The sequence below is a fragment of the Moschus berezovskii genome, chromosome 11, assembly GCF_049115385.1.
Source record: "Moschus berezovskii isolate FMDL1 chromosome 11, NW_MosBer_1.0, whole genome shotgun sequence".
NCBI lineage: Eukaryota > Metazoa > Chordata > Mammalia > Artiodactyla > Moschidae > Moschus > Moschus berezovskii.
The window spans coordinates 64,943,440-65,087,618 of record NC_142470.1 but is presented as its reverse complement, the minus strand read 5'-3'; the positions used below and the strand labels follow the sequence as shown (position 1 = coordinate 65,087,618).

At 41.8% G+C, this 144,179-nt stretch overlaps 1 long non-coding RNA gene across 1 annotated transcript; it reads right to left on the bottom strand.

Annotated features, from left to right (window-relative positions):
• Positions 1 to 87,481: 87,481 nt before the first annotated feature.
• Positions 87,482 to 90,895, bottom strand: LOC148776180 (uncharacterized). The gene is made up of 3 exons (XR_016038693.1): positions 90,747 to 90,895; positions 89,423 to 89,508; positions 87,482 to 87,651 (listed from the first exon to the last, which is right to left on the bottom strand). It is a non-coding gene; the product is annotated as an uncharacterized LOC148776180 (long non-coding RNA).
• Positions 90,896 to 144,179: the final 53,284 nt, after the last annotated feature.

The following is a 144,179-nucleotide window of genomic DNA, read 5'->3' as shown; positions in this document are numbered from 1 at the left end:
AGGTGGCCAAAGTATTGGAGTTTCAGCTTTAGCATCAGTCCTTCCAATGAACACCCAGGACTGATCTCCTTTAGAACGGACTGGTTGGATCTCCTTGCAGTCCAAGGGACTCTCAAGTTACCACATTTGCAATAATTTGCTACTATAGGCCTAGGTAACTGAGGTAGCCCCTGGTTATGATGGTTCAAAATATTCCAGTTCTCTTCCCAAATCCATGATAAGATTGTATTTCTCTGTTTCACACAGAAGCTAGGAGTGACCATGAGACTTGCTCTGATCCATAAAATGTGAGCAGGAAAGATATATTAATTCTGAGTGGTCAATGCACAATTCATTACACTCTCTGTGGTCAAGACAGTGTTTCCTTCAGCCTCAGAGACTATGATGAGCAGACTCTCCTGGCAACCTATATTAAATACACAGGAGAAAGAAATCAACCTTGGTTGTATCAAGCCTCTGAGAGTGGGAATTGTTTTCCAGTGAAGCTTATCTTAAGCCTATCCTGATAATCGGAGATTATAAACTCTGTATTTGTTTCACAGAACCAAGACGCCACCTCCATGTGCATATATTTCCCCCGAACTCCCATCATATTCCTAATATGTTAAGGTAGTTTTTACCTGAATCTCCCACAATTCTGAGCAGACCATGGTGTGCCCTATGGAATTGTCAACTAAATGGTTAAGCAAAGTGAGAGTGTTAGTCACTCAGTTGTGTTCAACTCTTTGTGACCCTGTGGACTGTAGTTGGCTAGTCTCCTCTGTCTATGGAATTCTCCAGGCAAAAATACTAGAGTGGGTAGCCATCCCTTCTCCAGGGGATTTTCTCAACCCAAGTCTCCTACATTGTAGGCAGATTTAGGCATCCTAAAAACAAAACAAAACAAAACAAAAAAAAACTGAAAGGGAACTCCAACTTCCTCCTTATACCCCCACTTCCCACCATTCTCTTTTCACTAGAGGATGCTCTTGGTTTGCTTCCATCATAAAAATCCCTCTCTTTCTTCATACAATGGACTTTAGTTGAGACCAGTGTCTCCATGCTGACACAGAGGAAAGGGAGGCCCAAAGCAACCAGACCTCAGTATTAGAGTCACACTAACTATCCAGTTATAGATGGCGACACATGGGCTACTCCTTGGCCTTCACCCAAGGGATGAAGGTGGTTAACTGCTTGCTTCCCTTACTCAGAGTGGATCTGCTTTTCTCTTGGAGCATCCCTAAGAGGCTATCCTGGCACCCCCATCTCCTCCCTAACCCTCACCTCTTCCTCTGAGCATGGTAGTTTAAGATTTACAGTGATGGTTTTCTTCAGATAGATTAAAAAGATAATGTTCTGAAACTGAGAATTCTCAGCTAACCTGTATGGATAGTGCAACCCATATCTATAGTGATAGGTACCATATCCAAATTCACATCTCCAAAATGGACACAGGGATATTTTACACTTATATGGGGGCATCACCGACTCTGTAGACATGAGTTTGAGTGAACTCCGGGAGTTGGTGATGGACAGGGAGGCCTGGCATGCTGTGATTCATGGGGTCGCGGAGAGTCGGACACGACTGAGCGACTGAACTGAACTGAACTGTACTAGGCATGTGATGTGAAGACCTGTTCTCCAAAAGGAATATGAGACGGACTTAGGAAGGCATGTTTGTGTGTGTGTTAGTCACTCAGTCACGTCCAACCCTTTGCAACCCCATTAACTATAGCCCACCAGGTTCCTCTCTCCATGGAATTCTCCAGGAAAGAATACTGGAGTGGGTAGCCATTCTCTTTCCAAGGCTCTTCCTGACTCAGGGATCAAACCTGTGTCTTGTGCAATGCAGGCAGATTCTTAACCAACTGAGCCACCAGGGAAGCCCTTAGGAAGGTATGGATGTTGTCAAAAATAAGAAGCAATGTTTAGCAAATCCCTGCCTCAAAACCCTGCCTTTATTGGTGCAGAGATCTGCTAAAAGCTGTTATTTAAAATATCTGCAGATAGTTTGGATCTGTGAATAATTGCTATCTGCACATCTCAAATTCTTTACAGTTTTCTGTTAGACATATCTGCACAAGGCTATAAATAGTGAAGCAGTGTCGCTCACTGTATAATACAGTCTCTCTTGCTTTTACAACTCATCATGAACTTCTATGTAATTTATTTTTTATTGAAGAATTCCAATTAATGGCTTCCTGGTGATTTTAAAGCCTCAAATTATCAGTCTCTGAAAACAAAGCAGAGAACATAATTATCATAAACTGAGAATTTTTCATTTTGAAGCTTATCTGTTTGTGCTAAGTATCTTGTCTGTAAGTAATTAGTGCCTTTATTTTTTTTCAGTAAAAATAATGACCATTCTATGCTACACATCCAAATTTTGTTAACTGCTAGATGTACTGTATGTATTATATTTGAAAATGGACCACCTTGGACTAGTTTTAAAGTATTTCATCAAATGATAATAGCAACAACAAAATACATCTGTTTGTCAGAATAAATTATGTGCCATGTATTTAAAAAACCTATTATATCCTTTTGCTTTCTTTCTAAGAATAAAAGCCTCAGAAAAATATGTACTTGCCATTTATTACCAGGGCTGTATAACAAGAAAAGGCTCATTTTATCTTCCATTTATAATTCCTAACTGCTAATCAAATTGATCAGCCAATAGCTTGGTTGTAGAGGGTCTTTCATAGGACCATTTCAAAATGTTTTACTAGAGATAAAACAAAATTCAATGAAATTAAACCAATTTGAATGACAATGTGAGCCAAACATTCCTTTAAGTATTCTGAGAACTCAAGTTTCCCCTGGTTGTTGTGGTGGTTTTTTTTTTTTAAAGGAAGTTTCTATTGATGAAATAGGAATTGCCACACTTAAGAGAGACTTATCTGCTCAGGGAAAATACTGTCCAAGCATAGTTTTTCCTTTAGGCTAGGAAACTGACTTGATCTAATAATGTTCCTCTTAAAAAAAATATTTTCCCAAGTTAAAAAACCTGAAAAATATAGATATATTGTATTGCAGAGTGTCCATTATCCACCTTATACACAAAAATTATTCATTTTCCTGATTTTAATATTTTAGCAAGCCTATTCACTGAAAAAGAAACAAAATTTTTTTAAGGATTGAAATATATATACTTGTGTCTTATCTTTTGTATTCTGAATATTTCCTTATACCAAAAATAGTTTTTAACATATGACTTTAAATAACTATGTATTTTACAATCTTGCTGTATGTAAAACAATTTAACTGTTTCCTTGTGTTAGATATTTATGTCATTTCTAAACTCTTTTCTCTGATAAACAATAGTGCTATGAGTATGTCTGCATGTGATTTTTTGAATATGACTCTTATTATGATAAAATCTTGAAAGACTATTATCAAGTCATAGGTTTGAAAATTTTAAAGCTCTTTGCTCATATTAAAAATCTGCTGTGTGGAAAGGCTATGGTCTTTCCAGTGGTCATGTATGGATGTGAGAGTTGGACTGTGAAGAAAGCTCCTCACCAAAGAATTGATGCTTTTGAACTGTGGTGCTGGAGAAGACTCTTGAGAGTCCCTTGGACTGCAGGGAGATCCAACCAGTCCATTCTAAAGGTGATCAGTCCTGGGTGTTCATTGGAAGGACTGATGCTAAAGTTGAAACTCCAATACTTTGGCCACCTCATGCGATGAGTTGATTCACTGGAAAAGACTCTGATGCTGGGAAGGATTGGGGGCGGGAGGAGAAGGGGACGACAGAGAATGAGATGGCTGGATGGCATCACCGACTCGATGGACATGAGTTTGAGTGAACTCCAGGAGTTGGTGATGGACAGGGATGCCTGGCGTGCTGTGATCCATGGGGTCGCAGAGTCGGACATGACTGAGCGACTGAACTGACTGAACTGTGTGGAAAGACTGACAATTTATATCCCCACATCACTCAGTGAGCAAAGCCTTTGTGCCCACATTCATGACCATGATGAGCAATATAAGCCATCAAGATAAGGCTGACTTAACAAAAATGTGGCATCCTATTTTTTTATTAGCACATTTTTGATGGGTTGTAAGGTTCAATAAATTTAATGTAATTATATATACACACAGACATCTATATACATACACGCATATATATGCTGACTTATATTTACATTTACCATGTTATAAAGACTTTTTCTTATCCACTTACAGGAACTTTTTATACAGTAAGTATGCCTTTTGTCTTGCATAATTATTGAAAAGTTTTACCTCAGTATGTCATAGGTCTTCCAAATTTATTTATATTTGTTATTTTTGACATATATATTTTTAATCCTGTGATTGCTTTTATATTAACAAAATCTTTTCCCATTTAAAATATGCTAAATATCTACCTACATATTCTTTAATGACTTAATATTTCTAAGTTAATCTCTTTAAACTATTAATAATTTATTTTAGCATAAGGTCAGGGGTAATATTCTAATTTTATATTTCCCAATTGTAAAGTGATTTCCCTAACATCATTTATTAATCGACTATTTCCTTCTCTGGAGGTTTGTGATATTCTATGTATCACATCTACATTCTCATAGATTTGACTCTGGTTCATGGCTATCTATCTTCATGTTTCTATCAGCTATACTATTTTGATTATATTTAGTAGTTAGGTTTCACTATCAAACAGAATTCTTTACCCTTTATAAAATAATTGTGTATTTTTTACTATTTTAAATGAATTTTACAACTATGTTGTTAATTAAAATAATCTCCTTCTTGACACTGCGCTAATAAAAATAATTTGGGAAGACAGACATCTTTACAGTAATCAACTTTGCCATCCATGAATAAGTCAAATCTTTACATTAAGAGCTTAATGCCCCTCAGTAAAGTTTTATGCTTTAATTCATATAGTTTCCCCTTTGTACTGCCTTCTACAGAACTCCCAGTGTCTAGCAAATCCCTAGCCCAAAGAAATCACACAATAATTATTTTTCTCCTAAAGTAACTAATTTGCAAGTTCAAGCTTGTACTCTACCCTTTAAGAGCTCTGCAACCTGAAATGAGTGCCTGAACATCTCAAATTCTGTTTCCTCCACTGAAAATGGTGAAATAACTGTATCAACCTAACAAAATTATCATGAGAATTAATGGGATTAACTCATCAACTTAAAACAGCAACTTACATATCTTAAGCCCCAATAAATATTCATGAATACTATGGTTATCTGGGAAGTGTGTTAAGGGACGAATCAATAAATTGCAGCCAGAGATGGAAGCATAGGGAAAATGAGGAACTGATCATGAGTCTGAAGTTTTAAGGTTGGCTAAAATAGAAAATTTTAAAATAACAACTATTGATTGTGACAGAGAAGTATTTGCTTTTGGATCCTATAAGAACCGATGCAAGCCCCATACACCTAGGGGAGGGTTGCAATGTTGGGAAAGAGCTTGACGTGACCACACCCCAGGATGATCCCCAGGCCACAGAAAGCTTTTCCTATAACCATTAGCAGTAACAACCCCAAATCAAATGGAAGACACACTATAGAGAAGTATTTCTGGAAGAGGAGAATACATTAAACTCATCCTCAGCTCAAATATAGACCATATTTACTCTATAAATAAAGTGGAGAATTAAAGAAGTAATCCAAATAACTTATATTTTCTTCCAAAAACAGCACACCACTTGGCCTGCAATGATTTGAAGATATGTATTTAGATATTTGAGCTCAAGTGCTCTAGTTGGATAATAGTTTCCATTCTCCACTTCAGTGTTCACGTAGACCCAGCCATAGTGCCTTTAAAAAGCCAAGGACTAACTTTAGCCACTGGTCCTGCTTTCAATAAAGTCTTATTTTAATAGAAACACTGTGTCTGTCTTCCAAGTCCCCACCTTTTTTAGGCTGTCTGCCAGCTGAAGGCAAGAAGAGAATTCTAGCACATTGTCCCCAAATTCCAGGGAGATCACAAAAATAAACTGTCCCAGAATGTATTCCTTTTAAGAAAAATTGCTTATTCAAGGCTTGCTTTTCTTGTTTGCCTTCCTTCTTCCCTTTCCAAACACTTTTTCTTCTAACATCATGCTGTAAAGTTGCCATCTGTCTCAAACACACACATACACAAAAGGGAAATCCACTTACAATGAAAACTGGAAAGAAGAAAAATAAGTTGGTTATAAGTGGGTGTTCAGCAGCATATGACTTTTCCAACCCAGTGGCCAAATTCTGATTTATCTCCTAGTCAACTGTCTCCCAGCCTAGCTATCAAGACAAAAAGCAAATGAAAACCTATTTTTTAAAAATTTTTGCACAATGTCACCAAGGGAACACTTAATTTTTATGATCCTGTGACACAGGGATGGTCAGAAATTAAATTTTATAAACAAGAAAACTGGAAACCCAGAAAGGTAGAGCACTACTAAAGATCACAGGTGAGTTGAGAATTTCCAAGTGTGTTTGAGGATCCCCTGAATTAGAACCACCTGGGACGCTTATTCAAGTGCATCTTTTTACAGCATACATTAGACTGTATCATCCCACCGCTAACAGCCACTCAATAATTGCCCATTCAGTTAGAATGGAATCCGTATTCAGATTCCACACTCCATACCACAGACCCCAGGACATGTCCCCGTCCTCCCTCAGACCCCATGTCTACTCCTTGTCCACGCTCTTTTCTTGGCCATCATTCACCTGCATGGTGTCCCTGTGTCAGGTCTTTGTATAACTGTTCTCTCTACATGGAAGTTTCTTCCCTCACCTCTCCAAATGGCAGATTCTTCCTCCCTGTTGGAGCCCCTGAAAAGCCATCTCTTTCCATACTAGCAAATGTAGCCCCACATCACCGTGTATCTGTTATCTTCTTTTTATCTTGTTTAGAAATCTCTGAATTTAACATTCATTTGTGATGTGTTCAGTTACTTCTCCTCTTCCTCACACACATACTTACGTTTGACTCAAAGCTTCATGAAGGCAATAATCTATCTTATTCAGATAACAGAAAACAGTAAAAAGCAATTATTCAATAAAATGCAGCTCACTTGGCACCATGTCAGACCTACAGAGTCCCTATCTAGGAGCAGCAGCCTAGAAATCTGCATTTTAAATAGTTTTCTGCTGCTGCTGCTAAGTCACTTCAGTCGTGACCGACTCTGTGTTACCCCTTAGACAGAAGCCCACCAGGCTCCCCCGTCCCTGGGATTCTCCAGGCAAGAACACTGGAGTGGGTTGCCATTTCCTTCTCCAATGTGTGAAAGTGAAAAGTGAAAGTGAAGTCGCTCAGTCGTGTCCGACCCTTAGCGACCCCACGGACTGCAGCCTACCAGGCTCCTCCATCCATGGGATTTTCTAGTTAAGAGTACTGGAGTGGCGTGCCATTGCCTTCTCTGGCAAATAGTTTTCTAGATGATCCCGAAGCATGGTAATGTTTCACAGCCCAGAAAATTAATCCTTTAGCTAGAGCTTGGCAGATACCCTTGGACTGCAAGGAGACCCAACCAGTCCATTCTAAAGGAGATCAATCCTGAGTGTTCATTGGAAGGACTGATGCTAAAGCTGAAACTCCAATACTTTGGCCACCTCATGCGACGAGTTGACTCACTGGAAAAGAGTCTGATGCTGGGAGGGATTGGGGGCAGGAGAAGAAGGGGATGACAGAGAATGAGATGGCTGGATGGCATCACCGACTCGAAGGACATGAGTCTGAGTGAACTCCGGGAGTTGGTGATGGACAGGGAGGCCTGGAGTGCTGTGATTCATGGGTTTGCGGAGAGTCGGACATGACTGAGCGCCTGAACTGAACTGGCAGATACCCTTGACTCCTGGCAGTGTGCCCTCCTCTACATCAAGCTGCGTTTTTCAATGGTTAGTCCATTTCAAACAGCGACTTCAGCAGAATATTCAGAAAGTCATCGTGGTCTTTCACTTAGCTGAAAATATAGTGATACTCCTTATGGCAGAAAGTGAAGAGGAATTCAAAAGCCTCTTGATGAAAGTGAAAGAGGAGAGTGAAAAGGTTGGCTTGAAGCTCAACATTCAGAAAACAAAGATCATGGCATCTGGTCCCATCACTTCATGGCAAATAGATGGAAAAACAGTGGAAACAGTGTCAGACTTTATTTTTTTGGGCTCCAAAATCACTGCAGATGCTGATTGCAGCCATGAAATTAAAAGACGCTTACTCCTTGGAAGGAAAGTTATGACCAACTTGATAGTATATTGAAAAGCAGAGACATTACTTTGCCAACCAAGGTCAGTCTAGTCAAGGCTATGGTTTTTCCCGTGGTCATGTATGGATGTGAGAGTTGGACTGTGAAGAAAGCTGATCGCCGAAGAATTGATGCTTTTGAACTGTGGTGTTGGAGAAGACTCTTGAGAGTCCCTGGTACCGCCAGGAGATCCAACCAGTCCATTCTAAGGGAGATCAATCCTGGATGTTCATTGGAAGGATTGATGCTGAGGCTGAAGCTGCAATACTTTGGCCACCTCATGCGATGAGTTGACTCACTGGAAAAGACTCTGATGCTGGGAAGGGTTGGGGGCGGGAGGAGAAGGGGACGACCGAGAGTGAGATGGCTGGATGGCATCACCAACTCTGTGGACATGAGTTTGAGTGAACTCCGGGATTGGTGATGGACAGGGAGGCCTGGCGTGCTGTGATTCATGGGGTCACGGAGAGTCGGACACGACTGAGCGACTGAACTGAACTGAAACTGCTTTTCTAAAATTCAGTATTTCTGTCTCCGGTTTAGGCTTAGGCTTTGAAGGGAAGCCTCAGAACTACTTGTGCAGATTGAGGGAGAGAATATTCTACAAGAATCTACGTTCTATAAAAATCTATGACTCAGTGATGTTTGTGGCAATTTTGACAATTTTATTAATTTCTAAGGGTCTCATTTTCCCTATCTGTAAAGTGAGCACGTTGCATTAAGTTTACTTCTATAGTCCCTTTGTGCTCAGATTTTTTGTGATGCCAGGTCATTCCAATTAACATGAAAGAGCCCTTGCAGTTGTACTTAGAATTATTAAAGGACTCTGAACAGCCCAGCATTCACGTCATGTGGCCCAGGCCAACTACAGTCACAAACAAACTCCTGCCTAATGCTTAGCATCTTCTCTTGTGTCAGAAAGACAAGAAAATGCCCCATTCACATTTAAACATGCATCTGTGCTCAGTTCATCTGATTCTACTTAGAAGGGATATTTTGGTTGGGCACCTGGTAGGATGCACAATTGTTCTGTTTGTTAGACAGTCTTAGACTGTTTGTTAGACATCTGCCAATGATTCAAAGAAAAAGTCCCTCCATCACGCATCTTACACACACACACACATTTTGGGAAAACCTACTAAAAGGAATTACCAATTATTCTTTTAAGAGGCTCTAAAACCAGAGAGACACAGTACCTGTTTTAACATAAAAGTAGAGTAGAACAATAAAATCATCCTGATGTTTGTTAAGGAAAGAGGAAGAGGGCTGTCTCTCTTTGCCAGAATGGGCACTAGGCAGTCTCTGATACTCACTGCCAGGCAATTCTTTAAAACTGGAGCCAGTTGGTATGCAGTAGATGGAGGGGTCTTTGGGCCAAAGTGAGAAGGTGGCAGGGTGCTAATGGCAGCAGGCAGGAGAGGAAACTGCTGAGTGAGTAAATGTATGCCTGGGCTATCACAGCCAGAAAGCAGGTAGGAGATATCATTTTGATCATGTATGCCAAGGGGAAGACTTTGGGGAAAACAGAGGAGCAAAATTCACAATGAGATAGAATTTTTCTTAACCAAACTTTTAGAACTTTTGTTCTCCATCTTGGTTGAGATTCCGTTTTAGGGTTCAAAACCAACAACACATTCTACCCTACCTAAGATCCATCCACTTTAGAAGGAAAACATATCACCTGATGCATTACAAATCTACTCACCTCTCAGTGTGACTTTGTATTTAAATTAGTTTAGATGATTTATAGGTATGAACACAAACATAAGATGCATGAGGTATGAAAACAGACACACCACCTGACTTCTTAAGCCTCACATGCAAATCAGTCTCTTTAAGTCTCACTTCTTATGTAAATGATGACCAATGGAACTATCAAGTGCCTCATATAGGCGCTTCTGCTGTCTTTTGATGCCTGAGGATCTGGGCGGGGGAAAAAGAGAGGAGGACTTGCCTTAAATTTGATGAGGCCACACCAACTAATGAGGACCAGCAGGCCTTATTTGTTCAATAAACAAGCAATGGAGCGGAAGCCAACCTGGACCTCACCTTCCCCAACCTGCAAATGTGTTCTCCTTCATAAAACATTACCCAGTTGTTGACAGTTAACCACAGCCTAGATAGAGGTTTTCATTAAGTCTTTGTGTACTTTTCAATTTCAACTCACATTGTAGATAGATGTGATCAAGAGCCCGTAAATGCTACTTAAAAGGCTGACAGCATCCTCCAACAGTGCAAACTGTTATCCAAGGAAAAATGACTACTAAAGATTTGAAAGAGAATTATTGTGCCAGTCGGCTAGCAGAATTTTTGTAACTTGCATCAGCTAAGACAAGGAAACCCACTTCTCATTACCAGAAAGTAGGTCTCCCCTATCAGTCCCACAGGGTAAACTACTGATGCTTATAATGTGAAAGTTAAAGACTACACAAAAATCTCGTAATTTCTTTTCAGGCTATTTTTAGACAAAGCCTTTAAAGGAATTGCCCCACAAACTTGCCCTCACTAACCCACAGGTCCTCTTAAAAACATCTTCAGGTTGAGAGAGGAACATCCAAAGAGCCAGACGGCTCTAATTTTGACAGTTGCTCTCCATGATGCAGCAATGCCAAGGGTTGGGGGTGGGTGGCGGTGAGAAAAGATGGGTAGTAAATAGATCCAGAATTTTCTAGGAAGACAGTCTAAACAAGGCTCTAGGAAAAGTCACTGAAAATGTCAGCCCAGCCAACAGAGGAAAGGTTCAGAGGGCAGCAAAGGCATGGCATATACTTTTTCATCTATTCAATCTGACCCTGGGCCCAGTGCCATAATCTTTTTTAAGGTTAGTGGTGGGAAGGCTGCCACCTGAATGTTTGCAGAGGTCTCCTAACATCCTCTGCCGAGGAACTTTAAACCTCAGGTACTATTTCAGAGGAAATGGACAAGCACAAAACACAGACAGAAAATTAGCCGTAGCAGACCCTGGATCTAAATAAGTTCCACTAGCCTTTCTGAAACCATTTAAAGGCTGAGGGAGGGTGTGTGTGGGGGTGTGTGTTGGGGGGATGTGGGTGGGTGGGTGTTTTCCCAAACTGGACCATTGTGTGTACGTGTGGACCATTGCCCAAATATTTTAATAGGTATACTACAGAGAGGAGGAAAAAATTTTTTAACTATTTAGCTGAGCAATTTAAAAATTCTTTGCAAAATAATAATAAAAAGAAAGACTTTACCAAAATTGCAGCTATAGCAGGTCTGTGAGGGTAACTTAGTAAAATACTCAGCGGATGGCTGCAAACCTCTAATGGAAAGTTGTGTAAGTAGCTGAGGCCAAAGTAGGCATTAATTACAATGAAAAATCAGTTTAGAGTAGGCCACAACTAAATTGGAAGCTGGTCCTCTAGGTAAAACAAAGAAAGTGAACAGCAGCCTCAGATTTGATTACATGGCAATACAAGAAAAATGTGCTGTATGTTGTCTATTATTAAAGCTGCTTTGGGGCCCTGTGTTGGGTGCCTCAGGGACTTTAATAAAAAATTAGTAATAGGTCTGCTGCCCCAGCTCACTGTGGCTTTTTGGAGTATTTGCGGATTCAGCCCTGGTCCTGCAGTGCAAATTAAGTCATTTCAGACAAGCAGCCTCAGAAAGTGTTATGTGATAGCAAAGTTCAAATACCGCACTTTGGCTCTAAAAGGACACAGCCCCCTGCCAGAGGCTGATTCAGAGTTTCAAAGAAATAATCAAATTCCATCATAAGGAGAAGGTGGGAAAATGAAAAGCTAAAAAAGAAAAAAGAAGCAACTGGTTGTTTGTGTGTGTCTTTGATTACCCTCACCAAATACTAGTCCTGATATGTAAACTATGTGAGTGTATAAAATACTGCCAGTGAGTGAGTTAATGGCAAGGAAGACAACTATTAACCTGGGATTTTCCTTTTTTGTCATCTCACAAATGTTAACTCTATAACTCTTCTTATATTGATGTAGTGATATTAATAATATTGTCTTTATTACTAATATCACCACTGGGTCCATGGCACGACCATATATATGCTAGCCATGAAACATTAACAAAAGTTCACCCTGATTAAGAAACCAAGCCTATAAATCTACATTCTTTCAAAGATGAAAACGTCTGGGCAAATTATTTTCTACAAGACAGTTACATGAGGAGTATATTTCCCAGCTTTTTCTAGGTACACCATGGTCCTGATAACTGTCATTTGCTATCAGAGACAAACAGCCCCTGGTCTGAGAATCCTGACTCAATAAATTGTGGGTGCTTGAGTAAAGAGTGAGTTTCCAACCTGGACCATTGCCCAAATATATGAATAGGCTTAATAGGGAGCCAGAATATAGAGTTGCTATAAGATATATTTAAGAAGTACATGCCTGTGTGAGCTTAAGTGTGGGTGTGGTAGTAGAGTCTGGGCCTTTGAATCAGAAAGAAAATGAACTTTTGTCCAAGTAATTTAAAAATTCTTTGCCATAGTCATTTTTTTTATTTTAATAAATAATGAAAATCTTAATCCATGTCCCTGTGGAATTTCCCTGATCCAGCATCAAAACAGTATCTCCTTTTAGGACTTGAGTAACCTGTTGGTAGAAAGTGCACTGGCATAATTTGATTGATTTCAAGAGGTTCCAGGAAACCCCAGCTGGCCTCAATCATCTTCTTCCCCATCTGATGACCAATACCTGAAATTACCCGAGTTAGATAGCTCCTCCTTTAGTTCAGTTCAAAATTTCCTGCAAAATCATCTTAAGAAGTAAAAGAAATAAATGAACAGAAAACACGGGGAAAGAAGGAGAGCCTAGCTGGACAGGGAATGGGTCTAAGAAGACTGAAAATACACTTTATCAAAGCCATGACTTTAAGGATCATCTCTCAGAGCCTTGGACAGTCTCTATGGAATCATGGGATGGCCATTCTTCTTTCAAGAACAGAAGGAGGAGAATGGAGAAGGTAAACTTCAAATGGGAATGCACCATGAATTCAGTCCACAGGAATTATGCAGATAAAAAGCAATCATGCCCCTCCAATCACTCTTACAACAAGTATCTGTTGAGCATCTATAAGGCTGACTTTGTTCAAGCTGTTGTGAAAATCAGAAGTGAAAAATACAATCACCCCCAGATCTCAATGGCCAAATCTCATAAAACTTTGCTCTTCCCGAGCTGTTGAAAAAGTAGAACCAAAAAGCAAAGAGGGGAAAAAGACAATAAAAGTATGGGCAACACAGAAAAAATGATAAAAGGGCCACAGCTTAAAGTGTACCAAGACCTGATAATATTGACACTCATTCAAACTTATCAACTGGAAGATAACAGGTGGCTTCATTCTTCCAACACTCTGGCTGGGAGTGATCCTATCATATTTCTTTTCTGATTATATATATTTTTTTAAAAATCTAGGGGCAGTGATAAATGTTTTGTATTCCAGCAACAACACCTGTTTCAAAACAAACTGCAGTACCATCTTGCACTGATAATGCATTACATCGTCTTAAACATTTTCAAAGTAGGGTACTCAGTTTTTCACAAGTTACATAACAATCTTGATAAGGATATTTCAAATGTATCTCTTGTTCAATAAATAGCAGGCTACTGCATTATAAAAAATATATACATACACATATATATACACTCATACATATATACAGGAATCTCAGAATAAAAACCTCAGAATGGAAAATCATATATTGAGGTTTGAGGCAATGATAGACTCCTTCTGTTTATACATATATATTTTAAAGACTACTTTTAAAGCTCATCATTTCAGAGTGGAGATTTTTTTTCCCATAATTTGTTATAAACAGAAGACCTTAAAAAAGTAAAACTTTTCAATCTGGATATGTTTTCCCAGTGCTTATGACTTTGTTTTAGACCTATGCCATCTGCACAAAACCTTAATGGAGGGGCTTGACTAAGTTTACAGGTATCCAGTATTTAAATAATAAGAACACATCTTCCCATATTATGCTGTCATTTTTATGTGAAAGGCAAAAATACTTCTTGAAATTTAAATCGAATTCACTAAATCAATCCCTGGCTCTAGATGAATTTGCAAAGAAATATATTATCTATCCAAGTGAAAAATTATAAAAATTTCTAGTGTAATTCTCTTCTCCAAAGAGTTCTAATTGTGAAGCTGTAAAATTCAATTGTTTAATATGTCATATGAAGAGGGATACATGTACAGAATTCAAATCCTTGAATCTTCAACCAATCCCAAAAGGCAGGGGCTATTTATATCTTAGGTCTTATTCAGAACCAAATTCCCATTACTCTTGACAGTACCTAGCAATGTCAATAAATAAATATTTGCTGACTAACTGGCTTATAGCAATTTCAGAAATGTTTTGGTAACACTCACTAAACATGACAAGATGCCCATTCTCAGCATTTAGGAACTTCAGGGTGTACATAAGGGCAATCTTTTTCTGTCAAGATTCTCTTCAAGATGATATTCTTTGGAGTCAACAAGGGTGTGTGTGTTGTGTATCCCTCAATTTGCATTTAGGAATAAAACCAAAGTCCAGTTCTTCTTTTCAATATATGCATTATCCATCAAGTAAGACAGAACCCTATAACAATAGAATGTGATAATGCTGTAGTACGAGTTGAAATAAAGTCTAATGGAAGCACAGTAATGGTGATCTGCCCCCCTCTACCATGCTTCTTGTGAATGCTGTCTTGGAGCTGGGCTGAAAACTGAGGCCCAGCCCCAATTGGAACTGCCAATCAGGAGACACTGGGAACTTTTGCAAGCAGTTTCAGTAAAGAATTAAGGAGATGCCACGGAACAGGGGACTGAGAATAAGAGTACATTTGTGAGCTATGAATAAACTCATTTTCAGAAAGTATGGTTGTTTTCACCAAAAAGTGTCATTGAATAGGAAAATATGAGAGAGACTGGAAGTTTACAGGAGGAAGACATGTGGCCACCCAAACTGAAGATGCAAGAAAAATTGAGAATAGTTGGAGAAATGGTCCAGGATGTAGGCTGCTGTCCCCAGGGCTTCACCTTCTAAGGAGCTGCTATATCTTCTTCCAGACAAATAGGGAAGGAGGAAGAAAGGACAAAGATATAAATAAACTTTAAATGGAGAAGAATATTGGAAGTCCTGCTACCTAATAAAAATTGTAATAGCTACAATAGAGGATCTATTGTTTTCTGAGTTCTTTAAACATAGACTGTCATTGAATTTTCTTGACAAGTCCTATGACGTAAGTAAGGTTTTCAAAATAAGGAAATTAAAATTTAGGACTAAAGTCAACTTGGCCAAGTTCACACAGATGGTAAATGGTGAAACCAGAATTCTAACTTAGTAAAGTCCAGAGTTCATCATTTTTTCCACCATACCAGACTGTTACCCATGACCTTGCAGGATCCCCACTAAAAGAAAGGAGGCTAAGGACAGAATTTGTTGCTTAATGAAATGATAAAATAGTCCAGGGGTTGCTTCCAGGACACCCTGAGGACACCAAAATCCTTCAATAATCAAGTCCCTTATATGAAATGGTATAAGCTTATAATCTATGCACATCCTTCCACTGACTTTAAATCATCTCCTGATCACTTACAATACCTAATACAATGTAAATATTATGCAAACAGTTACAGCATGCAGCAGACTCAAGTTTTGCTCTATGAAACTTTCTGGAATATTTTCCCAAATATTTTCCATCCATGGTCAGTTGTATCCTCAGATGCAATACTCCCAGACACAGAGGAGCAACAGTATCAGAAAGGAATGGAAATAAATTAACTTGCCATTAAAAAAGTTATTTTCAGCAGCTTTAAAAGTTCAGCTGAGGTTGGAATCATAAATTTTTATCAACCAATGAAATCACAAGATTTCCCTCACCATTGGCAAGAAAAGAGAAAAGGGTGTTTGGGTTGATCTGGACTTGAAGGGGGACAAAGTCAATAATAAACTGAAGTTGTGAGATAGAATCATTTAGTTGAAATGTAGTTTCAACTACATTTGAAATGATTGTTGTGCCCAGGTCAGATGGGGGGAAGTGATTATAAAAGGGAGGTTAAGGATGGGTGTTAAGATGAAAAGATCTTAATAGAAGTGAACTAACATGAAGGCATGGGAGGCGTGGACTATAGGAAACACTCAGAGTAACAGATTAAAAAGGTTTAATAGTAACATTAAAATGCAAGCCATTCAGATGAGTCACTAAGGACTGAAGGTGAGAAGATAGTGGGATAAAGGAACACCGAGGAAAAATATATCAGCAGCATTTTAGTATATTATCAAGTGGAGTTTAAGAAGACCCAGGAGACTGGTTAGACAATAAAGTTTATTGGGCCAAAATTTTAAAGAAAACTGAAGAAAATCCTTGAATATCTGTAAGGATCAATGGGAAAGATAGATGGGTGGTTGGTGGATGACTGTTAGAGAAAGGGCATGTGCTTCAGAGATGGAAATTTGCTGAACAACCGAATATTATGCTTTATCTTAGAATATCGAAATAAGGAAACAAATTTTACAACAATTGTTTCACATAGAGATATATCATTTTCATCTTAGGGAATAATAGGTTGAGGACAATCAAAATTAAAAAGTAGCATGCTTAGAAAGAAAAAGTAATAGTGATTTTCTTTCAATAGTGGTATTACATGGTTTTTGTGTGATTTTTATTTCCTTCTTTCTACTTTCCTATACCTCCCAAATGTTCTAGAGTAAACATATATCACTTGCATATGAAAAGCTAATGTTTTAAAAAAAAGTTCTCTATCACACTATAGGCATAAAAAACAATACAAATTATAAACATTCTGCAGGCTTTGTTGAAAGTCCTGGGAATTGTCATGTTTTAAATATGCAGATTGTTATAGCATTGTAAATCAACTGCATTTCTAGTTTTAAAATAATTTTTAAAAATTTAAAATTTAAAAAGTGGAACATATAAATGCATATATGTATATATCACATAACATGTATACATATACTGTTCTGTATAAACACATATATGCACTAACATACATATATCTTTCTGTGTATCCGCATTTGTGTTTCTGTATATATGGCATCTGTGTATATTTAGGTTCAATTATGGGCAAAGAGGACACAAATATACATATCACCCTCTAAGAAAAGAGTAAATATTAATTTTATCCACTACTGTAACAAAAACAAAAAGCTTTACCCTAAAATATTGAGCTAAATAATAGTCTTTCTCAAATTCTGTGGGGGTCAGCTTTCATTAAAGAATAAATACAGCCATATTGCTTGATGATATTAATGAGAAGCTCAATCTATGTATCTAAATGTAACTATTCTATGTGACTCATTTTTGATCCACACACTACATGCTGGAACTCTATTTTCTTCTGTCTTTTGTGGGAGGTTTTGGGCTGTGTCACTGACTTTCTGGACATTGCTTTCTAGAAAAGCAAGCTCAGGGACTTATGGGCATAAAGGATTCAGACACAGAATGAGGCCTCTCCTTATGGAAACAATTATGTGACACATTGCACTTGGCTATAGGAAAGCTATAGAAGGGGAAAAGAAACCCCCCTTTGTTTGTGGGAGGGTCTCTGAAAACACAGCCTAGGAAGATTGTTTAGCCCAGCTGAAGACGCTCAGGCCCACACTGGGGGCCCTGATTAGGCCCTTCAAACCTTCAAAGAAGAGCTCTAATTGTTTCTTCAACAAAGATTCTTCTGCACCTGCTAGTATCAATAAACACTTTAATCAAAGCATGTTCCCCAAGTTAATAACTGACATCATGATTTTAAACCAAATAAATGACCTTGGACAGTAACATTTCCAGGAGTTGAAAACATGAACAGAGAACCAAACACAAACTCAAACTTTAGGAAAAACAGGGTCAGTATTAAGCCCATGTCAGGACATGCCACCAATCCCCATTCCGTAATATGTTAACCCACAGAAAGTACAGATTTTTAGATTTTCCCTCAAAATGTTCTTATAATGTTTTCTAGGATTGCTTCTTTTGAAGTCATACAAAAGAGGGAAAAATGAAAGAACAGCTTCACAGGAGAGTCACACTTCGCTGCATTTTCTAGACTTGCTTGTCCATCTAACCACACACCCCATTTGTTCAGAGATAACTCAGAGGAAAGTCCAAAATTTACAAAAGCATTCATTTGAAACCTTAATTATTTTTTCCTATATCATCATTCAGTTAAACCAAAGCATCTGCTTTTATTACTACAACTAGTACTGATGAACAAAAAGGGGTCTTGAATTTCATGAGTCTTTGAGATTTTCACCTTTGACAAATGTATACTAAAGGCCCCCTTAGTCAATATTTTCACAAACAGTTGTAATTAATTCAGGTTTTACTTAAGCTAACAAAAGTTTCTCCCTTGCAATAGCAGAGTAAACTGATTCATGAAGTTGCTACTACTCTCCAGGTTGCTGACAGAGGCTGCAGTACACAGGAACTGGGGTACAGTAAGAAAAATACTTGGTCTTTGTCCCCCCATTTCTGGCACAAAACTCCTAAACTCCTTTCCTGAGTGACAGTGTCACTGGCAAAGCCCATTGACAATTCCCAGGAGATAAAAATGGAATCCGGATAATAAAATAAAATCTAACATTTTTTTCCTTTGTGTTCCATCTAGTTTCATTCGCTCACAGGGTGTTGCGTGCAGAGGCCTTGTACCGGGCACTTGACTCCCGAGCTCCTGGTTCAAAAATGACTGTGCTGACTTTGCAGTTCCACTGGTCTTATGAAGAAACTCTGTGCTTAATTCCTTGATTCAAGATGGCAGCAACGGGTCGGGTGCAGAGATGCTGTGCCCAGCACTGTGAGAGTGAGCACAGCTGTGCCAGCCCTGAAGGAACTCCCCTCCTTCCCCACTCCTCTTGCTGTTCTTCAGTCACTAAGTCATGTCAGGCTCTTTGCGACCCCATGGACTGTAGCACACCAAGCTTCCCTGTCCTTCATCATCTCCCATAAGGAGTTTGCTCAGTCATGTCCATTGACTTGGTGATGCCATCCAACCATCTCATCCTCTGTTGTCCCCTTCTCCTGCCTTCAGTCTTTCCCAGCATCAGGGTCTTTTCCAATGAGTCAGCTCTTCACATCAGCTGGCCAAAGGATTGGAATTTCAGCTTCAGCATCAGTGCTTCCAGTGAACATTCAGGGTTGACTTTCTTTACGATAGACTGGTTTGATCTCCTTGCAGTTCAAGGGACTCTCAGGAGTCTTCTCCAGCACCACAGTTTGAAAGCATCAATTCTTTGGTGCTCATCCTTCTTTATGGTCCAGCTCTCACATCCATACATGACTACTGGAAAAACCATAGCATTGATTATATGGGCCTTTGTTGGCAAAGTGATGTCTTTCCTTTATAATGCACTGTCTAGGTTTGTCATAGCTTTCCTTCCAAGAAGCAAGTGCCTTTTAATTGCAAGGCTGCAGTCACCATCTGCAGTGATTTTCCAGCCCAATAAACTAAAGTCTAACCTTTTTTCCCTTTGTGCTCTGTCTAGATTCACTTGCTCACAGGAGGCTGCCTGCAGAGGCCTTGTACCCAGCACTCGAGTCCAGAGCTCCTGGTGCAAAATGACTTGGCTGACATCTCAGCTCCACCAGTCTTGCGAACAAGTTCTGTGCTGAATACCTCATTTCAAGATGGCAGCAGCGGGCCACGTGCAGAGACGCTACACACAGCGCCATAAGAGTGAGCACACCTGTGCCAGCCCTGACAGAGTTCCCCTCCTCCCCAGGTCCCGAGATGCCTGTAAAGCAGTCCTACCTGCCTACAGCTTTCGGGAGGAAGATCCTGTTCTACCACCTCTCCACTCATTCTCTAATAAAAGAATAAACCTATCCTTTCCTTCTGTGCTGAACTAGGTCTCATTCAATCAGCTTCAATGACAGAGTAGAAGTAGCCTTGGGAAAGACTGAGGACAGGAGGAGAAGGGAACAACAGAGAATGAGATGGTTGGATGGCATCACCGACTCAATGCACGTGAGTTTGAGCAGGCTCTGGGAGATGGTGAAGGACAGGCAAGTCTGGAGTGCTGCAGAAACGGGGTCACAAAATGTTGGACACAACTTAGCAGTTGAACAATAGCCCTTGTTGGGGATGACTTGGGAGGGTGGGGAACAATGTTACACATAAAGTGCTCCTTGTGAATACATCTGAGTTTATGCTAATGAGGTGATTTAGGGTGAGGCCCCTGGGAGGCCTCAGGTGGGGCTGATCAGCAGAGACCCAGTGATTGGAGGGTTGGAACTTGCAGCTCCCCCTCAACCCCAGATAAGGAACTGAAGATGAAAGCTCTATAAAAACTATATATTAAAAGTAATCTAGTGCCCTGTGTTCTCATTCTAGATCCGTTTTATTATAGCAAGATCTGTTCTTCCTTCTGAAAATTTCTGAGTTTTTCTTTATTTTCCTTTAAATCTTTAAATCATTACCCTAGGTCTCTATTCAGAGAAGGCAATGGCAACGCACTCCAGTACTCTTGCCTGGAAAATCCCATGGGTGGAGGAGCCTGGTGGGCTGTAGTCCATGGGGTCGATAAGAGTTGGACACGACTGAATGACTTCACTTTCACTTTTCACTTTCACGCATTGGAGAAGGAAATGACAACCCACTCCAGTGTTCTTGCCTGTAGAATCCCAGGGATGGGGGAGCCTGGTAGACTGCCGTCTATGGGGTCACACAGAGTCGGACACGACTCAAGTGACTTAGCAGCAGCAGCAGCAGCAGGTCTCCATTTTCTTAAATTTTACAATTCATTTATTAAATATTCATGACACAAATATTTATTGAGCATTTACTATTTTAGACACTATTCTAGGTACTTAGTGATACATAAGTAAAAAAAAAAAAAACAGGTCTTTACCAACTTAAAGCTCATGAGACAAAAATGAACTACAAAAGGAACAACTAAATAAAAATTACATAGTATGTTCAAATTTGACTGAAAAAATGCATCCAGGGCAGAAGGGATCCAGGGAGGTAGTGGGCAGATGCAGGCTTAAACAGGGTACTTGCTGCTGCTGCTGCTGCTAAGTCGGTTCAGTCGTGTCTGACTCTCTGCAACCCCATAGACGGCAGCCAACCAGGCTCCCCCGTCCCTGGGATCTTCCAGGCAAGAGTACTGGAGTGGGGTACCATTGCCTTCTCCGAAACAGGGTACTTAGGGTAGACTTTACTGAGCAAGTAAGTTCTGACAGCTGACTTGGAAGTCAGTGAGTTGAGTGAGCTAAAAGGGGTGTTCCATGTGTTCATGGAAAAATTAGAGGCTACTGCGATTGGAACAGAATGATCAAGGGAAGGAAAAGTAGGAGATAAAGTCAGAACCTCATGGACGTTTTTCACAAACTTGTGACATATTTAGAAGAACCAGGAAAGTTTAGAAGAACCACTCTGGTTGGGAAGTTAGGAGGGGAGGAAAGGGTGCAAGAGACCTGTTAAGATGCTACTGAAATAGTGGAGGTAAGAGGTGATGGTGGCTCAGACTGGATGTAGTAAGAGAAAGAAAGGAGACATGAATGATTACCAGGTTTTTGACAGAAGCCTCAGAAGGTTGTAGTAGCCATCGGCTGATATTAGGAAAACTGTGAATAGAGCAATTTTGGGAAGAGGGGGAGCATTGTCAGATCAAGAGTTCCATTCTGATATGTTGAGTAAGAGATGTCTGCTAGGTATGAAAGAGGTCTTGTCTCTTGACAGCAGTTGGATATAGGAGTTTGAGGTTCCAGAGAAAGAGTCAAGGTTAGAAAGAAAAAGAACGGTGTGGTGTCAACTTTTTTTGCTTTACCACTCTTAATAGTTTGAAATTTTTAAGTCTGTAATTAGTATATCACTACCCCAATCCCTTTATGTGAAGATTATCTGGAGAGAAAGAGAGAGGGGGGAGCAAGGGGAAAGAGGCAGAAGGATGGAAAGGAGGATAGAAGGGAAAGAGGGAGAGGAGGGGAGAAGTAAGAAGCGAGAGAAATTGACTGATTGATTAACTATTGGGAGATTTACAATCTAAGAACGTCACTCTCTAAACTCAATCTGCTTCAGACAGAGGACACACTTTTGAGCAGTTAAATCAAATCCTAAAAGCCCTTAATCCTTTTTTTCACAGATACACATCTTTCATTGTTTCTCATTCCTAGCAGAGCCTTCATTAGAAATGGCTCATAACATTTTTAACTTGAAGTTCATCAACCTCCAACCTTTCAAATAATTAAATATTTAAATACTCAGGAAAGCCCACATTTGCGAAGCGAGAATCGTTTTGCAATGCAAATTGTCACCCTTAATTTCTCTGCTGGTAAAATAAGATTTAATGGGGATCCGGTTTGCTTCTAGTGCATGTAAAATAGAATACTTTCCCCAACAGGCCGGGTTCTGGATGGCCCCTCCATTTCAGAACAGCCTTCTCTCACAGAAAAGCGGCAAGAGGGAAAGGGAAGAGGAAGGAAAGGGAATCCTGATGGTCTCAGGTACATTTTCTAAGCTAATTACTGGCTCTTTTCCTTATTATCAACGGCTCTGTGTGAAACCAGAGCAAGCCAGGAGCCTTCAGAAATGACTTGCAGCTCCAGTGGCTGCCAGAATCGGGCAGACCAGGCTCACAGGTGACTTTCTATTGCTGATGAACCTCTCACCACCTGCCTAGCAAGAAGCAAGGAAGGCAGCACCCTGCTCCCCCCAGTGACCCCTACCTGTGGGAAATCAGTGTGTTTACATTTGCCAGAAGAAGTAGGTTAATCCAGGGGGCTGAATTTGCATTCACCTTTCCTAACCCCCACCCCCCGCCCCACGACTAAGACTCTTTTTGCTCACTAACAGAAAAAGAGAACTTTTTTCCCCTGAATTTAGTTTTAAGGACTTAAATACATGAGCAAGTATGGACAAAGAAGAAAAGAACGAGGGGGAAACTTCCGCTTCAGGATTCGACAGAGCCTCATGTCTGCTGTCTTCATCTGCATTAAATTGGTCATGACCTTCCAGGTGTCTTTAAGGTTGAAGTGTTTGCTGGACCATTTCGAGCTGAGCCGGCTGGTCCACGTGACCCTCCTGACATCAAGAGGCAGGCTTTTAAAAGAACAGAGGCACCTTGTCAGAGCTCAGGGGTCACTAATAGCCTGCCTTGGGCCCTCCAATAGGTCGTGTTCTGCTTCCTCATCCAACACAAAGGGAAAGGCGAGGGAGGCTGGGGAGGGGATGGGCATAATTATCGTTCTGGTGTTTTGTTCCTCAGGCCCCGAGTTATGCTCCATGTCACTGTGTTAATGTGCCTGCAACCAGGGAGACACATAATGCTCCTCTCAGCCCTGTTTATTAGCAAGATCCATTTGCAAAAGGCCCTTCTTTTGTGCCACAATATGAATGTGCTTTGATGGCAAATAATTACGGCAGTCCTTTTGACATGAAGATCCACAGGCTGCCCTAGTTAAGCCAGTAATTAGCCTGTCCTCTTTTTTTTTTTAATATTATTATTGAGAAACTACAAATTATCCTCATATGTGCACCGGCCATTGCTTTTTCTCCTTTCTATTCTCCTGCTCTCTCCTACTTACTCTCTCTGCTTGCTCGCTCTTTTTTCTCTCCTTCTCCCTGTCTCCCTCAGCACTTTGGATAAGCGGAATGCAGCTGCACAAAAGCAAGATAAAGCTCAACCATCAAGATGATGAACAATCTGGATGAAGAGCCTTCGAGATGAACACAAAAGCTGGAGATGTGCAGTTGATGGAGGCCTGGACAGCTGAAGAATGCTGTGGTCTAAGGATGAATAGCCCTCATTTGTGAATATACAGATTCTCCACAATGAATAAAAACTGAGTGGAGGTCACAATAAATAAACTTTTTCCCCCCTTCTCCTTCAATAATAATTCAGGTTCCCGGCACCAAACAGCTGTAAATTGAAGGTTGTGCTTAGTTTTCTCAACTCTCAAAGGGGATAATTAAGCTAAGATCACATTGTTTGATATATTAGTGTAATGATGAGCTACTATATTCTGCTTGTTTCGAGTTATTTTAGTTTTTCTTTCCCATTATCTTTTTTTAAATTACATTTCAAATACATTTTAAATGTAGGAACGGCAGTTCTGAAACAGAGTTTGCCCTGTGTTTGGATCTGTTTGAAATGTATTCATATAACATTTAATTAAAGCGGCTACATCCCCCTTTAGAAAATGCGTGGAGGTAGAAATATCTATATTATCTGACTAGTTCTGACACAATCTTGCCAAAAGGCTGACTCTTTTTCCTTATTGGTGCAAGATAATTAGACCATCATTAACCTCCTGAAGCATCACTGTCAGTATTTCTTGTGTTATAAAATCAGGATTTGGGAAGATTTTCATAATTTTGTTTAAGATCACTGAGGAGGCAAAGATCAGTTCTGAAACATGCTCAGCTTAAAAGATTTCTGAAAACCAGAATCTGCAAGGCCTTTATAAAGGAACTCAACCCAAGGGAGATGCTACAGACGGCGTCTCTATGCTCTTTAATACACCCTTTCCTATTTGTGAAGTCTTGACAATAAAAAGGCCCAAATACTGTTTTGTGTTTCACTAATGGAGGTTAGATTGTTTGAGCTGAAAATGTATTGGAAAATCTGAATATCTATATCAAGTAAAAAAGAGAAACATTACATTTCTAGAAACCATTTTTTTTCTTTTTTGATAATTATAAAATATTCTTCATTTAAAAGCAGATTTGTGGCTTTTTGGTGTTGTTGTTCATTTGATCTGTTGGTTATAGTTGATTATTTTTCCTAAGAATTTTTCTGTTTTCCCCAATTAGTCCCAACCAGAGTAGGTTCTACCATATTCACACTCAGGAAGGTCTCAGGAAGGTCTCTAGATATGAACCAGGTATGGAAAACACTTTATGAGCAGAAGCAAAGGGAAGAATGGAGAAGCCACCCTGACTCCACTATGATCTAAGTCTCCCAAAAGAAGAAGGGCACTTCTTAAAGGTTCTCACCTTGGAGAGCTATCGATTAAGGACAGCCCACGCAATGGCATGATGGAAAACCACCATTCCTCAAGGCTCCTCCAGTCTACTCAGAAAAGCCCTAGGGAAAAGCAAGCAGTTAAATGTCCTGTCTGTGTGCAACAGGAGAAAGCAAGGGCAAGTAAAAATAAGCCTGGAGTGGCCCCAGAAAGAGGAGTCTGAACTCAGTGTACCTGAGCCAGAATCCTCAGATTCAAGGAGCCTTTTACTTCTTGGTATCAGTAAACCAGTCAGAAGCAAAGGAAACCAGGCAGTGAGCCTGAAACAAAGGCAGCCATTGCCACCTCTGTTTGCTGCCATCTTGGGGCTGCTTTGAAAAGGATCATTGCCTCTATTTGGAAATGCTACACAGCTTTAGGCTAAGGATGCTCAGTTTAGGAGCTCACCTGGCCCAAGAAAGAAAAGCTTAATAAACTTGTAAGTACTGGGAGCAGACCAGATCCGGAAAGATACACAGGCCTGTCTGAAAACTCAATCTAAATAGCATTTTTCTTACCTTTCTCCTTAAGATTTATTCATTTTACCCACAATTTATTGAATATCTGCTATATCCTTGGTATTTTTCCCGATTATTGTATTGAGCAGAGAAACAAAACAGGTCACTTTTCTATATGTTTCTACTTTCACAGATCTTACATTTCAGCGGGAGGAGAAAGGCAATAAATAAAATAAGTGTATAAAATTTAGCATATGAGGTAGTGATAAATGTTGCAAAGTAATATAAGGCAGAGGACGTAGAGGAACTAGATGTATTTTACCAAGGCTGGTCAGTGAAGGCCTACTCAATAAGGTGACATTGGTTTAGAAACTGGGCTTCTTCGATGACTCAAGCAGTGAAGAATCTGCCTGCAATGCAGGAGACACAGAACATGCAGATTCAACCCCTGGGTGGGGAAGATTCCCTGGAGAAGGAAATGGCAACCCACTCCAGTATTCTTGCCTGGGAAATACCCCAGACAGAGGAGTCTGGCAAGCTAGAGTCCATAGGGTTGCAAAGAGTTGGACACGACTGAGCACACATGTAAGAACTTAAGAAACCCGAAGGAAGTGAAGGAGAGAGCCATGCAGTTCCATAAGGAGTCCACCAGGTAAAACGAGCCCTATGTCAAAAGGCCTGAGGCAAGAGTCTGTTTGGCACGTGTGCTCATCTCCAAGAAGGAGACAAGGATGAGGAAGAGTAAGCGTGGAGCTGAAGGAGGAGACGGTATTTGAGACAATAGATGAAGGGCCAGATCATGTAGGGCGTTTTATCAGGAAGCCGAACGTCTTAGTGGTAACTGACCCTAGACGTTTAGGTAATTTGCTTCTAATAAAGTTTACATATATGGAGTACTGAAAGGAAGATTCCAAAGGGATGCAGGGTGGGTTAGGGGGAGTTGACTGATTCACTGTGATTTCTTATTATGAAATTATATGTTTTGACTGCAAAAATATGGTACAATTAAACATGCCTATTATAAACACAAATGACACTCTCCTTCTTCCCCCCAAAATAAAACAAAAAAGGAAAAAGATAAGAAAAATACTTGAATAGACACTTCATCAAAGAAGACATATGAAATGAAACACATGAAAAGTTGCTCAACATAATAGCCATCAGGGAAATGAAAATTAAATCTATGATATACTGAGACACTTATTATAACTGCTTTTTTTTAACTGAAAATTCAGAATGCTAAGAAAGATGTGGAGCCACTGGAATGTTCATATATTTCTGAAAGAAATGGGAAATGTAAAAACCAGTCTGGAGTATGATTTGATAGTTTTTTATAAATTAAACATACACTTACATTATGACCCAGCATACTGGGTCATATACCCAGACTCATATAGCCAGATTCAAGTGAATTCCATACCCATGTCTTCATATAGGAACATATACAAACCTATGCACACATATTTAAGTCACTTTCATTTATAATTATTAAAAGCTGGAAACTACCCAAATGTCTAAGTGGTGAATGGATAAATAAATCAAATTCAAAACCGTTTCTGATATACTTCAGTCAGATTCAAAAAGACACATGTGTAATTCATTCTCAAAAGGGTAAATTACAGGGCCAATAATAGGATCAGAGACTTATAGAGACATGGAAGGAAAGAGAGAAACAGACCACAAAGAGGAATGAGAAAATTTAGGGAATTATGGAAATACTCTATCTTAATTGTAGTAAAGGTTATGCATTGCATAAATTTGTCAAAATTCTTAGAACTATATACCTAAAAAAGTGAATTTTATTATATGTAAGCTATATTTCAAAAGATGTTTACTGAAATATTGATATATTCATAGATAAGAATGGGAATCTAAAGATAATAGATTTTAAAAATTAAGTTTAGTACTATCTTCCCTACTGAAGGAATAATTAATTTGTTAAGTAATCTATCTTCACTGATAGTCTAATCTCAGGGTTGTATGGGAAAGCAGTATTTTCACCAGGCTGTGGATAGAGAAAAGACCAGAGATTCAGGCCCTCATTACTAGGACCATACATTTCAAAATGAACTTCATTTTATACATCTCTCCCATTTTGCAAATGTAGACACCTATTTCATCACACCTCGACAAGGCAGGGCTCTCTATGCCCTGACCATCACCAGGGCAGTCTCAATATAGAGAGCTTGCAAAATACACATAGTCTCTGCTAGGTTTCCTGCCACATTCACCCAACACATCAAAGAGCCAGAATCAACCCAAATATATATTAAGTACAACACTTGAACAGACCCACAAATGGGATGCTTATTCTTAAAAGCTCAGAATTCAATTCAGTTCGGTTCAGTTCAGTTCAGTCGCTCAGTCGTGTCCGACTCTCCGCGACCCCATGAATCACAGCACGCCAGGCCTCCCTGTCCATCACCAACTCCCGGAGTATTCTCAAACTCATGTCCACAGAGTCGGTGATGCCATCCAGCCATCTCATTCTCCGTCATCCCCTTCTCCTCCCGCCCCCAACCTTTCCCAGCATCAGAGTCTTTTCCAGTGAGTCAACTCGTCGCATGAAGTGGCCAAAGTATTGCAGTTTCAGCTTTAGCATCAGTCTCTCCAATGAACATCCAGGATTGATCTCCTTTAGAATGGACTGGTTGGATCTCCTTGCAGTATAAGGGACTCTCAAGAGTCTTCTCCAACACCACAGTTCAAAAGCATCGATTCTTTGGCGATCAGCTTTCTTCACAGTCCAACTCTCACATCCATACATGACCACAGGAAAAACCATTGCCTTGACTAGACGGACCTTGGTTGGCAAAGTAATGTCTCTGCTTTTTAATATACTATCAAGGTTGGTCATAACTTTCCTTCCAAGGAGCAAGCGTCTTTTAATTTAGAAAAAATAGGTAAATGAAAAGAGAAACTAAAAACATAGTACAGTATACAGAAAGTGTCACTTAATTGGTATAGGCAATTGTTGTCATTTAAAACGGAAGCTCTGAACCTAAAAAAATGAATACTTATACTCATCATTCATTATAAACCACCAAGCCTGGACTTCTCTGGCAGTCTAATGATTAAGAATCCACTTGTCAATGCAGGGGATGCAGGTTCAACCCCTGGTCTGGGAAGATTCCACATGCCATGGGGCAACTGAGCCCATGCACCATAACTACTGAAACCCAGGTGCCCTAGAACCCAGGCTCCACAACAAACCTCTGCAATGAGAAGCCAGCACAATGCAACCAAGGGCAGGCTCGCTCACTGCAACTAGAGAAAATCCTTCAGGCAACAAGGAAGATTCAGTGCAGCCAATACATAAATTAAGCAATTTAATAGGAAAAAAAAAAAAAAGCACACAACACCAAACCCTTTTCTGGCACCACCGCATTTAATCTTCAAAACAACTCTGATACTTGAACTTGTTATTAATTTACAAAGGAGGAACTGAAAACTTAGATGAGATCAGTCAATTGTTCACTGTCTACCCCATGGATAAACCAGGATGTGAATTTTGGAGTATCTAGAGGACTGCAACCCACTCCAGTGTTCTTGCCTGGAGAATCCCAGGGACGGGGGAGCCTGGTGGGCTTCCGTCTATGGGGTCACACAGAGTCGGAAACGACTGAAGTGACTTAGCAGCAGCAGCAGCAGAGGACTGCAAAGCCTTAAAGTTCTCCACTATCCTCAGCTGAGTTGGTTGAGGACTAGTCATGAAAGCGGTAAAACTTCAACTAGACTTTACAGAGTACAGAATTCTACAGGGGCAACCGTGAGATCAGGTGTGATGCAAAACTCAACAACTGTTAAGAGGAAAATGAAAGGAACAGAAGTACAATGTCTACTTTGCAAATATTATTAGATTGCATCCAGTATGTGTAAGCTCTCCAATGTTTTATCATAAGTTTAGTGACTACACAGCTCCCTCCTTTTTATTTTTATCTAGCCTCTAAATCAGGTCAAAACATTTCAAAAATAGAGACCTCTCCTGCTGAAATGAATTTCCATGTTAGGAATTTTCTTTGGGGAGGTGGTGGTGGAGAATTCATTCAAATTGGCTTAGGTGAGTTATTCTTTACTATGAACCTCTTGGCTAGCTCTAAGAAGATAGAGAAATGCAATAAGACCCTCCACAAACCACAAATAAAATTACTCACACTCTTTTATCCCTGAGTTATAGCTTTAAGATTAGACATTTAAAATCAGAATTATCTAATGCAACCTAAGGCCCTTCCTTGAAGGAGCACACTTCTTGTTTTGCACAAACAGAAGGGGCTTCTTTTTCATACCACCCCCCACCCAACTCCATCTTAGTCTTCTGATGCTCAGATAGCCCTAGGATAGGCAAGGAAAATTTTTGAAACAGGCACATCTATTGAATTCCAGTGAAAAATAATTTAAAAAATGGACACTTTAGAGCAATCTTTTCATTTTTTTAAAAAATAAATAGTAAATATTTTCAGCTTTGTGGGCCATAAGGCCTCTTTTGCAACTACCCATCTCCATATGGTAACACAAAAGCAGCCATAGATAATACTTCAATGGGTGTGGCTACCTTCCAGTAACTTTACAAAAGCAGGCAGCCCCTGTTGTAGGCTGAGGCACTATGGGAGCTGAACTGCTATGTAAATCAACAGACAGGACCTCAGGAATTCTAAAAGTTGCAACGCATCAAAGGTTGTTGCCCACTGTTTCAGCTCACAGATCAGACAGGCTGCCTACCCAACCTTATCCAAAGGCCCTCCGTTCCCAGTTTGGTCTTTTTATTTGTCCAGAACTTAAACTGCTCATGGATTTCCACCAGCAACTGTGGCAGAGGCAGTGGATTTAATTCCTTTTCTTTACTCGATATCCTCATTTACAAGAGAGAACACAGGGAGAACACAGGGCAAGATCAATACCAGAATGGGGAGATGCATGATGTTAGCTATACTGTTCTCTTTAATCCCCCACACCATGTGTGATCATCTCTGTCTGTCTGTCCCTCACTCTTTCTCCTTCTCCATACTTGGATTTTCATTTTGCTCTGATCCAAAACAAAATTTATTTCGCTGACCCCACCTTAAACACATGATTCAGTTGATTACAATCAGGTTAAGGCAGAATTAATTTCTGGTCATTATGAACAGGCAGGAAAGCAAGACTTAAAACTCCAAAGAAGGCTCTCTTCTCCGTTTAAGCCTCAAGGCTCACCAAAGAAGTCATCAATCAGCAGCCGATTTTAAAATTCTCTTAAAAATGTTTTACTAGTTCACTTTGCTTGGCATTTTTATCGCTATTTATATCTATAAAGTAGTGATATAATTAGTAAAGCTATTAATGTTTCTTATGCTTAGTATTATAAATGCTATAAATCTACCTTATAGCAAAATAAATATTGATGATAACAGTGTCAAGCATCAATATAATTGCTGGACGGCTTTGTGTAAACCAAACCAGTATTAGCCCTGTTAAACAGCTTAATGTAGATCACTTAGTCACCCTCCTTTTGAACTATTCGTGGAGCCCAGAAGGAACCATTGAGTAAAATCCCTGTAACTGTCCCATGTTTCACAGCACAGGACAGCACAGGAGGCCCAAGCCCTCTGACTGGTCCTCGATACATTGCTTCAACAGAAAAAAAGAGGATCCTTTTAAGAAGACAGAATAAACATGATACAATCCTACATCTGCTCCATTGTAAACCTAAAGTGATCAAAGTCCCTAAATTCTGCATATATATATATATGTGTGTGTGTGTGTGTGTGAACCCTTATTGGGCTGTTAAAATTTTCCACTCTGCAAAAGCAAGGATTCCTTCTGACCAACATAGAACCCCATTTTTAGCAGGGTCCCCCTAAACAAAAAGCCCACAAATCTGAGGTCAAAACCCTTTTCTCAGGGTGATGAAAACCCTTTGTTTCGCTCTCTAGTTCATACCCCACTACCTACCTACGTACAAAAGAAGAGGATGAAATCTTATCTATAAGCTCTTCCTAGCATCCCTGCTTTCACTAACCAGAAAGGATTAAAATGAACAGCCCTGCGCACTGGTCCTGAATAATGGGCCTTCAAAAACCAAAGTATTAGACAAATATATCAGCTATGAGATATAATACCAAGGGCTAGTTCCACAGTATCAGCATTTTTAACTTTCATTCTAAAGTGACTGGATGATAAGAGGGTACAATTCGTATTTGGAATTCAGGGCTAGAGGATCTTTTTAATAAAACTGTTTTTACCATGTAGCTATATATCATTTCTTACCAAAATGCAAAACAAAGCCCAGGTCTTTTTTTTTTCCCCCTTTCTCTCTCCCAAACATCCATAATGATAGATTTCCATTTCATTTTTTCATTCTGTGAATATATTTTTCAAGCCAAACTTTCATCGCTGCTGCTGTTGTTGATGGCACCAAAAGGTCTCAGGGAATCTTTCTTTGCTCAGAATGCAGCTTACAGACCCAGCCAGAGAAGGAAAGGAAGTTGTTGGGTGAATAATGAGGGCTGAGCAGGAGCCGCCCATGGTGGCAGGCATGAGGCCAGATGAATAGGACTGAATTTGTGTGTTCAAAAGGAGTCTCTCTTTATTGTTATCTTTGGCCTGTTGCGCCAGCCGCTAACGAGTGGACAGGCATTACCATTCATTAGCATTTTTATGGTACTTCATATTTGCAGTGCACATTACAAATTGTATTTGTTAACCTCACAACATTCCTTGTGAGATCATCACCGCTGACTCACACTTACAGGGCAGTCCATGTTCAATGGACATGAGCAAAATTAAGAATCAGAAAATTGCAGCATTTTGGATGCGACTCTTAACAAGCACATTAAAGATGCCTAGGGAATGGCCAGGCTCCTTGCTGGTAACTCCACTCTTCATAGTTTCACTTGTCTTTTATGTCTGCCACCTGTGAGTTAATTTCTAGCCCCACCTATGTTACTGAAAATGGTATTATTTCATTCTTTTTATGGCTGAGTAGTATTTCATTGTGCATATGTAGTACATTATATATATCACATCTTCTTTATCCATTCCTTGTCGAAGGACAACTAGGTTGCTTCCATGTACTGGCTATTGCAAATAGTGCTGCAATTGCTGCAATGAACATTGGGGTGTGTGAATATTTTCAAATTATGGTTTTCTCCAGATACATGCCCAGGAGTGGGATTGCTGGATCATATGGTAGTTCTATTTTTAATTGTTATAAGTCCATAATTATTTCTCATTTCCAGTGATTGAGAGGCAAGGTCAAACAATTGAAAGAATGACTGTAGATTCCAAAACAAAATTAGTAGCTGAGTTACAGAGAGAGCTCTGGGTGAGTCTTTGTCAACTGGACAATCTCACTGACTTAAAAGGAGGATCCCATTTCTAAAAACTGTCAGAGAGTAACTTCTTCCTCAAAGAAGCTATAGAGATGAAGGACATACTTTAGGGAGAGAACCAGACAGAGATCCACCCAGGAACATCCTTGCAAATTCACGTTAACCTCACAGAGCTACCAGACCTTTCAGCAGAGGATCTCACAAACCCAGCATTCAATTGTGGCCGTAGGGACTGTAGGCTGCCAAGTTCCTCTGTCCATGGGATTCTCCAGGGAAGAATATTTGAGTGGGTTGCTATGCTCTCCTCCAGGGGATATTTCTGACCCAGGGATTGGACCCAAGTCTCCTGCACTGCAGCAGATTCTTAACCTTCTGAGCCACCAGGGAAGCCCTCCTTATCTAAATTGCTGGCCCAGATTCAGGATGAATCACAGTCACACCATGGCTTATTGAATGCCTACTACCTGCATCATTTTAAAATAATTTCAGGCTTCAAAATGGTATAAAATCAGCACAAAGAGTTCATACACCCTTCATCCAGATTCCTCAGCTATTAACATCTTACATAACCATTATACAATTACATAAGACATGAAATTAACATTGAAACAATGTTACAATTATATTTGAAGACTATATTCAAATTTTACCTATAATCATATTTAGATCTTTTTATCTGGTCCAGTATCTAATCCTGGATTTGATATTGCATTTAGACAGTTCTTCAATTTGTCTTTTATCATTTATGACCTTGATACTTTTGGAGTACAGGGCAGTTATTTTCTAAAGTGTCCCACAATTCGGGTTTGCCCCCAAATCTTGCTTCCTCAAGATAAAACTCAAGCAAGAGTATCACAAATGCTGCTTTGTCCTTCTCAGTGAATCCTATCAGGAGGCACATGATTTAGATTTGACCCACTCATATATAACAAACATCATTATTTATTATGTTAATAACTTTGATCACATGATAAAGGTGATATTTATCAGGATTTTCTCATGTAAAATTTCTACTTTTCCCTTTTTAACTTACATGTATCTTGGGGAATTACTTCAGTTCAGTCTCTCGGTCATGTCTGACTCTTTGCAACCCCATGGACTGCAGCACGCTAGGCTTCCCTGTCCTTCACCAACTCCCAAAGCTTGCTCAAACTCATGTCTATTGAGTCGGTGATGCCATCCAACCACCTCATTCTCTGTTGTCCCCTTCTTCTCCTGCCTTCAATCAATCCCAGCATTGGGTCTTTTCCAATGAGTCAGTTCTTCACATCAGGTGGCCAAAGTATTGGAGCTTCAGCTTCAGCATCAGTCCTTCCAAAGAATATTCAGGACTGATTTCCTTTAGGATTGACTGCTTTCATTTCCTTGAGGTCCAAAGGGCTCTCATGAATCTTCTCCAACACCACAATTCAAAAGCATCAATTCTTTGGCGTTCAACTTTCTTTATAGTCCAACTCTCACATCCATACATGACTACTAGAAAAACCATAGTTTTGATTAGATGGACCTTTGTCCACCAAGTAATGTCTCTGCTTTTTAATATGCTGTCTAGTTTGGTCATAGATTTTCTTCCAAGGAACAAGCGTCTTTTAATTTCATGGCTGCAGTCACCATCTGCAGTGATTTTGGAGCCCAAGAAAATAAAGCCTGTCACTGTTTCCATTGTTTCGCCATCTATTTGCCATGAAGTGATGGGACTAGATGCCATGATCTTAGTTTTTCGAATGTACTTAGAGACGGTAAATATTCTGTTTTACATCATACATCCACATACTAATTTTAGCATCCTTTATAGATTTTTTTTATATGCCAGGATTTTGATGCACATTTTTCATGCATTATTTCATTTAATTCTTACTGAGGAATCTGAAGTTCAGAGTGATTAAGCAACTCAGCCTAGGACCACTAAGTGATAGAGCTCTATTAGAATATAGCTACTAACTGATAAAGCCAGAGTTTGGATCATAGTCTGACCCTACAACTCTTACAAATGAGAGGAGAGGCAGACCAGCATGGACTATGGACCCTGGCCTAGCCTATTCAGCATTACTTAAAAGTATAAAAGTACATACACCAATGGTACAATTTTGACTTTCTAGGTCAAAACAGAACATGGGGAGAATATTGTAAGGGGAACACAGGACATTATATCTAATTCAGCTGGAATTGGCACAGTATTTCTTTATTTTTCTTCCTTTCTTTTTAATCATTTTTTTCTTTTAATTGGGGCATAACCTTCCAGTCAGCATTGTGGAAAGCCAGGTAAAAGAAATGGTCCGAACTTTAGGACCATTAAATTAATTAATTAGGCCTTAAATTAATCAAGGCCAATGGCTTATGACACCATGCACAGCTACCCTAGCAGACAAACCCTAAGAAGAAATAAGGGATTACTGATATTTAAGACAGGTCTGTCCTGAGGCCCAATGGATAAAAAAAGTCTTGAGAGAGATCTTGAATACTGAGTGCTTAACAAATGTTAATCCACAGAAAAAATTCTCTCATTAAATAATACCAGTGGTTTATAATATAAATGGCATTATTTTGAGAGAGGGATAACTTAGGTAAGGCATTGGGTTTTTTTTTCTTTTTGCAGCTTGAGGCAGTTGTAAAATAACTTAATGTAGCTTTTTGCAACTGTGTATTCTATAGTATTTTTTTCATTTGTTTATATTTTAACTGTTAATGTTTATGGCATTGTGCTTTGTACCATTTATTAAATTTTATAAAAAATAAATAATACCAGCTTATGCTATTTTACTGAGTTCATATGTTCTGTGAGGGCAGAGACCATGTCTGTCTTGTCTATCAATATATCCCCCAGACCTTGCACAGTGCCTGACTCACAGAGTTCATATTTATTGAACTGAATGTTCTGGTCCAAGTATCATATTTCAAAGTGTGTTCTAGGCAGAATATATGGGGGAAGTAGGGGAAGGTCTGAGGAGGGAGTCAACATGATAAATACATTTCTAAAAATGGAAGCACAGGGTCCAATACTAATGAACATTTCATCCTGCTTTGATTCTATACATTCTCATGTAGCTGGTCTTCAAGAGAGAAGAGCTGGCCAGAGTGACAGAGCTCTGTTGATACTGTTTTGTTTTGGGTAAAGTTATCCTGTTTATGAGCCATCAGTACTAACATAGAAACCAATAGTCTGCTTCCTTGAAACATTTCTATCATCAAATCCCAGCCATCCCAGTAATAAGCTAAAGAAGCCTACTCAAGTTAGCAGGGATATAAGAAATGATCATCCCATGTAATTAACTTCAGACATAGCTAGATATGAAAGCCCAAATGATGTTACCAAAGGGTGTCTGTATATCTTTCCATCTCTCGGCTGCTTATCTCTGTTCAGCTTAACCTGACTCTTCACACCATGTCAGAACTGCTAACAACACGTCACTCACATATTTCCAGCCTAGCAAATCCAGAGGAAAGAGCAAGCCTTCTCCACAGCTCTGTAAAGAAAGTCTCAAGATTATGATTGGTCAGATTGAGTCAGGTGTCCATCCTTGAACCAATCAATACAGACTCCAGGATGAAATGGACAAGGCCTCAGTCACATGCCCAGTCCTGTGGTGGGTGGGGCAGCCAAGTTGAACCAATTGTGTGGAATTTATTTTCCCCACAGTAAAAAGAATGTGGTTGCCAGAAGTGAATAGAGAGAAGTAATCCTTAAAGTCAAAAGTACCAGATGCTCATTGCAGTCTACACTTAACAGTAGCTGAGAACTGAGGTGTGCCTGTTTTCATCAGTCTTTCTTGACCTATCTTGGTTCCACAAATATTTTCTTCTCTGATCTCCACAGAAGTTAACTGTCTGGCACACGGTCCCACACAGCTCCATAAGTGAATGTGACATCACTAATAAGAGGATAAGCTACCAGAGGACAGAAGTCTTGTGTTATTGGTCCTCTGCAATGTTCCTTCCATTCTGGCAGTGCACGGGACAGACACTCTGCAATGACTATTAAGGTTCCAAGCCAAAAACTTCTGCTATCATGTCAGCTCATCTCAGGCCCCCTTGCTGACGATCTGAAACTTAGTCCAATTTGGGCTTCTTCATCTAGTGAGTACCTAAACCCAAAGCATTATGGCAGGCAAGAATCTCTTTGTTTTGAATTGTGATGAAAGAGAGACCCATGCAGGTACTTCAGACCAAAATTTTGCCAAGCCCCCAAAACTCCTTTCAAAAGTTTGCAAAGACTTTGCAAACTAGAAAGCTTAAAAGAAATTCTAAATGAGATTTTTAGGGCTTGCCACTGATAGAAAAGGAGCTGCCATGTGAGAAGTGTGGGGGTGTGGGGGGGAAAGACACAGAAATCCCTCAGTCATATAGCGCCAGGCTGGCTTCTGCCTCCCTCTCCCGCAGTTGACTTCCCCGGGTCTGCTGACCTTGTGCTGGAAAACTGGTCACGTGGGGCTCAAGTTATCAAACCTCACCTGCCTGGGTGTACACTTCTGACTTTGGTCTGTGTTTCTATTACACAAATGCCACAAATTCTGTCTCTGCAAGATTGAATTGAAGATTGAGCTGCCTGAAACTCCGAGGAGGGGAGCATCTCTGTCCCCTCTGCTCCAGCTGAAGACCCAGGGACCGTCTCCAGCACGTCCCTAACAGTGTCTGGATTCCTGGAGGAGATCTGGAGGAGATTTATGTTTATCCAAGTTCTCATGCCCGCTGGCCTTCTGAATCAAAGGTGGAGTTATAAAGCAAAGAAATTTACTGCAAGACTCTAGCATGCGCTCGTGAGGCTGAAGCAGTTCTCTCCTTTTTAATAAGGTTAAAAATAGTTACAAGTGGAGCATTGGAATAAGGGCCTAAAACAGCTCTGTGGTGCATCTGGGACTTGGGCCTGGCCGACATTTTACAGCCCAGCCTATTAAAAATCGCAGGCCGGAGCTTCCCCGGCCCCTTGTCCTCACCAGGCACACTAACAACACAGCCTGTGCGCTGCTGGACGTGTTCAGCCCTGGCATCTGGATCCCAGAACAGTCGACCGGGGCCAGTCAGCCTCTGCTGACAATTACGAGAGGTCACCTTAACTACCTGTTGACTTGTTTCACGTTAAGTCCAGCCAGCTGGGCAGAAAAAGTTTTGGCAAGAGAGAAGAGCAAAACCTGACCTACAGTTCAATGTTGAGATGGCCGAAAATAAACCCCCTGGAAGAAGGGCAAGTGCATTTGGGGCAGAATGGAGGGAGGAAAGCAAATTAAGCTCCTAATACCTAAGATCAAGGAGGAGAAACTGAGTTCCAGAGAAGACACCACTCCTCAAACCCTGCCCAGGTCGGAGCCACACTCCACCTGCCTACAGAGCAAACCTGTGCCCTTGTAAGCAGAAAGCAGCAGCAAAGCTGCAGTGCCTCCTGCCTCAGTCTAAACGGTAATGTGATTATAAAACCTCAGATCAAAGGATCGAAAGGATCCTGGCCAAATGCCAGGGAGAGTCATGGCTCCTGATAGAACTAAATCAGGTCCAATCTGGATCTGAGAATAATAAAGCAATTAGCTATGAAGTGACAGAAGCTGAATTTCACAGTAAAAGCAGTGCTAACCAGCCATTTAGCATCATGAGAACAAGACCCTCTTTCTTTAGCCACCTGCGGTCACCACCCCACCCCCCTATGCTATAACTCCCACCACCTCCCCCCTTTGCAACTCGCTGAATGCGAAAGATTAAGCCCAGGCCTGCACTAACAGGCAGACAGGGGTGGGGCAGTGGACAGACCCTTCATTCAGAGGCCTCCAGAGGACACGTTGACTTGGCTCAGAAGAAAAAGAGCTTACTAACTACTCAGAACTTTTCACAACAAGACTCTGGCTACTAAGTTAATTGGCAGAGATGAAAGGCAAGGATATGATGAGAAATGGTGGTTTATCACAAATGAAGGAGGAAAAATCAGAACACCAATCTTGGTCTCTGTCACTAAAGAATCTCAGAAGACATAAAACTGCTGGGAGTTTTGAAAATCATACTTAAGCAAACAAGTCTATGTTGATATAACCTTGAAAGTCTGACCATTCTTGCTTATTTCACCCCAAATATATGCACATGTGCATGCACACATACATACACACACACAGATTATTGCTAAAATTCCTATTTTTACAAGTGGACTCTGTCTTTCCTACCTGTTATGGCCAGGTAGTCAATCATATGGCCTGTCAGGCTAGCCAGTGATGCTCCTGCTGCTGCTAAGTTGCTTCAGTTGTGTCCGACCCTGTGCGATCCCAGAGACGGCAGCCCACTAGGCTCCCTGTCCCTGTGATTCTCCAGGCAGGAACACTGGAGTGGGTTGCTATTTCCTCCTCCGATGCGTGAAAGTGAAGTCGTTCAGTCATGTCCGACTCTTCCCCACCCCATGGACTGCAGCCTACCAGGCTCCTCCATCCCTGGGCTTTTCCAGGCAAGAGTACTGGAGTGGGTTGCCATTGCCTTCTCCTATCCAGTGATAAGAGCCACCTTTACCACCAGTCACAAGCAAATGGGTTTTCAGAATTACATAACTTGCCCTGTAGTCCTTTGGTCGATTAGTTTACACACAGAGCTTTGTTTTTATCTTTTCTTTTCCAGGAGACTCCTAGAAAAGGAGACAAGAAAATATATAAGGAAGAAGAAAAGAAAGAGAACAAACAGAAGGAAGGAGCAAGGGAAAAACAAGAAGTTTCTTAGAGTTCTAGAGAGATACCTATCACACTTGCAATATATACACGTATGAAAATTAGATTACTTAGCTCTGGCTAGCTGAAGTGACTTAGCAGCAGCAGCAGCTGCTTTAATATTATCAATACTTATGAACATTAAACATGTTCCTATCACCCTGACAAGTTCCTGTGAATTCACTAGTATCTTGAAAAAAAGAAAAAGGAAATCATTTCCACTCTCCTCCTCAGAGAGAACTACTTACACAAATCCTTTCGAAAATGTCAGAGAAACAAAATAAATTGGGTAACCCATCTGATAACTTTTGAGAAGACAAGAGAAGCATGCAGAAAGGGAAGTAAGTGAGCTTCGACTCAGTAGTTTCCCTCAATGGGGAGCATTCCCAACACTGTAATCCCATTTTTGGTCAATCCGCATGTAATCCAATTCCCTCAACAGCATGGAATAGCCAAATTTCTGTCAAATTGGGATAATGGTTATGCTTTGGGAAGATGTTTAATTTATTATAGGGAGTGCAGGCAGACTATAATCTCTAAAATAGACCCACTGGTCAGGTTATGAAAAAAAAGATCCCAAATGAAGAAATGACCTTTCTTTTCTAATGAATATCTTTAAACACGGATAAATTCAAGATGGTACACCTCGCTTTCTCCTCTCTGTGCAGAGAAAAAGAACATGTACATATGTGTGCACATGGATGCATACGCAATCAACCTGTTATTCTTGTGGCTGTATTTTAAATCACCAAGAGCACGGGTTTATAATGAAAACACGGACAGGCCCGTAACTAGAGCAGCATTAGCAGGCCCCACCACAATAACCATTTAAACTCCCTTTTTCTTAGAAATGGCTGGCCCAACCAATGAGAACAGAGTAAATACGGCTGGCATCTTAATGACCTTTGAGCATTAGCAGATGGCCTTTTTATGATCACAGATTAGCAGTACATGGTCGTTTGTTAATGACCGATAACAGGTGCCAGTGGCCCCTTACACTCCTTTCTGTGTCCTTTCTTTACCTTCCCCAAGGAAGCAAGTGTTCGTCTCTGAGTGAACCTGCTTGTTCTGGGCCATTTGTTTCCCTTTTGGCTGCAACACAGTCCATTCCGTTCAACCCAAAGAGCCTGCAAGGATGCAACCACTTCAATGTCTCAATCTCCCTCTCCCCTTTTGTCTCTCTCTGAAAACATCCTCCTCTGCAAATGAGTCCCTAAGCCTTGCAGCTTCTGAACCACATGAGCCCACCCAGCAGCAAAGGGAAGACCACTGTAATCCAAATTTATTGACAGGAGGATGCCTGGTACAAAAAACCACAGTCAAGTCTCTGTCCAAACAAAAGATTCAGCCAGAGTGGGTGTAGCCATCTGAAGCCTCAGTTTCTGCCAGTTACAGTATCCAATTAATTTCACCTGGAAGAACACAGCAGTCTCCTGCCCTGCACTCCACCCACTCCCCTCACATACAGGACCACTTCCTTTCTCTGCCTGTCCTCTCACTTCCCAGATCTTGCATCCTCAAGAAGAGAATCAGTTGCGAGAAGCCAGTACCCAGTTGTGTAAATGATTCTTCCACCCAGATTTTGGTAAGTATACCCTTGTCTTAGCAAACACCCTCTTCCAACAACTCAAAAGACAACTTGACACATAGACATCACCAGATGGTCAATATCGAAATCAGATTGATTATATTCTTTGCAGCTGAATATGGAAAAGCTCTACAGAGTCAGCAAAAACAAAACCAGGAGCTGACTGTGGTTCAAATCATGAACTACTTACTACAAAATTCAGGCGCAGACGCGAGAGACGCCCGGCTCCCGGCGGCGCAGACGCGAGAGACGCCCGGCTCCCGGCGGCGCAGACGCGAGAGACGCCCGGCTCCCGGCGGCGCAGACGCGAGAGACGCCCGGCTCCCGGCGGCGCAGACGCGAGAGACGCCCGGCTCCCGGCGGCGCAGACGCGAGAGACGCCCGGCTCCCGGCGGCGCAGACGCGAGAGACGCCCGGCTCCCGGCGGCGCAGACGCGAGAGACGCCCGGCTCCCGGCGGCGCAGACGCGAGAGACGCCCGGCTCCCGGCGGCGCAGACGCGAGAGACGCCCGGCTCCCGGCGGCGCAGACGCGAGAGACGCCCGGCTCCCGGCGGCGCAGACGCGAGAGACGCCCGGCTCCCGGCGGCGCAGACGCGAGAGACGCCCGGCTCCCGGCGCAACCGACCACGTGCAGAATCGTGGCTGAGAGGAGCTGCCCCGCACCCAGGGTTAGGGCGGTGGCCGAGAGGAGCTGTACCACATCCAGGAGGCGGTGGCTGCTTGGGCACCGGAGGGCCGAGAGGAGCTGATCCACATTCAAAGCAGGAGGGGCGGCCTTGAGGAGATACCCCACGTCCAAGGTAAGGTACAGCGGCTGCGCCTTGCTGGAGCAGCTGGGAAGAGATACTCCACGACCAAGTGGAATATAAGAATCCAGTGTTCTGGGGAGGAAGGAACAAGACGGCGAGACCACTTTCTTCCCCACAAATTCATCAAAAGAACATTTGAACGTGGAGTAAAGTCCACAAAACAACTTCTGAATACTGGCAGAGGACATCAGGCTCCCAGAAAAGCAGCCCATTGTCTTCTAAAGGAAAGAGAAGAAATCCAGCTCCACCCACCAGAACACTGACACATGCTTCCCTAACCAGGGAACCGGGACAAGTCACCTGTCCAACCCCACACACAGCGAAGAAACTACATAATAAAAAGAACTCCACAAACTGCAAGAAGAGGGAAAGGACACCCCAAGCAAAGCAATATAAGCAAGTTGAAGAGGCAGAGAAATACCCAGCAAGTAAAGGAACAAGATAATTGCCCACCAACACAAACAAAAGAAGAAGATATAGGGAATCTACCTGATAAAGAATTTCGAATTTTGATGGTGAAAATGATTCAAAATCTTGAAAGTAAAATGGAGTTACAGATAAATAACCTGGAGAAAAGGATTGAGAAGATGGAAGAAAGATTTAATAAGGACTTAGAAGAAATAAAAAAGAGTAAATATACAATGAATAATGCAATAGATGAGATCAGAAACACTCTGGAGGGAACAAACAGTAGAATAACAGAGGCAGAAGACAGGATAAGCGAACTAGAAGATAGAATTGTAGAAATAAATGAAACAGAGAGGAAAAAAGAAAAACGAATTAAAAGAAATGAGGACAATATTAGAGACCTCTGGGACAATGTTAAATGCTCCAACATTCGAATCATAGGAGTCCCAGAAGAAGAAGACAAAAAGAAAGACCATGAGAGAATACTTGAGGAGATAATAGTTGAAAACTTCCCTAAAATAGGGAAAGAAATAATCACCCAAGTCCAAGAAATCCAGAGAGTCCCCAACAGGATAAACCCAAGGCGAAATACTCCAAGACACATATTAATCAAATTAACAAAGATCAAACACAAAGAACAAATATTAAAAGCAGCAAGGGAAAAGCAGCAAATAACACTCAAGGGGATTCCCATAAGGATAACAGCTGATCTTTCAACAGAAACTCTTCAGGCCAGAAGGGAGTGGCAAGATATATTTAAAGTGATGAAAGAAAATAACCTACAGCCCAGATTACTATACCCAACAAGGATCTCATTCAAATATGAAGGAGAAATCAAAAGCTTTACAGACAAGCAAAAGCTGAGGGAATTCAGCATCACCAAACCAGCTCTCCAACAAATGCTAAAGGATCTTCTATAGACAGGAATCACAGAAAGAGTGTATAAACTTGAACCCAAAGCAATAAAGAAAATGGCTACGGGATCGTACTTTTCAATAATTACCTTAAACGTAAATGGGTTGAATGCCCCAACCAAAAGACAAAGGCTGGCTGAATGGATACAAAAACAAAACCCCCATATATGTTGTCTACAAGAGACCCACCTCAAAACGAGGGACGCATACAGACTGAAAGTGAAGGGCTGGAAAAAGATAGTCCATGCAAATAGAGACCAAAAGAAAGCAGGAGTAGCAATACTCATATCAGATAAAATAGACTTTAAAACAAAGGCTGTGAAACGAGACAAAGAAGGAAACTACATAATGATCAAAGGATCAATCCAAGAAGAAGATATAACAATTATAAATATTTATGCACCTAACATAGGAGCACCGCAATATGTAAGACAATTACTAACAAGTATGAAAGACTTGTTAACACAATAACACAATAATAGTGGGAGATTTTAACACCCCACTTACATCTATGGATAGATCAACTAAACAGAAAATTAACAAGGAAACACAATCTTTAAATGATATAATAGAACAGTTAGACCTAATAGATATCTATAGGACATTTCACCCCAAAACAATGAATTTCACCTTTTTCTCAAGCGCACACGGAACCTTTTCCAGGATAGATCACATCCTGGGACATAAATCTAGCCTAGGTAAATTCAAAAAATTGAAATCACTCCAAGCATCTTTTCTGACCACAATGCAGTAAGATTAGATCTCAATTACAGGAGAATAACTATTAAAAGTGCCAACATATGGAGACTGAACAACACGCTGCAGAATAATGAACAAATCATAGAAGAAATCAAAAGAGACATCAAAATATGCATAGAAATGAATGAAAATGAAAACACAACAACCCAAAACCTCTGGGACACTGTAAAAGCAGTGCTAAGGGGAAAGTTCATAGCAATACAGGCACACCTCAAGAAACAAGAAAAAAGTCAACTAAATAACCTAACCCTACATCTAAAGCAACTAGAAAAGGAAGAAATGAAGAACCCCAGGGTCAGTAGAAGGAAAGAAATCATAAAAATTAGGGCAGAGATAAATGCAAAAGAAACAAAAGAGACCATAGCAAAAATGAACAAAGCCAAAAGCTGGTTCTTTGAGAAGGTGAATAAAATTGACAAACCACTAGCCAGACTCATCAAGAAACAAAGGGAGAAGAACCAAATCAATAAAATTAGAAATGAAAATGGAGAGATCACAACTGACAACACAGAAATACAAAGGATCATTAGAGAATACTATCAGCAATTATATGGCAATAAAATGAATAACCTGGAAGAAATGGACAAATTCCTAGAAAAGTACAACTTTCCAAAACTGAACCAGGAAGAAATAGAAAATCTGAACAAACCCATCACAAGCACGGAAATTGAAACTGTAATCAAAAATCTCCCAGCAAACAAAAGCCCAGGTCCAGACGGCTTCACAGCTGAATTCTACCAAAAATTTAGAGAAGAGCTAACACCTATTCTACTCAAACTCTTCCAGAAAATTGATGAGGAAGGGAAACTTCCAAACTCATTCTATGAGGCCACCATCACCCTAATCCCAAAACCTGGTAAAGACCCCACAAAAAAAGAAAACTATAGGCCAATATCACTGATGAACATAGATGCAAAAATCCTTAACAAAATTCTAGCAATCAGAATCCAACAACACATTAAGAAGATCATACATCATGACCAAGTGGGCTTTATCCCAGGAATGCAAGGATTCTTCAATATCTGCAAATCAATCAACGTAATACACCACATTAACAAACTGAAAAATAAAAATCATATGATTATCTCAATAGATGCAGAGAAAGCCTTCGACAAAATTCAACATCCATTTTTGATAAAAACCCTCCAGAAAGTGGGAATTGAAGGGACATACCTCAACATAATAAGAGCTATATATGACAAACCCACAGCAAACATTATCCTCAATGGTGAAAAACTGAAAGCATTTCCCCTAAAGTCAGGAACAAGACAAGGGTGCCCACTCTCACCACTACTATTCAACATAGTTCTGGAAGTTTTGGCCACAGCAATCAGAGCAGAAAAAGACATAAAAGGAATACAAATTGGAAAAGAAGAAGTAAAGCTTTCACTGTTCGCTGATGACATGATCCTCTACACAGAAAACCCTAAAGACTCTACCAGAAAACTACTAGAGCTAATCAATGATTACAGTAAAGTTGCAGGATATAAAATCAACACACAGAAATCCCTTGCATTCCTATACACTAATAATGAGAAAATAGAAAGAGAAATTAAGGAAACTATTCCATTCACTGTTGCAACGAAAACAATTAAATACTTAGGAATATATCTACCTAAGGAAACAAAAGACTTGTACATAGAAAACTATAAAACACTAGTGAAAGTAATCAAAGAGGACACGAATAGATGGAGAAATATACCGTGTTCGTGGATTGGAAGAATAAATATTGTAAAAATGAGTATACTACCCAAAGTAATTTATACATTCAGTGCAATCCCTATCAAGCTACCAACAATATTTTTCACGGAACTAGAACAAATAATCTCACAATTTGTATGGAAATACAAAAAACCTCGAATAGCCAAAGCAATTTTGAGGAAGAAGAATGGAACTGGGGGAATTAACCTGCCGGACTTCAGGCTCTATTACAAAGCCACAGTCATCAAGACAGGATGGTACTGGCATAAAGACAGAAATATAGATCAATGGAACAAAATAGAAAGCCCAGAGATAAACCCACGCTCCTATGGACACCTTATCTTCGACAAAGGAGGCAAGAATATAAAATGGAGAAAAGACAGTCTCTTTAACAAGTGGTGCTGGGAAAACTGGTCAGCCACTTGTAAAAGAATGAAACTAGAACACTTCCTAACACCATACACCAAAATAAACTCAAAATGGATTAAAGATCTAAATGTAAGACCAGAAACTATAAAACTCCTAGAGGAGAACGTAGGCAAAACACTCTCCGACATAAATCACAGCAGGATCCTCCAAGACCCACCTCCCAGAATATTGGAAATAAAAGCAAAAATAAACAAATGGGACCTAATTAAAATCAAAAGCTTCTGCACAGCAAAGGAAACTCTAAGCAAGGTGAAAAGACAGCCTTCAGAATGGGAGAAAATAATAGCAAATGAAGCAACTGATAAAGGATTAATCTCCAAATTATACAAGCAGCTCCTGCAGCTTAATTCCAGAAAACTAAGTGACCCAATCAAAAAATGGGCCAAAGAACTAAACAGACATTTCTCCAAAGAAGACATAAAGATGGCTAACAAACACATGAAAAAATGCTCAACATCCCTCATCATCAGAGAAATGCAAATCAAAACCACAATGAGATACCATTTCACACCAGTCAGAATGGCTGCTATCCAAAAGTCTACATGCAATAAATGCTGGAGAGGGTGTGGAGAGAAGGGAACCCTCTTACACTGTTGGTGGGAATGCAAACTAGTACAGCCACTATGGAGAACAGTGTGGAGATTCCTCAGAAAACTGGAAATAGAACTGCCATATGATCCAGCGATCGCACTCCTGGGCATACACACCAAGGAAACCAGAATTGAAAGAGACACATGTACTCCAATGTTCATTGCAGCACTGTTTATAATAGCCAGGACATGGAAGCAACCTAGATGTCCATCTGCAGATGAATGGATAAGAAAGCTTTGGTACATATACACAATGGAGTATTTCTCAGCCATCAAAAAGAATGCATTTGAATCAGTTTTAATGAGGTGGATGAAATTGGAGCCAATTATACAGAGTGAAGTAAGCCAGAAAGAAGAACATCAATACTGTATATTAACGCATATATATGGAATTTAGAAAAATGGTAACCTGAACCCTGTATAAGAGACTGCAAAAGAGACATAGGCATTTAGAACAGTCTTTGGGACTCTGTGGGAGAGGGTGAAGGTGGAATGATTGGGGAGAATGCAATTGTAGCATGTATATTATCATAAGTGACCAGTCCAGGTTCGACGCATAAATTTTCCTCTGTTCATTTCAAAAAAATAAAATAAAATAAAAAAGCAGGGAAAACCACTAGGCCTTTCAGATATGACCTAAATCAAATCCCTTACCATTATACAGCGGAAGTGGCAAATAAATTCAAGGGATTAGATCTGATAGAGTGCCTGAAGAACTATGGACAGAAGTTCATAACATTGTACAAGAGGCAGTGATCAAAACCATATCCAAGAAAAAGAAATGCAAAAAAGACAAAATGGTTGTCTGAGGGGGCCTTACAAATAGCTGAGAAAAGAAGAGAGGTGAAAGGCAAGTAGAAAAGGAAAGATATACCTATCTGAATGCAGAGTTCCAGAGAAAAAGGAGAGGTAATAAAAAAGCCTTCCCAAATGAACAATGCAAGAAATAGAGGAAAACAATAGAACAGGAAAGACTAGAGATCTCTCCAAGAAAATCAGAGATACCAAGGGAACATTTCATGCAAAGATGGGCACTTTAATAAAGGACAGAAATGGTATGGACCTAATAGAAGCAGAAGATATTAAGAAGAAGTGGCAAGAATACACAGAAGAACTATACAAAAAAAGATCTTCATGACCCAGATAACCACGGTGGTGTGATCACTCACCTAGAGCCAGACATCCTGGAGTATAAAGTCAAGTGGGCCTTAGGAAGCATCACATCACTAGGAACAAAGCTAATGGAGGTGATGGAATTCCAGTTGAGCTATTTTAAATCCTGAAAGATGATGCTGTGAAAGTGCTGCACTCAGTATGCCAGGAAATCTGGAAAACTCATCTGTGGCCATAGACCTGGAAAAGGTCAGTTTTCATTCCAGTCCAAAAGAAAGGCAATGCCAAAGAATGCTCAAACTACCGCACAATTGCACTCATCTCACACGCTAGCAAAATAATGCTCAAAATTCTCCAAGCTAGGCTTCAATAGTACATGAACCATGAAATTCCAGATGTTCAAGCTGGATTTAGAAAAGACAGAGGAACTAGAGATCAAATTGCCAACATCTGTTGGATCATAGGGGACAAAAAGAGAGAGGGAATTTAAAAAAAAATCTACTTCTGCTTTATTGACTAGCCAAAGCCTTTGACTGTTTGGATCATAGCAAACTGTGGAAAATTCTTCAAGAGATGGGAATACCATACTATCTTTCCCGCCTCCTGAGAAACCTGTATGCAGGTCAAGAAGCAACAGAGCTGGACATGAAACAATGGACTCTTTCCAAATAGGGAAAGGAGGACATCAAGGCTGTATATTGTCATTTTGCTTATTTAACTTATATGCAGAGTACATCATGCGAAGTGCTGGTCTGGATGAAGCACAAGCTGGAGTCAAGATTGCCAGGAGAAATATCAATAACCTCAGATATGCAGATGACACCACCCTTATGGAAAAAGCAAAGAGGAACTAAAGAACTTTTGATGAAAGTGAAAGAGGAGAGTGAAAAAGCTGGCTTAAAATTTAACAATCAAAAAATGAAAATCATGGCATCTGGTCCCATCACTTCATGGCAAATAGATGGGAAACAATGGAAATAGTGACATACTTTATTTTATTGGGCTCAATAATCACTGCAAATGGTTACTGCAGCCATGAAATTAAAAGACACTTGCTCCTTGGAAGAAAAGCTATGACCAACCTAGACAGCATATTAAAAAGCAGAGACATTACTTTGTCGACAAAGGTCCATATAGTTAAAGCTATGGTTTTTCCAGTCATTATGTATGGATGTGAGAGCTGGACCATAAAGAAGTCTGAGTGCCGAAGAATTGATGCTTTTGAACTGTGATGTTAGAGAAGACCCTTGAGAGTCCCTTGGACTGCAAGGAGATCAAACCAGTCGATTCTAAAGGAAATCGATCCTGTATACTCATTGGAAGGACTGATGCTGAAGTTCCAATATTTTGGCCGCCTGATGTGAAGAGCTAACATTAGAAAAGACCCTGATGCTGGGAAAGACTGAAGGCAGGAGGAGGGACAGAGGACAAGGTAGTTGGATGGCATCACCGATTCAATGGACATGAGTTTGAGCAAGCTCTGGGAGTTGGTGAAGGACAGGGAAGCCTGGTGTGCTGCAGTCCATGGGGTCGCAAAGAGTCGGACACGACTGAGTGATGGAAAAACAGCAACAACCCCTAGTCTTAGCTGACTCTTGGAGCAGCTCTGCAGGGCACCAGGAGGCGGAGTAACTACCAAACTGACTTCTCTGTGTTCCTCTCTGTGAGTGGGGAAAGACAACTCCTGCAATAGCCTGAGATGCTGACTGGCTCAAGGACCTTAGCGATGCAATCCCCAGTGAGCTGAAGAAGAAGCCCACCTTCAGGCTGGAGCAGAAGCAGAACTCAGTCTGTCACAGAACCTTTAAACCGAACACCCCTGCACTGGAAGTGGAAGCCTTCTTCTTCAAAACATGGAAGGAGGGCCAGTGGAGACTGAGCTCTGCACACACTCTGCTGTATGGAGCGGTCTGCATTTTAGAATTAGAAGTACTATTTTTCAAAACATAAGTGAACGTACATCATTGGAAAACAACTTGTTTTCCAAAGGAGACATATTTTTTTTTGTCTTTACTAAAATGCTAAAAAATATATTTGTCTGTTACTGCTACCTTATGAAATAGAGCTTAGGAAATTGTTGGCACCTTGTTTTTTAAGTAAATTAGAGATCCTCCCAAACGGGCAGATTTGTTCCAGCATGAATGGAAACATGGACTTTCTAAGGATTTTTTTTTTTTTTTTGATGAGTTAAGGGAGTTACTATGTGTTTTGACAGGATTGCCCATAAAAAAAAAAAAAATCTTATTTTCAGCTTGAAAAGCTAATATTATGCTGATAACTATTACGTCTATGAGGATATTCTTTGCTGTTTGGGGGCTGATCACTTGGAGTTGGGGAAGAGGATTAAATGATTCTAGAGGGATTAAATCACAAAGTCAGATTTAAAAGTAGTCACTTCTCTGGTTTGTACAGGAAAAGTAAGAATTGACCATAGTCCTTTAGCCTGTCTCCCACCCTTCCAGTTCTAAAATGAGGGTGCCTGTATAGTATCACTGAGCTCCCTAGGGTGATGGCTTTCTCAATTTTTGGTCAAGTTTCAAGATCAAGTCTTTACTCCAGGCTTCATCTTTGCCCCAGCCCCTGATGCTGTAGCTCAGAGGTGTAAAACCAATTAAGAAAATGAATCCCAAGGTGTTGGATTTCTAGATCTGTTGGGCAAGCTCCCCCCTGCCCCATTTCCAATGTAAAAGAGTAGAAAAAAGAAAAGGAACTCATACTTAGCCCACAGGGAACACTGTTACAAAGAACAAATGTTAGTGGAGACACATAAACTCAGTATCTCCACACCTGGATACAACCTAAACAACTATGATTTTACCCTGTCTGTTGACCAGGTATGAAATCATGATGGAAATGCATGATGTTGAAGTGAGATTCAACAGAACAGGCACCCCAATTCCAGGACCTCTTCTTTAGAGAAGATATACAGGTCTATCTCCTCCCACCCACCAACTCTCTAGCAACCAAACAGATCCCTTTCCATCTAGATGCCGCTATCAGAAAGCCCTCATTTAAACTACTAATATATATACATATCCTTTCCCAGCCACAGTCAAATCCAGGTCTCAACTTTGTGTCACGTAGACAAAAAGATAAAATGAAAAATCCATTACTAATTAGACCGTTAAATTAAACTGCTTTAACTTTATTTTATGAGAGGCATAAAGTACATAAAGAGAAGACACAAAGTGCTATCCATGACCTTTAGCGCTACTCGTAGCCCACCTCGATGCTTTCTGAACTGCTTGCCTGAAAAATCCCTGCATCTGCTAACACCTTCTATTCCCTCTCTACCACTTCTAAACCTGAAGGATTTATTTTTAACAGTCCCTCACCCACATAATGACTTTAAAATTCCTTAGGTTCATACCTTAAAATATAGCTGGGAATTAAGAAATAATGTCAATTAATAGCTGAAGCTCAGAGGCACTAATGGAGTTAGCTAACCACTTCGGTCTGGAAAGCTGTCCTAAGTACAGAGAAGAGTCTGAGCACCCCAAGATTCCTGAGCTGTAGTGCAGGGGTCAGCAAGACCCTGGCCAAATCCAGCCCACAGCTCGTTCAAAGCTAAGAAAAGTTTTTTCATCTTTGCTGCTACTGCTAAGTCACTTCAGTCGTGTCCGACTCTGTGTGACCCCATAGACGGCAGCCCACCAGGCTCCCCCGTCCCTGGGATTCTCCAGGCAAGAACACTGGAGTGGGTTGCCATTTCCCTCTCCAATGTGTGAAAGTGAAAAGTGAAAGTGAAGTTGCTCAGTCATGTCTGACTCGTAGCGACCCCGTGGACTACAGCCTACCAGGCTCCTCCGTCCATGGGATTTTCCAGGCAAGAGTATTGGAGTGGCTTGGGTTCAAAAAATCAAAAGAATTCTATTTTTTTGACACATGAAAATGTTATTAAATTCAAATTTCTGTGCCTGTAAATAAAGTTTATGGAACACAGACACACTTATTCTTTATTTTTATTTGTAGCTGCTTTCACACTATAAACAGCAGAATTGAATAGTTGCATCAGAGACTAAATAGCCCCCAAAGCCTAAAATATTTACTATCTGGACATTTAGAGACAAAAATTTGCTAAGCGTGGCTTCACATGTGGCTTTGCTGTACACAGAGATGAGAGGAAATTGGGTGCCACTTTTTTCACTGAGATATTGAATGTCAGGGAAAGAAAGCACTGAGCATTTAGTTCTGTTAAGTGAACAACCATGTTAATAGAACAAGGTAGCAAAGATCTTAGTGCCCCGCAAAGTAGGACATGGGAGTAAATCAGCTCCCACATCTGGCATTATCTTATTCTGTATTATTATATAAGTTGTTAACTTTGATACCTTTATATATTTGTACAGTAGAGCCAAGTGACTGTGAGGTTTCACAGCTCATCTGCTATTATCAGCTGTTTTGCTCTGTGTGCCGTATCAATGAAGCCTCAATTGTAGCACCTCTGAGAAAGGTTGGCTAACCATTGGTTACACAGATTTTATCTTCCAGGATATTTCTCTTACTGAGATTTTTTTAAAGGTCTGTGATGTGCTCCAGAACAAGACACATTTGTAAGAAGCTTTCCCTCTCTTTAGGCAATGAAAGAAAATGTGAGTTTCTGTGATCACATTTAGTTTGTGTTTGCCTGACACCCTTCTCAACATCCATGCAAGTCCAAATGTCTGTTTCTTAAATTGATTACCTGTATTATATGTATTTTTTAATTTTAAAATGTATATGCCTTTTTTCTCATTTCCTTCTTTCCTTCCCTCTCTCCTTCCTTCATTTCTCAGTCCCAGACTTGGGGACCTGACAGACCACAGTTCCAATCCCAATGTTGTCACCAGAAGCTGTACTTCCATGGGCAAGACACAGGATTTCCATGAGTCTATTTCCTCACCTATGAATTAGAGATAAAAGAGTAGCCATTTTAGATATATTTGAGCTTTTGGGTGGTGTGTTAGGCAGGCAGAATGTTCTCAGTAAATGATAGCCAAATGAGTGGATGGATATAGATTTAATTATAGGTGAAGAGATCAATGTTTTTTTAATTTTCTTGGGCTCCAAAATCACTGTGGACTGTGTCATCTGGGAGAAACTGTCCCTCACATCCTTCCACTTTCCACATCAAGCTGGAAATCCCAACCAGGAACACCCATCCACTTTAGATAAATTGTACTTAATTACATGTTTGTGTGTCTATCTTCTACCTCATCTCCACTAGTCAGTTTATATCCTGAGGACAGAAGTCATGTCTTCATCTTGGTATATCTTGGAAAAGTGCATAAATGGGGTACATTGTGGGACCCCATAATTGACGGGTGGATAGATGGATGGATGGATGGTAGTCCGGATGGCTGAATGAGATTTCAGGGACAGGTACCTATTAATATTTGAGAGCCCTCAGTGGAGTTGCTTTTGAGGCCTCTAGAGTCCATTTGGAAGAGAATCACAGTTAAAAAGAAATAAGGTGGAGGTTCAGATTTTGAGGGATGACATAGAAGAGTGGGAGCAAGAAGCACTGACAAATGACATAAATGAAGTTAGGGAGGTGATGGAACAGTTCTTACATGTGACTAGCCATAAGGGATACAGGTTTCAGACCCCTACACTGCACAAAACATTGCTTATTCTCTGACCTGTTCACCTATTGAAGGAATGAAAACAGAATCAACCTAAATACCTATCCACAAGAATGGTTATGTAAACACAATGTATCCACATCACAGAACATCATTCACCCATTTACATATTACAGTTACAAAGAATATGTGTCCACAGTTTTAAAAAACTACTTATAGTACCGAGCTTGAAAGTGAGAGCTAGGAAAATCAAGACGTTGTCATGATATGGAAATCAAGAGGAGAGAGATTGCCAGGGAGAGGGGGCCTCAGTGCAATAACAAGACAGAGAGGTTGAGGAGGATGGAGATAGGTGATGAATTCATGTCACAGAGGACTTCCGGTAGCCCCTACTCAAGACTGACTCCCGTCTTGCCTCACAGTAGTAACCTGTGTATCCACGTCTGCCCTTCTCCAAAATCACCCATCATGTTCAGAAGCAACACAGTACCTGTCACAAGTGCTCAGTACTCTTCTCCCAGAGCCAAGATGTCTTTCATATCATCAGTACTTCGTGGCCACCTGTCCTGGTGTGCCCTCACTCTTTATCTTTGAGCTCTTAGATGGGGTTATCATTGCCCTCATTTCACAAAATCACAGAAGGACTAAGTGATTTATTCCTTTTAGTTACAGAGCACCCCCTGATCAAGAGTCCTGGCCTGTGTTTTGGCAACTGTTCTTTTTACCTGTTTAGTAAGTGTGGTTAATTATGTGACGCTTATACAAGTACTGTTGACTGTGTATGTATGTTCCCTATCTGTTACTTGTGCTATTACCTGTTGTCTGTGCCCCCAGAGGGAAGAAGCAAAGGCTTTGGAGAAACTTTTTCAGTAGTGCCAGACTGAGGGTCACACCCTTCTCAATTGTTTGAGGCTGATGATGCCTCTGGTAATGACAGAAGAGAAGACTTCCCTCCATTCATTGCTCTCTTTCCTGTCTCCTGCTGTGATGCACTAGCCCTGTGAAAGCCAGTGTGGGAGACTTAGGGAAGACTGGACTGTGAGTCATGGCATGGAGTCACTGTCCTTCTGCCCAGAGACAAAGGGTACAGGAAGAATGCTGTGCTGAGTTAGGACACTCAAAGAGGACCCAGAAGTGTAGCTGAATTCAAGGATGTTCTAACAACGCAGGGCATGGAATAGAAGGTGAAAAAGGTAGTCATGTGGGAGGAGTTTCTTCAATGGGTAGTATGGTAGAACAAGTAAGTATTTGGGTTTTGTCTTTGGCAGCTCCTTACAAACAGCTCTTCAGTTCAGTTCAGTCGCTCAGTCGTGTCCAACTCTCCGCGACCCCATGAATCACAGCACACCAGGCCTCGCTGTCCATCACTAACTCCCAGAGTTCACCCAAACTCATGTCCATCGAGTCGGTGATGCCATCCAGCCATCTCATTCTCTGTCGTCCCCTTCTCCTCCTGCTCCCAATCCCTCCCAGCATCAGAGTCTTTTCCAGTGAGTCAACTCTTCGCATGAGGTGGCCAAAGTATTGGAGTTTCAGCTTTAGCATCAGTTCTTCCAATGAACACCCAGGACTGATCTCCTTTAGAATGCACTGGTTGGATCTCCTTACAGTCCAAGGGACTCTCAAGAGTCTTCTCCAACACCACAATTCAAAAGCATCAATTCTTTGGCGGGCAGCTTTCTTCACAGTCCAACTCTCATATCCATACATGACCACTGGAAAAACCATAGCCTTGACTAGATGGACCTTTGTTGGCAAAGTAATGTCTCTGCTTTTAGCAGACACACAGCTCTTAAAACCCTTGAAATCTCATGAGTGATAGTGTCATTGATATGCTAATGAGATGACTCTGGATGCTTCTAGATGGCTTCAGATGGGGGCTGTCATGAGAAAGGCCAATCCTTTCTGCCTCACCTCAGGACCTCAGCGGAAGGGAGAGAAGCTGGAGATTGAGTTCATCCCAAAAGGCCAGTGAATTAATCAATCATGTCCACAGAAGAGAACCTATATAAAACCCCTAAATGACAGAATTTAGAGAGTTTCTGGGTTGGTGAACACAGTGAGGTGCTTGGAGAGTTGCACACCAATGAGAAGGGAAGCTCCATGCACTGTTCCCACCCCCACCTCCATCTCCCAGCCACTGGCAGTTCCTGTATCCTTGATACTAAAGCAAGAAGAGCAAGTAAAGCACTTCTTTGAGGTGTTTGGGGCTTCCCAGGTGGTGCTAGTGGTAAAGAACCCGCCTGCCAATGCCGGAGAAGTAAGAGATGTGAGTTAAATCCCTGGTTGGGAAAATCCCCTGGAGGAGGGTGTGGCAACCCTCTCCAGTATTCTAGCCTGGAGAATCCCATGGACAGAGAAGCCTGATGAACTACAATTCATAGGGTCACAGAGAGTCAGACAAGACAAGCAACTTAGTAGGCACACATGAAGTCTATGAATAATTCTAAGGAATTTTCAAACCTTAAGTGGGGGTCACAGGACCCCCTAACTGTATAGTCAGTTGGTCAGAAGTACTGGGATTGATATTGGAAGGCCAGAAGCGAGGATAGTCTATGGGACTGAGCCCTGAACCTGTGGGCATGTACTAACCACAGTGTCAGAACTAAATGGAACTGAATTGTTGGGCGCGCAGTTGACGCAGGAGAATTGGAGGACTGGTTGTTGGTACGGAAAGGTCCACGCATTTGGTATCAGAAATGTTTTAAATAAAACTGGCTCAGATAGCATAGGAGTCAGAACAGGAGAACACCAGGAGCTTAGAAAACTACAGTTCCTATCTTCCCATTTTCTGCCAGAGAAGCCCAGGCATAGACGGTGTGAGTGAGTGCCTCACAGTGTCAGGCCGGCAGAGCCCAGCTAGCATCTCATGAACAACTTGTGCCCCCACCCCTGCTATAGAGAAGGACCGATGAAAACAGAGAGTAAAGAGGCATGTGCCCTGAGGCCCAGGGAGTAGCCTGCCCTTTCCCAGGGATTGAGGAAGAAGACTCAGTATCCTCACTGAGGCCACTCAGGGATGTTTTTATGGTTCTTATGAAGTCAATTTGATCCTAGGCACTCTTCTCAGCTAAACATAATCATCTAACATCATAATAAAGGTCTCAGTAAACACCTAATAATCAACAAATTAAATAATAAAAACCTACCAAGAATGAAAAAGATGGGAATGCAGAAGTTCCCAAGTGAAGGGAGGTTTGTGTTTCCAAAGCATTAGAAGGGTGAAACGCAGGTCTTTCATGGAATTTCCACTATATACAGCCACACATATGCTACTCTTCAAATCTGGTTCTCCAGGACTTCACCTGGACTTAACTTTTCTCTATGGAGCTGGGTCACTGGTGCCTCCCTTGTGTGGTTTCTCAGCCTGCATCTCTCATAAACAACTTGCTGTCATATGATGAACTTGCTTCTATTAAAAGACTCCTGGAACCCAACATGCAGACATGGCTTGTCATCTTAAGCAGTGCCACTTCTCAACCAGGTAATGGGCTTCCCTGATAGCTCAGTTGGTAAAGAATCCACCTGCAATGTTGGAGACCCCGGTTCGATTCCTGGGTTGAGAAGATCCACTAGAGAAGGAATAGGCTATCCACTCCAGTGTTCTTGGGCTTCCCTTGCAGCTCAACTGGTAAAGAATCCACCTGCAATGCAGGAGACCTCAGTTCAATCCCTGCGTTGGGAAGATCCCCTGGAGAAGGGAAACACTGCCCACTCCAGCATTCTGGCCTGGAGAATTCTATGGACTGTATAGTCCATTGGGTCACAAAGAGTTGGACACAACTGAGCGACTTTCACTTTCACTAATTTACTACATCAAGGGCTTTCCAAATTCCCCTTCTGGACAAAATTTAAATTTCTCAGGATCACCAAGGTAAAGTGTTGCCAAGGGACCAATTGGCACGCATCTCTGCATGTGGACAGCATAATGTCCACGTACAGGACCAAGTCTTCAAATAAATTAAAGGGCCACTTTGGGTATGACTTTTGTGGGTTGTGATGCTCCCCATTAGTAGTACATGACTGTTTGAAAATCCAATGAGAACTGCTCTAGTTTTTCCCAAACATAGGACATGAAATCCAAAAGCAGTTAACCACATAGTTGCTTGGCACTGGACAGGTGCAACTTGTTTTTATGTCTTGTATGCTTTTCTGTTCATACATACTTGAGTACACAGAAATTTATATAAGCCAGGTATACATGCACCTGAGAGGGGGGATAGAAAGTGAGGGAAAGAGAGCTACAGAGAGAGAGAGGCTATTGAGATACTATGAGCCTTCTAATTCTTTTTCTCTCCTGGAATCCAAGATTCTTCCCCTGACTTTTTTGGCATACCACTCTGTTGCTACTGTGTTCTGGGGTCTCCAAATGATCTCTGGTCTAGGTCAGTTCAGTTCAGTTCAGTTCAGTCGCTCAGTCTAGGTGGCAGATGTCAACTGTGAACAGCAACAGCATCCCCGTGGGCAGCCTATACTATATTGTTAGGCCACCCTTGGGAATCTCTTGTTCATGGTGTTACTTCCCTTTGATGGTTTGCAGTCATATGGTTTTGTGTTGTCTCTCTCACACCTTGTGGTTTTGCTTACTGCACTTTGGGGGCTGACATGGCTGAAACTCATCCCAGAGAGAATGTCCACTGAACAGTCAGAGGCTGAACAGTTGATAGCGGGCACAAGGACTTTTGTTTAAGGGCTTTGACAGGTTATTACTGGATCATTTTCCAATAAATGCCATCCAAATATACCCAGTACAGTGCTGAGCAGTATGCCAACCTGCCCTGCAGCCCCAGTAGATGCCCAGTGCTTCTCCTTGGTAGCTGCTGGCTTGTCAGCCATTCTTTTGTGAGATTCTGACTCAAGCAGCATTGACTAAAAACAGTGGTTTTAGTACCTGTCATAATTAGAAGAACATGGCATTTTTTCCATACAAAAAGAGCTCACATTAGGTTGTCTGTTCTTCAGTCATCTCAAATATTGGTATGAATTCCATTCACACAAGCTGTGTCCTTTTAAAACCAGGAAGTCACCCCAGCAAGCATCAAATAACCCCCTAAAGTATTTTTAATGGATATGATGTGTTAAGGCACACATATGAAATTAAAACATCATAAGGCAGGCCTGCAGCTCTTTATAGAATAACTCAATAGTGGTTTCAACTGTGTGATGTGATCTGAGATACATTTAAATGACAGCACTGAAAGGAATGCTCTTTCCATTTGGTTTTAAGACTGAGTGGCTGAGCCTGTGTACTCACCAGTTGACCTCAGTTAAGTTGCTGGGCTTCTGTGAACCTCTGTTTCCTTTTTGATATTCTGATTGCTCCAGTGCCTTCATGGCATAGGATTCCCATGGGAATCAAATGAAGTAAATTTGGAGAATGCATTTAATAAAACACTATAAAAATTACTGTATGTTGATCATCATCACTGTCTACCATCTTATTCCCAAGCAGATATTTCTAATTCAAATATTAAAAACATTTTTTTAAATATCACTGTCATAAACTGATACCCCTTTTGCAATGATGGCTTAAGAATCAAAGTTGACAGGTGATCCTCAAGTTTTAAAATTAGAATCTATTCATCTGATGGGCATTTTGAGCCTAGGGTTATTTTGGATAGAAAAAAAGAATGTCCATTGAGTCAGTGATGCCATCCAACTATCTCATTCTCTGTCATCCCCTTCTCCTCCTGCCTTCCATCTTTCCCAGCACCACGGTTTTTTCCAGTGAGTCCGTTCTTTGCATCAGGTGGCCAAAGTATTGGAGCTTCAGCATCAGTCCATCTAATGAATATCCAGGACTGATCTCCTTTAGGACTGACTGGTTAGATCTCCTTGCAGTCCAAGGGACTCTCAAGAGTCTTCTCCAACACCACAGTTCAAAATAATTAATTCTTTGGCACTCAGCTTTCTTTATGGTCCAACTCTCACAGCTATACATGACTACTGGAAAAACCATAGTTTTGACTAGACAGACCTTTGTTGGCAAAGTAATGTCTCTGCTTTTCAATATGCTGTCTAGGTTGGTCATAGCTTTTCTTCCAAGGAGCAAGTGTCTTTTAATTTCATGGCTTCATTCACCATCTGCAATGATTTTGGAGCCCAAGTAAAGAAAGCTTCTCACTGTTTCCATTGTCATCTATTCTCCATGAAGTGATGGGACCAGATGCCATGATCTTAGTTTTTTGAATATGAAATGATAGTACAATCTAATTTAAACATGACGACGATAGAGTATAAAGAAAGCCAGTTATGGGGTTATGTGATTTTTTTTTTAAAGCATCTGAAATAAAATGGAGAACATTAGGAGAATGAAGGTAGCGTTATCTTTCCAATTATTCAGAGCTGACTTTTTGAGGGTGGCTGTATTTGCTGCTGCTCCTTGGTGCTAGCACCCTAGAGTCACACAGAGTAAATATAAAGGAGACATGGGTGGTAACTCTCAAATCAGTCCTCACCACACCTGCAGAGGCCTGCTGCCCAGTCATTACTACTGATTTCCAATTCCCTCATCATATTATGATGCATCTTTCAACAAAGGTAAACAGCCACTCAGTGGTATCTCCCATTCTTCTATGTCCCGGAAGTGTATCCCCCAGTTCTGAATACTGTCTGTCTGAATTTTATAATGAGAAAGTAGGAATATAAAAGAACAATGTTAGATTTTCTTTATTAAAAATATGAGAGAGGAAAAAGGAACATCGTCTTTATTGTTGTGAATATTTCCAAAGAGGTAACTAAAATGTTATGGCTGCCTTGTTAGTAAACTCTATAAATCAGTTAACAGCATCTCTGTTTTAAAATCTTTTCTGCATGTAAGCAATAAAATGAAGCACACATTGGAAATTCTGATGATTTCAAACTTCAGACTTTCTTTGAAAGTAATAACTTTAATTCAGTTCTTTCTGGCATAAACTTTTTCATCCCATTATGTCAAAAATTGTATTATCCATCCATTTGTCTGTCAGAACGTCTCCCAGTGGGGCAATCGGCTCCTGGCTTCTCTACTCTAAACTTCCCCATTACATCCTGCTATCAAGAGTCACAATTTTCCACGAAAGTCTCTGGTGACTTTTGACAATGTTTTACAGAGAACTAGACCAGGAAGCTCAGAGTTAAAGGAAATCTTCCATTCTAGCAATGAATATGTAATAGGCATTACACTGTGCAGTATTCCAAAAAATGTAAGGTTCATTAAGTCTTTCTAAAGCAGGGACTTCCATGTAGCTTTGAAGGAACCTGTCTTCACAATGGCATTAGCAAATGGCACTTTGGGGCAGAGAATATTAATACTGCAGATTAAGAAACAAATTTGTTTAAATGCTGTATAGCTATATGTAGATGCTGATGATCCAGAAATAAATAAAAAGTGAATAGTTGTCCAACTTTGTATGTAAATTGCCTTTTGCTTATATACATAAGAATGCTTTTTGCTCCTAAATTCCTTCATATTAACAAGCAGGAGTGTAACTAATATATAAACTAAAGTCATTCTCTTTAATGAGAATGCTAAATATTTTAAAGAAATGCACGGCTGTGAAATATTGTCAAGGGCATTTTTATACTTAAGTTTAAGAACGCTTATGACTTAACTGTTGAATTATTTAACATATTCAGCCTGGAAGCACTATTTATGTATGTTTTTTAATGTTCTTACTTATATTGGCTTTTCTTTGCTAAGGATTTAGGACCTTTGATTTCTGTTTATAAAATTTACATTTTTAATCTCCTATTTCTATGTATTTCCCATTTGACAGTGGCAACAATATCCAGAAGGAAAGGAAAAAAAGGAAAAACTTCATGGAGCCTCTAACAGGGCTATACATGAAAGAAACTCAAGACACACTGCTCAGGGAATGAAGTCAACTTTGGAAGCCAAAAATAAAAGTCCTGTTCAACAAACTACCTGTATAACTAAAATAATAGATACAGAAGTATGCACCTGGTTTCCAAGTATTTCCCAAGGAAGCATGTGATAGATAGGGGGCTGAGTTATCCAGTGCAATAATGTAATTCCATACAATCAGCATTCACTACTTTGAGTTGTCAGCTCCTATTTCTCACCTGTGTATTGTTTTGCAATTACTGCCTGGCCACAGATTTATCAGAGCAACATAAAAACACATTTTCTCTCATTTTTCTTCAATTAACCTTGATTCATACGTCTTAAACACAGAAGGAATCCTCAAAGACTTCGGAAGGATTTCAAATAGAGCCCCTATCAATGCCATTCAGGAAATGGAAACTGACAATCAAAGGTAGTGTGAGGGCAAGTTTCATTTGAGTTATTCCCATTAAATTCTACTCATGTGGTTAATAATATAAAAATTGTAGAGGTGACTTGGGATAGAAATATATCTAGAATTTGCTTGAAGTGTGATTCCATAAGAACTACAGTGGGGGTGGTTTTTAAGACTGGTGTGTTTTTGTCTAGTGATTTTTTGCTTTATAAACTATATATATGTATATGAATATGTATGTGCATATATGTGTGTTATATACATACATGTGTATATACACGTTTTATATGTGTGTGTACATGTGTGTGTGTGTGTATTCCAATATTACTATTAATACTGAGTCAACATTTCTCTTCTGCACTAAGTCAAGAAGACAATAATGAGGCCCCTGAGGGATGGGGCCTCAGTCATGTAGTCAGGGGAGGAACTGAAGGTTTCCATGGCTTGTTTAAACTATTAGAGGTCTTTTTAACATTGATTTTCACTTTCATTTAGCCTGGTATTCCCTAACATGTGTTCCTTGGGGGTTATTAAGTTTACTTTAAAAAAGGTATCCCAATTAAATGAGTTTTAGAAATGCTGGATTAAATAAAATTCTCAGAGCCTTAAATATAGAACTGTGCTTTCTGAATCCACAAGAGATAAAAATAATAGCTACTATTTTCCAAACATTTTGACCAGGAATCTCTTCCTTGTTATTTTTCACCAGAGCACTTCCAGGCTGGTGTTCCACAAAGAACACTTTGGGAAACAATGACTTTTCTCAGTTAACACTTAACTGAACGGAGCCTATGAGACAGGTTTTATGCTGGGAGAATCATTTCATTGTTTCAGAAAATAAGGTTCACCATCAAATCAACCACAGTGTGAACAGAGACTGCCAAGTTCACATTAATGTCCCAAACAGTCATAGTGTTTGCCCGATAGTGCCCAGTGCTCAATAAGCAGGTTGAATGAATGAATGAAACAAGCTAATGATTCATAATTAAGTGTACTTGTGCAGATTATTATATCATTTTTATTCTTATTTCATCATTCAAGGAAATATTAATGTAATGTTCCCCTAACTTTCACTATTACCCAATTTCCCTAAAATTCTGGTCAAGGGAAAAACCTGAAGGAAGAGAACTAATTGAATTTCCTGAAAGAGTAAAGAGATCAAAATTCATTTACTTGTATACAATGCATGCTACTGATTTACCATTATCAGCTGTGAGGAGGATTTGTACTATTAATAACTTTTCATTTTCATGTCTATTCTCCACTCACCTCCTCAAAACACAAGCTTATAAAACACACAAACACACACACACACATATAATCAACTCCATCACAGAAAGGAATAAAAGGCTAAACTAAGGCTAGAAATTTTATAATTTACTAGATTATAGAGATTTACTCTGTGCAAAGCTAACTGGCATATTTTTTTATTAAAGAGGTACAACTTGCAAATAACATTATATTAGTTTTAGTTGTACAACATAATGATTCGATATTTGTATATATTGCAAAACTATAACCACACTAAATCTAGTTAGCGTCTGTCACCACAAATAGTTACATTTTTTTTCTTGTAATGACAGCTTTTAAATTAGCAACTCCCAAATATGCAATACAGCATTATTAACAATAGTTGCCAAGCTGTACATAAGTACCAGAATATATTTATTTTAAGCTGACTGGTCTTATAACAACTTTGTATATTGGAAGCCTTATTGAGATACATGTCAGCTATTGTCACTATATTTAAAATTGGCATTCTCAATCATTTTTGAAGTTTTGGGCAATACTCTTATCTTAGTTATATGGCATGAGCTTATGAGATACATCAAGTTAAATTAATTGTGTTTGGGGGCACATTAGGGACTCTGAGACAGCTCAAGGTATTCAGATGTAGCATAGGTAGGACTAATAAATGAGGGTTCAGTTCAGTTCAGTTCAGTCGCTCAGTCATGTCCGACTCTCCGCGACCCCACGAATCACAGCACGCCAGGCCTCCCTGTCCATCACCAACTCCCAGAGTTCACTCAAACTCATGTCCACAGAGTCGGTGATGCCATCCAGCCATCTCATTCTCTGTCGTCCCCTTTTCCTCCCGCCCCCAACATTTCCCAGCATCAGTCTTTTCCAGTGAGTCAACTCGTCGCATGAGGTGGCCAAAGTATTGCAGTTTCAGCTTTAGCATCAGTCCTTCCAATGAACACCCAGGATTGATCTCCTTTAGAATGGACTGGTTAGATCTTCTTGCAGTACAAGGGACACTCAAGAGTCTTCTCCAACACCACAGTTCAAAAACATCAATCCTTCGGTGATCAGCTTTCTTCACAGTCCAACTCTCACATCCATACATGACCACGGGAAAAACCATAGCCTTGACTAGACGGACCTTGGTTGGCAAAGTAATGTCTCTACTTTTTAATATACTATCAAGGTTGGTCATAACTTTCCTTCCAAGGAGTAAGTGTCTTTTAATTTCATGGCTGCAATCAGCATCTGCAGTGATTTTGGAGCCAAAAAAAATAAAATCTGATACTGTTTCCATTGTTTACCCATCTATTTCCCATGAAGTGATAGGACCAGATGCCATGATCTTTGTTTTCTGAATGTTGAGCTTCAAGCCAACCTTTTCACTCTCCTCTTTCACTTTCATCAAGAGGCTTTTTAGTTCCTCTTCACTTTCTGCCATAAGGGTGGTGTCATCTGCATATCTGAGGTTATTGATATTTCTCCCAGCAATCTTGATTCCAGCTTGTGCTTCTTCCAGCCCAGCATTCCTCATGATGTACTCTGCATATAAGTTAAATAAGCAAGGTGACTTATCCATAGTTAATTAAGGTCTGGTCTGAATTTCTGACACCATTTGGAGGCTGATTTGTCAGCACCAAGAGCAATCCATCTCTTACTAGTTGACTCAGGCAAGACAAGCTCAAGAGAATTATAAAACCTAAAAGCAAGAGAGTTCCAGAAAAAACATCTATTTCTGCTTCATTGACTATGCCAAAGCCTTTGACTGTGTCGATCACAATAAACTGTGGAAAATTCTGAAAGAGATGGGAATACCAGACCACCTGACCTGCCTCTTGAGAAACCTGTATGCAGGTCAGGAAGCAACAGTTAGAACTGGACATGGAACAACAGACTGGTTCCAAATAGGAAAAGAAGTACGTCAAGGTTGTATATTGTCACCCTGCTTATTTAACTTATATGCAGAGTACATCATGAGGAACGCTGGGCTGGAAGAAGCACAGGCTGGAATCAAGATTGCTGGGAGAAATATCAATAACCTCAGATATGCAGATGACACCACCCTTATGGCAGAAAGTGAAGAGGAACTCAAAGGCCTCTTGATTAAAGTGAAAGAGGAGAGTGAAAAGTTTGGTTTAAAGCTCAACATTCAGAAAACGAAGATCATGGCATCTGGTCCCATCACTTCATGGGAAATAGATGGGGAAACAGTGGAAACAGTGTCAGACTTTATTTTTTGGGGCTCCAAAAATGACTGCAGATGCTGATTGCAGCCATGAAATTAAAAGACGCTTACTCCCTGGAAGGAAAGTTATGACCAACCTAGATAGCATATTAAAAAGCAGAAACATTGCATGCCATCCAAGGTCCATCTAGTCAAGGGTATGGTTTTTCCCGTGGTCATGTATGGATGTGAGAGTTGGACTGTGAAGAAAGCTGATTGCCGAAGAATTGATGCTTTTGACCTGTGGTGCTGGAGAAGACTCTTGAGAGTCCCTTGGACTGCAAGGAGACCCAACCAGTCCATTCTAAAGGAGATCAGGTCCTGGGTGTTCATTGGAAGGACTGATGCTAAAGCTGAAACGTCAATACTTTGGCCACCTCATGCGAAGAGTTAACTCACTGGAAAAGACTCTGATGCTGGGAGGGATTGGGGGCAGGAGGAGACGGGGATGACAGAGAATGAGATGGCTGGATGGCATCACCGACTTGATGGACATGAGTTTGTGTGAACTCCGGGAGTTGGTGATGGACAGGGAGGCCTGGTGTGCTGTGATTCATGGGGTGGCAAAGAGTTGGACACGACTGAGCAACTGAACTGAACTGAAGTGTTCATTTATTCACTTATAATGAGAAATATTACTCTCACTTAGACCAAAATTCTCGAGTGTGACTGTCCAGGTAGTATTCTTCCCAAGGCTAGAGCCTCATGGTTAGGTGAACTCTCATCAGAAGTTTGCATAAGTCAGAAAAAGAAGAATCAGTTATGTGGGTGGCATGCAGATGGCATCACCTAACATATCTATTTTGCCCACAGCATGACATTAACAAACTCAGACTCATTCTACCCTGAATGGCAATTTGATGAGCCATAGTTTACAGCTCGGAGAAGGCAATGGCAAGCCACTCTAGTACTCTTGCCTAGAAAATCCCAGGGATGGAGGAGCCTGGTAGGCTGCAGTCCATGGGGTCGCTACAAGTCAGACATGACTTAGCAACTTCACTTTCACACATTGGAGAAGGAAATGGCAACCCACTCCAGTGTTCTTGCCTGGAGAATCCCAGGGACGGGGGAGCCTGGTGGGCTGGCGTCTATGGGGTCGCACAGAGTCGGACACGACTGAAGTGACTCAGCAGCAGCAGCAGCAGTTTACAGCTGGGATCCTCCTCTTTTTCTACCTTTATATTTGATTAGTCCCTTCTCTGGTAAACATTTATTTTTGTAGTTCTGCCACTTTAGTGACTTGATTTGAAGCCAGGTATTTTTGAAGAGGAAATTCATTCCATCATTTGTATAAGGAGGAGGTTTTACTTGTCTATGTTCTGACCCAGTGGATGTTGCCTTTAGAGGTAACTCTCAGGAGAAATTATTTTTGTTCTTATTTATATGTTCCTAGATAGGGACTCTTAAGAGTCACTTGGACAGCAAGGATATCAAACCAGTCAATTAAGGAAAATCAACCCTAAATACTCATTGGAAGGACTGATGCTGAACCTGAAACTCTAGTATTTTGTTCATCAGATGCTAAGAACTGCCTCATTGGAAAAGTCTCTGATGCTGGGAAGGATTGAAGGCAGAAGAAGAAGAAGGCATCAGAGGATGAGAAGTCTGGATAACATCACCATTGCAATGGACATGAACTTGAGCAAACTTCAGGAGATGGTGAGGGACAGAGAGGCCTGGTGTGCTGCAGTCCATTGGGTCACAAAGAGTAGGACACAAATGGGCGGCTGAACAACAACAAAAGATAGACATCTGTAACTCCTAAGTACTGGCAATGGTATGTATCTCATACAATTATGTTCCATAAATTAATTATTCTAAAAATTAAGTAGTGAATTCTAAAGCATTGAAAATAATAACCATGTACATGGTACCTGTCATAACCATCCAACAACCAAAATATTGTTTACCTCCCTCATTCAGGTATCTGATTCAAATTTCTGGCAAAAATCTGTACCCTACTGTAGGAAAAATGAGACCTCTCTACTGGCCAGCAACAGAGCAAAACTTCCTTTTTCCCTACAAATGCAAATCAGAATGAGGAGTCTCCTATATCCTTGGTGAACACTCACAGAACACAATTGGGAACCATGAGCCTGTTGGTATCAGCACTCAATAGCTAGTGGGAAGCTACTATATAGCATAGGGAGTTCAGATCAGTGCTCAGTGATGACTTAGAGGGTGGGATGGTGGAGAGGGGAGGGAGGCTCAAAAAAGAGGGGTTATTTGTATATATATGGCTGATTCACATTGTTGTACAGCAGAAACCAACACCACTTTGTAAAAAATTATATTCCAATAAAAATGTTGCTTCAGAAACCTATGAAAATTAGGGATGCTTCGCATCTCTGGCCTCAGTAAGTTCTCAGTAAGATTCTTTTGATCACAATGAGCTGGATATTATGGGACTCAAGAAAAGGAGTCCAGTAAAGGAGTTTCAGTATCCCCTAATTCCCCACACCAACTAATCAAATTGTGACCCACTCTAGGTGAGGGAGTCTTCAATGGACATAGAAATTTTGTTCTCAAAGTCACAAGGGGCTCATCAGGAAGTGGGGGTTGCAACAGAAGGGCCTTGATCACAGCGTATAGTGAACGCTTTGGAAGAACAATCTCAGAACCTTCCAGCAAAGGGTTGGAAAGAGAGAAATAACCTGATTCCTTTTAATACCTTTTCTGGGGCAAGTCTAGATCTTATGATAACATTCAATCAGAACTTCTCTGTTCCTCAGCAATTTCTCCCCCAATTGATTTATCAAGATATATACAGCTAAAGAACGATCAATCAGGATTTTATACGAAGAGACTTAAATAAGGGATTCATAGCAGTCACTCATTCTTTTCTTTTAATGCCTATATTGGGGGAGGGGCCTACAGACCTTCACCTTAGTTAAAAATGATAGACAATCATCAATCTGCCAATCCTCTTGACTTTTCTTGAGAAGTGTGAGGGATCTCAAGTCCCATTTAAAGGACAGACCTGAGGTCTGGCATAGAAAATATTGTCATATGTACTTTGAGCCTGCCATTGTCCACAAAGGAAGGGCCAGACCACATGCTGAAAGCTGGCACTTACACATATGCAAAATACTTAATTGCTTAGACAATTTGTTCTTGTTGGCTCTGGTGATCGAGTTGGAAATTAAGTAACCACAGCATCTGAGAATCAGGGTATGGGGATCATAGTTATTAACAGAATGACCAATGGAAAAGTTTTGTAGCTTAAAGAGACATTAGGGAAACTCTAACCCAGTGGACCAAATGCCATGATCTTCATGGGAAATAGATGGAAAAACGGTGGAAACAGTGTCAGACTTAATTTTTGTGGTCTCCAAAATCACTGCAGATGCTGATTGCAGCCATGAAATTAAAAAACGCTTACTCCTTGGAAGGAAAGTTATGACCAACTTGATAGTATATTAAAAAGCAGAGACATTACTTTGCCAACAAAGGTCCGTCTAGTCAAGGCTATGGTTTTTCCAGTGGTCATGTATAGATGTGAGAGTTGGACTGTGAAGAAAGCTGATCGCCGAAAAATTGATGCTTTTGAACTGTGGTGCTGGAGAAGACTCTTGAGAGTCCCTTGGACTGCAAGGAGACCCAACCAGTCCATTCTAAGGGAGATCAATCCGGGGTGTTCATTGGAAGGACTGATGCTAAAGCTGAAACTGCAATACTTTGGGCACCTCATGCGACGAGTTGACTCACTGGAAAAGACTCTGATGCAAGGAAAGGTTGGGGGCGGGAGGAGAAGGGGACGACAGAGAATGAGATGGCTGGATGGCATCACCAACTCTGTGGACATGAGTTTGAGTGAACTCCGGGAGTTGGTGATGGACAGGGTGGCCTGGCGTGCTGTGATTCATGGGGTCGCGGAGAGTCAGACACGACTGAGCGACTGAACTGAACTGAACTGAACCCAGTGGATTTGTAAGTCCCTTTTAATAGTAACTTATTTTCATCTTGAAACAAAATTTTACATAGAAATATTACATAAAATCATATAATAATGAAATAATGATGGGATGGAAGCAGATGCCTAGGTCCTGAAGAAAAACTGCTTGAAAACTGCTAGTTAGTAGCATCCCCCTCATTTCACACAAGTAAGAGCTGAGGTGCTTTCCCCAGAGTCTCATGTGGGATGAGTGGCAAGGAGGAAACTAGAAAATGGTCTTCCAAACCATAATCAAACACTCCCCCTTCTCTTCAGCAAAGTTGTTCTTGCAGAAAAGATCTGGTGGAATTGAGGAGAGCCAGGACCCACTCTCCCTAGTTGCCTCAGCCCCTGGTAGTAATAACTGGGTGCCGGACAGTAGTTGCAGCAGTCGTAATGGCAGTGGTAAGAGTGGCATTAGTAGCAGCTGCAGGGGTAACTCATATTCACAGATGATGTTAAAAAGGTTTCACATTATATCTTTCACTAGCCAGAGCAATGATGCAAGGTAGATAGGGAAGAAAATTATGATCTTGATTTTATAGATGAGGAAATAGGTCCAGAAAGGTTAAGTGACGTACCTCCTCAAGGTTATTTGTACTAAGTAACAGAGCTGGGTCATCAAGTTTCAAATCTTATGCTCTTGCTCCTACTCTGTAACACTGTCCTTCCATTTCTCATACCAAACTTTTTCCAGTTTCCTTTATTTACCAAAAGACAGGAGTAAAAATTCACCTCATTGAAGAAGGTAATCATTATGCTTGGCATTTCATCAACAGTTTGAACTCAAACAGATCAGGGTCTCTACAATGAGGACCTAAAAAGTGGGGTGATGAACGGAAAGTCTGTTAAAGTATGAACAGCAAAAATCATCTTTATAGGATTAAAATATATATTTTAGCTTAAAACATAAAAGTAGATAATTTTCTGATCTAGACCAAAGCTTTGTGTTTGAATCAGCTGTTTGGAGTTCAAGTCATCTTTCTTGCATAAACCATACCCATGGCACCCATCAGCTACAATTTCAAATTTCAGTTTCTTTAGAGTGAACTCCGGGAGTTGGTGATGGACAGGGAGGCCTGGAGTGCTGTGATTCATGGGGTCGCAAAGTGTCGGACACGACTGAGCAACTGAACTGAACTGAACTGAACTGACAGTGGGGTAAGAACTAAAACTGCGGTGTTGGAGAAGACTCTTGAGAGTCCCTTGGACTGCAAGGAGATCCAACCAGTCCATTCTAAAGGAGATCAGTCCTGGGTGTTCACTGGAAGGACTGATGCTAAAGCTGAAACTCCAATACTTTGGCCACCTCATGCGATGAATTGACTCACTGGAAGAGACTCTGATGCTGGGAGGGATTAGGGGCAGGAGGAGAAGGGGACGACAGAGTCTGAGATGGCTGGATGGCATCATTGACTTGATGGACATGAGTTTGAGTGAACTCTGGGAGTTGGTGATGGACAGGGAGGCCTGGCGTGCTGTGACTCATGGGGTCGCAAAGAGTCGGACACAACTGAGCGACTGAACTGAACTGAACTGAAGAACTAAAACACTTGCAAAGCAATATGAATGTAAAGTGCTCTTAATTGTTATGATCTTCCCCCAATCCTTTGCAGATGTCTTTCACATGCCTAATTCAACAGCACACTTTTTTTTCAGTGTCTTGCTTTCATCAAGTGATCCCAAAGCATACATTTCAATAACAGAGGAACAACTCCCTTCTTTTTGCAGTCGTATTTCATTAATTACTAAATATTCAACTATATCACACAATAACAGAAAATATATACATAAACCAATTGGAAAACAAACCCATCAGCCTATGTGTTAGCATAAGCTCACGGTGTCACTGATGGTGGCAGAAAGGGAATTGCATCTGAAAGAGTAGTCTTCCCAGCCACACACATACAGCAGGCTGTGGGCATCATCCAGACCATTTACAGTTGACAGTGGATACTGCTAAATCTCACAGACTGTGAGCCAGAGATCTGTCCAAAGAACTAGTCCTGAATTCTGAAGTAATTCAGAATTGGTTATGTTGCATTGGTTAGCACAACCTTGGTTATGTTACTTTGCAGATGTGCAGGGAAGTTGTTTCATTGATCCAGTTTCTATTTCTCCAAGTTCTCAAAAAAATGAAAGCATTCCTTTATTAAAAAAAAAAATTAGGGAATTCCCTGGCAGCCAGTGGTTGAGACTCCAAGCTATCACTGCAGAGAGTGTGGGTTCAAGCCCTGGTAGGAGGAAGTAACATCTGACAAGCCCTGCCACCAAAAAAAAAAAAAAAGGAAAGAAAAGAAAATTTAAAACTTTACTTCTTTTCATCATTAATTAATAATGAATATGAGACCCCTCCTCTAACAGATCCTTCAACAAATGGCACTTCCCAGAACATCCGGCGGGGAAGGAAATGGCACCCCACTCCAGTACTCTTGCCTGGAAAATCACATGGACAGAGGAGCCTGGTAGGCCACAATCCATAGGGTCGTGAAGACCCAGACATAACTGAGTGACTTCAATTTCACTTTTCACTTTCATGCATTGGAGAAAGAAATGGCAACCCACTCCGGTGTTCTTGCCTGGAGAATCCCAGGGACAGGGAGCCTGGTGGGCTGCCGTCTATGGGGTTGCACAGAGTCAGACACGACTGAAGCCATTTAGCAGCAGCAGCAGCAGAACATCAGGATGAGGGGAACAGACACTGCTTCAGAAATATAGCATGTGGTGGTTTTCTTAAGTGTCCTGAGGCTGGTCAATTACGTGGTTCTTAAGGTGGCATTAGTTGTAAAGAACCTGCCTGCCAATGCAGGTTCAATTCTTGGGTTGAGAAGGTCCCCTGGAGGAGGAAATGGCAACCCACTCCAGTATTCTTGCCCAGAGAATCCCACAGAGAGAGGGGCCTGGCGGGCTATGGTCCATAGCGTTGCAAAGAGTCAAGACACAACTGAAGTGACTTAGTACTTAGCACAACTTCTGGAATGCCTTATGAGGTATGTGAGTTGTAACTGTGAATGCAGATAGAAAACAAATGTAGAGTATGCTGCGTTTTAAGTTTGCTACCCTTATCACTTCATGATCTTCAACAATGACCTTCCTCTCTCTGCACCACACACCACGGTCCTAAGAATCACTCCCAGCCCTGGGCCATCGCTGTTCATAAGTTTAAATTTTTTAGGAGTTCAAGGGCAGCAGCAAGATCCACATGGATGCTGTGGTTAAGATTTGCAAGCCTGGTCAACCTTGGAATGGCCTGAAAGGGACCCCAAAATCAGCAGGTTTGGTGGGTCCCCAGCATCAGAAGCTGATGCCTAGAGGAAGGAGGAAATGAGTCTGGGCAGCTGCAGTGCGCACTAATCTTCTATTACCCTTGAAATGGTCCACTTGAAAAATGGCAATATTTTTGTATGCTGGCCTCAAAGTCCCTGCTCAAAGAATGCTTGTAGCAAAGCTGTATTTCCTCCTTGAGGGCTTTCTGAAGCATGCATTTAGGTAGGAGCTACCAACCTTTTCTTCCAGAAGCATCAAGGGCTATCTGTCAGTCTACCAGCAAGCTGCTCCTCAGGTTCACTCAATGAAGGGTTAGGGCAGCAAGCCCCCACAATAATGTGGAAACAGAAATATTACAAAGTAAAGGCTTATAAAATAATAAAAATTCTACTTACTCCAGATACCTCCCTGTGCCTTTGGCAAAATACCTTAAGCATTCCACATACGGCGGGCATTGTCTTTATAAGATGGCACCTCATAAAATGGTATTAAATATCACCAACGGGGCTTCATATTTCATCCAGCAGGGTTTAGGCCAGGCATGTTCTATATCACACATTATTAGAATGACATCTGCTTTGCAAGTTGTGTACCCAGGAGCCTACCCGGATCACTCATTTCAGCATTCATTCTCGAGGCTTCCAAGCCTTCATAATGCCTAATATGTTTAACTCATTTTGAACAGAAGTCTAAAGCCTGCCACGGCCCTCTGGCCAAAACTGTAGCTGTCAGACAACGGAGCCAGCTATCAAACATTCATCATTTATCATTAGTGGTGATGCAGTTGTACAGAAAAATGTGCCCACTGTACTGAGAGGCTGTCAATTGTTCCCCCCTATAAAACTCCTCTTCTCAAATAGGGACATTTCTCTGTGGAGGCCTTGCCATTACATTTCGCTCCTTTTCCCACAACACTGAATTTATAATGCAAAGAAAATGGGGAACATATATTCATCCAAATGGCCTCTCTGCTACAAGATGAATAAGAAGATCATCAATGGCAGCGTCAGTGCAGGGCTGCACGTGCCATTGGGGGAAATTAATAGAATCAGTCCAGAAAGAGTAAAAAGAAAAAGAGAGAGAGAGAGAAAGAGGGAAATATCACCCACAGGTTTTGCACTGAGGTTGAATCTTGAATAATAAAACCTTGCAAGCTGAAAGTTGGAACTCGCTTTGGAATTACCATTTTGTCACTAAAGTAGGATGTGTGGGCTACAAACCTGCCCGAGGAGGCAAATTTCTCCAACTTTTCACTCCTCATTTGACTTCTGATTGTGGCTCCTTTTCCCACCTGTAAACTCTGCCTCTGAATTCAGCTTCCAGCCCCAAAGGCAACTCGCATTTTTCATTGATGTTTACAACACCCTCCGGAGGGTCTTTATATTAAAAAAAAAAAAAAAAACAGGGGGTGCTCCTGATTAACATCATTATTACTGGGCTTCTGACTATTTTTAGGATTGTAAAGATCTTCCCTTACCATTCCACGCTTCTTCCACCCACATGGTCACCTCTTCCCACTCAAATGTCTTTGTCCTTCTTCTTATAATTCTGCTGGGTGAAAAATGGACTCAATTAAATGTATTTGAGATGGCTCCAGGTTTATGCCTGTGTCTTCAAAGGGAGAGGGTTAGGGTGGTTATAGCAATGATAACACATCCTTGTAAACTTCAAAGGGAGAGGCCTGGCAAATAGATTCCCATGATATCTCTGTTAAAGCAGTTATTATCCCATTTTAGAGATGGGAAAGCAGAGTGTCTTGCCCAAGGACATGGATAGGAATCAGCCCCAGAGAGAGAATGAAAGCATTACCATGGGCTCCTGTACCTTTCCCAAGTTCAGACCACTTTCTCTCCAGCAGGAACAACAAATCTCATCCTTAGAAACGAGCAAACTTCAGGACAGGTTCCGTTCCATTCCGTCGCTCAGTCGTGTCCCGACTCTATGCGACCCTGTGGACTGTAGCCTACCAGGCTTCTCCGTCCATGGGATTCTCCAGGCAAGAATACTGGAGTGGGTTACTGTTTCCTTCTCCAGGGGATCTTCCCGACCCAGGGATCGAACCCGGGTCTCCCGCATTGGAGGCAGACGCTTTAACCTCTGAGCCACCAGGGAAGCCTTTAAATACAGCCAAAAAGAAGTAATCCATTTGACACACCCTGTAGGGACACCGAACTCTTGAATGCTTATGGGATGACTTGGGGAGGGGAGGGGCAAAGATTTGTTCTTCACTTGCCCTTTCTTTGCCAAAGTCCAATCTTGTCTTTAGCCAAGGGATAACCTGCCCCACTGGGATTGACGAACTAGAGCCTTAACATGGGTCATGGAAGCTGATAATCAACCCTTGACTGAAATAAACTCTCCAACATTCTCATTTCCCTCACATGCTGAACAAGAAACGGAGTCAAGACCTCCAGTGGCCCATGCATACTGTGGGTAACTGCACAACTCTCTGGGATAGTCTTTAAGATACACCCTGGCTGGCTCTGTACAAGTTTCCATCCAAAGTGTGCCCTAAATTTTCCAGTCTCTAGAACAGGGGCCTCCAATCCATTTTTCTCATTTCTACAACTGTGTTTATCCAGTTCTAGAGCTGTTCTTCTGTCTCAGTTATTTCCAGGAGCTCATTTATCATCAACTCAACAACCTCTTTTCTGCCTCAGTGTTTTTCCTCTAAAAGCACCGTTTACTACAAAACACTTGCCTTGGAAAGACACGATGATTAACTGTTCCTTGGTTATGGTCTCAAAATATAGTTTCCAGATTCCCTAATCTTTTTAATTTTTTCTTTCTTTCCTCTAAATCACACTCATCTTTCTTCACTTGGTGTCTCACACTGATCAGGGCTATGTACTCAAAGCACATTCTCCATCTGATTTTTAGAGGGAATTTATGGTTTCTAGTGGAGCTGTTCTACTGAAGACTTGATCAACATTTATATTTTTCTTTTGACACTGTTCATCCCAACCCAAGGCTGGCAACTTAACATCACAGCTGAATTTTGGATAAATGGGTTGATTCAATTAAATTCAAAAAGTGCTATGCGTGCGTGCATGCTCAGTCACTTCAGCTGTGTTCAACTCTTTGCGACCCTGTGAACTGTAGTCCACCAGGTTCCCCTGCCCATGGAATTCTCCAGGCAAGAATACTGGAGTGGGTTGCCATGCCCTCCTCCGGGGCAAAACGTTCTATAGTGCCATGTAATTCATTAAGCACAGGAAATCTACAAGATGCCATCACTCTCCTTAAGGGGCTTATAGTTGGTTAGAGAGATACAATGAATGCTTGTGAACTTGATACACAATACTGCAAAATAATAAAATGGTAACAGTCTAAGGAGATGATAAGAGCAATAAGAGGTCAGCAGTATGGACTATGTAGACAAGAATGGGAAGGGAGTGCTTTACAGAGAATATGAATCTTGTTCTACACATGGAAAGCATCGGGGGATTTAAATGATTAGAAAATATGATGGAGGACATTTCAACTAGGAATGTATCAGGATGAGAACCCATAAATTAGGTCATTGCCTTTAAGACACTTGAAGAAATAGAAGCAAACAATCCTGATATCAGGCAGGCTTTGTTGTTCATACTTTAGTCATGGCTTGGTAGAAATTTTTATCTCTTTTTTTCTGTTATCTTCATCTTCCTCACTGGCCCAACAATAGAAAACTGAAGACCTAAGCAGCAAATGGATTTCCACTAGACAAGTGGCTCTGGAGAAACAAGAACATACTTTTAGCAGGGTAATTACTTAGTTGGTCACAGCAGTTGTGACTATAGTTAATTCTACAGATTTTCAGGGAGCAATGGAGAATGAAAGGCAGTGATCTTGGACCCTCCTGATTGCAGAAACAAACTCACATCTTCTTCATATAGATTAGTAACTCTCTGGCCCATAAGGTTTTCTGCATGAAGCTGTGCCTCTACAACATGGCTTAGAAGCTAAAGAACATGCTCCCTATCAATCCTGCGTGAAGGTCCAACCTCAACAAAACTGTGAACCATTTCATTTTTACTATCATTACCTCCCTAAAGTGTCTTTCCAATTGCATCATCCCTGCTACCTAGAAGAAGTCTGTACTGGGAAGAAAAACAAAGAAATACATGTTTAAGAATGTGTGCATTTTAGTAAAGGATTATTTTTAAATTCAAAATTCCGAACAGCAATGATTTTCTAATGATGAAATTTCATGCACTATAGCAAGCTGACAGAATAGTTATTTGGAGGGGGACAGACTTTGTAAATTATCCTACGTGAATAACATTTTGTCTTCCTATTTATAAATCTAACCTTTATCTCAGAATCCATCTTGACATAAATAGGTAAAGAGATGGAAAAGTGTAAGTTTCATGAGGACAAGGATTTCATCTGATCATTACGTCCTAAAGCTGTCAGACTACATTTAGCAACTCACTGACTGACCTCCCAAAGCGTTTCAGTCTAGCTATTTGGAGAATGCTTCAAACTAGCCCTAAGAAATATAAAGTACAGACTTCCCTGGCCTCAGAAATCCCTCCATCTGTCACAGAAGCTTTCTCCATGTCTTCCTGGCAGTCATTTCAATTTCCATGACAGAGGGAAAAAAAAAAGAAGTTGTGGTCTGTGCCACAGCTTGAAGTTTCATTTAATGTAGATTTTGATGGGTGAACTGTACAATAACCCCAGGTTGGAGGCACATTTTTTATATTGAAGGTGAGAGACCAATTAGTAGCTCTAACTCCTTAAGCAGATGGTTATCAGATGATAACAGAGGTGCCTGTCCTGTCCTTTGCCATTAGAGAGTCATCTTTTTCCTAATATCTTTCTCTACAAAGGAAAAGATACGCAGACAGATTGCATGGCCTAGACACCTCTATGAAGTTGAGTTTTTAGCAGGACATGTGGAGCCTGGGAATCTTGTTCTTGAATTAAGGGTGATATTCAAATCCTAAAAACTGTCTCTAAGATAAAACACAAGGGAAGAATGTGAGGGTAGGTGGAGAAATAAAGCTGGTAAGATTCTTAGGTTCTGGGCTCCAACTCAAGCTGGAAATGGGAGACATGCTAGAGTTGCCCTCAGATACCTGCAAGGACTTCTCTTCCATGGCATGGAAATTCCTGCTGTAAAGGAGACAGCTCAGACTTGGAGTTAAAGATCTGGTTTGCATATCGGCTCTGTCCTTGACAAGCTGGATGACTTAACCTACTTGCTTGACCTCCCCAGTTTCCTGTTCCGCAAAAACAGGACTTATAATAAAAACCTTAGAGAGAGATGAAGATTAAGTGAAGTTTCCAGTGAGAAATTGTGACACCTGGCACTTTCCCCTTCCTTCAGAATAGTTAGCAGGAAGGACAGCACCACATGGGCCAAAGTACAATGTTATCTGGGCATTCTCCTCTTGCAATCAATGCAGTTGTTGTTGCTGTTATTTAGCCATATCTGGCCCTTTGCCACCCAATGGACTGCAGCCCACCAGGCTCCTCTGTCCATGGAATTTTCCAGGCAAGAGTACTGGAATGGGTTGCCATTTCCTCCTCTAGGGGATATTCCCTACAGAGGGATTGAACCAGTGTCTCCTGCATTGGGAGGCAGATTCTTCACTGAGCCACCAGGCAAGCCCTATTAGAGCACAAACTCAGGAGTCTGATACATGTGAGGTTGGTTCTAGGTCTCGCCACTGGTTGGGTGAGCCTGAGAAAGATAAAGAACTCTCCTGATCCCCAGTGCTTTCATGTGCAAAGGCAGGGGGGCAACATCCACCTTGCACACAGGACTGATATGATGGTTAAAGGACACAATTCACTTTCTGAGCTTAGCAGAGTGTCTGGTCCGTGAGACACATATAGCTTCCCCCTTTCCTTTTTCTTTCCCTTCCTTCTCTTCCCTCTTCTTTTCCTTCTTCATCTTCACCTACTCTTTGATATATACCAAGCTGCTATCATTTTAAGGTTGCTGTCCCTGGAAGCCCCCAGTTTTCCTCTGTGCTCAGAGAGTGCAGTGATACATTCTAAAGGCAGAAGGAATCTTTAGGACCTGGAAAGGGGTTGCTGTTTTCCAGGCTGCCAGTCCTGAATTCAAGTTCTTTCCCTCTAGCTGGCCCCAGTTTCTTCATCTATAAAGGAGAAGGATAAGCAGGAATCTTCTGGAATGCCTAGTTGATATCTCATCTGTCTATTCATGTAGCTCCTCTTCTAAAGTTTCCCTTCCTGTCTGGCCATTGAACTCTTATCCAGGGGGTCAAATTCAAGCTGAAACACCTGTACTACTTTCCAAAAATTTACCAGAAGAATGCACACACACACATCGAGATTGGGACACTCAAAGGGGATTTATTAGGAGTTTGCTCTGGTTTCCACGACTTTGTAAAATCTATCCTGATCCTTCAGTCTTCTTAATTTTGATGGTCTCACAGTGCATGCAGCACAATTTAATATTTACTCTCTCCACCAGCTTCTTCAAGGGAAAAGAGTTTTATTTATTATTAAGCCTTACTGTCTAGCCCAGTACCTGGCAATTTCTGTGTTTCACAAATGGCTCCCCAAAACATATATGCTTAAATGACTGAAGAATTTATCTTATAGGAAAATCTTGGCTAATGACTAGGTAGTGAATCAGTTGAGGCCAAGGATTCTGAACTATTTTCATATTCTGGACAGCATCTGGATACAAAAATACAATAGGTGCTCAAAAACACATGGTGATCCTTACAAACTATCTTTGTATTTGTGAGGAAATTCTTCTGCACAACTCAAGGACCAAGAAATGGTCTTCAGCACATGCCCAGAGCTAAAATTGTTCCTAAGGCTGAAGCAATGAGGATCATCCGTTTGAATGGCTTCCAGAGGGATTGTGGAAAGAAAATCGCTCTCCATAGGTTTCAAAAATGACCTAAGACCTGTATGCATATAAACAAGCAATTAAAAAACTCTTTCCTCGCCACCACCAAGAAAGTCTCTTCCAGCCTTCAGTTCAGTTCAGTTCAGTAGCTCAGTCGTGTCCGACTCTCCGCGACCCCATGAATCACAGCACGCCAGGCCTCCCTGTCCATCACCAACTCCCGGAGTTCACTCAAACTCATGTCCACAGAGTCGGTGATGCCATCCAGCCATCTCATTCTCGGTCGTCCCCTTCTCCTCCCGCCCCCAACCTTTCCCAGCATCAGAGTCTTTTCCAGTGAGTCAGCTCGTCGCATGAGGTGGCCAAAGTATTGCAGTTTCAGCTTTAGCATCAGTCCTTCCAATGAACACCTAGGATTGATCTCCTTTAGAATGGACTGGTTGGATCTCCTTGCAGTCCAAGGGAGTCTCAAGAGTCTTACACACATGCATATTCCACCCTTTGATGGTCTGCCTCTTACAAGGACTTGCCTGACATTCAGCATGCTTTTCCTTGTGTAAAATGGCAGAGATCTGGGTGCTGAGGGGGAGAGGATAGCAATGAAACTTTTGCTTAGAGCTCTGTACCTGCTCAGAGGATAGCTCGACATACCTAGAGATGATTGTGATTAGATTGGTCATCGTACAGTTGTCTCTTTCCCCTCTCCCAACTCCTCTTCCACTTCCTACATCTCTTCATCTGCTTTCTTCATCTCATCTATTGCTGTTTTTCCCCAGAAATAACTTACACCAAAACAGATGCTACAAACATTGATCATGGGTTTGAACAATTAGCCCACTCAAAATATCCTGGCCCTAGATAAAGTGAGAGGAGTGTTGGGGTGGGGGATAACATCTACCCTATTCATTCTTGACCTGCAAGCACAGCTTGCTTTCTTCTCTTTGAAGGAGACCACAAAGACTCAGTGACTCTCTAGTGAAGACCAATATCCTATGACACTGCAACTCCTCAGTTCAGTTCAGTTCAGTCGCTCAGTCGTGTCCGACTCTTTGCAACCCCATGAATCACAGCACGCCAGGCTACCCTGTCCATCACCATCTTCTGGAGTTCACTCAAACTCATGTCCATCGAGTCGGTGATGCCATCCAGCCATCTCATTCTCTGTCGTCCCCGTCTCCTCCCACCCCCAATCCTTCCCAGCATCAGAGTCTTTTCCAGTGAGTCAACTCTTCGCATGAGGTGGCCAAAGTATTGGAGCTTCAGCTTTAACATCAGTCCTTCCAATGAACACCCAGTATTGATCTCTTTTACAATGGACTAGTTGGATCCCCTTTCAGTCCAAGGGACTCTCAAGAGTCTTCTCCGTCTTCTCCAGCACCACAGTTCAAAAGCATCAATTCTTCAGAGATCAGCTTTCTTCACAGTCCAACACTCACATCCATACATGACCACTGGAAAAACCATAGCCTTGACTAGACAGACATTTGTTGGCAAAATAATGTCTCTGCTTTTTAATGTGCTGTCTAGGTTGGCCATAACTTTTCTTCCAAAGAGTAAGCGTCTTTTAATTTCATGGCTGCAATCAGCATCCGCAGTGATTTTGGAGCCCAAAAAAATAAAGTCTGACACTGTTTCCACTGTTTCCCCATCTATTTCCCATGAAGTGATGGGACCAGATGCCATGATCTTTGTTTTCTGAATGTTGAGCTTCAAGCCAACCTTTTCACTCTCTTCTTTCACTTTCATCAAGAAGCTTTTTAGTTCCTCTTCACTTTCTGCCATAAGGGTGGTATCATCTGCATATCTGAGGTTATTGATATTTCTCCCGGCAATCTTGATTCCAGCTTGTGCTTCTTCCAGCCCAGCGTTCCTCATGATGTACTCTGCATATAAGTTAAATAAGCAGGGTGACAATATACAACCTTGACTTATTCCTTTACCTATTTGGAACCAGTCTGTTGTTCCATGACCAGTTCTAACTGTTGCTTCCTGACCTGCCTACAGGTTTCTCAAGAGGCAGGTCAGGTGGTCTGGGATTCCCATCTCTTTCAGAATTTTCCACAGTTTATTGTGATCCACACAGTCAAAGGCTTTGGCATAGTCAATAAAGAAGAAATAGATGTCTTTCTGGAACTCGATGCTTTCTCTATGATCCAGCGGATGTTGGCAATTTGATCTCTGGTGCCCCTGCCTTTTCTAAAACCTTGAACATCTGGAAGTTCATGGTTCACATATTGCTGAAGCCTGGCTTGGAGAATTTTGAGCATGACTTTACTAGCGTGTGAGATGAGTGCAATTGTGCGGTAGTTTGAGGATTCTTTGGCATTGCCTTTCTTTGGGATTGGAATGAAGACTGACCTTTTCCAGTCCTGTGGCCACTGCTGAGTTTTCCCAATTTGCTGGCATATTGAGTGCAGCACTTTCACAGCATCATCTTTCAGGATTTGAAATAGCTCAACTGGAATTCCATCTCCTCCACCAGCTTTGTTCGTAGTGATGCTTTCTAAGGCCCACTTGACTTCACATTCCAAGATGTCTGGCTCTAGGTCAGTGATCACGCCATCATGATTATCTTGGTCGTGAAGATCTTTTTTGTACAGTTCTTCTTTGTATTCTTGCCACCTCTTCTTAATATCTTCTGCTTGTTATGTCCACACCATTTCTGTCCTTTATCGAGCCCATCTTTGCATGAAATGCTCCCTTGCTATCTCTAATTTTCTTGAAGAGATCTCTTGTTTTTCCTATTCTGTTGTTTTCCTCTATTTCTTTGCATTGATCTCTGAAGAAGGCTTTCTTATCTCTCCTTGCTATTCTTTGGAACTCTGCATTCAGATGCTTATATCTTTCCTTTTCTCCTTTGCTTTTCGCTTATCTTCTTTTCACAGCTATTTGTAAGGCCTCCTCAGACAGCCATTTTTCTTTTTTGCATTTCTTTTCCATGGGGACGGTCTTGGTCCTTGTCTCCTGTACAATGTCACGAACCTCCGTCCAGAGTTCATCAGGCACTCTGTCTATCAGATCTAGTCCCTTAAATCTATTACTCACTTCCACTGTATAATCATAAGGGATTTGATTTAGGTTATATCTGAATGGTCTAGTGGTTTTCCCTACTTTCTTCAATTTAAGTCTGAGTTTGGCAATAAGGAGTTCATGATCTGAGCCACAGCCAGCTCCTGGTCTTGTCTTTGCTGACTGTATAGAGTTTTTCCATGTTCGGCTGCACAGAATATAATCAATCTGATTTCAGTATTGACCATCCTGTGATGTCAATATGTAGTGTCTTCTCTTGTGTTGTTGGAAGAGGGTGTTTGCTATGACCAGTGCGTTCTCTTGGCAAAACTCTATTAGCCCTTGCCCTGCTTCATTCCGTGCTCCAAGGCCAAATTTGCCTGTTACTCCAGGTGTTTCTTGACTTCCTACTTTTGCATTCCAGTCCCATATAATGAAAAGGACATCTTTTTTGGGTGTTAGTTCCAAAAGGTCTTGTAGGTCTTCATAGAACCGTTCAACTTCGGCTTCTTCAGCGTTACTGGTTGGGGCATAGGCTTGGATTACTGTAATATTGAATGGTTTGCCTTGGAAACGAACAGAAATCATTCTGTCGTTTTTGAGATTGCATCCAAGTACTGCATTTCGGACTCTTTTGTTGACCATGATGGCTCCTCCATTTCTCCTAAGGGTTTCCTGCCCACAGTAGTAGATATAATGGTCATCTGAGTTAAATTCACCCATTCCAGTCCATTTTAGTTTCCTGATTCCTAGAATGTCTACATTCACTCTTGCCATCTCCTGTTTGACCACTCCCAATTTGCCTTGATTCATGGACCTAACAGTCCAGTTTCCTATGCAATATTGGTCTTTACAGCATCGGAACTTGCTTCTATCATCAGTCACATCCACAACTGGGTATTGTTTTTGCTTTGGCTCCATTTCTTCATTCTTTCTGGAGTTATTTCTCCACTCATCTCCAGTAGCATACTGGGCACCTACCGACCTGGGGAATTCCTCATTCATTATCCTATCATTTTGCCTTTTGATACTGTCTATGGGGTTCTCAAGGCAAGTATACTGAAGTGGTTTCCCATTCCCTTCTCCAGTGGACCACATTCTCTCAGACCTCTCCACCATGACCCACCCGTCTTGGGTGGCCCCACCCGGTATGGCTTAGTTTCATTGAGTTAGACAGGGCTGTGGTCCATGTGATCAGATCGACTAGTTTTCTGTGATTATGATTTCAGTGTGTCTGCCCTCTGATGCCCCTCGTAATACCTAACTTCTTATTTGGGTTTCTCTTACCTTGGTCGTGGCATATCTCTTCACAGCTGCTCCAGCAAAGCGCAGCCGCTGCACCTTACCTAGGACAAGGGGTATCTCCTCAAGGCTCAGACGTGAGACTCCGGCTCTGGCGGCGCAGACACCCACACACAGAAACTCCTGCCAACTGATTAAATATTGAGGAAGAGAGTCCGTGGATTGATTTGTCCTCTGTAAAATAAGGCTTAAAATAAAACCCCTGGAGGATCACACCCTTTAGTCTGCCAAGGGCCATGTTCTCTAGGGCAGGACAATTATAATTAATTGAGTGATCCCACAGAAAGCGTACATGAAAGGAATAGCCCTGAAAGCACCATAGCTCGGCACATCTCCTAAAAATTAGCTGGACCTTCAAAGGGTTAAGCCAGGGTCAGCAGACCAAGGAGGCCAATTCTGCCTGTGGCTACCACTAGTCAAGTCTGTTGCTGAGAGCTGTAGACATAGCCTGTACTTTCAACTTAGCACAGTTATTTTTAATAAATGATCGCTCCAAGTTCACAGTGGCATCAGACTGATCATTCAGAAGTATGATTGCTTCCCCAGTTAACTAATCAACCCCTTATCTTTAAGGGTAGAGACAGAGAGAGACTATAGAAGCAGATCAATAATCAAGAGAGTTCCATTTCTTTTTTTCTTTCTTCCTTTCTTAAAGATTATAGTTGTTTGCTTGAATAAATTTTCAAATCACATAAGCTAATAAATTTTTCCTATGAACTTTTTCCTCTCCTTCCGAGGATTATGGTAAGAATTGATGAAAATGATATTCCTTTGTTAGGTATGTACATTGGTACATTTTCTGAATACCTACTAAGTGCCAGGGAGTGTACTGACAGCTTACAACACACTTTCTTATTTTATCAGGGATTGTCTCATCTTCAGAGGAGGCTGCAATTTAAGAGTTGAGCTTTAAGGCTGCTCCTAAATTTCTTTTTCTTTTTTCCTGCTATGAATAGGCCATTTCTCATAATCTCCACCCAAGACTGATAAATTTTCAAGCAATTTATTTGCCACATTTCTTGTTATTATTAAGCCCAACATTGTGCCAGGAAAATCAAATTAACTAGCACTTGTCATATTTGGCCCTACTACATCCTGGCATCAGACTACATACCACTCACGGTGAGTTAGAGAGGTGCCAGCCGTGCTGCCTGTTCTGGTCGTAACACAGCTAGGAAGCTGACGCTCTAGCTGAAACTCCCACAGTGGAACCCATGCGTTTTTCATTCTATCCATTTACCCAGACATCCATCCATTCAACCAACAACAGCTGAATGCCTACTGCATGCCATCCCTGCCTTCAACTAGCTTTCTGTCTAGGGCAGCATGTTATTCATTGCTAAGCTGTGTCCGACTCTTTGTGACCCCATGGACTACAGTACACCAGGCTTCCCTGTCCCTCACTATCTCCTGGAGTTTGCCAAGTTCATGTTCGTTGAGTTGGTGAAGCTATCCAGCCACCTAGGACAGGAGAAAAACATAAATATAATACAAAGAGTGGGAAGGAAAAGTTGTGAAGGGAGTGCAGACCAGAATACTGTTGATTCTTACTGGAAACACTGGGAAAGGCTATCTAAAGTCTGCACAGAAGCAGACCTAGGGGATGGACTTGTGAACATAGTGGGGGAAGGAGAAGGTGAGATGAACTGAGAGTAGCGTTGACATATAAACACTACCGTGTGTAAAATAGCTAGTGGGAAGCTGGTGTGTAACACAGGGAGCTCAGCCTGGGGCTCTGTGATAACCTAGAGGGGTGGGATAAGGAAGTGGGAGGATTAAGAAGGAAGGGATATATGTATGTGTTTGTTTGTGGTATTGCTCAGTTGTGTCCAACTCTTTAGGACCCTATGGAATATAGCCCTCCACTCTCCTCTGTCCATGGAATTTCCCAGGCAGTAATACTGGAGTGGGTAGCCATTCCCTCCTCCAGAGGATTTTCCTGACCCAGGGATCAAACCTGGGTCTCCTGCATTTCAGGAATGATTCTTTACCATCTGAGCCACCAGCGATAGCTGATCCACATTGTTGTACAGCAGAAACTAATACAACATTGTAAAACAATTACCTTTCAATTTAAAAAGTTTAAAAAGCAACTATTAAAAAAAAAAAAAAAGACTAAACAGAGTCTTAAAACTTCTTAACAGCACTTAGAGATGTGCTCCCAAAGACAAACGCATCACACGTTCAATATTCAGTTGACAAAGTAGAAAAAATCACCCTGAATCTAGCCTTCATTTCTTCTTCTTCTACTGAAATATATAAAACAAGGGAAGTTTTATACACTTTCTCCCTGCTTCCAATCCCAGTTCATAAAGGGTTAACAATGCAGTGCCTAAGCTTTGACACTTACAAGCTGCTCCCCTATATAAATGTGTGTTTCCACCTCTTCTACCAACACAAGCTCAGAGGTTAAGAAAACTAACTCTGAAATCCAACTGGCTGGTTTCAAGTCACAGCTCAACCACCAACTAGCTGTGTGACATTAGGCTAATTACTTACCTTATCTCTGTGTTATTTAGTCTAGATCTGTTTTAAGGATTAAATGAAAAAATGAATATAAACAGTTCCTGGGCCACAGTTTTTGTGTTTTTTTTTTAATTTTATTATTATTCTTTTTTATTGGAGGCTAATTATTTTACAATATTATATTGGTTGGTTTTGCCATACAGTTTTAAGTACTCAATAAATATAGTAGTAGTACTACTACATATACACATACTTTACTTTAAAAAGTAAAATCAAGCTATATATCTTACACTGTGTATGTTTTCCAATTAATAATGCATATAACTCTGTTCACATACTAGCCAATTTGATTCCACTTCAATGACTTTATAACAGAATTATTCCAGAATTTAATCAATCCAGATCATTACTGAGAAAACCTTGTATCTCCACTTTTTTGCATTCCTCCTAATATTTGTGTAGGACAAATATTCTAGAGTCCTAGAAGTGTGGTTTCTAAGTCACAGAATGTGCACATTTAAAATTTCGATCAGAAGTGTTAGTTGCTCAGTCGTGTCTAACTCTTCTACAACCCCATGGTTGTAGCCTGCCAGGCTCCTCTGAACATGGAATTCTCCAGACAGGAATACTGGAGTGGGTTGCCATTCCCTTCTCCAGGGGATCTTCCCAACCCAGGGATAGAACTCAGGTCTCCCACACTGCAGGCAGCTTCTTTACCATCTGAGCCAATAGGGAAGCAGTACCAAAAGAACTGTCAAAAAATTTGCACAATTTTAGCCCACTGATTATATATGAGAGTGCTCATGTCTCCTGTATCACCAATAGTAGCATTTGTTATTATTATTATTTGTGCTTATTTAAATATGAGTGGGAATGAATATTGAGATTAAATGATTAGCCCATGGAAAGGGTTTTAAACAGTATGTAGCACATCAAAATTTAAATAAAGTGTTCTTACTGATGGAACATTGTTTCATGTTACAGATCATAATTTTCTATTCCTTGAATTTATTTTTATATTTGCCTATATTCCCAATATATTTATTTCTTTAATTACTAATTTGTGAAAGTCCTTGAATGTTTGATTTATTGGTTCTATAGGAAATAAGTAAATATGTTCTCCCCATCCTGTCTTATAGCTGAGATTAATGTTAAGTAGAATTTAGATGTACAAAAATTTGGTAGAATTTCAAGAAGAGGGAACAGCATAGGCAAAGTCATGGCTTTTAATGGAGCTCAGATTTTGGAGCAGATTTTGTTGGTGGAACAAACATGGGGACTTCCAGGTGGCGCTAGTCATAAAAAAATCTGCCTGCAGTGCAGGAAATAAGAGACACAGGTTTGATCCCTGGGTCAGGAAAATCTCCTGGAGTAAGAAATAGCAGCTGGCTCCAGTATTCTTGCCTGAAAAATTCCATGGAGGGAGGAGCCTGGCAGGCTGCAGTCCATGGGGCTACAGAGAGTCGGACATAACTGAGCAACAAGCATAGCACACACACATAGATATGTACTAGAAAACAATTCACATATAAATGGGCCTGAATGCCATCCTGCAAAACGGGAACTTTATTCTAAAGTCAATAGCAAGCCATGTAGCGCTAAAGAAAAAAAGAGTGATAGGACCACGCTCAGACTCCTGGCCATGGATGAGCACTCTGAAACCGGGATCAAAGCGACACCATCATCTTGCCCAGCTTTTCAGTTCTATATGGTTCAGCCACCATTCAATCCTACAGCAATAGTGGTACCCTGTGAATACACAACATGGATTTTAGTCACAAGTCCTTAGGAAAGTCAGAAGAAACTCCCCAGTGGGATTCACACATGCTCAAAACATTGCATTTAATTTTAGAGTTTTAGAGATACAACCACATCTACTTGCTGACCCCTTGAAGACTTAATTACATAAAAGAAACACCTATTCTAAGACTTCAACATTACATTAGAATTTACTACTTATAGAACTTAAAACTATGGTAGTGTTTGGGGTAAGCAAAACTGGAAAATTTTAAATTTTAGGCCAAATTCACCTTTAGGCCACAGAAATGTGCTCTGGTAGGCAACGTTGTCCGTGGATAGCATTCTAAAGCAGTGCCACCCAATAGAAACAGACCACAAATGCCAAATGTGAGCTATATATGGAAGTTTGTTTTCTAATAGCCATATCACAAAAGTAAAAATAAACTAGTGAAATTGACTTTATAATACATTTTATCTAACAATATATTCAAAACATAATTACTTCAATATGTAATCAAACTCTTATTAGATATTTTACTTTGTTTTACAAAACTTTAGAAATCTAGTGTTTATTTTTTTCTTAACATTGTGTCTCAATTTAAATTAGTCACATTTCAAGGACTCAATAGCCACATGTGGCAAGCACTTCCTATACTGGACAGCCCAGTTCTAAAATACCTCTTCATATCTCCTTTCCTTTAAACCCATTTTCCTCCCAGAATATCCACTTAAACCATCAAACTCTCTTCTGAGACCTTCTAACTATAGTCTAAGTGTAAAACAGTAAGAATTCTCCCCATGGAGCACCACATTTAAGCTTGGCATACCACTGCAGAACAGGAAATGTTAACCCAGTAGGGAGAAAATTCAAGTATCAGAGAAGACAGAAATGTCTCTTTCAAAGCAAGTCATGGTTTCAGAAGTCGCATCATTTTGGGGACATGAGGGCCTAGAGCGGGGTTGTCATGTGGTTGTCCTCTGTCCCACTACCTGGGAATTCCAAATTGGGTATTGCTGGGATGTCCTTTTTCTCCACTTCCCTTAGAAGGCTGGGACACCAGTGAAGGTTTCTGATATCCAGGACATCCTAAAATAACAGAACACCTGGCGAGCTCTGTCTATCTATGTCATCTTATACCTGGGGGGCAAAAGAGCCTCAGAAATTATGCCGACAGGTAAACATTATACTCCTAGAATAACGTTTATTTGGGAGACAGTGAGCAACCTAACATTTCTCACCCATGCGTCTAAGAATTTAATAGACACTTGATTGAAAAAAAATTTAAATATAAATATGACTTCGTAAGTTTTGTTGAATTGAGGGAAAATGTTTACAATTATCTGAAGAAAAGGAAACACAAAACAGCTCTCCAACTTTGTAGAAGAGTATGCTAAGTAACAGCATCACTTGCTCCATCTAAAAACATCATTAAGTAGTGCAGAGAAACATCCTATGGCCACATGTTACTGAATGGCATTGGAATTACAGGACTCAGAGACCAAGAGACTCAGGGAACCTGGCCCAAGTTCAAAACCATAGGAACTCTCCATTCTTCCCTTCCAAATGAGAGAAAGACATACTTGGTAATGTCACGATTTCAGCTATAAGCAGCAGCCTTCTAATTAAAAATAAACTGAGTCCGTTATTTCTATTTACAGCTTTTCCATGATTTATCAGCAATGTGAAGATACAGAGAGATGCTGGAAGCATATGTTTAACCATCCCCAATGCTTTTGAGAGCATGATTAGAATAAACATCCTGTGAATGTGTTTCTTTACCTTTCATGCCCATCCCCAAAGGGCTTCCCAAGCTGTGCAAGGACAGCACTGGCAGCAAACACTTATTCATCTTCAGAAGGAATGGTCTAGGAAAAAAAAAAAAATGGCTCCAATTAAATTAGTAACTAGAAAGAGCCATGTGTTTGACGCCAGACACTCCCTTCCACAGTATGCTTTCATTTTTTCCCTCTACGGTTATTGGAAAACAATGGGGAAAGGGAAGGGCAGGCAGCATAGGCAAAGGGAGGTGGAGCAGGGAAAAAAGAAAATGTCAGAGGACTTTCTGGGTGGATGCCATGGTTGAATCTCAACATGAAAAATGTTCAGTAAATATTTGCTGAATGACTCTTCCAAAGACCAAAGGACATTATCCAGACATTTTGAATGCTTGTGGTAGTGAGGGATGTAGCAGTTTCTCTAGGTCAGCAGTATTGACATTTTGAGCCAGAAAACTCTTTGCTACGGAGGCTGTTCTCTACCTTGTAGGGCAGGAAGTTAGCAGCATCCTCTTATCAGATCCCACTTGCCTCCCTGCATTTCCTCCCCACTACTGTAACAACCAAAGATGTCTCCAGACTTTGCCATTTGTCCCCTGGGTGCATATCACCCCTGGCTGAGCCCCACTAGTGAATGACAAACCTTCATCCATTCATGTATTCAACAAATATGATTCCTGAATTTAGCCAATCTTCTTTTTGGAACACTGATCAATGCATTTGTCCCTACCCTCAAGTAGTTCCCAGTTTAATGTCAACGAGAAAGTTTAAAGTGATAAGACACGAGAGATTGTGGGTTGACTCCTTAAAAATAGGTGTGCACTCCTTTTTAAGGACATTTAGAAAATGTACCTTTAATTGCAACAAGGGTTATACACTTAGAAAAATTCTCAGAGAAAAGCCTATTAAATTTAGTAAGGGTTTCTGCTCTGCTAGTGGGTTACATATTAAAGATGAATTTGAAGGCTCTCAGAGAAGCAGCAAGCCTGGCCCCTATACATCTCTGCTGACTTCATAAAAAACAAGGGTGCTGCTTTGTGACCCGTGCAGGTCTACAAAAAGATTGTGTAACATGCAGTAGGCCTTCGATCCAAATAAACTCCCAGATTATTAAAAGGATGTTTTTCCTTCTTGAGGTCAAGGTGAGTCACCAGAGCTTTTTCCCTGTTATTAACCAAGCGCTAGATGTACAAGGCTTAGATATTAAAAGGCATTAGCCAAGGCATTGTGGTCATCTAGTTTAGAACAAATGCAAAACTTGAGGGAGACACTGCATTATTTACAAAACAAGTAAATGGCCTGAAATATTAGGAGCTGTGTATACAAACCCATTCACATTTCTGTGGCCAGGTGACAAAGAAGTCGAGCTGGTTTCCTCAGCAGCTGAGGCCATCCTCTTCCCAGTGTAATTCTAAACAGAAAAAATATATATAATTGCTGACTTACCGTGACCCAAAACTGCCAACAAATCTCTGCATTCTTTCAATAATCTGGGTGTTTATTTCCACCAAGAAGCCTGGTGTTCTAGTTCAATGCAAGAGGCCCTCTCCTGAGCTCCCTGGCTGCCCCCACCCCTTAGAAGAAAAGTAGCCCACTCTAACGCACTCATAAAAAAGTTACCAGTCTTGGTGGAAACCAATCAGAATATTTACAGCAAATCCAACTTAAGAAGTAAGGAAACCTAATGAACCCATGAAAACACCCCAATGCTGGAGTCAGACTATCTGCAGAGCTTTTGAATGACAATTCTAACAAAGATCACACTGGCAAAAAGAGAATGAGGACAGAGATGGTTATTTTAGGGCAAAATGAGCCCCCTAATCTTTGACACCCTTTTTGATGGCCTCTTACTTCAATGCGATTGTTTCTGCCACCTGTAGAGGTTTCTTTGACCAAAGCCCACTGACTGCACTCCCACATCAGGTTTTTTTCCTTCTCCTACTAAGACAGCCCCTAAGTATCTGGAAAAGAATGAAGATGGTCCTGAGACAGGGGATGTGAGCAAACTGGAAACCATCAGTGACTTCAGACTAAACAGACCCTGGGAAGTACTTGAGGGGATCCCCTGACTGGAGCTACACCACGAAACATCCTGGCAGGGGCTTCCCTTGGAGCCTTCTACCATTTTATCAGGAAGCATCTACCTGACAGGGTTGGGGGAAATGTCTTCTTGTGAATGGTTCCATCGGCCTCCTGAGGACTGTTTATGACTACATTCTGCCTGGGGCCTGGACATTGAGAATGAGCCAAGACAGATGCTAGAGTCAGTCTCTTACTGTTTATTTTCTCTGAAGATGAAGCCAAAGATCAATATTCTCTGACTTCCTTCTTTAACGTGAACTACCTAAATGTGTTATTGCTGCTTCACGTTTCTGAATTTTGAGTGGGGAGCTGTAAGAAGAATAAACTAAAAGGATAACTAATGGTGAAACTTGATCTCTGGCAGTGGATAGGGAAGATCTAAGCTGAACTGGATTATATTTGGAGCTGCCATTGCTTGACCACCTTCCTATCTGTGCAAGATGACTGTCTACCAAAAACCCCTGCTCCACCTCCACAGAGCACAGCTTATCCTAGAAAATCGGTGCCCAGTCAATCAACATATTTCCTAGCCCATCCTGCATCAAGTGGGGTCTGAAAAGGTTCTTAGCAAAGAAATGTGAACAGTTAAGTTTTGTGTCTTTAAAATATTTTCTTCCTCTGCTGGCTGGTTATAAAGGACTACCAAGCCATAAGAAATGGCAAATCCATAAGATGAAGAAATCTAATCCTATGTAGAGGAAAGCTTTCTAATAACCAGGAATACACACATAGGACTGTTACACTGAAAGTGAAAATCACTCAGTCATGTCCGACTCTTTGCAACCCCATGGACTGTTGCCCGCCAGGCTCCTCCGTCCATAGAATTCTCCAGGCAAGAATAGTGGGGGAGTTGCCATTTCATTCTCCAGGAGATCTTGCCAACTCAGGGACTGAACCCTGGTCTCCCACATTATAGGCAGATGCTTTACCATCTGAGCCACCTGGGATTCTGACAACCAGGAATACTCACATAGGCTGGTAGATTAGTGAGAAATAAACTTCCAGTGTGTTCAGTCACTGCCATTTGGTGAGTTATTTGTTATTTGGTGAGTTATTAAGTACCTGAATCTTGTGTTAGTTTAATTCACACACTGGACCAATAGAAATGAAAGGGAGTGGGGAAAGAAACCAGAATTTATGAGTATCTACTAATATTTATTGTGAATCAGGGTCTCTACTGCTTACTCTGTCCTCGCACTTTCATGCAAGCACTCTGGTATCGCATCAAATTCCATTCCATTTCTCAAATTTCCCGAGAATGTCTAGTAGACTAAACCTGAAAATCAACCCTTGAAGATACTCCAATTTCCTTTGATTACTGGATAATTTGATTCAACCGTTATCCATTGAGCACCAATGATATGACAGACATTATGCTAGACCCAGCAATACAAACACAGTGCCCTCCCTCAAGGAGCCCATTTGGCTTCCGTTTCCAGTCTCATTCTAGCACTCTTTCTACAAGAAAAGTCATGTTTTGACTCACACAGAAAGTAGAAGAGCATATGCAAAATCTTCCGATGGTTGGGCGAATTTAGCGACATCGATGCTTGTAGATATACAATCTGTGTCATATTTGTATTTATGTATGCATCTCAGCTCCATTTCTTAGTGGCTGTTACTCTCCAAGTCATTTGTGTCCTTTTCTAGCAAGTAATTTATTGCAAATCGCATTTTTTAAATGTAAAATCAAGCTTCCATGCACTACTAATCCAGGGTCTAGTCAGGAGCCCCAGTGTTGGTTTATATTTGCTTCTGTAGGTTCTTCTCACTGTGCTGTTGCCCTGAAGAGAAAGATGGCTCCACCCAGGTGGCCCTGGTCTTTGGTAGGCCGGCTTCCAGTTACTTGTTAGACAGCTTAGCCAGTTGGCCCTGCTTCACAGTGAAACGTTAGAGAATTTCACTGAGGGAGCTACATGGCCCAGAAGAGTTCCAGGCAAGTAACAGGCACTCGCTGTGTTTACATGGAGCTAAGAATGAATGAATGAGAGACAGGCACCTTATGCTATTATCTTGACCATTCAGAGGCTTGGTTTTTCCTTTAGGAGTTGCATTGGCCAATCGCTAATCCCAGGGACAGTATTTGGCTAGAGACATTGACATTGGATAAACTGATGCGGCCCAAGGATGACAAACAGGTCTATCCTGGAATGCCAACTTTGATCCATCAATAGGAGCTCCTGGGAAGGATTCTGAGGCTAGGTGGATAATGACTAGCCTGCTGGTAACAGATACCACGGATGTGGTAAGGAGGTGTGACGACGTGAGTGCCGGGTAATATCATTCCTGCTCAGGTCCTTGGCAACAACCTGATCCACAGTCCTGGATTGTTGCACTGGGATGTTCTCAGCTATGAGATCATCAGGTAAGCAAATGTGTTAATGAAAGCAATCAGTTTTTAAAAAGATGAAACAAAAGCTTTACAAGCTCAGAGTCGTTTGAATATAAGAATTTTCTTCCTAAAGAAAGGATGGTGGATTAAATGGCCATAGATGTTCCTCAGTCTCACAAGAATCTATGCTGGCAAGCATGGCCTCCGAGTAGGCACCTATAACCAGTCTGTCCCCAGGGCTCACAGTGCCCATCCCAGGCTGGGAGTGTGAGCTGCAGTTAATACAATGGGTTTTTGGATCCAGCAATGGGTTTTTGGATCCAACAATGGGTTTTAACATATAAACAATGATTTTTTTTGATGACTTGGGTCCCAGACTCCCAGACTGATGGTTGATTCACAACGTTTCAATTAACCTAGGTTCTATATCCTGGAAAAGGTCTAAGGAACATTTACTAAAAGAGAAAGACAGGACTTCCCTGGTGGCCCAGTAGTTAAAACTCTGAGCTACCAAAGGAAGGGGCTTGGGTTTAATCCCTGGCTGGGAAATCAGATCCCTCATGCTGCAGCTAAGAGTTCACATGCTGCAAAGAATATCGAAGATTCCACATGCTCAAACGAAGGGCTGGGTGCAGCCAATTAAGGAAATATTATTTTAAAAAAGAGAAAGGAGAAAAAGGAAGAGAAAGTGTGCTTTCTCCTCATTTTCTGATCAAAGGGCTGCCTTAAAACAACATTTTGAAATGGGCCAGGTTCTTTTAGTCCCAATGCTACCTTCTTTTCTAGAAAAATCTTCTACTACGTATTGCTTTTCTCCCCCAAAATCAATTCCTTCAGGGTGTTCTAAGCCTCACATTGTCCAGATTCATCTAAACTTAGTCTCTACCCTCTCCCCACTTCAGTATTTCATGATATAAAATAGTCCTTGCCCTATGACAAATCAAAAGTTTCCATAGATTTTTAGAAGGAAAATAAATCTGATGCAGCTATTTCATGCTAAAGTGTAAATGATTTATAGTCTATGCTGGGAAAGGTTGGGGAAGGGAGGAGAAGGGGACGACCGAGAATGAGATGGCTGGATGGCATCACCGACTCTGTGGACATGAGTTTGAGTGAACTCCGGGAGTTGGTGATGGACAGGGAGGCCTGGCATGCTGTGATTCATGGGGTCGCAGAGAGTCAGACACGACTGAGCGACTGAACTGAACTGAACTTCCCATAGAAGTTTGCATTTCTAATGGGGCATTATAAAACCAAACTGAATCTCCAATCAGTACACTTTCCAGCAGCATCAGAGAGCAAAATGAACCTTTCAGCAGGAGCCAGGAGAGGGTATCTGGAGGCAAGAGGACCACCTCAAAGTCAAATAACTCTGCCATGGTATCTGTTCTTGTTCAGCTTCTCCTCACCCCACAGGCAGGTTTCTGAAGCTGCCACTTTCTTTCCTTTAGAATTTCTTTCCTGCTTCTATTTCTGACTTCATACACTCTGTATAAACTTCCAAAAATTTTAATAGCTTTCTATCTTAGTAGAAGCAGAAGATAATTCTGCTGTCTTTCTAGGGAAGACATACAAGAGTCAAGAAATGCATATATTCCTATATTCCCTCCACAGAGCCCCCATAAATTAAAAATAAAACAAAACAAGACTCTAAAGATAACAGTATTAGCCCACGCAGCGGAAGAGACATGTCAGAAAGCTGTCAAAACAGTGAGGACAAGGGCCTTCATCCTTTGAAAGTGTTGAAGTCTAAAGTTCCCCCCCTTCCTTTCATGTAGGCTTTTTCAGCACCTCCTTTAGGGTAAGAATATAGGCCACTTTCTTACATTGAAAACACAGCAGTATATGTTTTCAATTAAAAACATTTTAACAATTCATTTGCCAATGTCAAATTAGAGTTTTAACCTATAATAAAAGATAAAAGATTAAAAGTGATCTTCCTAAGTCATACTAAGAGGACCTCACCAGAAGTGAAGAGTTCTAGCAAGAAAGCAAGTGGGTAGGGCAGTGTTAGTCTACTTTTCAGATGGAAGAGGCCACACAATAAAGGCATGACCTTCTGACCCTGGCTTTAAACTTTGCATTTATACCTTCTTCTTCCAAGTGCAGTAAGAGGGGCACTTTTGTTACATTCCATTCTTTTCTTCTTGTCTCCCTTTCCTTTCTTCCAGAAGTCAGTTGGCGCTTCTACCCACCCTCCATCGTCTCCCATCATGCTGTGCAAAACAGCACCTGGGGCAGCTAGCCGAGCTTGAGAGTGGTCCAAAGGAAAAAAAAAAAAAGAGGAGGGAAGGTGGCGATTGGCTGGAGAGGAGGTAATAATTTGTAATTGCAATACTTTCATTACTGTCTTTTAGCTCTTTGCAGAGTAATGTCAAGAGCTTCGTCTTTGTAGTGTTATTGGCATTTTTCATCATATTCATGAAGTGTGGGTCAATTTTCTTCAAAAGGCGCACTTCGCCAACTTGCTACAGAGACAGACAGTAATAAATTCTACTAGTGCACTGTGAAGGCTTCGTAGCTGCAAGCAACAATAAAAAGCAATGAGCTGGGTGTCACTAAGTAACTCCAGTTTACACTGCATTTTCTTCTTTTATTGAAAACTCAGAATATGAATTTATTAATGAATACACAGGCATCCTTTGAAGAGAGGGTGGCACTGTGGGAGGAGGAGGGGTGTGTGGTGGGTTGTGGTGGGGAGTGGAGGTGAGACACCATGTCAATTTATTTGGTATTCACACTGTGTGTGCCTATATTGTATTGTTCCATCATTTCATGGCCAGGCTTACCTTGTTAGGCTGTGGCCCTCCAGAAAAAACCCGAGCTCATATAGCAACACCTTGACGTGGATCTACAGCTGCTCTCGCTGTGCCTGTCTCACCTTTAGCCCCGGCTGTCTACTGCCGCCTTTCATTTTCCGCATTCATACATCAATAAGCTTTGCATGCTGACACCTAATTTTGCAGGCTACTTTGGTTATGGAGGCCGTGTTTTGCATATCACTACCCACCCCCTTCTGACACCTACTGCCTTTAAAGGGAAATGAGGAGAAGAGAGGAAGAGGCAGAGGAAAGAGACAGGAAGAGAGCGCAAGAAAGAGAAAGCCGCTTTTCTTCCCTGCCTAATCAGAGAGTTCTTTATATTTGTCAAAAGCAGATATGCCAAATCAACTCTAATTGATTCCTCGGCGGCACTCACGGATGATTTTTGAAGGACTGGGCTTGTGTTCACAGACACACTGTTGTGCTTCCAACAAAAAGGAGGTTTCTCCCACAAATCAAATTTTGATGCCAATTAGTTAGCATTTTCCGTTCCAATTAAACTGGAGACTTGGAGACCTTTCTGATTTGGGAAGACTTTATATATATTTTATATTAAAAATGCCCTTCAGGGGCTAATAAGCAAAAGGGGGATGGCCATGGGTGGTGACAGACTCCCAGGGGTGGTAGAGAGAGGTGTGTTTGGGGCATTTTTCAGCTCCGTTCCCTTATTTATTTCACAAAGGTTTGTCAAGCTCATGGCAACCTGTTATATGACATCACAAATGGCTTGCAGTTAGATGGCTAATGTCATTAGAACCTTGACAATCCATAAAATGTTATAATTTAATAGTTTCAGGTATTTTTCCCTGCCATACCCCACCCTCCAAACTCCCTGAGACCTCACTGTACACAAAAGAAAATCGGGAAAAGGGCAGAGGGTAAACAAGATTGATGTTAAAAAGAACAGATTGTGATTGGTTATTGAGATTATACAAATAAACAAAGGCACAAAATAAAAAGAGAGAAAAACACCAAATGCAATAGAGATGCCTACACAATCTTATATGTACCTGTGAGCACTCCGTTGTGAGAACGTGCCTGCTAATGACGTGTCAGCGAGAATTTCTAAATCTACTAAATTAAGTATTTATCATGTGTACCACAAGCACTTTAAGGGGTAGAAAGTGTCAGTTCACATCCAGCTGCAGTTTTAATTTAATAGTAACTAAAATCAGTGTGAAATACCACTAGCAATTACAATGTTTTTTCCTCTTTTTTTCTCCCTCACTTCCCCAAGCTTCCTTTATGTGTCTCCTTCTTTTACTTTTCAGTATGGCATCAGTCTTTTTTTAAAATGGGCTGTTTGCTCTTAAGGACATTGTTTTGCAGGATAACCCTGGGACAAATCTAGAGAACCTAAGTAGAGTTTGGACTCCAACTGCCAACCTTTATCTTTGACACTTCTCTTACTGTCAGCAAAGGTAGGAGCTCAAGTCCAAAATTCCGCACACTTGGGTTCATACACATAATCTCAGTGCCCACATTTTGTACCCTGAAGACTTTTAAGGATATGAGATGCAATACACAATGCAAGATTAAAATATGAATGGCATGGATATAACACTTAAAACCTTCAAACATGTTCTTCTGTTTTTACTTATTTATCCTCAAAACAAGGGCTTCCCAGGTAGCTCTAATGGTAAAGAACCAACCTGCCAATGCAGGAGACATAAGAAATGTGAGTTCGACCCCTGGGTCAGGAAGATCCCCTGGAGGAGGAAATGACAACCCTCTTGCCTGGACAAAGGAAGCTGGTGGACTACAGTCCATGGGGTCACAAAAGAATTGGACACAACTGAAGCAACATAGCATGCAGCATGCCCACATTTTCAAAACAACTGTGTGATGCTGGCAGAGTGGGTGCTCTTGGATGTAAGGTGCTCAGCTGGGGCCATCCTGGCAATGAGCAGTGGGAGCCTCTGTGTCACAGTCCATCCTCATAGGATTGATGTGAATAAGAGTCAAATGGGATAACGTGCCAGCTATTTAAACAGAAACTTCAGTACCATCTGGCTGACCCCAGTCCTCCTCTCGCTTTCTAGATTCCTACCAAGACAACTTAATGTTTCTTATAAGATATTTTGACATATGCTAGGCACCTTGTAAAGTGCTCTGCCTGCTATCTCACTGAATCATTACAACTCAAACCATGTCCCATTTTACAGATGAGAAGAGTGATATTCAAAGGGAGTGGAGTACATTCCTGAGAAAGCTTCCTGCATAAGAGGGCTGAGTACAACATCTTCTGGACAGGCTCACCACCAGCCATGAAAACAGAGATTATGAGGATGAGTGAACACCACTCACATCCGCACAGTGCCACATTGCCTTGTCAATTAGCACACGTGTTCCCATAATTGTTATACAGGGGGGAAATTTACAGTGTTAAATGGCCCTCAAACTCACACTTCCATGTGAGTTTTTGTTTGGTGGTGTGTCTAGTATTAGTATGGATGACTGCCTCTGACATCTCTTTGCCTCTGAAGACAGAAACCACTAACATAATGATGGGATGGCCACAGGAGAGGAAAATGCTACCTATTTGTTCTTCAGTCTAAGATGTGTGTGCTGTGCATGTGCTTAGTCACTTAGTCATGTCTGCCTTCGCGATCCCATGGACTGTAGCCCACCAGGCTCCTCTGTCCATGGGGATTCTTGCCATGCCCTCCTTCAGGGGATCTTCCCAACCCAGGGATTGAAGCCAAGTCTCCTGCCTTGCAGGTGGATTCTTAACTGTCTGAGCCACCAGAGATAGATCGATAGACAGACAGACACAGACTGGCCTTATTACTTTTATATTTTGCAAGGGTAAGTTTTTACTGCTCTGCGTTTACTAGATGTCTATCATTCCTTCATGTTGGTCTCTGCCTTAACAGGTATATTTTGGGTGCGAACTCACATTTTCAAGTTTCATGTTTCACCTTGTACGTGCCCACCTATCCCCAAGGAGAACAAGGGTGACTGTGACTAGAGGACTACGAGAGAGATTTATTTTCATCTTGAGAAGAACTTTTTAAAAATACAAATGAAAACAAAAAACTCCAGGATTTGTGAATTTCAAAATAGTTCAGTCCCTCATCAGTTCAGGTAATTTGGGATATGGTTTAGTTTGAAGATAGAGACTGGACGAGATGGTGTCTCAAAGCCATAGTCTTTGATTGTGCAAGTGTCTAATCCTCAGCCATCACACACACATGTACACTTATGCGCACCACACGCTGACCCATACTTAACGTTCATCCATCAAAGAGAGAAATACACAGGTAACAGGATGGAGTCCATATAAATCTCTAAGCTATCAGAGAACAAAATGGTCCTCTAAATTACAGACTATAAGTGTCAGAAAAACCCTTGATGATTGGAAACTTCTACCATTTCATTTTACAAATCAGTAAAAAATGGTTCAGGGAAGTTAAGTAATCTGTCCAAGGTCACACAGCAAATTAAACTGATAGTTATGTACCTCCGTTTCATAATATATTCACCCTCAAAAAACAATATTTACTATTTCTAATACTATTCAGAAGAATGGTTCATAAGTATAAAGCGGTACTTACATATTCAATATTTATATCCCCACCTTGTTCTGTAAATCAAAGATACTCAGGCATTTGCAAAACAACTGCACGATGATGATGATAGTAAAATTTTGACCAATATCATATGATTTAGACCAAATCCTCATCTGTTAGTTTAAATAAGTTACAAGATTTTATTATCACACCTTAGTTTTTTAAAAATAATAAAATATAAAGCATAAATCTATTAAGATATATAATGTCCCTGGACAGAATTGGAGTAAATATAGTGACTCGTCTTGGCTGCTAGACAAAAGGGAGCTGGCTCTTTTTTTCCTAAGTCCTTTGTGTTTTTTAAGGAAATACTACAGTCACCCCCAATGATCCAAGAATCTCAGACATTAATCCATAATACAGTCTCACACTAAGAAAGTTTGAGAGTGAGAGTGCCTTCAAGAACCAGAAATGGGGTTAGGTGATAGGACGATGGACAAGTAAATAATGCAGTACATTTGCCTTTCATCAGAGGGATAAAAATTACAAATCTGACAATGTAAGTTTTGCCAATGATGTGAAACAAAAGGGCCTCTCATACCTACTGGTGAGATTAAATTGAGTCTATGACACTACATCTAAGGAGAGTGGCTATGGATTAAGATGTAAACTCAGAAGTTCAGTGTCAAGATGGTATTTAAAGTCAAGAGATCAGCTTAAAAGAATAAATAGAAACAGACGGAAGCAAGAATTCCAAGGACTAAAACTTGGAGGCTACCAGTATGTAGAAAGGTTAAAAATTTGAGGAGGATCTATTAAAAGAGACTGAGAAAAGAAGAAACCAGGGAAAATTATGCCTCAGGAGTCAAGCAGAGAAAGTGTTTCATGACAGTTTATCAACTGTGTAAAAGCTACCGGTGATTCAAGGAAGATGAGGATTGAAACTGACCTGGCTTGTGAGCTGATGTCGGCTTACAAGATCACTGTCCTCAGGAGTTACTGCCTATTAATAAAGGATCTTGGGAACCAGATGTTAATTATAGTAATACTAATTATTGTGTTATTACCATATAATACATAGCATAAGGCTGTGACAGCCCCTATGTGCCAAGTGTCGTCCATACAACTGTGGAGGTGGATATAATTATCCAAAATCACAGATGAGAAAAGTTAGGTGCTGAAAGGTTAAGTGACTTACCTGGAGTCACCCAGCTAGAAAGTCTGAAACTGGGATTCTGTATTTGAAATATAAGGTAGAGTTGCCAATAGACCTAAAAGGCTGGATGTCTAACATCTGGGGTATTGTGAAGGAGACTGGGAGTCTCTCTCTTATTGACTGAGAGTACCATCAGCTGACACTTGGGCCCATTCATCCAGCTAGGATAAACCATCATCCTGGTTAGGCACAGACAGAGCACTCTCCTGAGGTGTAGGACTTGGGGTACTAAAACTGAAAACATGTGGTTCCCCTCAATCCAGTGAAACCTTCCCTATGCCTTTAGGGGAAAAAGCAGACACAGTTACTTGGTGGAGGTTTGCATTCTGTGTGAGCTTCCCTGGGGTGGTCCCGGAGCCCCTGTAGAATTGTGAGTCAGTTCTCCCATCTCTCCTCACCCTCCCGCTAAGTGGGACTTCAGAGCTGGGAACCAGAAGCAAGGTCACTCTCCCAGGCCTCTTTCATTGATGAACCTGTTCACGAGACTCCCCTTGGCTTCCTGCTGCAGCCCTCTGGGAAACCCAAAGGTGCACCCCCAGTGGTGCCGACCCCCCACCTCCCCTGGAAACTAACCAAGGCTTCCTGGGCATACTGGGGCCTGTTTGTCAAACTCCCTCTGATCTACCCAGCTAATGAGGTCAAAATAGCTACGTCCATAAGGGATACATTTTCTCAATGGGAACATATGCCTCAGAAAACACATTGAAAATATTTATCTTTTCTCAGAGTACAGGCAGAGCAATATAGAATACTAGCTTGTAAAAATGCTCTTTGAAAAGCAGAAGAAAAAAATCATAAAACATAGGAAATGAAAAAGGAATCCTCCCAAACCATGCTGCCAGTTGCCATCCGGGAGATTTTCTCATTCCATTTGGAAAGCTTTGTTACAAGCTCAGTTGATAATATACTGAAGAAAACACACATGCCTCAGAGATTGCTAGGCCTTTCTTGGGCTTGAGAGGGACCTCCCACCCCTGCCTTGGCATGTTGGAAGGAATGCCTGGCTTGGTCCTCGCTGTGGCTTTCCTGAATCCCTCTGTCCAAACCTACATCTCCCTGGTCTTCACCTCTTTCATTCTCTCTGAGCCCAGAACGCAGATCTCAGGAGAGTTGATTAAAACATGGACTGAGATTCTGAAGACAGCTTCCCCGGAGCCTAGACTGAGTTGCTAACTTCTGGAAATCTGAGCCTTGCGGGAGAATGGAAGTGGCCTGATTACACAAGGTTCTTCACAGAACTCAGGCCATTCAGACTTCTGAACATCTCCAGTTCCCTCTAGCTCAGAGGTTCCAAGCTGGGGATGGTTTTGCTCTGCCTCCCTGAACAACTGGCAATGTCTAGAAACATGATTACATTACGGGTTGTCATAAGTGGTAAGGGATGGAAGGGTGCATCCTGTGGGTAGAGAATAAGGCTGCTACTAAACATACCATGCACAGGACTACCCCCCACAAGAAGGAATTATAGGGTCAAAAATATTAATAGTGCCTTGGCCGAGCAATTCTTCCCTAGATACTTCCTTTTGTACCATCACCTCATATTCACCACAAATAGAATAAATTTCATCTTCATTTTTCCCCAGACTTATCTCATCTTCTGATATCTTAATTTATGTCAATGTTACTACCATTTTTCTTAGTCACTCAACTAGAAATCACAGGCATTTTTTTTTTTTACTCTTTCCTCTCCTTTACACTCTGATACACACATATACACACACATACAGAGTCCACATCTAATTAGTTACTAAGTCATTTCGAATACTTTTCACTTATTTCAATCTGTCAAATAATTTTTCTATCAAATTTTTCTATCAAATTTTCATAGACTCCAGATTCTCTTCTGATCTCTTCTGGTCTTTCTCCATTTCAACCTGCATTAATCAGTATAAGTTAACTGCTATAACAAACAACCCCAAACTCTTAACACAGGAGATTTTTATTTCTTACCCACATAAAGTCCAATAGGTATTAAGAGAGAGGGACTCTGACCCACATATTCAGGGACTCAGGCTCCTTGCAACTTGTAGCCCCACCAGTCCCCAGAATTTTGAAGTTTTCAGTCATATCTTTAGCTCCTGGCTAAAAGATGGAAAAGTGAAGGGGCCATGTTATAGACTAGGTCTGAGAGTGGAACCTGTCTCTTCCATGGGAGGGGGTTCAAGATGGAAGGAACACATGTATATCTGTGGTCAATTCATACTGCTGCTGCTAAGTCGCTTCAGTCGTGTCCAACTCTGTGTGAACCCATAGACGGTAGCCCACCAGGCTCCCCTGTCCCTGGGATTCTCCAGGCAAGAATACAGGAGTGGGTTGCCATTTCCTTCTCCAAAGCGTGAAAGTAAAAAGTGAAAGTGAAGTCTCTCAGTCGCGTCCAACTCTTAGCAACCCCATGGACTGCAGCCCACCAGGCTCCTCCATCCATGGGATTTTCCAGGCAAGAGTACTGGAGTGGGGTGCCATTGCCGTCTCTGAGTTCATACTGATGTATGGCAAAAACCATCACAATACTGTAAAGTAATTATCCTCCAACTAAAATGAAGAAAGCTGAGTGCCAAAGAATCGATGCTTTTGAACTGTGGTGTTGAAGAAGACTCTTGAGAGTCCCTTGGACTGCAAGGAGATCCAACAGGTCCATCCTAAAGGGGATCAGTCCTGGTTGTTCACTGGAAGGACTGAAGCTAAAGCTGAAACTCCAATACTTTGGCCACCTCATGCGACAAGTTGATTCACTGGAAAAGACCCTGATGCTGGGAAAGGTTGGGGGCAGGAGGAGAAGAGGACGACAGAGGATTATTAGATGGCTGAATGGCATCACCGACTCAATGGACATGAGGTTGAGTGAACTCTGGGAGTTGGTGATGGATAGGGACGCCTGGTGTGCTACGATTCATGGGGTAGCAAAGATTCAGACACAACTGAGCGACTGAACTGAACTGAATAAATTTTAAAAACTCTAAATTGGGCAGGACTCTGCCACATGACCTCTCTTTGCCACAAGAGAGACTGGGAAATGTAATCTAATTTCATGTTCAGAAAGAAAAGCAAAATGATCTTGTGAATTCATGATAGTCTGTGCCATATATCTTTCCTGTGCACTCTAGTCTATTCTTTCTCAGATACCATTTGGTAACAACTTACCACATTTCCATTCTGTTCAGAAAATTTTTGAATAAATTCTCAATTATTTACTTAATAAAGACCATTATTTACTTAATAAAGACCTCAGTTTTATCACTAATTAAAAAGTCACCATCTGTTATTCCCACCACACCTGGCCCCACACCCAAGGAAGCCAGTCATTGCAGGCACCTCCATCCCCTGCATATTGCCTCCCCCACCACCTCTGCATCTTTGCCCCAGCTTTTCTCTATTCTCGAATCCTCTTCCTCCCACACCACCTCTGCGCCTTTACCCCAGCTTTTCTCTACTCTGGAATCCTCTTATCCACTTCTGTGAACAGCCAAGCCTACAAATCCCACCCTTAACTCTCCAGCCTACACCAACGTCTCATTCTCTGCACCTCAATAAGGAACAGCACTCTGGAACTCCATGCTGGCCACATCTCAGCAATGGTGCTAAGCATGGATATACTGCATTTCATCTGTGTGACCTCGTGCACTGTTTCCAACAACCCAAAGATAACTACTGTTCTTATTTTTTCTCCTTTAAAGAAAAGAAAATTGAGGCTCAGCGAGGTAAAGAAACTTGCCACCATCACACATCTGGCAAGTGGTAGAACTCCAACCTCCCGAAAGGCCCACACTTCCCTGAAACAAACACCCCCACTGTCTTCTCCTGAACTCCCTATTACTGATGTCTCCTCATGGGTTCTGAAAGAGGAAGGCAAATCTAATACAAATAAGGCAGTATTAGAAAGATGTCCTTTTATGCTACAGTTGTATGAAGGGAATAAATCAGCTGCCTCCCTCTAGCTGAGCCTGAGCAGAAGCAGCAGGCAGAGTGAGCCAGGTTCCATGGTTTGCATGGCATTCCAAACTTGGAGTCAGCAGGTCCTAGCAGGGATGCTGGCAGACGGTACCGAGCGTGTTCTTGCCAGATTATTTGGGCCAGGGACCTGGTGGGCCAAGCCATCAGGGATGCAGCCATGGTGGAAAGGTCAGACAAGGGAAAGAGGAGCTGTGTGCTCCTGAAAGGTGCATTCATGTATAAGAATGGCTGCTGTGTGGGTGGAGCTGTGTGCCCAGTGTGGCCCCATGGAGAGGGAGGAGGGAGCTGGCCTCCTGGAAGAAGCCCGCATGGGACCTATGCAAAACGCCCTTGCCATGCCGACGGCTGGTCCAGCCATGTGGAGGAAAATTTCTTTCCTTAGTGGAGTCACCTTGGGCAAGTTACCCACCTCCCAGTTCCTCTGTTCCCTTGGATGTAAAGAGGTAGTAACTCATGACTTACTTCCTCAGGTGACTGCGAGGATTACATGAGTTAGTACATGCAGTGTGCTCAGAGCCTAAGCTAATATTATTGTTTCTATATCTTGTAAAACGATGAAGATACTCCATATCTAACTGGAACACAAAGTTTTAGCTTTGCCATCACAGATCACAGACCCAGAGACTAGATCAGACCCTTCTTTACTATAAAACCTCGTGTCCCTTGGTTGCTTGAACACCCTATTGCCCATGCCTGCCTTACCTACAGGGCAGGTAAGGGGTGAGACTGAGGGGGAGACTGTTCGTGCAGGGGAGTGAGGAGCTCTTACCTCACAGTACCTTCTACACCTACCCACCAAGGCACCTAAAATACAACCGCTGACAAGATTCTTTTTGTTTCAGAAATAGTTCTGAACCCTGCGGACATCAGAGATTTCCTGAGAATCTGATCATAGTATGGACCTACCCACACCCATGCACACAAATTCATATAGACACACAGACAAATTCCCTTGTAATTCAGCATATAGTTTCAGGACATTCAGAGGCTCTAAAGCCTAGCCCAGTTTAAGCAAACTCTGGCTTAAGGATATTAGCTGTATAACCGTGGAACTAAATTTGGGTTTTTTCCTTATTAGCAGTTTTGTGTTGAGGCAAGAAGTAGGTGTTAAATTTTGCAGATTATCACATAATGATGAGAACCATAAGTTGAGTCTAGCTCTCAGTTGAGCCCCATCCATCTCCCGGAAGGAACAGGGGCCCACACCTCTCCTATCTGTGCTCCCAAAACTTTGTCACCAACAACTTCAGTAGGCCCTTGCTGGTGTATTATGCTCACCGTCAGCATCCCTAAGAGTCACCTGGGAACCACGGAAATCTGCTGATGTGTCTACCTGTGCCATGAAGGCTCTTCCTCCTCTCCTGTCAGTAAGGAGATAAGGCAAGTTTTGCTAGGACACTACTATGTCCCCGCCCCTCCCAACCTCCCTCAATTCCAGGGCACTTCATCTTTCAAGGTCATTACCATGAACTACCATATTCACGCAAATCTAGACAGCAAGCAGAGACATTATTTAGCCAACAAAGGTTCATCTAGTTAAAGCTATGGTTTTTCCAGTAGTCATGTATGGATGTGAATGTTGGACTATAACGAAAAATGAATGGCAAAGAATTGATGCTTTTGAACTGTGGTATTGGAGACAACTCTGGAGAGTCCCTTGGACTGCAAGGAAGTCAAACCAGTAATCCTAATGAAAATCAGTTCTGAATATTCATTGGAAGGACTGATGCTGAAGCTGAAACTCCAATACTCTGGCCACCTGATGTGAAGAACTGACTCATTGGAAAAGACCCTGATGCTGGGGAAGATTGAAGGCAGGAGGAAAAGGGGACAATAGGGGATGAGATCGCTGGATGGCATCATGGACTCAATGGATATGAGTTTCAGCAAGCTCTGGAAGTTGGTTATGGACAAGGAAGCCTAGCGTGTTGCAGTCCATGGGGTTGCAAAGAGTTGGACACGACTGAGGAACTGAACCACATTCTTGCAGCCTTTTAAATTCTGTATTCCTAGAGTGGCCAGGAGATTAAGGACAAATCTTTAAATGAATTCCAGAATGAAAACCATTCAATTCTGTTCACTGTGCTTTCTTGTCACCTGCAGAATCCAGAGAAATCAAGCAGGCTCTCCTGGCAACTTGTATTTCGATCCCTAAGTAATCTGTGACATGGGTCTGGAAACAGAATGAGCATTTCAGACCCTGAAGCTTGCCCTAGTCCTTCCCTTTGAAAAGGAACACAATGCAGATAGTCCAAAGAACTAGCAAAGTTTGTGCTAGAGTCTAAAAATCCATTTCCTCTGTAACTCCGAGCCCATGGAAGGAAGGTTCTCCCCACTGGGATCTCAGCCCTGAGCACAGAGGATGAAGTAGAAAAGTTGCTGCTTCCAGAGCACTGCTCAGGGAAGCCTGCAGGCAAGATGGGAGAGAGGGAAAGGACCATGGTGGGAATGGAAAGGAGTTTTTACTTTTTATATGGAACCATGATATTGCTGCCTTCCCAGGTGGCACTAGTGGTAAAGAGCCTGCCTGCCAATGCAGGATACATAAGAGATGCTGGTTTGATCCCTGGGGTTGGGAAGGTCCCCTGGAGGAGGGCATGGCAACCCATTCAAGTATGCTTGCCTGGAGAATCCCATGGACAGAGAAACCTGGAAGGCTACTGTACATGGGGCCTCAAAGAATCAGACACGACAGAAGCAATTTAGCACATGCTATTGCCATTATCACTATTCAGGTTTCTTTGCAGGAAGAAGAAGGTGACAAAGGGAACCAGGTACAGACTATGGGGTATCTGAGGCCTTTCTAAACATAGTTGTGATTTTAAAGAATTGGCTGAAGTCAATGTAGCAATTGTGTCAGATGGATTCTGAGAGTTTTCGGTGGGTATGCCCATGTCCACACAGATGTGTTTGGGAACACGCATCTGGCATTGCACAAGCCTTTGTATATCTGTGCGTGCATCTGTGTTTACACTCATGGGTTTTATAAGGGATTGATGTCAGGAGTCTCCTTGTGTAGGTATACGTTTAACTAACAGTGAGAAAAGAAAATTATGTTGTACAAACCCATAGTGGTGTTTTACAAAGCAAGTGTTAATCCTGCCTTTTCTATTCCACGCCTTTAAATTCACCTGGAAAAATACTGGCATCTCCATTCAGTGATGGAGAGGGTGCTGCTTTTGAATGGAAATCTGAACGCTACTTCAACCTGAGAGTATAAACCAAAAGTCAAAGAACTATAGCCCCTGCATCAAATCCAGCCCGTTGGTTTTTCCCTACAACAGCAGAGCTGTACAGTTGCAGCGCAGACCGCACAGATCAGTAAATCTGGCCCTTCACTGTAAAGCTCGCTCGCTCCTACCACTGGCCTTGCTTTTTTAGAATATTCCACCACCATAGCCACTAGTCATTTCACCAAGGCCAAAACTAACAATGGAGCAGACTCCTGCATGCTCAGCTTTAACTCTAAATTCAAATTCAACAGCAGAACTTTTCTGGGAAGCTACTGGGATGTCTTTCTTCTGTGGCTCATATTTTGGGTGGAAGAACTATAAATCCCTCCCATAACCAAGGGAAATGCTGAAGGCAGGACACTGACTTTCAGAGCAGACAGAAGTTAGCTCACCAGAAAACTCTGGATCAGTTTCTTATAATCTCTAGGCCTTTATATCTCATCCATATTTGCCCAACTTTTAGTCACTACCATTTAAATCTTGGAGAAGATAAGGGAAGCATCATCTGTAATGGTGTGCTTCCTCTGAATCAGTTAAACAATCCTCCTTTCTCTCTCCTTCTTGGGGACATAGCTGAGCCCCACTTAGACTCCTGGAGTCTCATAAAGTAACCCTGAGGGAAATGCCAAATTCTATGAAGAAATGTAATTTAAATTCACAGATCACTACAACTGTGACACGTTTGACCATTTTTGTTTAAAATGTTGACAAACCTCTCCAATCATCCAATTCTTCTGAGGTAAGCAAATTCAGAGGGATGAATACAAGCATATTTGGACTTTAATACTACTGATTAAGTAGAATCAGAGATAGAATCTTTGAGAACAAGTGAGCAAATATATGTTGATAGAGAGTGCATCCTCTATTCATTGGAAACCCAGCCTTTTCTTCTGAATGGAGCAAGATTCAAAAAATCATGTTTTGTTGGTCACTTAGCTGAGAACCTGAGTTATATCTGAGAACTATTTGGCTTCTTCATGCTAAAATATCGCCTATGATTAGCTTTTCTGCCATCAGAAAACTGAAGTCCATAAACTGTGTAAGCCTTGACCTTCTCACCCTAGAGATGCTGAAAACCAAATCAAGGCTTGGCAATATCTTCCCCACTGGGTCCTGTTCCCAAGTTGTAATCAATATGCAACTCGATCTCCTTTAACTCTGACATTAAGAAATAATGACCCCAATGTCACGCTATGTGCCAGGTTTCCTGGAGGATGGAGGGAAGAGATTTGGGGACTTGAGCTGGAGGTGACCTCAGCCTCTGGCTCACCACCTTGATTCCTCCCAGTCCTTTACAGAGCTGCAGCCTGGGCACGTCCATCTGACTCTGCACACGCTGCCTTTCCTAAAGAACCATTTATTATGACACACAACACGAATAAAGGTTGGAACCATCAGCTGTACTCTGATTTGCTATAACTATCACTTGTAATGCTTGCTTCTCATTTATACACCAGATGAAATTCTCCAGCATGGCACCAGTAGCATCAGGTCCACTTCCAAAAGGGAAGGATTTGCTTTCAGCTGCCTCCCTGCTTGGCTCTAATAGGAAGCTGCCTGGAAGCAGGGACTCCAGACCCCATCCTGAAGCTGTGCTGGAAAGTAGATGGTGAGCATGGGGGTTTCCCCTCAAGGGGCACTGTGTGCTCTTGCTCAGAGCCTGGCAATGACTGGGGAGCAGCAGACACCCTCCATTGCCAATGTCCTCAAAACAACTGACAGGCCGAGATAAATAAGGCCATGTACTTCCCTGTTTTATACCACACTGGTGGGAAGGAGGGAAACCTCATTGTCTCTAAGAAGACACATAAAGGGTGAGGGGAGATGGCTGCATCGCAGGCACACTGATCCTTCAAGGTAAAATTAAGGAAACGGAGGCCAGATGGAAATAGGATGAGGCAAGCACTTTGTCAGAGAAAAGGTTTCCCACAGCATGAACCTGTATTTAGGATAGGGTAATATACTTACTTTCACATCCCTTCTATTAACGAGCAGTGTATGAGACCCAAAGCAATTCTTCTTTCTGAGTCCACATCTATAAATTGTAAGGCTTATGACCTGACTCCTCAGGCCCTCGCCTCATCTGAATCTCTAATTCTGAACTTGATCAGCATGTCTTTGGGGATAGCAAAGTATGTAGCACTCTCCCATGCTCTGGACAAGCTCTTTCTGTCCTGTGGCTAAAAAGAGAACACATTTGCTTTGGGATTGAGGCAGGAGGAAAATGAGCCCCTGCTGGGTGAGCAATTAGGGATCTTTCCCTGTGGACAGAAACTCTAAAATATCAATAACAGGACAGTCGAGTGAGAGGGAGGGAGAGAGAGAGAGAGAGAGAAGCCTGGCCCCTGCCCAGATAAAAGATAATAGAGCTTCCTCACTGGTGGCTCAGTGGTAAAGAATCTGCCTGACAATGCAGGAGATTCAGGTTCGATCCCAGAGTTGGGAAGATCCTCTGGAGAAGGAAATGGCAACTCACCCCAGTATTCTTGCCTGGGAAATCCTGTGGAAAGAAGAGCCTGGTGGTCCACGGGGTTGCAAAGAGTCAGACACAACTTAGTGACTAAACAGCAACAACCTTTCAAAGAGAAGGGCTTCCCCAGTGGCTCAGTGGTAAAGAGTCCACCTGCAATGTAGAAGATGTAGGTGGCTCGCATTTCATCCCTGGGTTGGGAGGATTCCCTGGAGAAAGAAATGGCAACCCACTCCAAAATTCTTGCCTGAGAAATCCCATGGACAGCCCTGGTGGGCTGCAGTCCATAGGGTTGCAAAGAGTCAGACATGACTAAGCGACAGAGCACACATGCACGCAGTCACCTTAAAAAGAGGCAAGATCTCTAATCCAGCTGCATTAGCCCCTCCACAAGCTGGTTTCCCAGAAGGTACTGCATCTGCTAAGGCTCAGTTTACTTGAGTCAGAATTTGATTTCTGCATCTATCTAGGTATCCTGATACTAGTACCTGATACTAGGAATTCTGTGATTCATGGTCACAGAATAATGAGGCCGAGGAATCATCAAAAGAGCGGACACGTGACAGCCTCTGGCCAGAGCAGGGTTAGTTGTCTGGGGTTGGAAAGAGCAAAGGTGGCTCCATCCAGACCAGAAGGTGGTCAGTCACACACTCTGGTTAAGCTGTGCTTGGTCAGGCCTGGTTTTGAGACAAGAGACCCCTAACTCTGCCACTCTTTGTGAGCCTCGGAAATCACTGGCTGCCCCTGCTCTCCCATTTCTCTCTCTGTCCAATGACAGGCAGAAAATTCTGCCCTACAAATTCCTTCTCTGAGGATATCAATTCAGATATTCTTCGGACTGCCCTGTGAGGGTGGTCTCATCCTTACACAGACTATTTCTTCCTGAGTTACAGCAAAACTTTCCCAGTTAGTATTTCCTCTCAAGCTTAAGAACGGCCATGTGCTTTCACAAACGTGGCCCCAAAGAAAGCATTACCCAAGGCCTTTTGTGGGCAGTTTCTCTCTCACACATTTGGAGCATAATCAGCTTTGGGTTTTAATCCAAAACATGTATATGTCCCTATGTGCAAGAGGCGACAAAGGAGGAGGATACAGTGAAATGGAGGAGGAAGGGACAAAAATGTAAGATGATGTGACTGCAGTAAATGGAAATAGAGAAAGGGCCAGCTGGAGATGAAGCAACTAAAACACAAGTGGGATTAAACCCAAGACAACGGTAGAAGAACTCACTCAAAAAAGCAGTGTGGTTTCTCCTGGAGAAACCACCAGTATGATGTGATAATTTCTAAGAACTGGAGACAACTGCTGCCATGAAAGGTGATATTTGTTTGAACATAATCATATTTATAGCCTTCTGGTCATCTGCCAAATGTTCTCCCAATTATATTTCAGTCCTGATTTCTTTGACATGCCCTGTCTCCTACAAGCCTGGTGGAGCTTTCCACGATCATGTCATTTTATTTGGAATTATACTGTTTGGACATTCTTCCTCTTGCCCATGCTTTCCATGGAATGGCCATTGGAGGAGCTGTCAGGAATAAAGGCTGATGCTATCCAGGCTCACTGCGCTGTTGATGACCTCCACATGATGTCTATAACACGTGTCCTTAACGTGCTGGCTTGAGGGCTTCACTATAGTTCCAATGCATGTTTCTACTTAATGAAGAGAGCCAAGTGCTTCTGGAGATGAAAGGAACTCAGGAGATGAAAAATACAAACTTAGCACTTTAAGAAAAAAAAAATAATTCCATTCCAAAGCAGGAGACGTCAAAGGAAGGACATAGGGCAATATGATAGATGGGGCTTACTATAGCCGGCTTCAGGCCAGAAGTGACAGTGACTTGGATCGCTCTAGCAAAGGCAAAGTCCAGATTTGAGGGTCAAATTTCCTAATCAAAATGAAGCTTCAACCCAGGTATGGGATGTGAGGAAATGTGTTCAGTGGAAGTACAATCTGTCACATCCAGCATTCGAGGCAGGAAAGCATCTGGGCTCACAGTGGTCCACAAGCTGAGAAGATAAAAGTGGAGGTGAGAGTGCCCCAAGGCCTGATGTCCTGAGATGTATCTTCCACTGAGCCCTGCATCACTGAGTAACCCGAGTGCTCAGCAGGCTGCTAGGAAGGCATCTTTAAACAGAAACACACATGACAAGATTATGTGTTGATTCAGTTCAGTTCAGTCACTCAGTCGTGTCCAACTCTTTGCAACCCCATGGACTACAGCACACTAGGCTTCCCTGTCCATCACCAACTCCCGGGGATTACTCAAACTCATGTCCATTGAGTTGGTGATGCCATCCAACCATCTCATCCTCTGTTGTTCCCTTCTCCTCCCGCCTTCAATCTTTCCCACCATCAGGGTCTTTTCAAATAACAAAAATGTTAGGGCCAGAGGCTCAAAGGAACCTAACCCCAAATTTCCACTAGGAGCAATGGTTCTGTATTTGCTAATTCAGTATTTTGGTGACTTTATAGAATGCAGTTACTCCAAATAATGAGACTCATGTGATGCTGGTGGCAGAAGAGGGGACTAGCACAGAGGAGCTTCCATGACTGAATAGGTAAGAACAGAAGACAGAGTTGGAATGTAGGGGACCCAGCCAAGAAGAGCTGGGAAGCCTCCAGGAAACATGGGACTAAATATGTGGCTTGTTCAGGAAGGTCCCCAACCCTGCATGCCAGAGGGGAAACAGCTTCTCCCAGAACCCCATGCAAATTGCTGCTACCTTAGAAGAATATGGTGATCATTAATTAATAAGTACATTGAAAATCTAAGCAGATAGACCCACAGTTAAGGGACTGCAGGGATCTAGGGAGGCTATCTCAAGAGGCTGCCTCTTTGCAGTCCAGTTTATGACTCTTCAGGGAAGGCTAAGCTACAGACTTCTTATTTTCCTTCTGGGACTAAAAAGAGAACCGTAGTTTCCTGCCCTATTAAGCCACTGCCTTTCATGATCATTAAAATACCTTTAAATACTTCATTTCTCCCCCTTAAAGTGTTCCAGGCATGAGAGAAGCTATCCTTCCACATAACCTTGCTCCAAAATAACAAACACATTTGAATTAGGCTTCTCTCTTCTTCCTTTTTGGGTGTTCAGAAATAGCCACTTACAAACACATGAAGGCATTTGCCTCAGTGGTAAATATGTCTTCTGTGTCGATTTCAGCAGGCGACCCTCTGCAAACGTGCACATGTGTGCTCATTTCCTGCCCTCCAAAATTATTTTTTTTTTTGGTTGTGGACATATGGTGAGCAATAGTTGGAATAGTTATTCAGGGCGCAGGCTCTCCTCTGGGATCCGTGGGACAAACCTTGCTCCTTCTGTCAAGTCAGAATCAGCAAGAATGTAGTGAGCACTGCAGTGGGCAAGGGGTTTTAATGATGTGGGTGTGCTTACCACTAAACTCAGAATAAAATCATTATCAGTCCTCTACAGCATGTTAATGGTCAAACGGATGATAAATTATGAAGCAGCTCACAGTTTTTAAGAACTTAACTATGATCCAGGTACTGTTCTATGTAACTTACCGGAAAGTATGAAAGTGTTAGTCACTCAGTCATGTCTGATTCTTTGCAACGCCATGGACTGTAGCCTGCCAGGCTCCTCTGTCCATGGAATTCTCCAAGCTAGACTACTGGAATGGGTAGCCATTCCCTTCTCCAGATGATATTCCCAACCCAGGGAATGAAACTGGGTCTCCCACATTGGAGGCATATTCTTTACTGTCTGAGCAACCAAGGAAGCCCCAACTTATAGGTTTTAAGCAATGTAATTCTTATACAACCCCAGGAAGGAATTAATGTTATTATCATTTTATAGATAAGGAAAGTAGAGCAGAGAGATTTAGTCTAGGCAGGTAATGGGTCTAAATCTAGAATTCAAAGTACGGGTTGGATTGTGATTCAGACAATGTGCTTGAAATATGAACTTGAGTTTGAGTTTCATTCTCTGTGTACTCTCCTTCTTCTACGATACTCCAACCTCACCTGAGAAGGAAGCCAAGCCCTTGGTGTCCCCTTGGCTCTGAAAGATTTGTGCAGCAGGATGGAGCTGAAGATTCTGAAGTTCCCCTCTTGCTGTCATCCATGAAAGCCTTAATTTATAGATGAGAGGTGACAGTCAACTCCTGGGGCCCAGAAGAAAGAAGTTCTGAGGGAGCTAGAGAGAGGGCAAAAGGCTCCAAGACTGGGACAAGGAGGATGCTAGCCAGTCTCGGGAAGGCAGGGACCCATGCCCCACTCTTGGTAATGTGAGACCTCAGAGAAGAACACCTGTGTGGTCTCCCCAGGAAGGCTGGACCCTGGGCAGTGGGATCCCCAGACTAGGTCCTGCAGGCTCTGGAAAGCCTGAGAGTGACAGCGTCACCCACCTTCTAGGAGGATGTGGGTCTTAAGGGAGAATGGATCCGAAATAGATGGCCGACTGAAAACCAGAGAGCCCTCCTCCATTCTCCAGCCACAGGGCAACTTATAACTCCCCAGGAAAGAGAAGGAATAATCACTGAGATTGAAGGTACCATTGTACTGTGTACTGAGCAGACAGGGGTTTAGAGTCAGATTTTATTGGATTTAAAGAAAATTCTGGAATGGGCCATTTTTTTAGAACTGAGTTGGTGTCGTGAGAGTCTTCTACCCATTAGAAATGGTTTGGAGATTTCATAGAGGAGAGGGAGGACTTGGACTCTTAAAGGAAAAGTCAAGGCCAAGGAGACAGAAGGAAAGATAGAGACTCCTGGCCAGATGCAAAAGAAGGGCCTCTGGAGAGGAGAGAATGAAAGAGCAAGGTCGGAGCAGAGGCCAAGAGCAGCTGGGGTTAGAATGGAAGGATGAGGTCTGCGGGGAGTAAGGTGTAAAGGGCTATGTCTCCAGATCCTCCACCCTGGATCTCCTCCACTTAGACTCCTCCACTAAGGCCTGCTTCGCAGCACACCGTGTCAATATTCTGGCAAGAGTCACTTTGGGCCAGGACTATGAGGCATCATTCTGTCCCACTGAGCAGTTCTGTGTCTTTCTGCCTCTTGGCTCTGTCCATACTGTCTCACCACTGCAGCACCTATCCTTTTATACCCTCCCAACCCTTCCTCAGCATCGCCACCCGCCCCGCCTTGTAGACAGGCCAACAGGATCCTCACTGGCATTTAAGGCTTAATCCAAACACCACCTCTCATACAAAGCTCACTCTGACCCCTCAGGGGACCCAACCCTGTGGTGACACCATTCTGCTGGACTGTGATTTAGGATCTCTTCATGCTGCCCTGCTCCTCCGTGCACTTCAGAGTGACAGGAACCATCGGGATCCTCATGGTGCCTGGCACATTCAGGAAGGCTGATCCTCCTTGGATGAGCACTGCAGAGCTGTGGTTAGCAGCACACAGTAGAGAATGTCTGGGTTTTTTTTTTAAGAACAATTCTCCCCTCTGCCTGCTCTGTCCACAGTGCAACCCCCGCTCCACTGCCAGGACAGTGGTCACTCCACTGGGTCATTGCTGGAGATGCTGCTCAAGGGAAAGTGCCTGTCTTGAGCAGGTGATAACCTGCTGTCTCCAGTGTCACAACAGAGTACAGCCCAAGGGAAAGAGATGGAGGAAGGAGAGGTACTGACACTGAAGAAGTAAAACCCAACCAAAGGGTAGGACACGGAGCTCAGAGTAACGAGGGCAGCTCGGGGGGCGGGCGGTCACAGGCCCCCTGGAAAGCCTCAGAGCACTTTCAGTAGCGTCAGAGCACAGAGTTTCGAGACAAAGGAGGGAAATACTGACAAAAAAGGAGGGGCAGATGTGGAAAATACTCCCCCTCCCTGGAGCAGAGGACTAGAGAAGCAGTTGGGCATGTCCTGGAGCAATGCGAGGAGAATCAGGCCTTCCAGTGACTCTGAACAAGAAATCTGCCCTTCCCACTGCAGCAGGGATACACAAGAGAAGCAGTCACTTGGATGTAGAGATGGCATGGGATTTCCATTTAGGGGAACCGGGCTTGCATTTTGACTTAGCTGTATGATCCTGGTGGAGTCATTTGATTCTACCTCTCTGAGCCTCATTTATAAAACGAATGGGTTGAACTCCAGGGAGACGGTTACTATAGATAGTCCTCGTTAGTGCTAACATTCTAGGATGATATTTAAACCCCATCACAGCTGCAATGTGACAGCCTTCTGAGGCTTTCCTTCCTCTATCCAGCCCAACATCTACATGGAGAGGGAAAGCTCATGCATGGTAATCCAGGGGAAATGGTGTAAGCAAAGCATTGAAGACATTTATCAAGAAACTCTGAATATCAACCATCAAGCCCCAGGCCAAGGGGAGCTGGGAATATTTCAGGGCACATTAACCACTGTTGTGGTAAGTAATTATGCACATTGACTTTGAGTCTGTTTCAACGATCACATCTTAGAGTATAATTCCTGCACTGTTTCCAGAGAGGGAGGGACCCGAGCAAGTACTAACGAGTCTTCCTAGAGTCTGAACTGCGGACTGGTAATAGCTGGCATTTCAAAAATGTAGCCTTTTGTTTCTTGAAAAACTGCTTAAAAGCATTCAACTTCCCCATCTCTGATCCTTCTCTGAAAAAGAAAACAATAAATATGATTTCAATCCATTGTGTTAATATCAGGATGCACACAGAAGTCTCTGGGATATAGCATCAAGCAAAAACCCATCTGTGATGCCAGCAACTTACAATAGACAGAAGGAAAAGCATTAACACTTTCAAGTCTCTTGAGAGGTGAGAGTTCAGTGGTCACTTGCTCTAAATACAGAAGAATTTTTTAAAAAAAGAACTCATATATCGGTGTGGTGGTGTTTGAAACTAAAAACTGATGAAAATGTATTGGAATCGTTTGGCAGATTTGAATGAATATTCTCCCCTAAAATAATTTATCTCTGCAGAGACATCCATCATTGAAACCGCTGGCTTAACTGATCTATATTCCCACTGTTTGCCATTTGCTCAAAACCTTATCCATGTCCCAATTAAAATCTCTGCTGGCAAACGCTATGAGAGATGTCAGAGCAATTTTCATAAAAAAGGAGAAGAAGGAAATCACACAGAATTTTTAACAATGTATTAGTTGGTGTGAAGGCAAGGAGTGACATGGGTAGGCCCTGTTGCCAAGTGGGCCCCTGAAGGATTTTCTTGTCATCAAAACTTAGCTGTCTTAGGTTGGAGAGTATATCCAAGTAATCAGTTTTCTGAAGGTAGAGGATGGGCATGCCACATGAGGCCTCATCACTCAGGGTGGCCCATACCAGAGCATCTCAGCATCACCTAGAAGCCACGGGTCCTACCCACACCTACTGAATCAGAACCTGCCTTTTAACAAAATGCCCAGATCAAAGGGATTCATATTTTTATTAAGGTTTGAGAAGTGTAAGTAGTAGGCATGGATTCAAGAAACTAAAAGTAGTTATGTGAGGGTTGGGGGGGGCGGTGAGGGGGTGTGTGTTGGGAAAAAAAAAAGTGCAAGGTGCAAATAGAGTTGGGATTTTGAAGCCATCCAGTTTATCCCAGAGACCACGTTCTTAGCTACCAAGCTGTTGTGCCTAAGAGACCATCTGTACGGGAATCCCATATCCATCGCCTCCATTTGAATATCTCCAGTGACAGGCATCTCACTCACTGTTAGGTGGCAGCCCATTCCATTTTGATTTTTCAAAGACCTGGAATGATTTGGATATTGTGATAGACTGACACCTTGCAGTGGTTCTGGGTCTCTTTGCAAAACATGCAAGTGTTTCATTCCTTTTCTCCATGCAATCCTTGAAGATTCAGGAGATGGCTCTTAGACTGGACTGTCCTTTGCAAGGATATGGTTGTAGCTCCAGGCCATGGTCACCACAAAGAAATCCTTTGTCAAGCTAGCCCTGTGACCATGGGTACATTGCTAAACCTTAGTGTATGTGTCAGTTTCCTCATTTCTAAAACAGGGTGAGAATAGTACTGGCCTCATCTGTGTTTTGTGAACATCAGATAAAATAATCCATACGATGCCCTTAACTAATGCTCAGCAACACAGAGTAAGTGCTCCATGAAGGCTGGCAATTATTATTCCCAGCTTAAACATTCTTGGTTCAAGAAAGGCATGAGAGAAAAGGTAGAGCTTAACTGTATCTTTGAGATGATGAGCATGATATAAATCAGCCAAAAGGGCATTCTGGGGGAGTGGAGCTGAAAGCACAAAGTATCAGAGTTGGAAATTCTGGATTAAAAAATAAAAAGATGGTTCTGTCTGGTTAGAGTGAAAGGTTTGCAGACCAGAGAAAGAGTTGGAAAGGTAAGTGAAGAAGAGATGACGCTTTCCTAAAGTGTGCCTCTGAGAAGGGATGGTTGGGAGCACAGCAATAGGAGACCAGCAGAGGCACCTTTTAACTGAATCTCTGAGAAAGGGTTGAGGTCAAAGGCATGTTCCTACACCTTGTATCTGGTTGACCCATATGGTATTGATGACACTGCCTTGTTCTTGACCTAGAAAAACAGCCATTTCATTTGCTTCAATCAGATACCAGTCCCTTCCTTGCCTTTAATGTGTAAGGGAGGTGGGGTTATCAAGGAGACAAATCTCCCCTCTGCACCCTTCCCCCGCCTGGGGCTCCTCAGAGGTTGAGGAAGCCTGTGGAAGAGACTTGAAAGCATATACATGGTATCTTGAATAATCAAAAGACGTATTACTTTCTCCGTGTCCCAGGCCCCATGGTGACGGCAACAGCTTTGTATCACAGATCCACTTTCTGGAAGCATCTGCAGTTTACTGCTAATGTAGGCACCCCAAGAACCTTCTTGCCCTCTGACCCAACTCCAAGACTCTTGCTTTAAATGTTAGCTTTGAAGAGAGCATTAAGAATCATTTGGGTAAAAACAAATTCAAAAAAACCCCAAAAAACTCTAGGCTTCTTCTGATAGCTTGAAAGGACAGTTTAGGAAAAAAGATGCAATTTATTAAAAAGAAAAAAAAAAGCCAACAAGATGTCTCAAAATAATGGCAGCTGTATACACTTCCAGTGTAAGGCCCTTGCCTGGGCCTATTTTGGTAATGACAGGAATTGCTTTCTCTTTCCCAGGCATATGTTTAAAGTGCCCTGCAAATGATTTCATGTTGGATCGAGCTTCATTACTCACAGTTCATATTTGGTCTAAATTACAGTAAATGTTATTTCAAGGTTTACAAGTTAATTATTATAGTATAGTATTTACTCCATTATATAGTAATTACTGCAGTATCTAATGCCTAAAGGGTTTCCCCGACATATATGAAGGACAGAGAATATTTTAGAGTTTTTTCAAGCAGAACAGGGCTCACTGGGGTGTGTGTGCTAGCGTGCATATGGGCTGGGGGCTGGGAAGATAGTATGCAAAAATTTGCCAGCAAAGGCCCACATTCTTTAGGATGTAGGTTATGAGGACCACTGGTAGCCAGGCTTGCTTTAGCCAAAGTTGCACATTCTATTCGGAGAAGGCAACAGCAAGCCACTCCAGTACTCTTGCCTAGAAAATCCCATGGATGGAGGAGCCCGGTAGGCTGCAGTCCGTGGGGTCATTAAGGGTCGGACACGACTGAGCGACTTCACTTTCACTTTTCACTTTTACACATTGGAGAAGGAAATGGCAACTCACTCCAGTGTTCTTGCCTGGAGAATCCCAGGGATGGGGGAGCCTGGTGGGCTTCTGTCTATGGGGTCACACAGAGTCGGACACGACTGAAGTGACTCAGCAGCAGCAGCAGCACGTTCTATTAGCAGGGGCTAAGGAAATTGTGCTGACTCCTGTGAACAAGCAAGATGAGCCTGTCACCTCCCACGTGCCCTCGCAGTACAGAGAAGGACAGAAAACCCTTTTGACCTGCAGATGAACAAAGATTGAGTCTACTCATCTCTGGGAGGCAGATGCCTGAGAGACCTCATTTGCAATCTGGCTCACCCTCTCTGGGCTTGCTGTGGGGGTTTAAATGGTCTCCTTACACACATCCTCCTATCAAACACCTCACCCTTGCTGCAAAAGGGTCAGCAATGAGACACCAGATCGCCACCCCACCACCCCGCCCCACCGCTCTGGGCTGCATTTACACCTCTTTGCTCCATTCCAGACTGAGTTCTTTGTTCTGGCTGCCAAATCCAAAATGGATTCCAGAAGCATCCTGCTCCCCAAATGTTGGTCCAAATGGCAGTCTGTAGGTCTGGGAACCCAAAGGCCCTGACAGGCAGTTGAGCTAAATGACAGGCCTGGGATCAGACTTCACATTTTGCCCCTCTGGCCGCAGCCCAGCATCTTGAGCTAGTCAGTGCCGCTTACCTTGAAAATACCCTCTCCTCCACAGAAGCCCCACCACCATTACCTTGATGAATGCTGAGCAGATGGAGAGGGAAAATTTGGCAATCACAGAAGCATCATGTCCCCGGACCCCGGCCCCTCTTCAGGAGAAGAGAAAATGGTAATCAGTGGGACCAAGCAAGTCGATGCACAGCACGTGAGCATCCTCTGTGAGTCTAGCTCTGAGGATGGAACAGTTGGAAAGAAAAGGGGTTGGCATTTTGCGTGCAGGCTTTCTTCACGTGCAAAGGGTTCGCAGCTTAGCCTTCTCGCTCTCAGGGAGGCAGAGAAACAGGAGGTGAAGGGAGAGAACTGCTAGTGTGTTTTCTCCCGAAGTGCTCTTGACATGTCTCCTTTTGGCAGGTGGAGGAGGAACTAGCACTGCAGAGTCAACATGAAAATAAAACGCTCTGGGAACTGACTCCTGGAGCTCACAGGTGGCCTTCCAGTTTTAGGAAGCTTCCTATGATGCTGGAGCACATGACCTGCCTCCTTGGACCCTAGCACTTGTTGAAGAGACCACTGTTTGGCTCATGGGCCTGGGGCTCTTTCCCCTTTCCCTCTCCTAAGAGACAACTGCTGGCTCCTCTAATCTTCACAAAATGGATATCCCACCACAAGTCACTGTCCTGCTTTAATTCTGCCAGTGGTTTCCCATGACTTGGAATAAAGCCCACTTCCCTGAAGGGCTGACCACACTTTATGTGGCTGAGTTCTGCCAGCCCCTCTCACCTTCCCTCCACCATTTTCTTCCCTTCGGTTCTTAAGGTCCAGCCATTCTGGCCTTCTTTAACCCCTAGACCCCACATCTGCCCCTTCCCACTCGTGCAAGTTCACTTAGGCTGCTTTGCCAGCTTCCCCATACCACTTGCTCCCTGACTTCCTCCAGTGGCTCTCTGACCTGTCCTACAGATACTAGCTCAGGGACCTCCCCTGATATCTGAACTCAAGTGTTTCCTGCCCTGGCCTCTCCCATGACTCATATAAACCCTCATACTGAACATTCATCATAATCTATTGTATTCAGCTGTTAAATATCTTTCTGTTCGGCTGGACTATAAGCTCTGAGGGCGACTGTCCCATTTATCCAGCTCATGCCCTTCAACTAGTAAGGTCGGCAATGGTAACTTTGGTTACCATTGGTATTGAAAAAGATGTTCTTGGGTGAATTCTAAGGAAGCTTAGTGAAAAAAGTAGGCAGTTTAGTGTACCAACTGGGTGGAGAAAGCTGGCAAGTGTAATAATGAAAGCTAACATGTATGGAACACTCACTATGTTCTAAGCACTGTACATCTGTTTATGTTTCCCAACCATCCAACGTGAGATTGGTGCTCTTATTATACCTCTTTTGCAGAAGGAAAAGCTGAGATGCAGGGAGGTTAAGTAATATGCCTCAGTCTATGGGATTCTCCAGGCAAGAATACTGGAGTGGGTTGCCATCCTCCAGGGGATCTTCCTGACCCAGGGATTGAACGCACATCTCCTGCATTACAGGCTGATTCTTTACCACTGAGCCACTGGGGAAACCCTCATATGAGACACACACGCATCATTTGGACTAAAAAGCAAGGTGAGGGGTGTGAAAACTCATAAAACTCACTAGAAATTCTACCAGAAATGGAGACACAAACAGAGAACAGACTTATGGACAAGGGCGCAGGCGAGGAATGAGAGTGAGAGGCATGGAGTGAGCTGGAAGCGCGCACACTAATTATGTGAAACAGATAGCCGAGGGAAGCTCAGTGTATGATTCTGGGAATCCAAACCGGGGCTCTGTAACAAACTAGAGGGGTGGGAAAGAATGGCAGGTGGAAGGGAGGTTCAAGAGGGAGGGGACCTATGGCTAATTCATGTGGACATATGACAGAAATCAAGCCAATATTGTAAAGCAATCATCAATCAATTAAAAATAAATAAATATAATTTTTAAAAAATTGAAAGAAAAAAAAAAAGAAATTCTATTAGAAGGCAAAATCCCCAGCAGAGTTTCAACATCAGCTGTGCCCAGCCATCAGCTTTCAGAGAGAGGATGGGGAGTTGAGGAAAGACTCTACAGGAAGCCTCCATTCCTTGCTGGTCTCTAAAGTTGCCGCTCTGGATTCCCCTCCCCCGCACTGACCTCACCCAGTCCAGTCCCCTTCTATTCATCCCACTGTCCTTTCTGTGCATGTGACCATTCTAGCAAACCCTAGAAGATTCTTCTCAGTAAGACTTTATTCCAAAAGAGTTTTCACCTATCAAAAGTGAAAGTCTCTCAGTTGTATCCGACTCTTTGCGAACCCTTGGAATTCTCCAGGCCAGAAAACTGGAGTGGGTAGCCTTTCCCTCTTCCAAGGGATCTTCTCAACTCAGGGATCAAACCCAGGTCTCCCTCATTGCAGGCGGATTCTTTATAAGCTGAGCCACAAGGGAAGCCCATTCTACAAATGTTAAATACAAATAAATATATTATGTTCCAAAGCACTTTACTGAGCTGCCAATTAATCATATATCTATCCATGTCTCATTTTCATTTATCTGTGTAGCAATTGACAATCATTTCTACTGTTGAAGAAAATTATTTACAACATGGAGTTAGCCAAGCCATTGTCTTATCTTGAAAGGGAGCACAGTGTGTCCTTCCTGCAGTGCCTGTTGCTGTCTTCTTTACAGAAGACTGAGTTACTTCCAATCTACAATACCCTTGAGTGATCCTGACCTTGAAAGACTAAGAGAAAGAAATTGCACTTCAGAGTTACTATCTCCTCAGGTGTGAATCCTGGCCTCACCATTCCCAGCTGCATGACCTTGGGCATGTCCCATAATCTCTCTGGGGTTCAATTCACTGGAATAGGGATTATTGGAATAAGAATTAAAATCTATATTTAATATGACCAGCAAAAGACAATATGGAATGTGCTTTCCATCATTTCTAGTATAGAATAAGCACTCAAGTGACAGTCACTATTATTATTTACAATGACTATTACTTATGGTACCACGAAGCAAGCTCATATGACTATTCTGCTGTCCAAAGCCGTTAGTTACCTAGTTTTACCATCCTGCAACATACAGAGGGTGACCTGATATTGAAATGTTTTTTCTTATATTATTGCAGTCAAAGACCATTAAAGGATGGTTTGAAAGAGAAAATCAGCATATGTGTTGCCCCCAATCCCAACAGCTAGACCCTGAAGTCTGACTCTCTAGGCTTCATTAGGCTACATCAAAGGAGTTGTTTCTAGCCACTCTACCACAGGAATAAGTTCCATTAGTGACCCTGATAGAGCAGATGTCCTTGGGAACACCACCTCCTGACATAACCCCTCATCCTGTACCTGACATGCATCCCTGTGAGACACTGCATGTGCCTGAAGCCACAGCACCTCTGGAGAAGACAGGAAAGATCTAACCTTACAGCCACCAGCATACAATTGAGTGAGGCTTTTATTTTTATGTTATTTCATAATTCATTCAGTCTTTCACAATTTAAATGGAAATAATAATAATATATATAACAGTAATGTTTGTGGTAAATATTTTTATTTTTAAAACCATGAATCCTGTGGAAATAAGAAAAAGAGGAAATTGGTGTGAGTTATTTTATCTTCCAGTTCAACTTCTTTTGTTCAAGTACAGAGATAGGACATGAAGACTTTTCTGTTTTGTGGGTGGTAGATTTTTCCCCTCTTTACCAGTTCCCAAATTATCTCTAAGTTCTTAGACCCATTAGCCTAATTAATATTAAGAACATATGCATATGCAAATAAGATCCTCTTTGCCATATATTTCACTTTATAAGACAGGTTGAAGCGTGGTTGGGTGAGTCAATCAAATGTCATGAATTGGCTATGCATAAGATCTCATTAATATTAATTGGGGTGTGGGCATTGTGCAGTAGTCCATGCCTCCATTAGAGATGGGCCCCTTGCTTTAATTGTTCCAAAGATTTTAAAAACCAAAGCCTCTGACCTGATTTAAATATGTAATCTCCAACCCCCACCCCGTTCCCCCACCCTCGCCAGGTAGTCCACTGAGCAGCATCAGAAAGGTATTAAAAAAATACAGAGCAGATCTTTTCTAAGACAGATGGCACACAATGAGGTTAGAAAAAGTATCTTGAGATCCAACCTGCAAGAACAAAAAAAAAATTGCTTGCATTGTTGTTTTCATTATCTTGCTTCTGTCATTTCATGAGCTTTGTATCTTGCAAGGAAAGAAAGAAGGGAGAAAAACTGTGAAATTAATCTTTTGTGCATGGCCTGATAAAGAAGAGACATGCTCAGACAAAAGATAGACTGAGAGAAGGTACCGTGATTGATGACTAAAGTAAAGGTGTCAGAAGAGTATTATGTAAATTACTGGAGGCATACACCATTTCCAGAGAAGGAGGGAGAGCAGGCAGGGGGAGCGAGGGAGAGGGAGAAGGCGAGAGAGGGAGCGAGGTGCTGAGAGTGAAAGGAGGATTGCAGAGCCGATGTCACCAAAGAACTGGTCCCCAAACACCCATTTCTTGCCATCTTTCATCTCCTCCGACAAGCTCACCTCACATTCTCTCTGGGTTGCAGGATGTAACAAAGGGGGTGGGGGTGGGGAAGAACTGTCAACATTAGCATGATTCGAGTCAAGGAAAGGTTTAAGGAAAGCAGTGTCTGAAGTGAAATCATCAAGGAGGGAAGTTTCCGTTAAAGGGGAAAAGGAGCCGGCTGGCAACTGCGTGCGTCTCTCTGTGAAGCGTATCACCAAGGTAGGGACAGGCATCAGGCTACTCTCATTCTTCATTCGAGAAATGGGCTCTGAAAGGGCCGCTTCCTTCCCCCAAGTCACTGGCTGTTTCCACACATCTGTGTCAGGGTGTCTGCCCTGAGCACTCTATAGAGGCGGCTGGAGAGAGACTCAGATGGCCTGGGGCCAGGATCCGCGTTACGGAAATCTCTGCTCTATTTTTTTTTTTCCTTTCCTCTTAGGCTACATGTATTTCTTAAGTAACAAAATGAATGCAACTGTTGCAAACTGCCTCCATTTTCCTGACCGAGAGAGAAGCAAAGGAACCATAGGATTATCTTCAAATATGAGAAGGGACTTTGTCACAGGGACCCTTGCATGAGGCTGGTCTTCACCTCCCAGTACATGAGGCACACTTGCAGGGTTCAAATAGTTCAGCCTTGTATCTATGGGTTTCTAAAAGAAAGGAAATTCCTTCCAAATTCTTGGAAACCAAATTAGAGACAGCAAGCTCGGCATTCAGTGAGAACTCACGGGACAGCTTATCACCAGCTCCTTTCTGAAGGGGAACAACATTTGTCCCCATTGCTGGGGCCAGTGCTGTATTGGTGGTTAAATATTTTAAATATCACAGGCTAATGTCTTGGTCAAGACATTCTGCACCCCTGCCTTCCCTTGTGAGCAGGGTGTGAAGGAAGGGGAACAAAAGGAATCTCCAGTCCACAAAAGCTTAAAAGGTCCCTCAGCACTGTAAAGCTTTGAATAAAGCTTGACCTGCGAAGAAATCCAAAATACAATTAATGAATTAACTATAAAATATAATTTAATGTAAGTTTATTTATGTAAAAGTCCTGGTTTTCCCATTTTGATTGTTGGAGATCTTTGAAATAGCAAATGACTAGGAGGGTGAAGGAGGTTGAAGAAAGGGGATAAAAATGGGCCAAATTTGCAAAATTGCTCCCCAAGACACTGCCATCAGGGTGTGTTAACACCCAGAGACTAGAAGACTAGTCGACACTCCTGAGCCTAACCCCAGGGCTATCTCTTCTCTAACTTCCTGCGTCCTTACCACCTGGCCACATAGCTAGTCACAGACTGCTTCCTTTATGCATTCCATAATCAACATCCCTTCAACCTTTCTGGGTGCCAGATCCTCTGCTAGGTGACCGGGACACAAAATTGAACAAGACATACTTTCCAGGAGGAAATCAGCTCCTTATAGACATGTCTTACAGCACATAGACTCACCTCTTTGGCTAGGGTAGCCCTTGCTGCCCTGGGATCAGGACTTGTGGTATAAACAGAATTACTCAGAATGGGGCTTAGAGATCCACCCGAACCAAGCCTGACTTGCCTTAGGAAGGCAGGGCTTTCATCCCTGCATGAATTAACTATTCTCCTTCAGGTATCCTTCCATTACGTTCAACAAACCCTCATTCAAATAAGGTCAAGGAAGAAGTTTTATTACATAAGGAGTTCTGAGGACTCAAAAGAGGGAAGTATATTTGGGCCTCAGAATGGCCTGGAGAGGCATCACCTCCAAACTCTTATTCTCTCCTTACGCATATTTCTGTCTTACTCAGGTAACACATGAGATTTTGACAGTACTTTCCTCTTCATATTAGAGTTTGCTGCCATGCCCTCCTTCAGGGGATCTTCCCAACCCAGGGATCAAACCCACGTCTCCCACATTGCAGACAGATTCTTTACCATCTGAGCCACCAGCGAAGCCCACATTACTGCTACTACTAATATTTATAATAATAATAGCAAGCATCTTGCCAGGTGGCACAGTCATAAAGGATCTGCCTGCCAACACAAGAAATGAAAAGAGGCGCCGTTTCAATCCCTGGGTAAGGAAGATGCCAGGGAGTAGGAAACGGCAACTCATTCCAGTAGTCTTTCCTGGAAAATTCCATGGACAGGAGAGCCTGGAGAGCTACAGTCTATGGGGCTGTAAGGATTTGGACACGACTGAGTGCACCCATGCGCGCGCACAATGATACCAAGTAGGCGAATAGCTATTAGCACTGTTCTGTGTCCGGGAGTTGGTGATGGACAGGGAGGCCTGGCGTGCTGTGATTCATGGGGTCGCGGAGAGTCGGACACGACTGAGCGACTGAACTGAACTGAACTGTGCACATGATGCATATTAACGCACCTAATACCACAACCTTATTATTTTTATCATTTAATTTACTTTTCACTCATTCATTTATATTAGGCATTCATTATTTATTATTATATATAAATCACCTCTGATTTTCAGCCATGGAAATGGCAGCAGTGAGGTGGCATACTCAAGGTTGCATGGCTAGGGGAGCAATGGAGCCCACGTGTAAGCACTGGCCAACGAGTCCCAGGAAGTTGTCCTCCCAGAAACTAAGCTAGACTGCCCATGACCATACAGATCCAGCTAAAGAAATCCACTGTGTTCCAGTTGCAGATTTCTAAGAGGGAATAAATGGGGCAACTTGAGATTCAGCTGCAACGTTGATGCCCTCAGCCATGGTCGGGGGCAGCAGGTTGGATGGTATGTAATGGTGCAGGGGAGGTGACCAGAAGATAGCGGTGTGAGCGACAGCAGCCCGAAGGGATAAATATTGTCTATGCAAACATTTTCATAAGAAAAAATCTTTCAAAACAGGAATCTGTCAATATAACAGAAAAGGCCCAATGAGGTAAATTCGGGTAGTATGGGACTAGAGACAGCCAGTAACTGGACACTAATTGTACATAGGCTTCTTTTTTTTTTTAATTTTTATTATTTTTATTTTTTATTTTTTTTTATTTTAATTGTAGGCTAGTTACTTTACAACATTGTGTTGGTTTTGCCATACATTCACATGAATTTGCCCCGGGTGTACATGTGTTCCCCATCCTAACCCTCCCTCCCACCTTCCTCCCCATCCCATCTGTCAGAGTCATCCCAGTGCACCAGCCCTGAGCACCCTGTCTCATGTATCAAACCTGGACTGGCGATCTATTTCACAAATGATAATATACATGTTTCAATGCTATTCTATCAAATCATCCCACCCTTGCCCTCTCCCACAGAGTCCAAAAGTCTGTTCTCTACCTCTGTGTCTCTTTTGCTGTCTTGCATATAGGGTCATCATACCATCTTTCTAAATTCCATATATATGTGTTAATATACTGTATTTGTGTTTTTCTTTCTGACTTACTTCACTCTGTATAATAGGCTCCAGTTTCATCCACCTCATTATAACTGATTCAAATGCATTGTTTTTAATAGCTGAGTAATATTCCATTGTGTATATGTACCACAGCTTTCTTATCCATTCGTCTGCAGATGGACATCTAGGTTGCTTCCATGTCCTGGCTATTGTAAACAGTGTTGTGATGAACATTGGGGTACACATGTCTCTTTCAATTCTGGTTTCCTCGGTATGCCCAGCAGTGGGATTGCTGGGTCGTATGGGAGTTCTATTTCCAGTTTTTTAAGGAATCACCACACTGTTCTCCATAGTGACTATACTAGTTTGCATTCCCACCAACAGTTGGAATATAAGAGGGTTCCTTTTTCTCTTCACCCTCTCCAGCATACATAAGCTTCTTTTAGGAGCATCACACATAAGCCTCTTGAACTCTAACTCCAAAAGTCCTCTTCAGGTCAATGAAACAAAGAAAGGTAGGAGTGAGGTGAGTGGGTCAAAAGAGAACAGAAAAGGTGTTGAATGGATGGATTTCCCTAGCTCCACCCCCTGCAGTCCCTCACACTGGCAGTGGTGGGGCACCTACCTTTGGGGCAGCGGTGAAATGGACCAGCTTTGGCCTGGAGGCAGAAGCCTGTGGCTTTACCACTGACCCCACTGCTATTCAGCCTCTGATTCTGAGCAAGTCACCACACATTCTAGCCTCTGTCAGAATTACCCACCACTGTGAAGCTGAAATGTTAGAAAATATCTCCTCTTCCCTTCAGCTCTAAACATCTGCACCTTCTTCGAGAGCCCACACTTGGGTCCAGCAGCTTCTTTGCTCAGGGGCCAATGGTTTCCAGAAGATACATTGGCATTCTGACTTCCTAATGCCCTGTCCTCCTTCTCCCTGACCATGGGTTCTCTGGAGGACATGAAACAATGACCATATACCTGGTGGAAACAGTTTTCTGGGGAGGCTATACACAGTTGGAAAAGACAGTTCTCTCTCTTCTCATTGAATGTCTACAGACACATTGAAAATGGCAAGCAGTTCCCCAAGCAGGTCTCACTTGGAGTCTCACCACTGTCGTTGCCACTTTGTTTTCTGAGTGAGTGAAAGTGGCTCAGTCATGTCCAACTCTTTGCTACCCCATGGACTGTAGCCCACCTCGCTCCTCTGTCCATGGGATTATCTAGGCAAGAATACTGGAGTATTTCCTTTTCCAGAAAGGAACTTTGTTTGCTAGCAGCCCCTTGTAATCTTAGCCTCAAAGTCTGCTTCTTGAGAAAGCTTTTCCCTTTCATAAGTCTGACCTTACGATTCATCTGGCTCTTGTTTTAAAACCAATTATTATGTATCGTCTTTTGAATTTCACCCCTGACACCACTTTGCCCTGACTTAATTCTATGGCTGGCTTTTATTCAAAACTTTCATTTTGAGGAAGGTGTAAGAACTGCAAATGGCCTTCTTCTGGAAGCCCTGAGTAAAATGGCAGCTCTAGCGATCAAAAATAGAGCACTGGCATTTGATGCATGCTGTTAAGCCAAATGTGTGCTTTCAAGGGACATGGGTAAAAGAAAGCCCCAAACAAAGATCTAAGTGATGAGAAGGGTGGGGTGGGGGGTTCTGGGTTATGACTTCTGCATATTAGGCCGGATCTACCCCTAAGATCTGACCCAGTATCAACAAGTGTCCTTTAGCCCACTCTATGTGATAGCCCTGCCTCCACGGGCACTGCTGCTTATGTATTCCCTCTGGATGTCTACTGACTGCACCCTGGTCTTCAACCTTGGTACATAATTACCCAACACACCTGTTCAAGGCTGGCTCAAAATGTCTCCCAAATCCACTCTCCTCCCTACATTCTGGTGCATACTGATCTAATGCAAATCTGCCTCCTTTCTTACCTAGGCTATCAGGAAGTTTAAGCTTCCAAATCTGTTTCCTCTGCTCCAGTTTTCTGTCTTCAGTTCATTCTTCACAACGCACCCATGTTTTCCGAAAATAAAGGGCTGATCATGCCACTTGGCTTCCAGACCTCCACTAGTTCCCCAGCTGCTGCTGCTGCTAAGTCACCTCAGTCGTGTCCGACCCTGTGTGACCCCATAGACGGAAGCCCACCAGGCTCCCCCGTCCCTGGGATTCTCCAGGCAAGAACACTGGAGTGGGTTGCCATTTCCTTCTCCAATGTGTGAAAGTGAAAAGTGAAAGTGAAGTCGCTCAGTCGTGTTCGACCCTTAGCGACCCCATGGTCTACAGCCTACCAGGCTCCTCCATCCATGGGATTTTCTAGGCAATGTAAAGAATAATTCAAAAATTTTGGAGACATGTCCTGGTACCTCTACAATCCTGACCCCGTCCCACCATTTCAGCCCCTTCTGTTTTCTCACTACATAGCGCCCGGTAGGGTCCACCTAGGCTTTGACTCTCCCAGCACATATTAGGCAGTTTCCTGCCTCTGTCCTTGCCCTTGGTGTTCCCTCTCCTGAGAAGGCCATTTCCATGCCCAGCCTCATCAAACCCTGTCTAAATCCCACCGGTTCTTCAGGCACATCCTCTGGATCAGCCTCTGTTTGCCCCCTCAAGTACAGTTCATTGCTCTCCCCTCTGAAGTTTCCTAGGAGGTGCTTCTCAACCTCGGGCACTCTAAAAAATGTTAACTTCTCATCATAATTAACTAAAAACCCTGGCAATGAAGCACTGGACAGCAACATTTTTTAAGAGCCCCTCAGGTTATTTTCATAGTGCTGCTCAAGTATTTGGTTTATATCTCTTTTACCTTTAATTAGTATTAGGTAGCTCAATGGCAATGGAGAAGGCAATGGCATGCCACTCCAGTACTCTTGCCTAGAAAATCCCATGGATGGAGGAGCCTGGTGGGCTGTGGTCCGTGGGGTCGCTAAGGGTCGGATACGACTGAGCAACTTCACTTTCAGTTTTCACTTTCACACATTGGAGAAGGAAATGGCAGCCCACTCCAGTGTTCTTGCCTGGAGAATCCCAGGGAAGGGGGAGCCTGGTGGGCTTCCGTCCATGGGGTCACACAGACTCAGACACGACTGAAGTGACTTAGCAGCAGCAGCAGCAGCTCAATGGCAAAGAATCTGCCTGCTAATGCAGGAAATGTGGGTTCAATCCCTGGGTCGGGAAAATCCCCTAGAGAAGGAACGGCAACCCACTCCAGTATTCTTGCCTGGGAAATTTCATGGGCAGACGAACCTAGCAGGCTACAGTCCATGAGGTTGCAAAGGCTTCAGTTCAGTTCAGTTCAGTTCAGTCGCTCAGTCGTGTCCGACTCTCCGCGACCCCATGAATCACAGCACGCCAGGCCTCCCTGTCCATCACCAACTCCCGGAGTACACTCAAACTCATGTCCACAGAGTCGGTGATGCCATCCAGCCATCTCATTCTCCGTCGTCCCCTTCTCCTCCCGCCCCCAACCTTTCCCAGCATCAGAGTCTTTTCCAGTGAGTCAACTCGTCGCATGAGGTGACCAAAGTATTGCAGCTTCAGCTTTAGCATCAGTCCCTCCAATGAACATCCAGGATTGATCTCCTCTAGAATGGACTGGTTGGATCTCCTTGCAGAGGCTTAGAGACGACTTAATAACTAAACAATAACAACAAAAATTATTTACTTATCTAGCAATTGTACAACCATTTTACTCCATGGGGGACTACTACAATGAGTCAAGTCCAGTACAAAACGTCATACACACATACAATTTGTGTTACGTATTTTATCATTTTATAATGTATTGGGCTTCCCAGGTGGGAATCCACTTGCCAATGCAGGAGATACAAGAGACACAGGTTCGACTCCTGGGTTGGGAAGATTCCCCTTGGAGGAGGAAATGGCCACCCACTCCAGTATTCTTGCCTGGAGAATCCCAGGGACAGAGGAGTCTGGTGGCCATAGTCCATCGGTTCACAGAGTCAGACATGACTGAGCGCACACACACAAACACACACACACACACAAATAAGATACATAATAAAATGGTATCTTACAGTCTAGCCATTTGTGCACATGTCTTTCTAAGGCTATTCTTTGAAAATTACTATTTCTCATTTATTTTTCTATCTTTTAGTAATATAACACATGACTAATATACAGTAAATAGATGATTAATTAATTAATATATTTATTAATGTGCTAACTTTTAGAGCAATGTGCTGGAATGACATTATTACTTCAGACTCTTCTGGCCTGAAAGACATGGAAAGTTGTCTTTGCATTGCTGACTCTGAACAGTATCTCCTAACCTCTTCTGAGGGACAAAGATCAGTGAGTCCCAACACTGGCCTGTGCCACAGTCTGGACAGAGGAGAGCCTGCTGCCCTCCGAATCAAGGCTGCACAGGCCCTTGATGAGTTTGCTGACAAAGATGTAGACATAAGCTAATCCCTCCTCTTTCTATAAAGAAGTACAAACAATTCAGCAAGCCAAGTGGTTTCCATTTTCCAAACACTAGCTCAGTGCCCTCCCACTCCAGAGAGGGGAGGATGCAGTCCCTTTCACGGGCAGACAAGGAAAAGGAGACTCAGATCCAGAGGTTCTGTGAGAAGTCAGGGTATCTGCTGACCCAAGGCTGCGGCTCTGTGCCAGAGAGAAAGAAAGGATGACTACATGGATCCCTTGGGGAAGTTTTCCATCATACCAGACAGAGACCCTGAATCAACGGAATGCTTCACACTCCACCCACAACAATGAGGGTTTCAACTTTCAAAAGGAGTCAGCATCCCTCTGAAGAAGTTCAGAGGAGTGAATCATTTTCTTCATGTTCCAGATTCCTGATTTAAAGCCGTTCCCTCTTTAAGAAACCCAAGGACCCACAAATTTTTCCAAATGGCAGGCACTCATGGCAACATGATTGTCATGCTTCTGATAAAGGTAAATATTTAGAACAGTCACCCAAGTCTCACTGAGGTGAGAAATTAATACCAATTACAATTGTAAAGTTCTACATTTTACATCATGTATCTTCCCTTTCCCTTTGTTATAAATAAAACTTTGAAAGGGAGACATTATTTTCATTTTGTCAGGTTTGTCCACTTCCTTTTGCTTTCACATCATTGAAACTCCTAGCCCAAAGATGAAATAAGGAAAATCAACCTAAAAGCTGAACCTATTGATTCTAAATTCCTTTCAGTTTTCCCCTTAAAATGCTTTGGATGAATAATATTTCACTTCTCAGAGAAGAGCAAATTGATGTCCTGGACTTGCCATAATGCAAATGAACATTAAAAGTATCATCTTTTTGTAATGATTAGTTTAAATGGGGGAGGGGATCAATGCTCAGTAAAATCTTGACACACACAAAGTGAGTGTTATGCTTTTGTCTGCTTCCTACTCTGAGGCCACCTGGAATATTCTCAGTCACAGCCTTAGCAACCCAGAGGCCCCATGCTGTATGCCCAGGCACAAAGCTATCTCCCCAGGGAACAGGGCTCCTGTTTGAGACCTGTATCTCCCCTCCTCACCAACAATGCTTGAGTCTTGGGTTCAGAGCCATTCTCTTCACTAATACATTAATCTCATTAATCTCATCAATATAAGAAATTAGCATTGTAACAGAGGTCTTCTGGAAATACCTTTACCCCAAATATAATAGAACTGTAATCATGATGAGATGTCAAGCCATAGAAGAGATGTTTGGGGATAAAAGACTCTCTGGGTGTCTTCCAGAGCATCCCAGAAAGCTGGTTGCCTTCTTCATATCCCCACAGTGCAGGCCCTATTTGAAAGACTGACTGTTTCTTTACACAGACTCTCTCAAAGGAAGTTGTCACTTCAGGCTGCACAAACCAAAACTCTTCCAAAATCAGGTGCTTGGGGGAAAAAAAAATTGAAGTACTTTTAATAATTTAAGTGGCTCTTCTCTGCACATGCCCAGAACCCAAATCCCGTTTCTAACTGAAGTGCTTATATAAAAATTTGACAGCTCTTATAATTTTAAATTGCTCTACACTGAGTATGCCTAGAACCTTGATCACTTCCAAATTCAAGGGCTTATAAAAATTTGAAGCACTCCAATAATTTTAAATTGCAATGCACAGTGTAGAGTGATTTAAAATTATTGGACTGCTTCAATTTTTTTAAAAGGTCTTCAATTTGGAAGTGAGTCAAGCAGCATTCTAATACGATGGTTTAAGACATAGTGTGCTAATCTAAAACTTAACACCTAAAAATAATGAAAATTAAACCACATGAGCTTTCTTTTTTCTTTTTTAAAATAGAGAAAGGATGCTTAAAGTGCACATAAAAAGTAGAAGGTTCAAGAGAGAGTGGACATATGTACACCTGTGGCTGATTAATGTTGATATAGGGCAGAAACCAACACAATATTGTAAAGCAATTATCCTCCAATTAAAATGAAATTTTTTTTTTTCTTTTTTAGAGTAGAGAAATGTCTAGAAAAGAACATGAGAGCTCAGGCCATAGAGGAGAAAAGGTGAGAGAGGAAAGCAAATGCAGGAGGGCTGGGCAGAAATGGCACTCACATCAGAGGTCTTGTCCAGACCCAGAGGTTTCAGATGTGGAACAGAAAAATATAATAGCAAGTGGGAACATCCAGGAATGAGCAAACAAAAACTTGACTATGACTTGGAGAATTGCATTCTGAAAACTTTTCAATATCTAGGGATGACAGTAGGACAGCAGCTCCCTCTTAAAAGTTCTTGTTTTGTTGTAGTGCTGCTATTGTCTATTTGATGAAACTCTCAAATAGAATTCATGTCTGTCTTCTTTTGTGGTTTTCTCTCATAATTTGGGTTGATTTCAGGGGGCTTGCTAACAATCCAAATATCCCTCATCACAGTCACTGCAAGTAAAGAGCACGTTTCTATGAATTTCTCATCAAGGTCTGTACCTCTATTGCTCAGAATAGCTGCTGGCGCAGGGGGTGGGGTGGGGGAGGCACGGTTATTTCCAAAATATCAATGTTCTTTTCTCTTAATCTTCTTTTCTTCCTGCCTAATTTCTAATTTCCTATCTTTCTTTCCTCTCCATCACTATCTCTTTCTTTAACTACAAAAACTCCACAAATATAAAGATCACAGTGACTTGAACTCAATGGTCCTTTCTATCTAACCCAAAGGGCAAAACCACAGGTCATGGAAAACAACTGCAGCAAAGAGGTCAAGACCCTGAATAACGTCCCCTTGATAAATAGCATCTGTCTCAAAGGTTCCCTCACCATTTACCACAATGCAACCTGTGCCTTTGGATACCATCTAAATGTGCTTTATTTCATTTATTTGCCGTGAGCTGTTTTGCTCTACTGACTAGATAATGTGTGTCTTAAAATACTGTGTAAATACATATTTAGATGATAGCTTATAATATTTCCCAGGGACCCACTGCGATCAGGGCTCAAAGTGAAATGAAGTTTACCAAAGCTGAATTTTGGCACCTTTTTTGCCATAAGGGATTAAGGGAGTGATACTGTCTCCTGAATGGGAAAAAAAAAAAAAAACAGCACAACATAGTTAAGAAAAGGTGGGAGAAGTCACATTAAAACAAACAAAAAATGTCATTCATCCGGAAAAGTGAGGTTCTTAGGGAGAGGACAAGAGGGAATGCTGACCCCAGCAAAATTAAATGTAGGAAATATTTTAAGGAATCAGAATTTGGAAGGAAGTTAATGAAGGAAAGAAGGAATAAAGAGCATGTTAGGATGGAAATAACTCTGTATAATTTTTACTAAGCTAAGTGAAGTTCCCCTATGCCCTGGACACAGAGTAAATACATGAAGAGCACACTGACCTGGGCCAGTGCCTGGTAAGACAGCTTGAAACATGCCAGGGGTATTGACTCTACTGGCTTCTTCATGAGTCTACATAAGACTTACTATAGATAAACCTGGACCCTGAGGTTAAACTGTAATTTCTTATAATTTCCAATTAGTCCCAATTTGGGTGATAACTTTTATGATCTCTTATAATAATGGATGAATAAGTTCATAAAAGCCTATTGGCAGCAAAGTATATTAAGCAGTAAAATTTCAAAACAGCCCAGATTAAAACTAACTGTTGACATCATGGGTAATAGGGAGCCTTTAAAATAGGCTGGAGGGTGGCACTGGATGGGAAGAAGGGACAAAACACAGAGGGGGAAGAAGCTTCAAGCCAGACTTTTCTTAATAGAAATTTGAATAAATAATAAACAACCTGAGCCAGTGTCTAGACCTTGACTAGTAGTCTAACTAGATTATTTGGGGATGGGCAGGTTTGGGGTGGGCAGTCAAAGGCAGGGTAGTTCAAACAGAAGTGTCAAGTTTTTAGAGATGAGGAGTTCACTAATGGGGTATTGGAATAAATTCTAGTCCTGATGGCAAAACATATCAGGAAATGATTAAGAATACTTTGCTAAGGAGCAAACAGATTTTTAAGTCACGTGTCTGTAGAGATGTCACCATTTAATAAAATGACAAAATCTATCACATAGGCATGAACACAGAACAATATAAAGAGGTTAACAGAAATTGATGGCATCCGAGGTTTAATTTTACACTGAATCGGAGTCTTTGGTGATTGAAATAGACAAAGATGTATAGGGTTATCTTGTTGAAGAGGCTGCGCTAATTACTGGCACTTGTCATTTCTCCATAGCTTTATTTAAGTCAAGAAGGCTAACTAGCTTCTTTTTCCCTAGTGTGCATTGTTTGCTCAGGAGCTTTTGCTGAGGAAGCCTTTTTTTTTTTTTTTCATAACTGCACCTCATTATTAACAGGTTCATAAATAAATGAGTCCTAATATTTTTCTCCGTTAGCATTTATGATAGGGACATTTGGTCTACAAAAGATTACACTTGTCTTTAATAAAAATAGGCACTTACACATGAAACCTATTAGGCCCTTGTTACTCTGGAGAAGAAGCAAAGGGGAGGAACGAGAGTTTAAATACAAAACAATAATAATAACCTGGTGTGCTGGCAGCATTGTAAATAGAGAATGTTTAATGGAGTTTCATGATTTTCCCTCACTACTAAACTCTTCAGCCTTCTCTTTTAATTTCCAGTTCTCTGAGATGTGAAGGCAAAGTCAAGAAGTATTAAGCGAGTATTTTCCAATGACCAGCACTGTACTAAGTACTGCAAAGGACATAAAATTATAAAGCATAATGACCATCCTTAAGGAAATGCCAGTCTAGTGCAAGACCTGAAAAAGGAATTCAAGGAGATCTTGATCTATGTAGAGCCACTGGTGTAAGGCTCTCAACATTGTATGCTTCAGAGTTGGTAAGACTTGTCTTGAGCTAGGCCAATTTAAAGTAGTTTTTTTAGAGCTGAGGTTGGTGGAGATCTCAAAAACTGTTTTGGGTGGGTATACATGCTCAGTTGTGTCTGACTCTTTGCAACCCTATGGACTGTAGCCTACCAGGCTCCTCCGTCTATGGGATTTTCCAGGTAAGAATACTGGAGTGGGTTGACATTTCCTCCTGAGATTCCTCCTGATCTTCCTGACCCAGGGATCAAAACCATGTCTTCTGTATCACCTGCATTGCAAGCAGATTCTTTACCACTAAGCCACAAGGAAGCTGTTTTGGGGGTTTAGATCAATATGAGAAAGGGAAAATATTCCATGTTGGGAAATCCACATGGAAAAAGACAGAGGCAAAACAAGAGAGAAGCTTATGGGGCAACTGAAGGGAAAAGTCTAGAGTGAAGATATTTTTAAGGAATTTCCCATTGCTGTGGGAAATAATATTGAATATGTGCCTTGAAAGCCATGATAGGTAGCTGGAACTCAACTTGATAATATGGAATCTCTCTGGCTCATAATGCTATGAATGCCATAATAGGCAGAGCATTTAATGAAACCATAGTCAAGCAAAGAGGCATCTCAGACAGTAAATACCAGCGTCCAGTCATAAGGGATCAGATGGTGGTGACTGTAGCAGAGAGAAAGGCTTAAAGCCTGAGAGAGATTTCAAAAGGAATCTCAACGAGACTTGATGGCCCTTGGAATGAGTAGAAAAGAAAGGCATCAGCGAGGATGAAAAGGGTGGGAGAGAAGAGTGGAACTGCAAGTCAAATGCTAGAAGGAGGAAACAAAGAAAAGAAAACCAGATCTGGCTGTCGGCACGTTAAATTAGAGATAATGACAACACACTATAACCTAACCTGGACAAAATACAGGTTGATGGACATTTCAGACTACAGGTGACAGTGGAAGTTATAAGCATGCCTGAACTTAGGAAAAGTACAAATACACAGAAGAAGTGGAGAGCCAGGGACAAAGTCTCGATCAATACCCATAGTTGTCCAGCAGAAGTTCATCTGTGAACCATCCCTCAGCCACAGGTCAGGCTGTCCTAGAAGCAGATTCCACAGAGCTTCACAGGCACTGCGGAAACAAAGATAGGAAGAAAAGTCACTACTGAGCAGGAAAGCTAGAGTCCAAAAGAACCAAGATGAGGTCCCACAGGTTGCCAGCAGCAGTGGGCTCTGATACGGAACCAGAGGTTAGAGGGCTAAGAGGCAGATAGATACAAGTCAGTGACTGGCAAAGGAGGGCATGGTCTTGGGCCCTAGTCTAAGGACCTTTTAGGTGGATGCTCACAGCTTCCTTTGTTGAGCCCCTCTGGGTACAGGATGAGATTTGAATGAGAAGCGCAGGGGCTTAAAGGGTCAAGGACAGGAGAGACAAACAAACCTGAAAATGACGTGGGACATTAGGAGCACCTCAACGTTCTGCGACCATTCTTTCTACAAAGACCATCATTACTTCCTTTTCTGTGTCACTCCCGTTAGTTACAACAATCTATGGTTCCAAACATTTCCGTGGGTGTGTTCAGTTCAGTTCAGTTGCTCAGTCATGTCTGAATCTTTGAGTGTAACTCTTAACACTAAACAGAACAACACACCTCAAAACCAGTGTATGGCATTCATTATAAAATGCCAAACTGTCTAAGGGTGTAAACACTACTCACATTTCATTAAAGTATTAACACCTATTAACTGATTCCATATACCTTAAATAAGTCCTTTATTAAGGTGAAAAAATCCTGGATGTCCCGCTGTCTAGCTGGTAAAATTTAGCCCTTCTTCAAAAAGTAGCAGACAAACTATGAGCTGTATTATATCAGGAATTTCTCTGAATGGGGAAAAACATAAAATATATTCACAAACATACCTATTTTCCTGACAATCCTCAAATTTCCAGCAGATTTCTGAAAAGATATATATGTTTTTAAAGGCACCCCTCCTTCTTGAGGACATCCATTTTGCACTTGTATCCCCCACATTTGCACTTGAAAAAAATCCATCACTGTGTATACAAATGCCAAATTGCAATGCAAATAGGCATTTGTGTGCCCAATTACCCATTTTGTGTGTTTGCAAAACGGATGTGCCGGCAAATTCTGCAGGTGTGAGTTGGTAGCCTGCTGGAAACTCGGCTCCCACTGAGTCAGCACCAAATAAGGTGCTGTCTCCTGACAAGGCGGCTGAGGGGACAAAGTCCATCTCAGGGACAGCCGTCAGCATGGTACCAGATGTAGACAGCAGACAGTTCATGCCGAGAAGAGGATAAAAACAGATGCATCTGAAAAGCAAAAGAGCTTCTGACACAGAGTTGATGACTGGTGGTATCCTGCAAGTACTAAGGGTTTGCTTTTGCATGACCCTAAATCCCTCCAGTGCATACCTTTTATTTGGAGAATGTATTCTTTTTCCATTTGATTTTACTGTGGTAAGAACACTTTACATGAGATCTATCTTCTTAACAAATCTTAAGTGTACAATATTTAATTGTTAAGTATAGGTAACTTTCCTTCCAAGGAGTAAGCGTCTTTTAATTTCATGGCTGCAATCAGCATCCCCAGTGATTTTGGAGCCCAAAAAAATAAAGTCTGACACTGTTTCCACTGTTTCCCCATCTATTTCCCATGAAGTGAGCGACTGAACTGAACTGAACTGAACTGAAGTATAGGTATGATGTTGTACAGCGGATCTCTAAAGCTTATCCTCCTTAACTGAAGCTTTGTTCTTGGAATGGCAACTCCCCATTTCCCCCTCTCCCCAGCCCTTGGCACCGTTGTTCCTCTCTTTGATTTTATGACTCTGACAATTTTAGATGACTCATGTAAGTGGAATCATGCAGTATTTGTCCTTCTGTGATTATTTTATTTCAGTTAGTAAAATGTCCTCAAGACTCATCCATATTGTCAAATATTGCAGAATCTCCTTCTTTTTCAAGGCTGACCAATATTCCACTGTCGGTATATACCCCATTTTCTTTATCTATTCAACCATAAATGAATGTTTAGTTTGTTTCCACATCGTGACTATTGTGATTGATGTTTCAGTGAACATGGGAATGCTAATATCACTTTGAGATCCTGATTTCAAATCTTTTGGATAAATAACCAGAGAGGGGATTGCTGGGTTTCTATTTTTAATTTTTTCAGGAAACTCCATGCTGTTTTTCATAGTTTTGCCATTTTGCATTCCCACTAACAGTGTTCTGAAAGTATTAGTCAAAGTGTTAATTGGTCAGTCATGTCCAACTCTGTGTCCCCATGGACTGTAGCCTGCCAGGCTCCTCTGTTTATAGAATTCTCCTGGCAAGAACACTGGAGTAGGTAGCCATTCCCTGTCCAAAGGATCTTATTGACATAGGGATCAAACCTGGGTATCCTGCATTGCAGGCAGATTCTTACCACCTGAACCACCAGGAAAGCCCCAACAGGATCCTGGGAAACCCAATTCTTAAAAAGAAATCCAATTCTTAAAATTTTATGTCTTTTTGAAGTGCGATTCTAAGACAGACATCCCACCCATTGCTCCGAATATACTGATGAATCCCAAAGCTTTACCTGGTGGATCTGTAAGCACATTACCAGCAGCATGAGGACCTCCACCCTTTCTCTGTCAGAATTCTTAGGAACTTGGAAGAGCCAACAACTCTCTTGACTTACTCAAGAATTCTCCTTCAGCCCCTACCACCACCCAGGTAAACCACCATCATTTTCTCCCAACATCCATGATAATCACAACAAAATTTCTGGCCTAGATAGTAATGGGTCAGTTACAAGGATGTCTAAAATTGCAAAGATGGATGATCTTTAATTTGCTTGTGTGTTTGGTTTTTGCTTCTGATATAAGTCAAGCTTAAAAATGGAACATCCAGGCCTTCACTATTTTCTCCACAATTCTATCATCTGGTCCACAAATTCTTCACTTGATGTTTATAACATGGTGATTGGTCAAAATTAAAATTAGATAAATCTGTTTTCTTTGGTGTCTGACTATATCAAGTAATTTAAAAACTATTGTTGTCATCATAAAAATTTCATTTTTAATCTTCCTTTTTGTATCTAACTCTAGTTCTTAAAAAAATTCAAAGCAAAATATAGGCAACTAGCTTAATCATAAAAGTACCACTTCCTTTAGGATGTCAGTAATTCTCAAAATTGCCTTAGATATTTGCTAGATATCAGAAATGGGTAATGTAGTATTTTAAGTGGCAGAAATGCATTAGTACTATGTAAGTACATGATCCTTAATGTACTAATCTCGGCAATATGTGTAATGAGGACTTTCAGTAACACTTATTTTAAGTGTCCTCTGAGAAATGCTAATTTACAATGAAACACCTATGGAAGTACATGTGACATCTACATGAATACCAAATGAATTCATTTTGATCAATGCTATTACAATGAATATAAAATGAATTCACAATGATAGGACACTTAAAGTATTACCAAATTTTCTTTTAATATTACATGTGCTATGGAGATTAGAATATATTAAGAATCAGAATCAGATTGAATATATATATGTACATATACACATACACATTTTTACACACAAACGCATATATATATATATACCAAAAAAATATATCTCTACTTATCACTTAATTAGCAAGTACCCTTTTGAAAAGAAACATTTTATTCACACATACACAGAGAATCTTAAATGCAGAAAATGCTTATGTCACATTCACAAAATTGCATCCTATATATTAGTAAACAAGATTTGCATTATGAGAGCAAGCAAACAAACAGGCTCTGTGGATTTTAGATCTGACAAAATGTTTCCAAATATACATCTTGAATTTTCCTGACTCCTTCAGGATGGCAAGGGTTGGTAAGTTGATTCACACAACCTGTTAAAATTCACAGGTAGTTTTTGTGGCTAGTCAAGGACAGTGATGGGTGGACAGATGTATGTATGGATAAATGAATAAGTGGATGGTGAACAGTATGATATTTAAATACAATCTCTGAGAGAGATTAAAGCTTCTCTCAGAGTTTTTAAGAAGCCAGAATTTATAGGGAAAGTGTACTGTCCATTTTTGTCATTAGGCTATTTCTTTTCGTTCATAAACTAAGATTCACTCAACCTTGACTTAGGCTGACCCACTGTAAGATCAGTTCAGTTCAGTTCAGTTCAGTCGCTCAGTCGTGTCTGACTCTCCGCGACCCCATGAATCACAGCACGCCAGGCCTCCCTGTCCATCACCAACTCCCGGAGTTCACTCAAACTCATGTCCACAGAGTCGGTGATGCCATCCAGCCATCTCATACACAACCACAAATCAACCAACAAGAACTAACCTTGAAGAAGTGAGTCTCTGATCATACTTAGAGTTTAACTGAGATAATATGAGCAGGTCAACATTTTTCTTCGAGACAAAACCAATGAAAGTCTGTACTGTCTACGTGCCACCTCAGATCCTGCTGCTGCTGCTGCTAAGTCACTTCAGTCGTGTCCGACTCTGTGCGACCCCACAGACGGCAGCCCACCAGGCTCCCCTGTCCCTGGGATTCTCCAGGCAAGAACACTGGAGTGGGTTGCCATTGCCTTCTCCGACCTCAGATCCTAGAGATCTCAAATACACACATCAAATTTCTGAACTACATACCTAAACCAGACTTCACTCAAATAATAATCAATTAGTTATCACTTCCTACCTTCTCACCATAACTCACATGCCTTTTCTCCTCTTTTGTTCACTGCCAC